General features: G+C 44.2%; 1 protein-coding gene across 1 annotated transcript; it reads right to left on the bottom strand.

Moving 5' to 3' along the window:
* Positions 1–56,868: 56,868 nt before the first annotated feature.
* On the bottom strand, positions 56,869–120,560 carry FOXO1 (forkhead box O1; the record flags this gene model as incomplete). Its single annotated transcript, XM_082498646.1, has 3 exons — positions 56,869–56,882; positions 57,269–58,625; positions 119,955–120,560. 2 exons carry the CDS (start codon positions 120,558–120,560, stop codon positions 57,282–57,284), a joined length of 1,950 nt encoding a protein of 649 aa, XP_082354772.1. The 3' UTR covers positions 56,869–56,882; positions 57,269–57,281.
* Positions 120,561–144,179: the final 23,619 nt, after the last annotated feature.

Below are 144,179 nucleotides of genomic sequence, written 5' to 3'. Positions count from 1 at the left end.
TTGGGTCACTCGGGGCCCCCTTACACTCAGGTGCTGCAATTTCCATCCAGCACTGGTTAAAAGGAGGGATCTCACAGGCAGGTGGCCATGCACAGGACCAAATGCCCTAAGCACTCCACTGCCCTCTGCTTGGGTGTCCCACAGGGATGGGGTGCGATGACCATGTCTGGCTGCCATATGCCCACCTAGCCACTCTCTCGCTCCCCTTCCTCAACAGGATTGGGGGGAGAAAATAGGCTGAAAAGTGTGTGGGTCAAGATAAAGACAGAGACTCTTACTAATTACCATCATGGGCAAAATAGACTTGTCTTGGGGAAAATTAATTTAATTTATTGCTAGTTAAAATAGCATTTGGTGGGGAGAAACAAAAACAAAAGAGGGAAAAAGAGAAAAGAAAAGGGGAAGGGAAGGGAAGGGAAGGGAAGGGAAGGGAAGGGAAGGGAAGGGAAGGGAAGGGAAGGGAAGGGAAGGGAAGGGAAGGGAAGGGAAGGGAAGGGAAGGGAAGGGAAGGGAAGGGAAGGGAAGGGAAGGGAAGGGAAGGGAAGGGAAGGGAAGGGAAGGGAAGGGAAGGGAAGGGAAAAGGGAAAAGGGGAAAGGGGAAAGGGAAAACGAGAAAGGGAAAAGGGAAAAGGGAAAAGGGAAAAGGGAAAAGGGAAAAGGGAAAAGGGAAAAGGGAAAAGGGAAAAGGGGAGAGGAAGGGGGAGAAGAAGGGGGAGGGAAAGGGGAAAAGAGAGGTAAAAGAAAATGAAAAAAAAAATTAAAAGGAAAAGAGAAACAAAGAGAAGGGGGGAGAAAAAAAAAAGAAAAAAGGAAAAGATAAGGGAAGAAAAGAAATTGGCAAGTCTGATCTAGTTGTTGTTCCCAAATACCCTGCAGCAATGCAGGGAGGGCCCCTCAGCTGGACCCCAGTCAAGTCGGGGAAGGACAAGGAGCAGAGTAGGACCTGTTGGAGAAACTGAGGTGCAATGCTTACGCTGATTTGGAGGTCTGCTCTTCAGATAAGAGAAGAAATCTAATTCACTCAAAAGATTGCCATGAATATGGTTTGTGATGATTGTCATGATATATGGCTTCATTAATTTAAATAGATTTGTAGGTTGCAAAGCAAGGCACGTTCATTGTTTATAGTATAAATGCAGTAAGCAATGAAGATCTTCACTGATTAAACAATTAACATAAATTCTGGTGGTAGGATTAGACCAGTGGTCAATGTTTATTACTAAAAACACTTTATGAATATAGCAACCTGGAAATATGTCCAACATATTCCTGAATAAGACTTTAGGCCCATTGCCAAATACCCTAGACACGCACATGGAACTCCTGCATGGTGAACCTGTACTCAAAGCTCTGCTGCCATGGGATAAAGGTAAGAATCATCCTTTGCCCTGGGACCTGGAGAGGAACATATTTTAGCACAAGAGGCCCCTGTTTTTCTGCACAAGGTGAATTTTACCTCAACTGCCACATAAACAGTCTGAGTTCCATACTTCAATATCACACTTTGGTGCCCTTAAGTTGTCAGAGCCTCTTGGGATGCAATATACTGTTTTAGTTCTTTCATATATTTTGAATGAGGGGCTCCTATATAGGAAGCTGTGAAACAAATTTCTGTCTCCATCATGCTCTGTCTTAAATCATGGGTCTAAGACTCTGGAACGTTTAGCCCTCTATAACTGAAAGGTCTGGGTAAAAGTGTAGGTATCCTTGCATAACTTAAATATACTTTACCACACAGTCTCAAAACACATTCTCTGACTGCGTATGCCTCCCATATGCCCCATAAATGAAATCTCTAGATAGTAATTAGGCTTTCCCCAATTTGTTTTTGTGGAATGAGGGTTCTCCACATTTGCACCTAACTTCCTAGGTATGTATCCTTGCAGATGCCTCTTTCTCTGATGATTCAGATTTTTTTTTTTTTTGAAATGTCACATACAAAGTGTGCTTTTTATTCTATTTGCACTTTTAACTCTTACACAAACAAAAAATTTGTTCAAATTGATTGTGAATTCTTGCTTATTGGTTCATTGTTCTGCTCTAAGCTCAGTGATCAAAATATTCAAAGGTCTTTCAGGAGGTCATCTCATAGTGCCCAAAGGCAGAATTGACTATACATCAACCATTCTTGGCAGCTGCTTGTCTAACCTGTTCTTAAAAACCTCCAGTGATGGAGATTTCATCATCTCCCTAGGCAACCCGTGCAAGACCATAACTATCCTTATCATTAGAAAGTTTTTCTTCTCAGTATGTAGGATCATCTACTGGAAGATGTGTCAGTCACTGAGAAAGGCTTTGAGATAATGTTGTGCTGTCATCCAAATCCACCAGGTGTTTACTTAGGCTTAACATTTGGTCAGGAATATGCCATCCTTGAAAGATGCAGAAATGTTTTTGAGCCACTCCCAAGACAACAACTGATAGCAACTGTTTCAGATTCAATTAGCTATTGGCTTCTTAGAGGCAATAAATATCTCAGTGGCTGCTCCTGGATAGCTTCCACACAATGAATAGGAATGAACTGGGACCAACACTTCTCCAAAATACTTAATTCTTAAAGAATAGCCATTGGGGGGGGGGGGGGGGGGGGGGGGGGGAGAAGTGCCTGGATCAAATACTGAAAGCAACCAGCCCCTGATGAGATCCAGATGGCATTATGAAACAGATCAGATTAGACTGGATTAGGCCAAATATATATTCCAAGTTCCTTTGCCAATAAGGAAAAAGAAGAAGCTTCCAAGAAGGCCTACTGGGTTTGTAATTTAAACTGGCACTCTCTGCAACACAATCAAATCACTTTAGTGACAGGCAGCCTCATGAATGCATGCTTATTTCGTGCATGGCTGTTCTAATGCAAAAAAAAAAAAAATAGAGCAGTTGTTTAACAGCACAAGAGAAAAGGCATTTCCAGTGGTGTGACCAACAAATCTTACTTGGTGTGCATATTTCACAAAGGAAAATGGAGGCCAGGAGAAACTGATCACTCAATCCATTTTGGCTAATTCAATTTTCCATGCCTGAGATTCCTGACTTGAAAAAGAAAGAGACAGAGATGCATCTTATTTCTTCATTAACTTTTGTAAGAAAAATATTGAAGCTGTTCTCCTACTCTATTGAAAAAGCTTTCCATGGAAACCAGATAATGAGAGTTTAAAAAAAAAAAAAAAAGAAAAAAGAAAAAAAAAAGAAAAAGAACAAACAGAAACTCCAAGTCTCAATCACAAGCCCTCCATTAAAATTTTATTCTATTCAGATCCGAGCACACACTTGGTCCTCATCCAAATGATGGCTGAGAGATCCCGCTGAGCCACTTACTTTTTTTGCTTCCATTATTTGGCAAGAAAATCAGCAAGCTCTGTGCCTGTGTGAAAGCTCAAGCACATGCAGGGAGGCTACGATGTACAGGAAAGTTCTAGAACCCCAAAAAAGACGTGGATGGCACATGAAGCAAGCCAGATGTGAGAGCAGCTGAATACTGCAGTGGTTTTTGGTTATCCCACACCGCACTTCCGGGGAACCTGTGCCTGGATTCACCCCCTTTGACTCAGGCACATAACTGAAGTGCCTCTTCATCCTTGGTGACCTCATTAGTCAGTGGAGGGAGACAGCTATTTCCAGCCCACCCAGGACCTGTGTTGCCTTCAGAGATCTCACTCTTCCACCAGTGCTGACAGGGCAAGTTTGGAGCACCCAGGTTCCTAAATTAGATGTTTCCTTTAAGTGTCCAAAATTAGATAGGATGCAATCAGGGCTTACTGAACAGCGGGATGCAAACAAGGCAACTTATCTAGGCACATGAACACCTTGGGCGGTGTATGATGGCAACTGGGGGACACAGGAACCTATGAAATACTGGGGAGGTCTGTAAGCCCTTCTAAGAAATAACCACTAAGGAAGTTTAGAGCTTGACTCCAGAGTACAGAAAGGTCTTTTCACCTCTTTGAACTTCTTCCACACTTGGACAACATGGCAATCCTGTCTCCTCAAGACTCAGTTGGAGAAAGGGGCTGCAAGAACCCCCTGATCAGAGTATTCCCTGTGGACACAGGAACCCCTGGGCAAGCCCTCCTCCTGCCTGAGGGCATTTCAAACCACTTCTACAAGACAGCTGTAATCACAAAGGCATGGGGCGTTCAGAGGAGCTCTATCTGGTTTTGGCCATATAGTCACTGTCTTGGCAGGCTGGGAGATCAGTTAATTTCTGTAGCTGTGATCAGAACATGTCAATAGAGTAGGTCCTAGAGCAAAACTGAACTAATACCTAGCTAAGGGTCTACTTTCTGGGTCTGCCTGTGTTTGTGCACATATGCATGTCTGCATGTGACTTTCCCTGTGGGTTCTTCAGCAAGGACATAAAAAACTGAACTCAAGGCTGTCCCCAAATAAAGCATCCCAGGTTTTAGACCAAACCTCTTATTTTCTGGCAGTAGGAACTTAGTCAGCATTTTGGTAATGTTCACACATTGCAGACACGATCATTAAAAAAGGCTTATGGTTGGTTGCAGCTGAAACTCCCTGTTAGACCCCTTCATTTTGCAGCACTGAGGCTGCATCCTGGAGAGGCTGCGGCATTGTCCCCTAATCCTTTAAACTCAACCTTTCCGGGCTACTGAGGACAAGCAATCACAGGGTCGGTATGGTTCCGCTTGTGGTTTTTCAGTTGCATGTTAGACTACCTCTTTTTCGCTGTCCTCAGCCCAAGGCTGATCTTTCAGGCTGCAGCAGCTCTGGTGTTAAACCTCGCAGAGGGCTGCAAGGAGAGCCACTGCAAGCGTGCCCAGGGCACTGTGGCCTGGGCTGGGAGGAAGCACAGCCCCGGGGTGCAGGGCTGAGCAACCTGGCCTTGAAGTGGCCCCTGCCCGGCTGGGGAACGAGCACCTGGTTGAGCCAAAGGGCTTTCCCCCGCAGGCACCGGGGCGGCCTCAGCCCCGTAGGTCTGGAGCACCTTACCCATCATCTCCATCCTTCAGCCCATCCCAGCCACTGCTTTTAAGCAGAAAAAGGAGCAGCAACTAGATGTGAATGCAGGGAAAGCAGAGGGTCCTCAACTCTCCACAGATGTTATTTTGCCCAAACCATTGAGACTGTAAGAAAGAAAAAAAAAATCAGAAAGAAGAAGAATTATTTAATCTTAGTTTGGGCATGACTACTAATTAAGAAAAGCTTTGTATTACCAATCCATACATTGTCATGAGATCCTATTTGTCGATGATAAACAGACTTAGAAACTATAGTTATACATGGATATTAAATTTTATTGATTGAAAATGTAACTAAAGATTATAAGCCTAGAGGTGTCAATTGGTCTTCCATGTATTGAACAGGAAAAATTGCCCTGGCACTAATAGCTGGGAAAAAAAGAAGAAAAAGAAACAACTGAAGTTGTCTCTCTTTTTCCTTCCCACCATGAAGTCATCCAGAGCCAGTTCCTCATCCTAATAAGGGCCAGTTAATATCTCATTTTAGAAAGAATATGCACATTTTCATCTTGCCCCATGATTACTTGCTAATGAAAAAAAAATCTTTTCAGGCAGGAACTTAGGAGGGTTTAGAGTCACAATTTCTTGAAAGAGTATGCTGAACAACTGACATCAAATTATTTTCCTAAATCTTTGGTGAAAACCAGTACATCTGCAGGTCTGACACTTTGAGGTGCGTCAGAGCTCTATGGTCCCCTATGAGTTCAGCCACATCCAATTTATAAAAGGTACATCCAAAGGGAAGCCAGTCAGTGGGAACTCAAAGATTAATTAATGGGTCTGGGAACTCTCAGCCCCCAGATTCCTCTCCCGCAGATACCAACCCTGTACAGAGCAAAAATCCACTTCAGTATTCCCATCTCCTTTGCTCCTCTATGAAGGCAGGTCAGATAAGCTAGATCCATGTGAGGCTGCTTTCCCTGTTTGATGTAAGGTGCTAATTCCAGTACCACTGAAGCAGGAATTACTATTAATCATTCACTGCCATCACTATCTTGACTCATCCAAAACTGCAGGGGTAGGTTTTCTTTACAACTGCAATTAAAAAAAGAGGTAGATTTATCCTTCTAAAAAGGAACCGTTGGCAGTGAAATATAAATGACAGAAACTGTGATGCCCCAGGTTTTTCCATCATTCTCTGCTGTGAGGTTCAAAAGGCCAGCAGGTTCCTGACAAAAATGTATTCAAACACAGATACCCACTAAGATTGGTTTTCAGCTACTATCAAAAGTTTATTTATTTCTCAGCAATCAAACTGCTGTTATGATGGACTGGAATTTGCATGTTTCCATAGTAATTGACTGGCTACAGGGGATGCTGTACTGGGCAGGGGGCTGGTATCCAGTCACAAAGGAGTATGCAATTTTAAACAAAATTATGTAGTTGTAATTTCATTTTGGCTATTCTTTGTGATGGACCAAACTACAGTAATTTCTCAACAACAACAAAAAAATCAGCTATTAACTACTGAGCCTCAAAAATACTTGGAACACCAAATGAATTTGCTGTGAAGAGTTAAAGTCAGGAGATCACTTCTGCTAAGATGTGATGCTATGAAGTGTTTCAAAATACAAGCGCTGGGACATAAGGTTGGCTTTGGAGCAATCTGCCAAGCAAGCTTTGCTTTCAAAGCTTCACTTCCCACTCGCCAAGGCAGGGAGGATCTGATTTGGTGTTGATGTCACAGTTTATGCAATATCACCCAGCAGAAAACTAAAATGCACGTGTCCCACACTGACTCAGCAGAACGGGGTTACAGGGATGTGGTCTGGTGAGGAGGGATCACGCACAAGCTCAAGTCACTCGTTCCCCCTTCGTGGCCTTCCTCCTCCCAGGCGAACACCCCACAAGTGGCAGCTCCTAGGAGTGCCACCACAGCAGGTGTGTGGACACCCAGTCACTACTGCCCGCAAAATGCACCCATGAGTCTGGGACCAACAGCCAGACCCACTGACCAGAGACCCTCTTTGTGCACTCAGAGATGCGGACACATGTGAATCATCCTCCTTCCCTCTTTCTGGGTTATTCCTCCCCCCAACAAAACCACTGTCCCTCTGCCTTCCCTTTGCACCCTGCTCCCACCAGACCTACATCACGAGTGGCGCTTCTTAATCCTTTCTCAGGGACCCATTTCCCACACCTCCCAGCCATAAGCTATCACGTGTGAGTGCAAACTTTGGCATTTCTTGCGTGACATGAATTCATGTTCCTCTCTTCCCGAACTTGAGCTCTCAGAACTCAGCTGGTGGGGACAGCTGTCGTCTTTCTTTTTTCTCTTCAGTTGCTTGCCAAGGGACCACCCTTCACGTCTGACTCACCACCTTGCAGGCAGGCCCAAAAGGGGTTAACTTCCTTGCCACCCTGCTTTGAGGTTTCCTGCTTTGATACTGCAAAGTCTCTTCATACAGAAACGCAAAGGAAAAGGCTGGGGGGAGGGGGGGGGGGGGGGGGGGAAGCCCTTCTGGTTGTAACACCTGGTCACAATCTTCTTGCGTGAATAAAAAATGACACTCCCCTTTCTGTGGAGTTGAAGACAATCAGGACTACTTCCCTGCAACCAGAATTAAGTAAGCACACAGCCAGGCTGAGTGGGGAGCGGGGAACTGCACATCAGCCACTGTCTGAGATGATACAAAGCCCCTCAGCTGCTACCAGCTTCAGCAGCTCTGTCTGTACTGCTGCGGTGGGGGGATGTACAGACCAGCCCACACTCACGATGCTTTGGGACTAGCCCCTCGATGGCAGACAGGCTGCGTCTGTACTACCCAGCACATGACCCTGGATCTCTGTCACCATGGTCCCCTGTAACAGTATTACTATTTTTCATGCTTTTCTTAACTAAAAATATCTGAAGTAGTGAGGACACGGCTCCACCCCAGGGGCACAGTGTCATGGCACCGAGAGTCTATGTTGAAGGTATGTGGGCATGCTTGAGGATACAAAGCCCTCTGAGACAGCACTGGATGACTGCATAGAGTGAAGGCACTCACACCCGGTGCCCTTTCAGTGGGTACTATGAGCTGTTCTCAAGACTCTACCGAGGCTGTGTCATGGAGACAGATCATTGAAGGAGTTCAAAAGAGAGCTGGGAAATAAGCTGAGCAGTAGAGTAAGCCATGGCTTCAGTGCTCAGGCTTCTTTCCTGGCCTTTTCTATTTAACACTGTGGACATACCCTATGAGGCTGAGGGTGTGGGGTGCCATGTGGACACAAACCCTCTTCAGGAATGTCCACAGTGACATGCCTGCAAGGCCTTTGTCACTGGGAAAGAGAACCCAAATGAGCTGATCCATGGCAGTTATGTATGAGTCTGCTTTCTGTCTGTAGTAGATGCAAAGAGGGCCCAGCTAAACCACAGTGAGAGGGGGGTTAAGCTGGGTCAGATCTCCTCCCATGTGCCATGGGGTAGGAGCACGCACTCAATTACCGTGCCCCAGCTGATGCTCAATGTATTTATTGTGCCACAATATGCTGATCATACGTCTGAGCCTCAAGAAATGATTAACATTTCTGGTTTGATTAAGTAAAGATCCCTTATGAAGCTGCAAATGATGCTGCTACAATCTATCAAGCAAATATGTATTTATGAATATTTAAAAATGCTAGTTATGCAAATGTGCACTTAGGGAATTTAAAAATACACGTAATTAATCTCTTTGGGGTTGCTGTTATCTGTTGAGTGAATACATATCCAAGGAGAATAATCAAGCCAATAAGCCAACAATGACTATTGCAGATGGATACTCAGTTGTATCTCCCTTCTCCCTAGATGATGGTAACACACAGAGGTTCTGGAGTAGACAGTTATGTCTTCAGTCATTTCTCTGCTAGGCTGCAATAGCTCAGACTGGCTGATGAAGCATTCACTGCCACAGCCACACCTAATCAGGGCATTAAGACTCATTACAAAATCATTGCTGAAAAGAAAAAAAAAGGCAAAGAGTATGCAGCATCTTTTCTAATTAAAACTTTGTGTTCACATCCTTCATCCGACCATTCACTTCAGACTGTGTCCTCAAAGGTACTCAATGCTTATTTTTGTAATGTCTGGCCTGACAGCACCCCACTCTCTGGTGGAATCCTCATCCCCAAGCGCATGTAATGCCCGAGGAGCATGGATTGTCTGAAGAAAGAGGACCTGGAAACCAGCCAAGTTGGAATTCACTTAAGTTAGCAAAGACACAAGGGCAAGAGATGGTGATTAAGGTATACAAGGGTTGTTTCCGTTATCTAATAGCTTAGCTCCCTTGCTTACTCCTGCATCTTGGTCCCCTTGCCACCCATACTGCATGTCTGTTACTTCACATACAGGATGTTTTTTTGGTAGAAGTCAACAAGATAAAACAGCAACCCAGTAATAGAAGGACAGACATAGCCTAAGAGGCTAAATGGATCAGCGGTGCATGTCTGTTGGACAGTAACCATCCACACACTCGTTAGCTGTCCAGCTGCTCTCTCATGACTTCCACCTAAGCCTATCAGCCTGTTCTTGAGGAGCGAACAAATGGATCTAGGAGCCACAGATGGTCTCCAGGCTATAGAGCATAAGACCCCATTGAAGAAATCTTTCTTCTTTCCATTTGCTGAATTTGATTGAAATTAGATAATGGATTTAAAACCTATTGGGGGCTGTGTGTGTGTGTGTGTGGCGGGGAGGGGGGGGCGGAGAGGGGGGAGCTACCAAGAACGTACAAGCAGAATATATGAATATATTATCAGAAGACTTTTGTATAATTTTCTCAGAAGACAGTATTTTAAAAGCTATCTTTGCACATAAATCTCCTTGGTTACTTACCTGGTGAACTGTAGGAGGTTTTTCTATATGAGCTGGAGCAGACTAGACATATCTCCTCTTAAGCTGTTAGGTATTCTGGGGTGGGCTCCTACCTAGATCTGTTTCACTTCTTCTTCCCTTATTCCACGTCAATTGGTGATTGGCTCTATAATCTGCTCAACAGGGCTTTCATCTGAGATACAAGAGATTCAGGATCAGATCCTCCTTATAAACCATTTCTACAGAGATCAACAGGCAAGATTAAGAAAGTCTCACCCCATAATTCTCCACAGATAACAATTCACCTTGTTACTTAGATCAAAGAGAAGGATTTGAACCTGAGGGAGAATGCTTTTGACTGCTAGGGTTCCATTCTTCCTGCTTGCTGGACAAGTAGCCTTCACCAAGACACACTCTGAGCACACACTTAAGGTTTGACTGGACACCATCTGCCCCATGACTGGAGCCAGCTCAGCACCCAGCCTATGTGCATGCTTAGGATTTCATTTTGTGGGTTCAGTAGCCATGATTTTCAAGACACCAGGAGAACTTTGTTGAAACACCTTTAGATTCAAGGCCTCATGCATAATTGCGATAATGGTGGGAAAAGCACCATGGCAAGTATTCTTCTCCTATCTCCATGCCTTTCATGCCATGCCTTGCCTGCTTGTCCAGTGATAGAGCTTTGGTCCATATAGGCCCCTTCCTTGCAATAATCTCCCATGATAACTTTGGGTTCATGTTCACATGATTTCTCACTCATTCTGGTGTTAGGAGTGTGCCCTTGCCACAAGGCTCACAGAGGATCCAGCCTGCAGCAGGCCAGCATCGCTGGGGGTCACTGCCATCTCCTGCTGGCCTGTCCATGGAGCCCATCAGCCCACACAGCCCACACGTTCCAGCAGTTAGGCTCCAGCACAGGAACCCAAGAAAATGAACAACTCTTTAGTCAGCACTGACTCACACCTGGAGAATAACACTAAGCCCCAAATACTACACACTGTCAGGTCTGTATAAGCAGTATAGCTGATTTTTTATTTATTTCACATATCAACTAAGGCAAGCAAATTCCAACTCCAGACTTGCCATAATAAAACAGAACACAGAAAAGAACCAGATAAATTTTCAGTGACAAAACTGAGAATGCAGTACAAGCATTTAAAAACAGTTGCTTTGAAAGCGTGGGAGCTGGGTTCATTCTTTGGACCCATCTCTGGGTACATCAGGATCCTCGAAAAGGCATTTGAACAGGCCATAGAGCTGGGATACAGAAAGGAAGGGCAAAATTCATCCTCATGCAGATGTCTATGGCAAGTATGGGCTGCACTGAAGCCCACAGCCTACACAGTCCTGAGTACTCTCCATCACACATGTCGTAACGCTAGCAATCTGCACTTGTGGTAGCCATCCCACGCGGGAGCAGTGCTGGTACCAGAGCAGGTTCGGGAAATGTAAGTGCAGCTGGGTACCAACGTAATGCAGCAGATGATCCTGTGGATCGTTACATTCACTTAGTGATTCCTTTCTGAAAGCAAATAAAGGCAGCACAGCCTTTCACAAAACAGTTGGTGAAATCTAGACCGAAGGACAGGCTAGAAGTGAAGTTTAGCCTTTAGGGAACAGGCACTAACTTCATAGGTACCTTTATTAGCCACATCTGAATCCACTACTACCACACTTGTGACCACAGAAGCAGCAAATGCACCTCTAAGCCTGGCCTGGAAATAGGATCAGTGTGAAAGGGACCAATGAGCTTCACCATAGTTCAGCAGAACCTACTAAAGTTTAGGAAACGGCAGCCTACTTCTAATTTCAGACATCTGTGAGAAAAGGCAAAATCAGGACCATTATGTTCAGCAGTGCACTGCCTGACATTTTCATATGCGAAGTTTCAGTCACAAAACCACTTATCTCTAGTGGCAATATTGACACAGAAATGAACAGCAAGACTAAATACTTTTAGAAAAGCATTTTATTCCTGAGTTTAAGACCTACTGTTTCAAGTGGCCACAACCCATAGTTCTCTTAAGCAAATTAAGTCCAATTATCTGATGTCTAAATTATAATCCTCACCCTCCTCAGCTCCATTTGCAGCAATTTTTAGCACAAGAGCAATAACAGTTACGCACACTTACCTAATTATAGATAATGATCTTTATAAAGAGCTGCTAGAATATGCTAAGCATCTTAGCATAAACATACCCATTCATTCCTACAGCAAGAGTATGGTAAAGCCGAGTGATCACGGCAAATAGTACCCCCGTGGAAGCAATCTACTCAGTACAAAATACCGTGTTAGACAAATGACCTACCTCCTCCCTTTTTTCCATCCAATCGGCTGCAGGTGTTTGTTCCCAGCTCAGTAAGTTCTCAGTTAACAGTTTTTAGGAAAGCATCCTTTATTGCTTCTGATTTGTGATGCTTTCTCTCATCGCAGCCATGAGGCAGGCCGGTCTGAGGAACCATTTTGTTCCAGACCCCACACTGCTCACACTGTTTCCATGGGGAGGAGACAAAAATTAATGACCAGATTCTTCTCCCAGGGCAGATTAAAGGTACCGCTTGTTACAAAAGGGGCAGATTTCCTCAGTATGATTGGGACGGGCAACGTAATAGACCTCCAGGCCTGTCCACTACTCTTCCTCCCCCTCCTTGAAGTCTTATGCTGGACACCAATGTCACATAAAAAAGTAGATGAACGCATCCCAAAGATTGTGGGTAAAACTACACGTGCACCATACCCCATATACTGAAATTCACCCTTCACATTATAGACTTTCCTCATGGAAGGACTTGTTGCTAGGGGCAGGTAAAAGAGGTTTCCTATCCACTTGTAAAACTAGGGGCCTGAGACCAAAGGTGATGCTTGTGGACCTGTGGGAGGCCATGGTCACATGAAGAAAAGCCCTACCTCCGAGCAGCCCTGTGTTCCGACAGTACTTAACACACAACCCCATATCCCTGGGATGTCCAGGACCTCTTGGCTACTGCTGCTCCACAACACACAGCAACCCCACAGGTAAAGCAGAAGTCTCCCCAGCTGCAGAAGCCTTTTCAGGTAGCTTCAAGGAGCTGGAAAGGGAGAGGATAAACGCATTGTAAATACAGATTCTGCAGCACTTGGGCAGTGGAGTGGCAGACTCTCCTGATGTTAGGATCACGCCTTTGCCTCTCCTGACATTGCACCCTAGGACTTTAGGAGCAAATGCTGCCAGTTGCCAGGGTGGTCCCTGCCACACTTTCCAGCCCTCCCTGCATGACAAAAACAGCCTCGTCTCACAAAGGGCAGCTACTGGAAAGACAAGCTCTCCTTTTACCACCATGAACTCCCATTGACATGTCTCTGAAAAACAGCTACGCTGCTAATAGAGAGCTAAAAGGAGCTGAAATACAGTTCTTGCGTGGGCAGGAGCAGCCAACAAGGGCCTGGGGAAGTCCTTTGGCCAGTTTTGGAGGACCCAGCCCCTAACGTGCTGCCTGGAGCACACACGCTTTTTCAAATCTGACGACCAGGTCTGCAAGCTCCGGGAAGGCAGGCTGAGCAGCAAGTGCATTTCCTCCCCTCGCTGCCAGCAGACCTGAGAAACCACAAACCGCGGGGCTGGGAGGGGCTGTGGGAGCAACCTCTTCACAACAGAGTGGTCCAGCATCTGCGTCTGACGCAAGAGCCTCCTTGAGAGAGATTGCACTGCCCAAAAAGTTTCTGCCAGAGTGGTCTGCTCTTGCAGCTCTGACAGCACTGGGATCACCCCCCGGAGAAATTATTCCTGCTTTATATCCCTGTAAAATAACAAAAGAGGGGAAGCCCTGTGCAGATCCCAGTTCCCAGTTCTGTGCTCCAGCCCATCAAATTGCCAGCAGCTGCCTCGGGATTTTAGGCAATGGGGGCATGACAGCAGCCTGCGGTAGCAAATTGTGCTCCCCTCGTCATCTGGTAGAAACAGAAATTCCTGCACAGGGCATTGTGAGAACCATCACACGGGGCACTTAAAAGATGTATTTCCATAAGTTGTTGAGGATCTGTATCTCTTGAGCATACAAATAAGACAGTTCTGTCAGAGGAAACACACAAGGGAAGCACCTTTTGCAGCAATAAGACAAAATTAGAAAATGTCCCCATTAAGGCCTCAGCTGTTTGATGCTGCCAAATTAAAAGGTCTAGCCAGAGAAAGGCACGATGCTGAAACAAAACAGCTTTAAGAGGCCAATCCCATGCTTGGGAAAAGCAGCAGAGATGCGGCTGTTACAAAAGCATGTCTGGTGAAGGACCTGCTTCTACGTGTGGTACGCTATCTGTGTGAATATCAGCTCCGACGCGAACTCATATGACAAGTTACTGTACAAAACCTTTCGTAACTTAAAGGTGAGGTTGCAAGACTGCTAACCTCACCGGCACAATCCTCAGCGCTGTGGACAAACCCATTTCACGGCTGCTGTTTGCAGCCTACGGGTAGACCCTCCCCCCCATCTCCGTACAAAACAACCATATAACGTGTTTTTAGGAAAGTCACACTAATAGTGTGCAGAACAGATGAGCGTGTGCTGGGTTATGAAGACTTCCTGTCTCTTACCCAGGAAGGGTATGGTCTGCAGGTGTCATCTGGGGTGAAAAATAAAGTGCAGCTCCCAGTGACTTATTCCTAGTTGCCACTTTGACTTTCAAGGTTTGAGTTAGTGAGAGAAGACCTATAACCATGTTGTATTTGTAAGGAAATGTATATGTCTAAACAACACACACAATAGTAGAAAAAAGAAGTAGCATATTATTTTGGGCAGGCAGAGTGCAACTGAAGCTACGCACACACAAAACCTCAGTTCTTGCAGTGACAGAGGAATGGATGGGCCTGTTTCCAGCGCTGCTGAAAACAACCCTTGAAGATATGTCTGCATGACCGACCTTCACATATCCCAGGTGAGCGGAAAGCAGAGATCCTGGGGTTGAGGGAAGCTTCCCACCTCAGCCAGCTGCTCTACCGTAACAGCTCTGTAAGAATCCCCCAAGAACAGCCTCAGCTGGGTAGATTTAACTGTCAAGAAAAAAGTCGTTTCCTGCTGATATGAGCAACAGCACTAACTTTCTCCTGCACAGGATTTTATTTGTCCCATTTTACAGAATGAGAAACAAAGAAACAGAAAAGGGCTGTCATCCGCCTGACCTGGAGTCAGGCCTAGCACCCATCTGAATTGGCCAAGAGCTCATGCTACCCACTCCTCTGATCCAAGACTTTCTCATTAAGGGGATACACCAGCAGAATCCATTTTAATAGTGTCAGCCGTGAGCTGTTCTCTGGTGAATGCGTACAGACATACATTTTTCAGTACCCAAAGCTAAGCAGATTTTCCATCAAATGGGCTCTGCTAAGTGATCTGAAATATTCAATCAAATAAAATCTTGGTTAAATGAAGCTTTCCATAAAATACTTCCTTTGCATAACAAGGAAATGTGAAGGGCATGCTCTCTTCTGCATACACAGGCCTCTTGCTGCATAGGTCCAATAGGCATTAATGATCCTAGTGTTGACAATTATTTGCCATAGACCTAATCTGGAACAATAATTTGTACAATGCCCTTGAATAGTTTCAGCTGATTCACCACAGAGCTCATTCTTTCCTTTCAATCACTAATCTTTTTTTCCCCAGTTAATACTATGCTTTGCAGAAAAGATGGTGTGCCTAATTTGTGTTATTACTACAAGTATTTATGAAAACGGTGTTTTAATGAGATCAAGGCACAGTGGGTCAGGTCCCCATCTCCAATGCCAGGCCTGCAGAGCACAGTAATATCTGTTTTACTAAGCAAAATCTAAGCTAGCAAGATGAGCTGGCAGCATTGTGCAGGGCCACGAGGTGTTTTCTTCCCCTCATCCTGTCTTTTTCAAAAGAAAAGCAAACCCAGCAGGCTCTTCTAACTAGCTGAAAGAATAAGGAAGTTGTTCTACAGAGGGACACATCAATGGACACTATATTTCACCCAGGGACAGCAAAGAATTCAGCTTCATTACATCATGATCAGTGGAGAGGATTAAATCTTTTTATCTACTTCTAAGCACAGTTTTCATCTGTCTTAGCCAACGGAATAAATGGAAGCAAAGGAGCAGCACCTGCAGTGATTTACAGACTGCTGATGATATCAAACGCGATTGCTCAGAGCAAGAAGGTATCCCTGGCTGTGCTGCACTTTCCTGTTATGATGCTCCCGGCAGAACCCTCCAGGCCTCGTTCCTCGGCCACCACCTACTTATCCAGTCTATGGAGACAACTCAGCCTACCAAGCAAGCACGTCCCTTGCTATGCCAAGTGGCAAGTTTGCAAGCACAGTGCTCTTATTTGTGCTCTCTGATCACACCTACCCTCACGCGGGCATCACCAACAGAGAGCTAGAGCCAACAGAGATCACGCAAAGCTGTGCGGCATCGTGCGCACTGTTGTACAAACATCTTGTAGCCCACCATCCCCATGCCTTCAGGCCTATGCAAAGTATGTTTAGCACAGGCAAGACATGATCATGGTGTAGCTACATCTTGAATACCGCGGGATATTTGGGCCCTTTCATCTCAAAAAGTATATAGCAGAATTGAAAAGGGTAGGGTGAAGGACTGATATAAAGCAAAAAAACCCGAAGCAACTTCTGTGTAAGTAATAGCCAAGGAGATAACACTTCAGTCCAAAAAAAGAGGGACTGAGGGGGAATATGACACCATGTATACTGATGTATCAAATCCTGAGTGGTATGGAGAAAGCAGGGAACTTTTCTTCATTTTTCCACTTATATGCAAAGAGCTAGGGAGCATTTTACGAAACTAGCAGGTGGCAGATTCAAAACAAACAAAAGAAATACTTCACACACACACACAGATTTCAGCTGTGCTCCTCACAACTGGCTACTGTGGATACTAAACAGTTTAAAAAGCAACAAAACAAGTTCACAAAACTTGTGAAAATTTTGAGAGCCTGGGAAAAAGAAATAATCTATTGACAGCTATTAAGTACAAGGTCTCCTCCCTCCCAGCTGAGGAAGTGCCTGGGCAAATAACTGTGGAAGGCGGGAAAACTTTCCCATGAAAGTGTGCTTGCCCTTCGTATCCTCATCCTTAGGTGCCCACTCTGAGCCTGCTGGGGAGAATTGCTTTCCTTCCTTTGGTCTTACCCCTGCAGACCCTTTTAGAATGTTTCTCATGACACATGACTCTCTGGTGTCAGACCCTTAGCGAGCTGCTCAGACCACGCCAAGGCAGCCTGTCACCTATGGGAGTCACATAGCCCTGCAAGAAACCCCATACTCTCTTCTTCATCTGGAAGAGATATACACAGGACCACAGTTTTGGGAAGGCACTTTACAGCCACCATGGTGTTGCAGAGAGATTACCCGTGTGTCACAGTGGGGTACAGAGGGAAGAGGGAACTGTGCTAGATAAAAGGAAATGCTGAAGGACACTTATTACAGGGCAAAATCCACATAGCAGACCACCACTAACAAGCAGGATCCCAGCCCCTCAGCCGCATCAGGTAATAAATAGGAGGAATTACCCTTCACAAGCAGCATGATCCCATATCCATCCAGGCCCTCTGACAGCTCAGGAGACATCACCAGAGGGGTTGCCGCAGGGACTCAGAAGGTCTTTCTTCTAACCATTCACTCCAGAAGGAAGAGGAGAGGAGAGAAGAGGCACTGGGGCAGCCTTTGGGAACACCTTAACCAGGGCAGTGCACATGTGGCCATTGTTTGTATGCTTACTCAAGCGTGTTGACAGACTGCATCTGTTCCTAAAGTTCCACGTTTATTTCCTAGCTGTCTTGATGTGTAAAACATATATTACCTTACATGTAAGATTTAGTTTTGCGCCTGCTTGCAAAGCTTGTTTCCATCAGATGTTGCTTCACCGTAGTAAAGAATAAAGGACCTCAGAATGTAAGGTGCTGAGCTCCATCCACTTTCATTCACTTAGGAGTTGAGCTGTGATTCACAATAAGCTGGAGGTGATGGCAAGTGCATAAACATCAGCAAGAGTGTGTTTTCTTTCCAGCACAAATCACTTCACTTGACTGGGTCTCTGTCGGCCTCATTTACAGAGGTGAAAATATTTACCCTCTTTGGAAATCTACAAACACAAAAGCACAAGATAAGTGCTAAGTATCAGCTGAGGGATTGTAACACTTCAAAGAGACATCTCCACCACTCTGGAACTTCCTTTAGCAATGAGGAAAAGTCATTGCCATGAGTAGAGGAGGAAAACAATTCCTTCTCATTCACTCACTGAAAGCATAATTGTAAATTACCCTTGACCAGCTGACATGAGAGGAAGAAATGCTGTTTCTGTAGTTGTTTAGAAATCAGTGTCACAAACACTAAATGCTCCAAACAGCTGTTTTTAAACTGGGGACAGTAAAATTACAGTCCTTGCCATGCACATCAGCAATGACAGATAATGTAACTAAACAGCTTCTATCATACTCCTGCAAATTAAATGCAAGTGTTCTCAAAGGGATGGGTTTGTATTCAATCAATTAACAACCACAGGGCAATTAATTACTGAACGTACACAGTAGAAAAATTGCCTTTCTCTGCAGGCAGATGGTTTAAACTATAGACCCTGCACTGCTCCTTGAAGGTGCACATCCTAAGACCTATGGTGTTCTGTCCATTTATGCCAATGGAAAGTCTATCCAATTATAATCAATGTGAATATCATTGTTCAAGTCTCTAAAACACAAACACGCATACCACAGGTTGGAGGAAATTACAAGTGAGCCATTATAATGATTAAGTAACCGAGCAACCTTTTGATGAGTTCCAAGTAATTTAGTTTTCCCTGGAGCCAGGCTGTTGAGTCCATACAGCGAGCAGCAGAGGCAAGACGGTGAGGGGCTGGCTGGGAGGGTGGCCATCCTGCAGCTCTGCTCGTGCATGCAAACGGCGTTTCTGGAACATTCACCTCCTCAACTACCCTTCCACTGAGCTCACTTTTTAAAGCTACAATTATGGTACAGGCTCCTGCCAAAAAAGCAGCTGACAAATGATGAAATTTTAAAGAATTCTATTCGCTCTCTGACTACAGCACTGGTCCTGCCCTGTGTTACTTCTCTTGGCAACTCCATAGAAAGTCAATTTTTTGTTGGCCGGTTCCTGTAAATAAGGATTTGGGGACTGAGCACCTGCCTGCAAACCCCAGGTTTGCCAAACTTTCTTCTTTTAAAGCTCTGCTTTTCAAGAAGCAGGGAACATTCCACTGAGACAAAGAGCAACGTTGACTGACTTCTTTATATTGAAACTACTTCTTGGTCCTGTTTTGCAGATTAAGAAACCAAGTCTTCAAGACAGGTTGCAATTTAGCTAGGAGCAAACCCACAGGAAAGGCACATGGAAATGAGCATCCAGAAAAACCTGGATTAGCATCTGGAAGTGCCTACACTGCCACGTTCCTCTGACACAAAGCCCTAGAATGCTGGTGCCTGAGTAGTACTACTCCGTGTGCACAGAAATAGCTACACGGGACCTACACACAGACCTATTAGACAATTTCAAATGTCTCTCACAACACAGAGATGTGCCCAAAATGCTGGAAAGAAGGAATTGGGTACCCAAGCACAAGAGGGATTCCCTTCTCAGTGAAATCAGGTCCTTGGAACCATCATCTCCGATACGCAAGAGTACCTTCAGGTGCTAGATACTTCTGCAACTCTAATCCAAAATGAACTTCAGTCCCTGGGGATGACATCTTCAAAAGTGCTGTCCTCATCTTCATCTGCAAAATAATCAGGTTCTACTCAACCTTTTTTAAGGTCCATGTGTTCTCCTTGCAAATGTCTCTTAACTTGCAGGGATATAGCAGCGTCTCTGTAATTTGCCTCACATTACATGCAACCGTAGCAACATGATAGCAAAGCCTTCTGGCTTTAACCACAGCCCACCAATTAATGTTGCATAGGCAAATGTAGTTCAGAAGCAAATGAAGTTTTAACCAAAGGTTATAAGTGCCACTGTGTCATTTTTCTAAACGGGAGAGAAGCAAACACCATAATTTGAATCTAATGTAGCTTTCCATGTTTTTCATGAAAGAAACCAAATATTTGGCTATGCAAGTAAATCTGCTCTTTCAAAAAAGACCTGAGTGGCATTTTTTTGCAGTATTAATGCTGGCCCATCATCACCAGCACTGAAGTCAAAGGCATAGGGAGACTGCAGCTGATTTCAGTAGAGCAGGGTAAACCCAGTGCTACCTGCCTTTGAAGACCCAGCCCAGAAGGTCCTCCACATGCACAGGTTGTGCAAAATCAGGGCCCAAATAGCAGAACTTCAAAGTAGGAAGGAAGTAGGTGAAGAAGAGACACCAGTGAGTTTTGACAAAAGGAGAAGTATTAGTCCGTAGAGAAGCTACTAATAGAATTACTCGGGGAGCCTTGGCCCCATCTTGTTTAAAGTTTTTGCAAGTGACCTTGATACACAAAGCGAGTGTGCTGCTGGTATTTGCTATAGCATAAAGGAGACAGGTCCCATTTTTCTAGGGGAGGCTTACAAAACCAAGAATTGGAGGAGCAAAGCAACTGGAGACACAAAACCAGGTTGAAATTCAAAGCTACTTAACACAAGATCATATAGTCACGGAGTAATAGTGAGAATTGCTACCATAAGCTGAGAGCTCATTAACTGGAGATGACTGAGGAGGAGAAGAAGCAGGGAGCATTAGTTAATTATAGGATGACTTAAGCTACCAAGTGATGCAACTAGGAGAAAAAGCAAACGTGATACTAGCATATGTCAGCCAAGGTATTTCCAGAGGGGACAGGGAATTGTTGTCGTGGCATAAAGCAGTGATGCAACACGGAACGGTCATAACATACCAGTGGTCATACTAGCTCTGACCAGGGTCCTCTTAGCCCATTACCCTTTCTTCAACAGTGGCCAGAGTAAGAACAGGAAGAATAAGAATAGGACAGGCACATATAAGACTTCCCTCTGATACTCTCACAGCCTTGAAACATTTTCAGCTCCGGGGATTTCCTTTGATAGTTGTGGTTTGACTATTAAGCAACCCACAATTGATTTTTCTTCCAAATGATTCTCAATCTACCCTTGAGCCAGTGCAAATTCCTTGAATCCTCTGTGTCCTTCAGCAAGGACTTCCTCACGTTTACTGCTTATCACACAACAAATCACCTCCTTTTTTTGTTTTGAACCTAGTTCCCAATAATTTCATCGTGTGGCCCCTAGTTCTTGTGTAAGGAACAGTGAATCCACATCAATCTTTTCCCAAATTTTGTAAACCTCTATCATACCTTCCCAAGTGGCCTCTCTTCCAGGCTGAACAGGCCCCATGTATTCAGTCTGTCCATATCCCTGCTCGTGCCTGTTGCCCCACTCTCAGTTTCACGACACCCTTTCTAAGCTAAGGAGAGCGGGACTGCACACAGCATTCAAGACACGGTCAAGTCATGGGTTTAAACAGTGACATAAAGATGTTATGTTCTCTATTCTGCTCCTAATAGTTCCTACATTTTATGTGGATGGGGATTTTTTTGCCTTCTGGTGAGTATAAAACTCATGTTCGCATGTCTAATTCCGTCACCCCTGCCCAAGAAACATTAGACGAGATACTGGAGTGCAAAATCAGGCTAAGATAATGAGAGACATGAACAGTCCATCATATGAGTTGAGTTTAAAAGAAAAGTTGATTCCTCTCTATACATATCAGCGAAAGCGCCAGGCAAGGAGCAGAGTTATTGAGGGTGAAAGGCACTGTTAGGGCAAAGATGTAAATTGGGTTTGGATGTAAATCGTGCTTGGATATATTCAGACTGGTGATTGGAAGAAAGCTGGAGACTGGGAGGCTCCGGAACAGCCTCTCAACAGAAACGGGGTAAAAACTGAAATTAGTTCCAAGACAGGGCACAGTCAGTTTGTGAAAAGACAGTTGCCAGCAGTACTGGGAGATTCGTAACACAGGAAGGCCCCACCTAGGTATGCATTTAATAACATATGAGGTGCTTCTCATCAGCTCCTTCTGCAGCTTCATTTAGACCTTCCCAAGGGCGATGCTGCTTGCCTTCCGTTTAGAATGGAGTACGTTCCTTTGCACATAGACATCCAGAGACCTAACGAAAGCATCTGCAAGGCAGTAAGGGCAGAAGCAACAAGACAGGATGTAAAGCTTGCTGCTGGTTAGGGTTACGAGCCATTATCAGATGAAGAATTAGCTTGGGCAGGGACATGGGAGTAAGAAACCTACGTTAATCCTTCTACTGCAGAGCAGAGCGGTGGGAGGAGCAGGTTACATAATCCCTAACCATTTAAATAATTCAATACTTATTAAATACTTAAATCATTTAAGCAATTATTTATGGATTGACTAATCCCCTCATTTATTGCTCCTTGTGTAGACAATCTCGGAGTAACCATTACTGCAAATACCTGAGCTTATAGTAGGTCGGATAACAGGAGTGTGGAACTAGGCACTGGATGAACAAAGAAACTGTTTTGGTTTGGGATAAGGGGCTTTTTAGTAGGGTGTTTTTTTTCACCAGCCTCAGCATTTATAAAACCTCAGGCTACCACAACATTAAAAAGAAAAAAAAAAAACACAAAACCTCCACAAGTCTTCAGGCTCACTGTTTTCCTTATCGCTCACTGTATGACTAACACTAGAGGATACTTGTTGGAGAGTTAACTAATCAAAGGTATTATTGAATACACTGGCGTAATGCAGGCACATTTTAAAGAAGTGTAAGGTGACTTTAAGGCATGTCTTTTCTCTTGAGGGGTCAGAAAACTGGGAGGAGACATTTCCGTATGCTCAAAGAGATCCTGTCTCACAGGCAGGAACAGTAAATCTCTTCCTTACTAAATCGCCAGTGGAGATGCCAGCTCTGATTCAAAAGAGTGAGACCATTCCTGTAAATCTCTCCTCACCCTGGCTGTGAAACCGTCTCTTTAATGTCACTGACAATCTCAAAAGATTCAGCCTAGTGACACTGGTTATAATGCTGTGCTTTAGTGCTAAAGTCATCCAGCCAAAATCCAGTGTCCAGAGGGGCAAAGGTTTAGAGCTGACTACAGGCAGATCTTGTTAAATAATCTTAAAACATAAAAATATGAAATATGAAAAAGTAATGTAAGTTTCCTATAAGGTACATTGAAAAAAAAATACCTGTAAAGATTGTTTAAAATTATTTATTTGATGACTTGGTGTATGTGGGCAGTGCACGAATACATTCTTTTCTCAATAAAAATACATTTTACCTGTCACATGAAGCACACGAATGTGGGTTTGACAACCACTCTCTATATTTGTTTTTCAAGAGCAGAGGAGGGATGGATCACAACAGCGGCTGCAGAGTTTCAGAGCTCCAGCTTCACACCACCCAGTATAGACACCTCACAAAGAAGGCCCAGCTTCCATGTGAACAAAGAGAGATCAGCAGAAAGCAATGCAGCCTCCCTAAAACATAGTCCCTGTAAATTAAAATGCTTGAAATCTTGTTTGGGAAAAAAAAATAGAACAAAAAACCCCTCATGATTTCTTTTCTGTTTCCACTGGGACCGTGTCATCTCATCATCAAGAATAACAATAAAATCAATTCATTATGTTCCATTGAAGGCAGCCTCAGGGGAGAGATCAAAGAATGAGAGGAAATGAAAGCTGACTGACTTTATCACCTTTGGAGTCAGTCCCAAAGATCTCAAATTAATTTAGATTGGTGGGGCAGTGCATAAAAACTGGCAAGTCCTTTACCAGTGCAGAGCCTCTATACAAACCCATGAAGTGCTGTTGTCTCCGGGGTTTTTCAATAAGCCAAACATTTTTGTGAGCGCTAAGTACTTCTTCCTTTGGCCATTTCAAGTTTATTATCGGAGGCAGGGGGAATACTTTCATGTTTTCCTCTTGAATTCTGCAGGGAGCCATCTCTCTCTCCTGAAAGACCCAGCGGTGACATTTCTGCGTGAAAACTCTTCCCACGTGAGAGGCTGCCAGCCATCAGCCCTTCCCACTGCCGGCACCAGCCCTTACCGGCCAGCCGCCCCAGGACAGCATCCTGAGCCAGCAATGGCACCCGTGGGAATTGGGGCCTGCCTTCTCTCCACTCAAGAGAGCAAAGCAATTCCCCAAAGCTGCGAGTCACAGGGAGTTTGCCAGGGCTGCTGGAGCACAGAAACTGTCCGGGAAGGGACTGCGACCCAAGAGGGATGCTCACAAGGGGAGCGGGGATCCCCCCGCCACTGGTTGCAGTGGGCAGCACAGAACCTGACTTCATCTTCCCTTCCCTCATCCACACCGGGGCCGCAACAGCTCCCGGAGCTCCCTCAACCTGCTCTTTATTTTTGTCCCTTTCCTAGGAACTGGATTTCAGATGTTTGAGAACAGCCCTCTGAGCACTAGTTTCCCCTCCGGTCTTTCCTTGCAATGCCTTATCGTGTTTCATTTTCAAACCAGATCACCATTTCCTTTCCAGTCTTTGTTTTAATACCCAGGCCCTGGGCTCCCAGACATGAGACAGGCTCTGTGCAACTGCCCTGCCTTATCCCAGGCCAAATTTCACAGCATCTGTGGTACCACATGCCAGAGAGAGAGAGAGAGAGAGAGAAGCTCGCGACAGACACCTTCCCTTCCCTCACGTCCCTGGTAAGTGGCTGCTTACTGGAAACACCCAGTTAGTCAGTGGATGCCATTAGCTCTGGTGATTCAAAGCAGTGTCATCTGCAGCTGCAGACAGGCACTGCCTTTTTTTTCTCCGCTGCATATGGAATCATGGAGTTTTCAGAGTTGGAAGGGACCTCTAGAGATCATCTAACCCAACTCCCCTGCTAAAGCAGGATTGCCCAGAGCACATTACTCAGGACTGCATCCAGGCGGGTCTTGAAAATCTCCACAGAAGGGGACTCCACAACCTCCCTGGGCAGCCTGTTCCAGTGCTCGGTCATCCTCACCGTAAAGAAGTTTTTCCGTGTATTTGAACGGAACTTCTTATGTTCTAACTTGTGCCCATCGCCCCTCGTCCTGTCACTGGTAACCACTGAAAAGAGCCTGGCTCCATCCTCCTTCAACCCACCCTTTAGATACTTGTACGCCATAATAAGGTCTCCCCTCAGCCTTCTCTTCTCCAGGCTACAGAGTCCCAGCTCTCTCAGCCTTTCCTCATAAGGGAGATGCTCCAAGCCCTTAATCATCTTAGTTGCCCTTCGCTGGACTCGCTCCAGCAGTTCCCTGTCCCTCTTGAACTGGGGAGCCCAAAACTGGACACAGTATCCCAGTTGTGGCCTCACCAGTGCAGAGTAGAGGGGGAGAATGACCTCCCTCGACCTACTGGCCACACTCCTCCCTGTGCAGCCCAGGATTCCATTGGCCTTTTTGGCAACAAGGGCACATTGCTGGGCCATGGATAATTTAGTGTCTACTAAGACCCCCAGATCCTTCTCCTCCGAGCTACTTCCCAGCAGGTCCGCCCCTAACCTATACTGGTGCATTACGTTCTTCCTCCCCAGGTGCAGGACCTTGCACTTGCTTTTGTTGAACTTCATTAAGTTCTCTGCCCAGCTCTCCAGCCTGTCCAGGTCACACTGGATGGCAGCACGGCCCTCTGGGCGTCAGCCACAACTCTCTGAATGGCGTGAAGGTATTAAGCATTTCTGGCCTCATTTCTTAGCAGCCAGCAAAGCAAAAGCCCAAAAGGCTTAGGAATCTCCACCAAAATGAGGCACATTTGATACCTTAACACCTTCTCCATGAGCCATAGGATGCTTTGAACTGTGTGTTTCAGAGAAGAAACGGGCTTTAAAGAGGCTGCCAGGTAGCCGGGTGTTCCTCGCCCTGTGATCAAGCCCCCACCACCAAACCCGGGGCCTTATGAAAGGACTCTCTTTTCAGCTACTACTGAACATCCAACAAAAAATGAATTCCCTCGTTCAGCCCCAGTTCTACATTCAGTAGGAGGCAAAACCTCATGAAAAAAATATATTTTATGGAACAGTTCCTGATCTTCCAATTTAACTTACCACCTGAGGACTCCCACAAGGAGTCCCACAGGGAATGTATAAAGTTTGCTGATACTACTGCATCAGCCAGTTTTGAAGTCTAAGCCCTGAAAGAAAGCTGCTCTGAAGAACTAAGAAAAGACACATTTATTGCTGTCAAAAATCTGTACTCTTCACAAGCAGTTTGAAAACCACCACTTTTTTGCTAGCCCCCTCACCATGTTGCCTCACTGGAGAGCAGCTAATATTTGTGGAGGGTCTCCTTGCCTGCTATTCCTAAAGCATGGTGGAAATACATCAGGGATAAACCCAGGCGTGAACTGTGTGCTCCAAAAAAAAAGAAACTCTGTCCCCCAGTCCATCTCTTGACCCACAGGCATTCAAATTTGCATGCAAATAAAAAAATTTTTTTAAAGTAGTGATTTTTTTTAACTGTCTGACAGATGTTCCTGGACTTGAATGCGAGGAGTCATTTGTCTCGGCATAGCTCTTGATGGATAGATCCACATGATCAAAACCACTTTCAAAGGTAAAGCGTAGCCAGGCTGCTGGCAAGCTCAGAGGACAGAAGGCAAGACAGACAGAAGGACTTTTCAACTTCTTTTCCTGGTGGTCAGTTCAGCTGAGTGTCAAAGTACAGTGATAGTCTAAAGAAGAGATGCTGTCACCAGCGCAGTCCAGACTCGCCTGTAAATAAATAAAAGGCATCATTTTCCTCTGCTATGAATCTGGCACTTTTCACCAATACTAAATTGATTTAAAACCTTCCAAAGGAAAAGCCTCAATGTTTAATTTCTCTGGCTAGCCTTAGGTTCTTGGCCCTACTTTTATATTCCATAACATCCAGTTTATTTCTTTTGACACTTCTTATCCTTCAAAAATGCTATTGTAATTAGATCATGACACTCTACAACTACCTCCAAACTTAAATATTCCCTTTCATTTAAGACAGTTTATGTGTAAATTTCATAAGATTTTGAACAACGTTATCTTGAAAGTACACAGTGTTCAGAGCCAGGGTGGAAGGAAAATAAACTCATAGAAAATAAAAAGCAATTCAAACTTCTGCCCAAGAACTCAAATTAAACTCTTTTGATCCTCCAGAAAAAACTTACTTGATTTTATTTATTTTCCCATTCTTCTCTGCTTCCTATGCTCAGACCAGGAGGGAACACTGAAATACTGTGTGAAAAAAATATTATTTGCTGTATTTTCAGCTCAGTAAGGACTGTAAGGTCAAAAAGATAACCCTGAAAGATGACCTGAAAGTAATCTCAGTTCATTCACTTCAGGAAAGTTGTCTGATTAAGGACTGTTATGTAATATATTATCTGAAATATGGATCTGTCCATTTCAAACTGGTGCGATGCCACAGACTCACCGAGGACCACCTGCTGGTACGGCCAAATTTGTTGATCCCCAAATTCATTTGACTTCAGCCTCAAATAGTTCACCACCAAATAGTTCTTTCACCGCTATCTTTTCCAGAGTGGCTGTGGCCTAGAACCAGAAGATTTTGCTTTCTTTTCCCAATTCAATCCATCTGCTGAGGAAACCTCTCCAAAAGCAAGCAAACTAAATAGCAGCTGGCTTTTAAAGACAAATGGTTCGTGCTCAACCTCTGTTCATCCCCATGTACATGGGACTGCCTGGGAGTGTGGTTGGCACCTCTCTCTAACTGCTTGCTGCCAGCCTTGAGGGCCCCTTTCCCTACCAGCATCCAGGAATGCATCCATAAGCTTCCCCCCGAGCTTCCGCACAGGCCAGAGACAGGTCCTGGCCTTTGCTAGGCAAAGCTGTACGACCAGTCACATAAACACACCTTCAGGGTGCTGACTATGGGAGCAAATGAATGTAGGGGGAGGAATCTCTGAGCTACTCTCAAGCAAAGTCACAAGAAGAAGTGCCAGGAAAAAAAAAAAAAAAAAAAAACATGCAAGAAAATATATTGGAATCAGCTCCAATAATGTTCCCACTGCCTTTGCATACTACAGGCACCAAATTTCTGCAAACCAGTGCCCCCTCCAAACCAAAGAACAATGTTATGGATAGGGTTGTGGAGATCCCAAGGCTACGAGACAAGCAACCAAGTCCCAGAGGTGGTTCCTTTAACTACAGACGTGTTATGGGGTCCAACCACAATCACCCACAGACTATCTGACCTACCTGATCCTGCTGCTACACAGCAGTGTAGGCTTGATTTCCCTGAAGTTACAAACTTTCTTAGACTCCCAGCTCTCCCATTCCCACATCTCGACAATCCCACACCATAACAAGGCATCTGGAAGCCAGCACCAAGGATGTTTCTTAACATGCTAAGGAGAGAAGAGACCTTTCTTTGTTATTGGTGTGCTCAACTTTTAGGATCCCAAACCAAGCTCCTAAGACTTTTAAAACTGCAGAGAGTTTAAGGCCCTTCGCTTTAGAGCAATTGCCACAGAAATCTGTTGATTTGGTGGCTTGTTTCGTGTTGACTGGTAGGTTTCAAAGCAGATAAAGATAACTCTTTTTTGGTACATTTTGTAGATGAAAAGCAGCTTTTTTGGGCCTGCCTATGAAATTGCCCTTCCCCCTTCAAAGCAGATTGCCTTTGACAGCCGGTCACTGGGGTCCTTTGCCCAAACCATGAGCTGTTCTCCTGAAATCGCTTCCTTTCCCCCCATTCTCTGTATTCCCTCAGTCCAACAGGCATGTTCTGGAGAGCAGCCCTGCAATGAAGAGGTAATGAAAGCCCAGGAGGATTCACATGAGCAGCTTGAACACACCTCATCTCCCTGCAGTCAAACATCTGCAGTGTTGCAGTGCTCCATGCAGTGGTCTCCAGTGGTTCTGACACAACAGCATGAAGAGCAACCAAGTCCGTTTCTCATCATCAGACGCACTACATGATGCTCATGTACTGCATTTCTTAAACTTATGGGAAATGTTGATTCAGCCTGTACCTAACATAAAAACTACTTAGAGGGTAAAATGAATAAACAAATATAATCCTCAAACATTTTATCCAAGCATTAAGAAAAACAAGCAGTTCTCTTTCAGGCAACTTTGGAGCCCTTCTCTGTGAGATCTTGGTTTCCCCGGAGCCAGCTAGCTTCAGAAATGAAGGATCAGTTCAGGATCTTTAGGATAAAGCCGTCACTGAAACCCACAGGCGTTTTACCTCAAGGGTCAAAAGGAGTGACCGTTACAAGGCTCTTCTGAAGGTCTCCCCTTTAAGCCCTCTTTGTCTTAGTCCAGCCTTGTCTCTGGAAGCAAACACATAGTAACAGCGTTTATCCAGTTCTCTGTTGGACAGGTTTGTTTCCTTCCTCTGCTGGTGCCCAGTACAACTCGTGACACCAATGCACCGCTAGTAGGAAAGGTTGTGAATGAACAGTAGTGCCAGAGGCTTCATCTCTTCTCACCCTTTGGGAGAATGGGGTACTCCTCAAAATGCTGGTCCCACACCTCCTAGGTTGAGTACCCATCAGAGGGAATCCTATCTCCTCTCTGAGTTTTCCTCTTCTGGAAAAGCAGTTCATACTGGGAGGAAATTCATCCAGGCTTAACTCTGCCAGTAGAAAACTTGGAAACACTTTTGGGTATTTTATGAGCAGGTCAGAGGGACTAAATGGGTGCCTTGTACAATTCAACTAAGTACAATTCAAATTTAAATTTTAAAAATATGTAAAAACAACAGAAGTGCAAAGTTCCCAGGAATTAAACTGGCCTCTTTCTTCTACCATTAGAGGACTTAGAGGGGATGATCTTTTCAATTAACGATGGTAATACACCCAGTATGTCCCAGGGTCAAAATGCTCCTTCAGTTCCCGCAAGAACAAGATGGAAAGAATTTTACGAGACATTATCAGAAAGAATTCACAGTGAGATAAACACGTACTTCTTCCATTTGTTTTCATTCAGACTTGACTTGTCACTAATAATTATGACAGAGGATGTGATAAATGTCCGTTCAACATTTGTAAGAACAATATGCTTTGCCCAAACATGAGAACACACAGGAAAAAAGGCTAATCATAAACTAATTACTTCTTTCAGTAATCACTACTGCTCTGAGTCACTGTTTCTATGAATTGCCTCACTTTTTTTCCTTCAGGAACGAAGCAAAGGAATATTTCAACCTTGTTTTGTTCCTTACCGTGCATCTTTTTCTTTTCATGTTCTTATGTATTTTATTTCTCCTTGTCAAGCGTATGTTGATGTTCCAAAACCTATGTTTGAATTTTCCAGCCTTCATAAATCTATTTAATGGCTAAGAGCAGCTAAAATACAAAAATGCTAAACCTGACTGTGTTTTCGTTCACATAAAATGTAGCTCCTGGGAAGTTACATTCTTTTTGTGGAGTTTGAATGACAATGCAGACCCATGCTTTACTCCTCTTTCACCTGCCACCTTTCCAGGGGGTGGAAAAGCTCCTCTGCCACAGAATAAGACCTGTTCTGATTTTGGGCCTCTGCTTTGCTTTCATACCTCAGCAATGGGTGAAACAACTTGAGCAGACCACCTTCTTACCATTCCTGAATGAAAAATAAGTATGATGATAGTTTCAAATTCTTGACACTCCCTCCTGCCAGGAGAATGAAAGTCACATCAACAGCCCTGGAGAGCAGGCACCACAGGTAGGAGAGAAAGGTGGTGAGGAAAATGACACAGGCTCTGTCGGAAGATTGCAGTTGTTGAAGAAATACATGCAGAAAAGTCAACATTTCACTGAGTCTAACATTTCCTTCATGAACTGTTGAGGTTCTTTCATCAATGAGACTGTGTAAAACAGCAAAACTGAACAAAGAATTTGGGCTGCTGTAATTACCAAGAGAGTTTCACAGACACAGAATACCTGCGCCTCTTCTGGGTAAGTTCCATAGAGCGATGTGGACTCTCAAACCCACCTCGATGAAGTCCAGAAATGGGACTGTGTATCTCACTGGACACCTTCAGGTTTTCGTGCTGGCAAGTAGTGTTTCTGCATGTCTTAGGATTTCATCTTAAAGGACAAATTCTAGATCCTGCAACTAACTGTGTAACTCCTATGGTACTGAGTGCTCTCCCGTTCTCTTGTCTTCCTAAAAAAGTGCAGGATTCTCAGTGCTTTACAGTAGGATCTCAGCAACCTGCTTGATTTAGCCCTTGATAGAAATATACTGTCTCTTTGGTAGGAAACTCAGGTCTGTCATTTAGTTAATATTCAAGAGATGTGAGAAGTTCTGGATATTGCACGATCTCTGGGGAAAAGAAAAACCCACCAACGACCAACAAATGAGCAGAAGCAAAATTAACAAATTGCTCTTTAGAAGCTGCACACTCTGACAGTTACATAGCAATTTGGAGTTATTGTCAACAACCCTATCTCCTTGGAGACTGGCTGACGCTGCAGAGAAATATTAGATGGGAAATTAAGGTTAACAAAGGGTTTCCTACTGTTGTTCCTAGTAATATAAGCACTTTACACATCACTTCTAATTCTGTTGAACTGAGAAAAAGGAAATGGGAGAAGAAAATTTAAACTGGGACCCTCATTCTACAGCAGAATTAGCTAGCAGAAACCGCCATTAGAATTAGAGGTACCCCATCCTCCATAGGCTCACGTTTCCACCAACAAAACACTGGTGCAGCCTTACCTTACCTTGGCTGGCTTGTTCAGAAGCAATCTTATTGCAATTGCTTTAAAGTTCCATGATTTTGCCATTAACCCAAGTTCAATAGCTGTTTTTTAGCAAGGTCTTGTTTCTGTTCTGGTAGAAACATGACATGGTAATGCCCTCAAAGACAGGACAAGTTGTTTATCCAAAAGCCGTCTCAAGCCTAATGCTGAAGAGGCAGTGAGGAAGCCCGACAAGTGGTGCCATTGATGCAATGCTTGCTCAGCACTGCTCACCCCCATGTTAATATTTCAAGTGAATATCAACTCAAGTCTCTTGATAACAGCTGTGTTGTGTTCTGCTTTCCAGTAAGGCTCTGACATGAATCAAGTGAAAGACAAAAATTCCCATTTCTCTTACACAGATGTATCAGCAGTAAAGAAAATATTTCAAGAGGTCTACGAATTCACTTCCATTCAGAGCCTGATTTTCTGCTGTTTTCCCAAAGTACTGCAATATTGCCACCTTGCACTGAGAAACCCTCAGGTGTTCAGAGATCATATTGCCAAATCCACATTAGCACGAGTGGTTATGGTTCTCCATGTTCTCACACACTTGGCAAAAAAAAAAAAAAAAGGTGGCTATTTTGAAGCAGAAGCAGCACAGCATCCCTGCTTATTGGATCTTCCATCAGGACCCTGAGAAGGAGCTAACATTTCCTGGGTCAGGCTCGTACCTGAAGAGAAAAGGCTCTTGCCCTTCTCCTCATTCACATAGGGAAGAACGCATCCAACCTTGGACACTGAACATTTCTATTGCACCTGGGACAAATGGACCTCAAACATCAAGTTTTAAGTTCTGCTCTGACTTGAAGACTCATGGCCATCCTGCAAACATTCTTTGCTTCCAGCTCTGCCTCAATGGGATAAACAGGTTTGCAGAAAGGAGGGAGAGAGAGAAAAAGAAAAGGTATTTGCTTGTCTCTTTATGGGTAGGAAATAGACTTGGCCTGTGCAACCTCTGCCAACACTATGTGTGTAGCCACTGCTGCTGTGTACTCTCCTGATCCTTTTTCTTGCATTAGCCCCTCACTTCATCTTAGTTTTGGGCTGAAAAAAAAAAAAAATTGGAGGCAGACCCATCTATCTGTACAGTACAGCATACACTGGGTAAAGAACTACACACCATGAGCTTTAAAATAACATCATTATCATTTAGAATTCAAGATTTAGGAAATTTGAAATTTTGTAGAACTTTTCTTTCTTTTGAACAGTGTAAGTCTGGTTTAAAAGAATGCTGATAGAGTGGAAACGATGCAGACTGGATAGCACAGAAATGACCTGACAGTAGCAAGAGAGCTGATAAAAATCAGAAATACTAGGCTTGAAGGGGAGTGTGAATATTTTGGACAATTTCCTCCAAGCCCCTCCAAAACGCCTCTGTCCCAGTCTATCTTCCTTACCATTTGCTCAAGTTGCTCATCTATCCAGCTCATGACTCTGCATCCTACTGGTCCTAGAACATAATTCCAGACCATCTCCCTCCCTTCTGTGTTTCCAGTTCTTGTTCAGTCAGCCCCAGTCTCCCCTTTTCTTCAGCCACATATCTTACCCCAGTTGCCTTCCCACCAACCTTCCTCTTTGCTAATTCCCTCATCCATGTAAACTGAATTTCCCCCCATTCAACCTCCCAATACTGTTTCTCTCTCATCTTGTCACCTCTACATGCTGAGGTCCATATTTTACCCCCTTATATTTAGATAAGACAGCTTTCTCCTCCATACTACTGGGGCACCAGGAAAAGACGATGAAAAGGAGAGCTGTTCTCCATCCCGTTCTCGCTTCCAGCAGCTGCTTCCAGCTCAGCCCACAGGAGTTCAAGACACAGGAGATGCTTTCCAACCCGCCATAGACTCAGATGCTCTGCAGGGGTGGAGCGTGCACGTGAGGACATTGCCAAGGCTGGAAGGTGGCCAGTGAGGAAGGTATCTTCAGGACATTTGAATTCTAAAAGACCTGTAAATTTCTACTGCAAATTTGTGCAAAATGCAGATTTCATGTGGTTTATAACTTGATCAAGCTTGGAGAGTTTTTCACAGGGATGAAAAAGAGCCATCTTTGATAGAAAAGCGACCATTTCCTACTGTATTTTAAATCGCTGCTACAAAGCAGAGGGAAGCATGGAAATGAGAACATTAAAAAAAAAAAAAAAGAAAAGAAAATAATAAAATTATAATAGCATTTCTAAATTTTTTTACTTTTTCTTGAACTCTCTTTTGGGGAACCAAAAAAAAAAGGCCATTCTGGTCTCATTTGCCTGTTATACTTACCTTATGGCAGCACACCTCATTGAAAATTTCAGCCCAGACAGTTGAGTCTTGAGAATGTGAGTAATAATTAAAAACAGAATACTGAGCTGCCAGGTATCACATGACTTTAATGATAATCAAAGCTACCAACCCCACCTATAATCACATCTTTAAAAGAATAGAAATGAACCAGCCATTTCTAATCTCTTTATGTTCATTATCGCTACACCTTCCCCCCTCTCCCCCATCTGCCAGTCTTGCCCAGCTCCTCCCATACCAGCCGGAGCACATTGTGGAAAGACCAGTCGCAGCCTGGGGGTTATGATTGTTTTCTAGGACATGTACACAGAAGATTTCACTACAGCTGGCAGTTTAACACTACGGCACATTGTACAATAACGTACTAATATTTTCAAGCAACTGTGTAATGCTCTATTCTTTCTGAATCAGCCAAGAGTTTCATTATCTAAATCCGTGTGAGAACACAGGAAGCTGTGTTTCCCCAACTCCTGAAATATCTGCCTCAGGAAGGAAGGTATATTGTCTTTTTGATGCCTCTGTTTTGCTTGTGAGGTGGTTCTGTGTGCCTGTTTTGCAACAGCACTACAAAAGCAAACCAATTCAAATCTCCTATGGAAATGCCATGTTTGCTAGACACAGTTTGCATCCTTTTAACTCAAGGGTGACTGGATCTTGAGCATATCTTTAACATTATCAAAATCTCTATGATCTGGGGAGCTCCGAAGTGTGATCTGTTTGAGCTGCAGTGGGAAATGAACAATATGAAAATGATTCCCTGCATTTCAATCACCCTGTGTTTTTGTTTTGAGAAAGGGAAATATACTTCCTGAAAGTCTTTCACTAAGTCCAGGAAAAAAAAAAGAAAATCTACTCCAATCTTTCCTTTTAGCTTGTGAAAAATAATCTGCAGCAAGGGATGATTTTTATGACCTCTGAAGGCATGAAAGCAGAGCTGAAATAATAATGATTACCCAGACTTCAATCTTCCTCATTCTTTGCCTACACAAATCCTACTCCAGGCACCAGGAATTTGATCTGACTAATAAAACCTGAAGATATAGAGATTCAGCACAGTTAGGAAAGCAATACTAAGCAAGTGCAAGTTGCTGACATGATAAATCTCAATCCACAAGTGTAGATCATCAAAATATCTCTGTGAAGTTTAACTTCTCGGATTTACAAGGAGGCCAGTTTTATAATGTTTCAAAATAGTTTCTTAAAATTATACTCTTTTTTTCTACTCTCTGCTCTTCCTTCCCCACCAACAAAAGACACAGTTCAGAGAAGCACTTACACGTGCACGTACAATGACCGCACCGTCAAGTCCCACTGGCATCAGCTGGGCAGTGAATTCGAATCCACAAGAATCTAAACTACCCCTTTGACGGCTTCTCTCCCGGAGTCCCATCCTTACTGACCTGCAGAAACCTCCCTCTGATACATCCGTGTCCCATCCCTGGGCCCTGACCCCCCATGCCCATGCTTCAGTTTAACTGCAGGAATAGACCCACTGGCTCAATGGCTTGCTACTGCGGGCAGAAGGCTTTGGCTTAGACCTGGGAGGATTGCTACTATAAATCACCACAGATGCCAGCAGAGACAAGCAAGCTATGAGAGAGCTGTCAGTAAAGGCTGGCAAGTCCCCTTCTGGGCATCGCTTTGGTTACTAGGGGAATAGCAAGAGGGACAGAGAAGTGCCCAAGCAGCAGAGGAGCGCAGGTAACCGAGTCCACCGAGAAAACATCCCCCATGACTCTTTTCCAAAGAGGGATGTGATCAGAAAAAAAGTCAACAGTCTTTACACAACGATCTTTACACAAGGAGCACTGGGGGTCCTGAGCCACGCTGCAGCCTGCCATGCAGACCAGCGTTTATTCCTGCGGTGAGCACACCACAAGGCAGCGGTAATCAACAGCTCAGCCTTGTGCTCACCAGTACTTTAGGAAATTTTATCCTCACCATATCTACTGTTCTCGTATTTATTGCTCTGGGAGAGCTGGCGTGTTCCAGCAAGGCTAGCGGGAAAAGACAATTCTTGAAAAAGGTGACAAAGGGGGGTTTCTTCTTGTGCTCATAAATGGATGGTTTTTGAGCGGCAAGATGTTCCTTAAGCTTACAGGATACCTTCTCCCCCTACTACTTATTAAGATTGGATAAATATTTCATAGCAACAAAAAAAAAAAATAGCTGTGGTGGCCTCTGGTAGTCCATACTACTTGTTATTCTCTCTCTCTCAACTTACAGAGGCAACTTGATTTTTTTTAAATTTCACAATCCCATCTTTATACACAGTCAACTTTGGCCTACCAGAATAAAATAGAAAAAAAAAAATCTGAAAGGTTTAACATAGTGCTTTTGGGCCATGTATATTATCAGCTGAGAAATCTTCCCCACAACCAACTATGGTAAGAAACAAAAAGCAAAAAAACGCGCTTAAAAGGCTGCTGAATAAGGTAGATAGAACACTCATTCAGGACTCCTTAATGTGTTTTTTGTATTCTCCCATGGATACATTTGTACTTTACAATTCAGTTTCTCCACTGTCCAATTATCTACAGACAATTTAGTCTTGGGTGGATTATAATAGGTTCTGCTTCAGTTCAGCCAAGACAGAATCATAGATGGTTGGTACAAGGCCAGAAGCAAAGGAGTGGCAGATTGCTGAAGTATTTTCAGGGTCACTTCTTATTCTGAGCTTCCTACAGTGTGTTCAAGCATATTGCAATCTTAGCTTTTTATGTTCAGCATATATCCAGGTCTGAGGTAGAAGTTTTTACTTCCCTGCTTATTTCAAACTTCTTTGAGATATGAACAATTACCAGTTCACCTCTTGTGTAGAGTCCAGAAATAGTCTACCGTCCTACTCTCCATCCTCCTAACATTGCTGTTTCTCTCATTTTTTCAGGACCAGCAGCTAAAGACAATGCTCTCTACTGACCAACTTATCTGATGTACAATCAAGCATAAGAGCTTGGTTTTGATTGTTTTATTTTAACCTTTTCACTTAGGAGGACTGAAACTTGGGGAAAAATTCTCTTTAAGAGCTTTTTAAATGACAAGTCTACACTCCACAGTTCAAACAGGGTGATACTGCATGTGCCTGGGAATATACCAAAAGGGGGATAAATTGAATGAGTTGAGAGCTCAGTTATTACAGTGCATTACTACCACAGACCTTAACTTCTCTGTAATTCTCACATGCGGCTTCCTGTAATATTATAAAGTCCCTATTGTCTTGTACAGAACAGAGTCTGGTACTTTCCTCCTTTTTAAAATATACTTGACATTTATAATACCATCAAAAGCTTTGAGGTTTTCTGACAAAAGCTCTCAAAACCTTGCTTCCTGTTCTGATCTACAGGCAGACATAAAATTCACAGCAGAGCAGCACGTGCACCAGCAAGCTCTCAGTTTCTAAAGGGTTTATTTGGTTTAGGGTTTTTTTCCATTTTGCCTCTCCCAACATGTACTTTGTTTGAAAGTCAGCATCCAGGTTGTCTTAAGCCTCTCTTTGAGTGAAGGTAGGCTTTCAAAGTATTGGCTGCCAGACACCGACACGCTCTTCAGACCATATTCTTGGAGCCCCTGAATGACCCTTTCCATTGTCTGGGTTGCTTTTCCATCATCTCTCCATCAGAACTAAAATCTGCTGGTTTAGGATGTTGGTGTGACAATCATCAACACTGTACATCGTGAGCGAGAAGTGATCCAGGTGGTGTGAGTACTTATCCCAAACCAGTAGGCTCTCCCTGCTAGCCCTCAACCTTTCTGCCAAGCTGTGGGAATAGTCCACCTGATTCACACACACAACACAGGTCCAACTTCTGTGGCTTTCCTCCAGACGTGGAGTCCCTAGCTGGCAAGAGCACCCTGCTGAGTAGGTGTAAAGGGTGACATGAGCTTTGGATCCTGCCAGCAGAGACATGCCTGGAGCCTCCCACAGAGAGCACCCGAGCTGTTCACAAACAACTATCCTGGAGAGCAAACGTCCCATTCCCTCTACAGGTTTCTCGACGTTTCTGAATTTCCTATTGTTCCCAGAGAAATAGCTCCTGGATTATAACCCTGCTTGGTGGAGTACCTCTCACTAGAGCTAGGAATATGTTGATTCAGTGAATAATGGAAGGACCTTGGCAATAGCTTCCACCGGATAATATCCATTTCCTCCTACTAAACAACTCCATTTCCATGATAAAATATCCTTAGAAGGATATTTTTCATTTAGATAGTTGTGCTGTCTCCAAGATCAACCAGTCAGACAGGTCTATAGGTTTATCCTTTGTCTCTAAAATCTGTTTAGCCTGATACACCCTTGTAACCCAAAGGCACAACTAAAAAGCCAATATTCACAACATCATTAAATCTTTTGCAAAGGATTTAAATTCAAGACAATAAACTAATGTAGTCAGTGGGCTAACATAAGCTAGATTGGCTTTCACTATCCAGCTTCTGGCAATGATTCTGCCAGCTTTATTGGGACTGTTTACATTGTAGGTAGCCTCTTGATTATGTCTCCAAAAATCTAGCAGTATATCTTGTTCCACACCGTTTTTGTTTTTTTTTTTTTTACAGCAAACAGCAATGCGTTTCAGCCCCTCTAAGTGACTATTCTGTGATAATTAGGCCTGTTTTGTGGAAGTCTCTGACCTACAAGCAGCTAAGGACACTCAACTCATTCCTCTCAAGAGCTCATCCCTAGGTCCTAGGACAACCACCGAGCAGCTCTTCCACACACCTAATTTCCAGGGTGTTTTTTTCCCATGGACCATTTCAGAGCCATGAGGAGTGTAGTAGCACAGCCCATCATATCTGGTGGCCTGAGAGGTATGTCAGAGAAGAAAGTAGCGTGCTGTGATCCTTTGCACAATGGAAGATTGTGCCACAGAGTGAAGGGTCTGTGTTCAAAGGAGCTGAAGAAGGTGGGCTACTCCCAGCATGCAAATCAGCATCATAGCATCTTCCCCATATAAGACCAGACATCACATTGCAGCTGGCAAATCTGATGTGCCAGTGAAATACAAAGGGTACTTACCATGGCCTCATTAGGATCATTAGGATCCACAAACTACAATTTAGGAACCACTAACTTGGGCTTTAATAATACAGACAGTCCATACATGGCTTAAATTTTTGTGAAAACTGTTCACGTTTACAGCTCTGCAGACAAACAACAACTTTTCTTGAAATCACTGCCCCAATGCTAAAGCCTAGTTTCCAAGCTTTCTACCAAACTATTTCATGTTACCAGAGGAAGAAAACCCTTAAAACTACCACTCTTAAGCCACAATGTTGTTTGTGGTGTAAGATAACCAAGACAGTCCAAATGCTTAGATTTCAGACTCCTTCATGTCATAACTTCTGTGTGACTCAGAATATTAGTGCTCTACTAGGCAAAGTACTAGGCAAGCTGAGGACAGAGGTGCATCAGGACTTCAAAACCCCTCAACACTCAAGGGTGGAAGAAAACTGGAAAAAGAGGAAGAGCGCAGACAAATTGTAATGTCATATTAGTACCCCAGGCAAAAGGATAAACAAATAGGTCAACCCCATTCTATCAGTCTGATACTGACCCTCGTAAAATAACAAAGTGATCGATAAAAGTATTGAGAATGATGTAGAATTATATGTAGTTAATGATAATCAACATGGATTTATGGAAAATAAATCATATCAAATTAAATAGATGTCCTAACATGCCACAGTTTTTCACAGCAGTAAAAGGAAAGTAGAACTGCCTAACGATATATAAAGTATTTTGATGGGCACTAACATTTGGATCAGTAAGACAGAAGATGAAGAAATCAATAAAATGCATGAAAGACCCCTTCCAACCCAAACCATTCTATGATAAGTTTAATCAAAACCAATATTGTCAAAATGTCAATGGCAATAATCATCAAGCAACTGTCTTAAGGGATGCTCCATAGGCAGAGAATCCCCCCAGGCATCCACGACTCTAACAGATCACAGGTCATGATTTGATAGCAAACTTGCAGTGCTGCACTTCGGCCAAAACACAAATTCAATCTTTGGATGCGTCAACAGACCTGTACTAAATCCATGGTGGGACTCATATGACTACTGCTGGTTCAGTGTACCCAGCTTTGATGTCAAGGGGAACACTAGGAATCAGAGAGGAACTGGAAGAATAACTAAAGGGTTTTAAAGATGTACCTTATGAAGATTCCAGCCAATCACTCCAGTTTGTTCCTCAAAGAAGATTAAGACAGAAAAACCACAGCACTTTACCAGGGAACAGAAATTCATCCACTTTATCAGAAAATATGAGGACAAGATTCAAAGGCAGAAGGCAGAGGTTAGGCAACTGGTGCAGCATCTTCATCAGGGCTGGTTACTTCATACTCCCTTTATAGTCAACAGACAAAAATAGGATCTTACAGGATGCAGTTCATCTACAAACATTTTAGATGTCTAACTTTAGATGATACACATCATACCCCAAAAGTCCCTATATCTCTTCACTGACCAGAGAGAGAATCTGGGGTGGAGGGAAACAAGCTTGAATCTAGATACCCCTTTTGTGGAGATCTGAAGTTGGGAGGGAGAGAACCCGCCTAGCCTAACAGGGAGCCAGATTCACTTTTGACAGCACTGGGACAACGTACCAAGAGGCAGAGTAGATTTTTCCTTCAGCAATGGTGTCTAAATCAGGGTCAGAAGGTGCATTGCTGCTGTGACAAGTCCCATGGCCTGCATTATGCAGGTGTTCAGGCAGCACTGTTGCAGTGCTGCCTTCTGGCCTTCCATCAGTCTACACTTGGCTAAATTTCTTGCAAGTTAGCTTCAGTTCTTCACATGAGCAATTCCATTTATTTACACCATCCATCTTTGTTCATTGCCTATTGTCATGTAACAATGGCTATGCTACGCAGGCTTAAATATACCTTGTATGTGTGCTAGTGTAAACATATGTAAATATATGTGTATAACACGTGTACAGTTTTTGCATTTATGCCTGGATCTTGATCAGCAATGAGCAAGCCAGAGGTACCTGTTCACTCTGGTACACTTGGATCTAGGCTGTTGGTGTCTTTCTTCACCAAGCAGCCCCTTGCTTTAGAACAGTAGCAGTTTCCACCTTGGCACTTGCAGTGGTGAAGAGTCACCAGTCTGCCGACATACGGTGTAAGAAAAAAAGGCAAGGTTTGTTGATATTGTTTATTGATCTCCTGTGAAGCAGTGACCATTTCCCCCAACCGGGAGAGGCAGGAGCAACGGCAGAAACATATCAAACAAGACCATTTAAATTGTTTTGCAAGCACTGCCCATTTAGGCTCAGTAATTAGACATAAAGTCTTGCCAGCATTTCTTCTCGGTTTGTCCATGCTCCTGGTAAAAACTGAGATTTTTAAAGGAGATGATAGCTACAAAGGCCAGCCTAACATCTCTAATAACAACATTCACACCAGTTGCTTGTTTTTCTGCTCTTCAGGTTCCACCTTGGCGCGAAGCAGAGGCCGAATGAAAAGCAGGAGTTAGCTAGGCCAGTTCATGTCTTGTGTTGCAACTTTGTGGGAGGGAATGCTTGCTCTCACTATTGTAAATTAGGGAGAATAATTCCCTCATCTCTGGCTGGGGTGGAGCCACCACAGAATTGCACACCTTTGCTTTCTGAAACTCAGCCAAGGGTTATTACAGTTCCATGTGTGACCAAGAAGCAAACGATCGGCTTAACCTGTCCATGCTAGCTTGGGTCCGGGACTCTCACTGTCCTGGCAGCATTAGGAAGAAAGATAATAAAGCAATGGGAAAAGAAGTAGAAAGCGGCATGGCTATTTTCGAACAGCCAAGTGAAATCTGTTCTTCAGTAGAGCACATAGCTCAGATTGGTTGGGTCACTCTTATACCAAATCAGAACAGCTGCCAAACAAGAATCCAATCCACTAACAAATGGTCAAGCCACCACAGGGAGAGGGGATAGTGTTACTAAGAAAAGTTGCTCAGAACAGAGGATGTCTGGTTGCTTTCTGTATTTTGCCAGGTGACAACAAATACTTTATTGCAAGCTGAGGAGTTTTACAGGCACTGTTGGTTTTTTTTTTTTCCCTGTGTTTGCTCTGAGCCCAAAACTTGAAGTTAGCTCAAACACCTGCTGCGTTTATCAACTCAGTTCCTTGGAAATATAGGAGAATGGCCAAAGGGTTCCTTCAGTTCTCCTGTGCAATGTGCTTGTACACACAGACATCCTCTCTACTACACGCACGAAGGTGAGAGGGAAGCTCTAGCTTAAGTAAGTGGCCCCTGTAGGAACAATATATAGGCATATATATATGTGCTTTCATCTGAAGAACTCAAAGCATTCAGAAACTATCATTAACTAAGCTTCTAAAGTGTCGTGTGAAATAGGTAGGTACCCCCATGGCTTTGAGGACAAGGTGTAGAAGCTCTGGAGTAATTTGTTCTTTTTTAAATTCTTTTTCTTTTACCAGCCCATTTCAGTGACAGTGAGCTGGCTGGAAGCTGAACAAATGTTGAAGCTGAGACCTTCAAACGGGAACACATTTGTGGATTTAGCAGCTTAAATTTTCCAACAAATGTGGTTTTATAGCATGAAGTCTCTGTAGCTGAACATCTCAGACCTAAAGACATTGGGCTTAACCTATGCTCAAAGGTCCCTCAGCACCTGATAGACTTCACAGCTGCTGAGTTTTATTGTTAGAACCAGACAGTTCAAACTGAGGACATCCGCCAGTTTAATAAAAGCACAGCAAAATATCCCAACAGTGACCTATTCCAAGTATCATGTGTTATGGGCATGCTCATGCCTTATCACAAAGTCATGTCTGAACAGGTCGTTAGACTGGAAACAGCAGCTTGCTACATCTGGTTGTGGAGCACATGACCATTGCAAGGAGAAGCTGAACTCTCTGAAAGTGAAATCCACTGCACACCAATCACAGGGTTCGACAAAGCAGCAACACTGCACAGTCTAAAGATGTCATAGAGAAGGAATAGGAGGAGGAAAAAGCCTCAGTCTTCTCCTCCAAACAGACTTTTTTCTCCAAAAGAATTATGAGGAGCTGGGAGTAAATTTGAGCATCGAACTATGTACAGATAGTCTTGTTTTGCACAGATCCATCCATGTCTAAAAGTAAAGGGCCTCCTACAAACCCTTCTATACTGCAAAGTATGCATCTGTTGGTTTCCACTAATTTCTTTAGGGGGTTAAACTGTGGACTAGAGCTGCCAGAGGGTGAGAGGGTGGGTGGAGCGGGCATGTCAGTTGTCATGAATTCTCTCAAACAAATGGGAATGTGGTGGCTCTAGCACCATAAACAGGGCTAGGCTTCTCCGACCAGTATTGGAAGAACAAGCACTGGGGAGTTTCCATGCCAGGAGTAAATTTAGGCCCCAAGTCAGGCAGGGCTGACAGTATTCATTGGAAAATTTAAGCTGCTAAATTCACAACTGTGTTCCAGTTTTAAGGTTTCAGCTTCAGCATCCACTTAGTTTCCATCCATCTCACTCTCAACCAAAATAGGTTGGTAAAAGGATAAAAAGAACAAATGACTCCAAAGCTTCTGCACCAGGAGCACTGTTTGTAGTTATCTTAATCAAATGCATCTGGCTTTGCAGAGGAAAAAAATGTGGTGGGCATGGACGAAGTAATATTTAAAGCACAGTCCTTCAGGGTCACTTCTCACAGAAGTGAAAGCTTCCTTGTTTGGCCAGTGCTCCCTCTCACCTGTGTTCATGACCACAGTCACCGGTGTAGGTCTCAGCACCTGCTGCCTTTTAGGCTGGATAGTAACGCCTGGGTTTCCCTGTGCCTTGCTTTGGAGGAAGCGCCGACCTGGTACAGCTCCATCTCTTAGCCACAGCTGCTCTTCTCCAGCTCCTTAATGCCCAGGACCTCTTTTCTAGCAAGTTATTTTTTGGCTGAATCAGCTCCCTGAGCCAGTTCCCTGAGCAGCTGCCCTACATGGTCAGCAAAAGGGCCAGGACAAGTAGCCGGAGTCTCTTACACTCTGCAGTCACCAACACCGTGGAGCCACAGATGGGGTTGGGTTTGGCTGGAGCTGAAAGGTGTGTCTCAGCTGTTTGTTTCTGCAGGTGAGTGCCCGTTTGCACAGACCACTAATAGCCCCATCCCAAAACTCAGCACTTGGCTACAGTTCCAGTTTCCGTGAAGACTGGCAGAAAACCAGCCCCACGTAGCCTTGACAACAGGTCTTTGAGGGGTGCCAGCACCCACCATTTTCTTGAAACTGTCTCCCTAGACACCACAAATTCATCTGCTTCACCCTGATCCTGTGAGCAAATAAGTGATAGATTAGAAGCTGATATAGCAAGCAAAGATTTAGCAAAATCTGAGAACAGATTTGATGTCTCAGAAAAAAAAAACAAGATTTATCCCCACTGGTAGCCCTAGGGATACAGGCAATATTTTGTCTTTCTAACACTGCTTTCAGTTCTGAATCATCTCCATTTCCATTGCCATCTGCCGCATTTTGATTCCACTGGTACCATGCTTGCACAGGGAAAGGCTCTGGTCGGTGTCAGACTCTTCCAGTGACTGACAATGTGTTCCCTTTCATGGTTCACACCTGATCAGCCACACAAATACCATTAATGACTCCTCCAGGAACTGGGAGTCCATGGTTCCCAGCAGCCTGGTGGCCAAACACTCTCCATATGTAGTCTAGACTATTCATTTTATACAGGACTGTTCATATACTCCATAATATTATACAGCTATTCATTCAGCTATGAATACCACCATTAAGCTCATTGTTCTGTGTACTTTATCAGTTTTGGCATAAAGAGCATACACTGCCACATGGGACATAGTGGCTGAGAAGCAGCTTTGCCTGGATGCCTGACTGCGATCATGCTCCCCCAGCAATTTTTGCTGGTCCTCTGCACCACAGTAGCTCTCAGACCAGGGACGTCTTGCCCAGCCACTGGTTCGAATGCCTGGTAACTTTCCCAGCTCTCTCTGTTCTGCACTGACCGGCAACTGAGTCCACTCTTTCCCATTTCTTTCTCCACTTGGCCCTTACCTCTCCCCTCCAATCCCATCTCATTTACCTCCGTTCCTTTCTGCAACTCATATCCTTTTGGTTTTCTTTCCCCTTAGCTTCCCTCTTGCTAAACACATCAAAATCAAACATGAAAGATTTAGACCGCAACAGTGGTTAGCAGCATGCTATTCAATCCATTTCTTTGTTTTCCCTTTTCCCACCCTGCCTCCCTTTTCACAGCAAAGACCATAAAGGCTGCAAATCAGAGATGATTTCCTGGAGCAGGTTTTTCCATCACCCAGCCCAGTGGGGCCCCATTCTGCCATACACAATGCTGATAAGTAGCAGTATAAATCTCTTCAAAAAGGGGAGGACCATAGGAACATGGAAAAAAACAGGTACCCAGGAGCCTAGCACCCCTTGATTTCCATCATCTGTCAAGGACTATGTTCATATCTGATTTCTTTCAGACTGTTGTACTAAAAGCAATTCGACCATTTCTCCGCACAAACCTAACAACTAAGATATGCCTTGTTCAAATATATAGCTAAAATATGTTTCAGAATTGTCTATAATCCAAAAGAACATGCAGGAATATAGACTTTTTTTTTGTCATTTAAATTCACTGATCAGATACATGGTTTTGTCTTGTCTTGAGAAAAATAAGCCAAAAATCCCCCCCTTCTCTTTCAACCTGTTCCCATCAATATATTAGAATCCATTCTGATCCGAGCAATAAGCAAATAATTTTCAAACCTGTTACACGCATCTTGACCTTAAAAAATCACACTTGCAAAGTTTTCGAACAGCACTCTCCTAAAAAATGAGAGTCGCCTGGAGAAGTGGGTCATTTTTTCAACAGATAGAGAGCACCCTGAGTAAACAGGCAGAGAGTACCCTGCGTAAGATCATGCTCTCGCAGCTGCTCTGCATGATTTATTGTATCTGCACCATCCGAGTCCCTGAGAACTCGAACACGCAGAATCAGAGACCATCCTACCTACGGCCTTTGATGACTGCTGTCCAACCAACTAAACTAAATCCTTAAAAAGAAAACAGAAAATCAGCGTCATTGTGTGCCCTGCAAAGGACAGCTCCCTCTGCGCAGCCATCAGCAGGGAGGGCTCAGGGCTCTTGGTGGGCAGCTCCCAAGCGTTGGAGGAGCCACTCACCTAAGCGGAGCAGCCTTCAGAGCTGGGGGTGGCCAAGGCTTTGGCAGTGGGCTAGGCAAGCCTTCGTTTGCCAGGGTTCGTGCTCTCCCCTCGCGCCGTGGGTAGGAGTCGCATTCCAGCAATTAGCGGGGCAGCATCAGAAACGCAGAGCAAGCAGGGCTGCTGGACTGAGACCCCGCGGCGGCAGGTCTGCCAGCTGGATTTCATCCCCCCAGCTGCCAAAAACAGCTTTGTATCATCACTCAGTTAACTAACGCGCGAAAGGTTAACTGTAACGTTGGTAGGCAATTGCCTCTTGAATTAGGGAATTATGAGGCCTTCCTCAGGATGCACAGAAATAAGGGAGCTGTCACAGTCACCTGGGTTGTGGGTTCCCTTTATGTGGCCAAAGGTGCAAGAAGTCCTAACTTCTGCTTCAACAGAAGTTACCACTTCTCCACAGAGCCACAGTAACTGACTGCGTAAAAACCATCAGATCGTTGCTCATGAGGAAAAAAAAAAAAAAAAGTTGATACAAATCACCTCCAAATTAAGTGTATTCAGAGGGAATAGGCTCACATGTTTCACTTTGCAGTTACAATAGCCTCAGAGTATCTGCACAGCTTCTGGAGTGGGTGACAGAGAGCTTCCTGAAGCTCCCATAATAACCTCAACCCATCTTAACGTTGCTAATGGCTAATGCAGCCAAAACAGGGTTCAGGACAAACTAGGAAACTTTGAGGAGAGACATAGCTGCCTTCAAAACCAGTCAGACAAAATCATTGCTTACTGCAAATTGTCAGTTGCAAGCTTTTTTCAGAACAGGAATATTTTCATCGTGCTTGGAAAGCGCTTCACACCTTGCGGACACTACTAATAAAAGCGAGCAAAAGAGAAGCTGCTAAATAATAACTGATGCCAACATAAACAGGAAGGAGCTCTGGATGCCCAGTCTCTGACATTGCACCCACGATTTGGGTGTCACTAAGCCATTGCCAAACCTATCACCAAGGAGAAGGTGGGTGAGAAAAGGCAGGGAAGAGGGAACGGATCTGCTCGATAATAAAGCCTAACCAGTGCTTTATAAAACTCACAGTTCTCTATTATTCAATTCAAAATACATTAAAAAGTCCAGGTTTCAGTCAGTTGAGGTGCCAAACGTTAAGTTAATTTAAACAATTTACAGGTTGCATTTATGGAGGTTTAGATGTCTCCATTTTCTTTTAATGGTGGAAATTTAGAGAAAATAACCGCTCGCTCTTGAAGGGGAACATGCAGAGGTGACAGCTTTCTTAAAAATTCTTTTTGAATGTTTTGAGAAGAGTCAGCATTGATCAGACTTCACATTTCAAAGCTTTGCAGAGGAAGCAGCTTTGGACACAGATCTAAGGAAAGCAAGCTACGTTTGCAATGCATATGGTAGTCCATTAGCATTATATTTTCAACACTTGAGTGAAGTCTGTGATTTCCTGCATGTTGACTGGTGAGCTACAGCATAAATTCACTCTCACCCAGTATTTATAGCTGCCGGCATTCAAGACTCAGTTGCCGTGTCTCCTCAATGTCTCTTCACATGAAGGCCTATAATGGGCTGTCTCAGCTACAGGCAGGATAAGAAGCCTTACCTTTCCTTGCATCTTTAGGTCAGCATTTCTTAATCAGTTACAGTGAGTTAACAAGCCTGGTGTCATTCTGTCAACATACAAAGGAAAGAGCGCAAACTATGGATCTGGCAAAAAAAGGCTGTTCTGTCCTCCACTAGAACTCCACTCTACATCATTAAAATATTTAGAAAGAGATAAAATTGCATATTTCACGCAAATTTCTCTTCTGGCTGACCTCAGCTGTCAGCACTGGAGAAGCTGCTACCACTGACACACCATCACTTCTAGACTGATTATGCTAGGCTCGCTGTCCAGTATCCCTGTTGACTATCTTCGAAAGGCTTTCACATGCCCACATGAATGACTTTAACTCCTTACCTGCCAATAAAAGCCAAAAAAAAGCTGTGCTTTAGTCACCGCTGCGGAAGGGAGGCTGGGATTTGTAACATACTATCTTATCCCTGCCCTGAGCACAGCCTCCATAGAGCTGCTAGGGAAGAGATGCTTGGGAAGAACAGAGATTTTTTCTCCCTGCTCTGTCTTCCTTGTGCACGTTTTTCTGCCCTAAAAGCCTACAAATCTAACCAGGTATTTTGCACTTGTTGCATCACATCTTACTGCAGCGAGAACATAATCTCAGTTGATGTCTCCCAGTGAAAGGTATCAAGGAAGACTCCCAACACAGAGACAGCCAGTCCATGACCGCTTCCAGAGACCTGGAAAGGGACACATGGATTTTTGAAACCTTCTCACAGGAAGGTGTTGGGCAGCTGTTTCTGGTTGTACGTTTTCCCAGTGCAACTAGGAATCTGAAGACACCCTTGTAAGGTCAGATTAAAGGTCTACTTATGCCAATGTCTGGTCCCTGATAGTGACCAGCAGCGGATGCGTAGGAGAAAAAAGCGTAAGGAATGAGCCACGGACTGAGTAATCCCTTCCCTGGTACATGCTCCAAGCTCCTATCAACTGGCTGTTTAGAGTCTTCCTGAGCTAGAGGCTGCATCCGGACCATTGTATTTAATAGCCACTGATGGACCTATCTTCTATTAATTTTTATAATCCACTTTTGAATCCATTTATACTTTTGGCCTCCACAACATCCCGTGGCAATGAGTTCCAAATTTTAATCATGTACTGTGTGAAAAAGCACTTCCTCTTGTTTGTTTTAAACCTGCTGCCTGATCATTTCATTGGGTGCCCCCAGTTGTGTCACGAGAAATGAAATACTGATTAAACATTTCCTATTCACCTTCTCCACAGCATCCACAATTTTACAAACCTCTATCACCTCAGTCATCTATACCCACCCTCACCCTTCTATTTAGTCTCTGCTCCTGACTCTTAGGAGCCCTGCAATACCCTCTTTGAAAACCAAACAGCATGCAATATTTAAGATACGGGTGCATTTTGCATGTAAGCAGTAGCACAACAGAGGTTTTCCATTCTCTTCTCCTACTCTTATCTCTATTGTGTCTTTTTGTCAGCTAACTGTGAGCTGAGACTTGCAAGAATTCCTTCCAATGACTGCAAGATCTTTCTCATGGTGGTAGCACCTCATCCAGGGTTCATTATGTATCCATACGTGCTAGACTCACTTTTCCTTTCTCCCCTGTGCATTATTTTACATTTATCAACACTTAATCATATCTGCTGGTTTATCAGCTAGTCACAAAATAGCCTGAAACTGTTCTGAAGCTCTTGGCACAGCCTGACATTTCACTATCCTGTATAATGATGCACTCAGCAATTTAGGTCATCAACTGCTCCTGCTGATGGTTGTTCAAACTCATTGAACAGCACAGGTCCTTGAGGGAAGGCGGTGGCATCTTCCCTAGTTTGAAAAAGCCAAGTACTACTCGCACTCAGATGGCCAACCCTTTAAAGCACTGTATGCACTGAGAGGACCTTCCTTACATCCACGTTGTCTCAGGAACTTCAGTAAGGAAAATTTCTGAAGCCACTGAAAATCCGAACAGGTTGCATTGATCACTTGTGTCCCCACGCTTGCTGGCTTAGCCACACTGGTGAAGCACAGTCCCTCCGGCAGGGACACGGTCACTGTTTCCCCCATCACTCCACGCTGTTACTCAGTCTGTGTTACACGTTCTATGAAGTTACCCCATGTGGAAGTTAAATGCAGATCCTCTGATCATGCTAGGACCTCTTGCAAAGACCAGCATCACTATTTTTCTAATTAAATTAACTGTCACAAAGCCTTATTTAAGCAACAGGTCCCCTAGCAGTTATGTTGGGAGTCCAGCATATTCAATATTATTATATTGAATATTATTGTTCAATGTTATTTTTTGAGCCAGTACTAGCACCACCTGCCTGGCATGCTGCTGTCACCAGCAGGCACTTGGCTGTCTATACCTACCACACCAGGACCACTGAGATGAAGACAGTCAGTTACTCAAAGAGTCTGTAGGCAGGAGGGCTGCACTTCTTATTTTATGATGAAAATAAACCTGCAGACACGCGGGCTTACACCAGCAGAGTTTGCCTGCAACAGAATGAGACATCTGGGCTGGGGAAACCCTGCTCAGAAAGCCATCCTGTGAAAGCCTTGCCTTGCAGACCAACAAGGCTCACTGCAAGGTCCCAAGGCTGGGTGGGAGGGGGCCGGTAATGGAGCAGCTGCATGGCCCCAAAACAAGTCCCCAGAACTTCCTCTGCCACCCTCAGGCTATTTTCAACTTAGAAGCCCCCCCAGCAGGAAAGCCGCAGGCCAATGAGACTTCCTACCTCAAAAGGGCTCCTGGAGTTATCCATTGAGTGAATCAGCTTTGGCTTTGGGGCTCATGTGGGTGTTAATTTGAGAGGTCTGTTTTATGGACTGAAAGAGGAGGAGGAGGCAAAGAACAGCCATATCACAGCCATCACCGTTGGGGCTGAAAGAAGGACACAAGGCCTTGCCTAGCCCAACTCCTCTGAGCAGGGGGGGGAAGATAAAAATAAAACCCAACCCAACAGTAACAGTCCTCTCAAGTGCTGTAAATTGATGGGGTGAAGGGGGAAGAAAGGGAGGAGCAGGAAGTGGTAACTTATTTGGACTCCTGAAATGAGACTCCAGCTCTCACAGGGTTTCACAGCTCGTCACTTGTTTTCACCTGGTAAAAAGTTCCACACAGCAAATCAGCCCAGCACGTTGTGCCATCTGTGGCCGCTACTGGACACAACTCCAAAATCCAACAGAAACGAAGCTCTTTTCTTGCTGCATTGAGCCCTTACCCCAGAGAAATCCAGCCTCCTTTGCCCTCTGAAGCAACCACTTACCCTGCTTCATCATCCCAGACACAGCTCATTATACCCGCAGAATTTCTCATCCCCCCTCCCTTTCCAATGCATATGCATGCAGTTCTATAATGGGCTTTTCCATGAACTCCTCTGACTCCTCTGCAAGATTGAAGTTGATTGAATATTTCAGAAACAATTTAGACATTCCTGCCAAACTCCACAGTTCCCTGGAAACCCAGCAAAGTGCTTGTGCAAGCTCTGGGCAGTTGCCTGCTCAGGTAGTGTCACTCCAGGGCACCAAGAAGGAAATACAAGCACTTGGAAAGGCCTCTTCATTTAAGGATGGCAGGAGCAACTATAGATGAGCACACAGCAAGGATGTAAAATGTTGAGATTCCCAGTTATGAACAAGCTCCTTGTCAGATTCTTCACTCCACAGCCCCATTATATCCATCAGAAGCTTCCTGCAGTGCTCCTCCAGTTGTACTGCACAAAGCCCTCATCCCTTTTCCCATCATCTCACTGATAAACACCCACGCAAGAAGTTTACTCGCAAAAAAATACATGCAAAATTTCTGAATGCCCCAGGGTCCAACAGCAAGTAGAAAAACATAGAATAAAATAAGATGGGGCGCTGTCCCTGCCTCCTCATTTTAGCTATCATTTTGGCGCATGCCAGAACATTACCCCAGGCAAAACATCACCAGGTAATGAACAGGGATTTGCATGCAATTCCAGCAGTGGGCATGACCACAGGCACTGATCAGTGCAAGTTCTTCCTTCTCATGGTCTTCACAAAACCCATCTTTGCACACCAGCTGCACGATAAATGGCCACAACATCTAACGCTATTTGTATTTTCAATTGGATTATCAATTGACGTGACATAATAGCTGATGTTTCCGCACAAAAACATGTTTATTACATTGATGCAGAACTGACTCAGAGCACAAGGATGCTTTGAGGTTTCTGTGCTTGATCAGCACATTCAAATCCCTTGTTGCCACATTGGCATAAATTGCTAGCCCGTCCCTTCCCAAGAGACAAGCTTTGACTATCTCTCCCAACAGCAGTAACTAGTCATGTACCAATTAGATGTGCATCCTTTCCAACAACGGCTTCGCGAACACCCAAGGAGAGTACCTTTGAATCTTACAACCCTCCCATTCCAGAAGTCAGGCTTTTCAAAACGTCAGTGAAGTATCCTCAGCTTCCCCTAACGTGCAAAAACCCTTCCAAAACGTAGACTGAAGAAAAAAGGGCAAAGCTAAAATAAAGATGGAACTGCAAAGTACAGGGGAAAACTATTTTTCTAATGTCTTTAAATATCCCTGGGTTGATGTGCAACGATCCTCTTGTGTTCTTTCCTGCTCTTTAGGTCTACCTCTGCTCACTTTAAGATCAAACTGGCATTTTTGCCAGCAATTCATTAAAAGCCTGCTCTCTGCCACCCCTCTCCCTCCCCACCTGCAGGCAAGCAGGGATCTGGGCCTCACAAGACTACTGTGGCGTGGGTGTTATTGGCTGTCTGTTTTGGCAGCCTCTCCTCCTTTCTTCCAGCTCTGTTTTGAAACACTTTCTAAATTAAAAAAAATAAATAAATAAAAAATAAAATAAATTAGACATTCCCGCTCTCCCTACGCACATCAGCGCTGCTGCCGCCGCAGCGTAAAGCACGGCTGTGAAAGGAGCAGCACCGCGCAGGTTGGCCTATATAGCCCAAATGTTCGGCAAAGAAAAAACTCTGACTCGAGAAAAGGTACGTATGTGAGGAAGGCAGGAGGGGCAGAGGAAGGCAAGAGGCGCAAATGAGGGAAAAGAGGGCCGAGAAGACTTTGTGAACCGTCTGGCTTTAACAGGGGGAGTGGAGGGAAGAGAAAAATGTCTCTCCAGAGCCGGCCCTCTCCCACATTTAATAGCATTAGGATCTAATGTGTAATTTGGACTAAAAGACTAATTCTTTCCTGCAGTTTGATGGATGTTAGCGTCCCATTTTTTTTTTCTTCTTTAACAATGTATTACATAACATTCTGATACACTAATTACCATCTCATGTCATAGCAATTTTATTAAGAGCTTATACTTACAAATACCCATTCTGAAAGGATTTCAGGACTTTTTTTTGTAATTTTCTCTGAACTAGGCTTGTTGAAGCACTGGCAACACGGTCTGATGCTGCCTAATGCAGGTTCCAGTAACAAAGCGTCTCTACACAAAGATCTCTCGCGAGCCCTAAGAGTCAGGCATGGATTCTTCTTGCGTTTAGTCTCAAAGACTTGTAAACAAGTTACTTTTAGCACACTATGTTGTGATAAAACACTGGTAACGCAGCCCTATTAGGTTCCTGTACCTGCTACAGTTCCAATTCCAGAAGCAATGCCAAGAGAGAGAAATTCCTTTATACCAAGTAATGGAAAATTTGTTAACTGTTCCGCAGTTAGTGTTTGCTCGTTAATATGGTATCACCTTGCCGGGCAAGACTTGGTACCATGAGGTATTTTTCTGTATAAAATTGCTAATGCCATCAGGATTGTCCAAATGGGATCATCATCATTAAAAAGATTACGCGGTAAGGAAAGTGATTACGACAACGTCCGAGTAGAAGGATTACTAATCACAAGTAGAATCCTGGTACAAATCTCATCCTCCGTATACAAGAAAGGACACAAAAACTTTAAACATAATTTATATACATTTATGGCTTTATACAACAAACTGTCAGGGATTGTTCTCGTGTGTCTGTAGAAGTACATCAGGCACTTTTTCTGAAAATATCCACGTATGAATTTTAATTCTGCAATGTGAGTAAGTCAGAGCAGTGAAGCGTTGAAGAGCTGTCACACCACTCGCAAGTAGAACTAGCAGTATGTACATGCCAATCTCTCACGATATTGCTGGTTTGTGGAACACCCTCAAAAAGGAGGCCAGTTTTAATGCAGAGTAATTTGCTTTTTGCTTGCATAAACCATGCTGCATCTTACATTATGATTACCAAAATAATAATAATAATGAGAATACCTTATTTAAAATCAGTCATAAATTAAGGATCCTAGCAATTTCATAATGAAAATAGGAATTTCAAATCAGTAAAAAAATAAAAAAGTACTAACATACATCCAGTGGTTTAACAAGTGCAAATTTTATACTGGTTTATAATTGGTCCAATTTTAACTTCTCTTTTTAGGGATGCTCTGTTGACTTAAGCCAATAATAAGCAATATGACTTTTGCTTATACGTGTAGGCAAATTGTCAGTTTATCAAAGCAGAGCTTTCCAATTAATGCATCTACTACCTAAACATATATCATATAGCTATATTATGGAAACAATACATCTTTATATTTAAAATATCTGAACAGCTCTATAATACAATAAACTTTTAATAACAGTACAAACCAGAGAAAAGTCAAAAACAAGGCTGCATAGGTAAGATCATCTGCACAATTCACAAACCAATCATTTACAACAATTCTGACAAACTAAGCTACTCCAGAAACTTGGTACTTTTACTGAAAGGGGATTTATTACTAGAGGTCACATAATGTTTATTTTCAAGGCAGACAACATGCCCCTTCACCAGACTTCACAGTATTCCAGAATTACAATTGCAAAATAATAGAATGGCACCACAAAAAAAAAAAAAAAAAAAACAAAAAAAAAACCAGAAATTTGACCACACAGCCCAAACCTCTGATTATCTATAACTGCTTTCTCATGACAAGTAAAAGGGGCTTCCTACAGACTGTCATAATTAAGGAACGGCTACATTTGTGTTATTCATATTTATATAAAAGGAAATAAAGAAAATATCTGTATACAGGAAGTTATACAGTAGCAGTAAATAATAAAAAGGAGGTATATAGTTAAATGTAGCATGTTCAGCTGCAACCCCATGGAGTATAGCATTAAGTACTGCTTTCTTTGCATGCAGAGGTGACCTTTATGACTATTTTGGCCTGTGCATATCAGTGCCCATCTGGGAGCAAACATTTTTGCACACACAGCAGCAAGAAGGATCTTCAGAAACCCATAGGCGAGCCCTCCGCTTGCTCCACTGCCAGGATCTACCATCATGTTTCAGAGACTACGAATGCGATGTTGAAGATGCTACTAGAGATATCTGCCTGTAAAAGCAGGCGGCTCCATTGAGGCTTCGGCACTAAACGCTTCATTTTGCTCAACAGAATTTCAAAGACCCATTTCACACTGGGGGAGGCCCTGTATCACAGGACAGCATAACATCTGCCTCTGGAACTGCTGACAACTGTAATAGGATATCTAAGAAAGTAGGACCAGCTGTAATTAGTAGCGATTTAAGCCCAACAGGGAGCTAAATGCTAGCACATCAATAAATACATTGCAGAGCCTTAGGAATGTTGTAACAGGATCATTAAATATATGGCTTGTTACTAAACTTCATTTTCTTGGCACATCCCATCTCTTTCTCCACCACACGCCATCACTACAGGGAAGATACGTTTCAATTAGAACATCTTCCAGTTGCTGGCTATGTAGACAAAACAAAAATCAGGGTAAAAAAATATTTATTTCTCCCCTTCTTCAGAACAGTCAGCCCTAGCACAAAAACTCCTCGTCCTGTCAGTGCATAAAAAAGCTCCAAGGATTTCTATAACACAAATGATGCGTAGCAACCAGTGAAAAGACAGGTGAGGCCTGTTATCCATACATCCACGAAAACTGCATCATGCGATTACAAAAAATCAGAAATTATTTATCCATGACCCAATCCTGAACATGCTCAGGTAGTTGTCGGTGTGCCTACTCCAACAAGAGCAGGTTTTTTCACAGGAAGGCCTCTATCGTTAAAGCTCTGCCCTACCCTAAAGCTTGTGTATTTGTATAGCTTTGCCACTTGCTTTATGTCTCTTATTAAAAAAAAAAAAAAAAAAAGTAACGTTTTGCCCTGTAATAGGGGGTCACAAAAGTTTTAGCCTCCCACGGAAAAGTAGCACTTTTGCCTCTTGAAACATACTGCATTAGAACAGAAACACTGACAGACCCTAAAACTAGCGCTAATTAAGACAAATGACAATTTTGTCATTAATTTTTCTAAAATCATGGATTTTCTCCAAAAGGTCCTGCTCTTGACTGCACAAACATTATGAGACCTCCGTGAAATAAATATAAATGTGAAGCATTGTACAAGCGTCTAACAATGAATACTTAACACTTTGTGGTAGTCAGAGTTAAAATGATAGGAGAAGCAGATGACATTTCTAAAAATGCATATATAAAACTGATTAAATATTTCCTAAACATAAAGTTGTCTATATTTATACATCACACAACAAAAAAAGGGACAGAAATGTTTTGTATTCAAGGTACTTATTAAGCTTTTCCTTTATTAGCACTCCCAAGTGCTAGGGAAATTTATAAAAACATGTACTTAATCCAGTTAAAATACTGTACAAAATGAAGAGGTTATGAATGCTGCCAGATCTCAGATATTTTTTTTTTTTAAAGTTGCCTATGTAACAAAAGTAGACTTTAATTATAAGAAAAATAGCTTGGAAAGTATTCCAAAAATTATCTTAAGTCCAACAATAAAGTCATTAGTCTGACAATGAAATCCAGATATATTCTTGCATAAATTTACATGAATACAGGTAACTTATCAAATGGCATTTAACCTACTGTTTGCTCTGAATAGTCAGTGAGTTTAGTAGGATCGTATTTAACAGGCTATTCTGTTCCCATATGAAATGTGTGGCAATTTTGAGTAAAATAACGCAGTTTGTACTGCTGCAAGGCAAGTCCACAGTTATCTCAATTCATCAGAACACAGGTAACATCAACGAAGGTTAAACTTACTTAGGGCATGAGATCATCACAGTATTCTTACAAAAGTTTATAAACTTTTCTTGGACCAAAACAGATAGTCTTAAAAAACAATTCTTCTTCTACAGATCATACTGTACAAAACCGAAAGCACAACATGATGTAAGTGAGAGTCTTTGCTGTGATTATATGGTGTAGTGAATTTGGCACTTCAGAGTAATGAAATTTCCAATGGCACAGTTCTTATCTACAGCAGCACATAACCTGCAAACCTTGGGCAAACATCCTGTACAGGAAAATACTCTGTCTGCTGCCAACTCTGACGAAAGGAAGAAAAAAGAAAAAAAAAAAAAGACCCAAAAAAAAGACAGTGCATGCGCACAGCTTTATCAAGAAAATTAAAAAGGAAGGTGAAGGACATCTTTGTACTGCTTTTCTCAGTTCCTGCTGTCAGACAAGTCTGGAGAATTTAACTGTAGCCTAGGAAGAAAACAAAAACACAACAAAAAGAACAAATTAACATTCACATCAAAAGATTAAATCTATCAAAATATGCTCAAACTAGCTTTAAGATAACTTAAATAGGAAAAAAGAAAATATTCATTAATTTCTAGTTACTAGCAAGTTTTTTGTTTAATATATTAATGGCAAAAACATTAGCGCTCCACATGAAGTAACAGAAGTTGGTACATGGCAATCCTCATGCACCAGTGCAAAATTGCAAACAAATAAAGGACTAGAATGTGACTGAGTGTAATAGAGGCACTTCACATGCCAAGACAGAAGACCACCCAGATTTTAAGCATTCTGAGATCTTTTTTCCCTTTAGTTTTTTTTTCAGATTTACTATAAAAAGCACAGCTTACCTCCTACTACATCCTAGCCTGACACCCAACTGTGTGTGGTTGTCTTTACGCTGTGCTGAAAACTTTGGTTAGGCAATACACTGTCAAAGTTAAAATCTAACGTTTCTCCATCCATAAGGTCATTACGGATAATCGACTCCATGTCACAGTCCAACCGTTCAATTAACATGTCATCTAAGTCACTGGGAAGCTTCTCCTGGTGGAGGGAAACAATTCCCACCCTTCCGTAGCCATTGCAACTGTTAACAGGGGCGTACGGGTTCATAGCATTCATCTGCATCGGGTGACTCATAGGCACTTGTAACGAAGTCTTCACTGTCGACAAGCGATTTAGACCTGAAGTATGTGACATGGTGTTCACTGTGTGTGACAAGGCACGACCATTAACTGCAGGTGTTGGCTGGTTATGTCCTTGGTGAGGGCGGGCATTAGGGTTCATCATTTTGTTGTGGGGCGGTTGACTGCCAAAAGTTGGCATCACCGAGTTAGCGACCATCAGCACACTTTGGCCCAGTGCCCTGCCACCAGCCTGGGAAACACCAGTGTCTACTGATGCCAAGATATCATTGTGCGGCGGAGAATCGGAAGTCAGTAACTCCTTCAGAAGTCCTGCAGGACAATTATATTGGTTCATCGATCCATAGCTTGATTTACTGTCTTGAAGAGTCTGCATAGGAATCTGGGGCAAAGAGTTCATGCTAGCTTGAGCATATGTAAATTTCCTGTAGTCTGGATTTGGTGAACCTATACTTGTGGTCGAGGATGCGAACGAGTAACCTGGCGTTTGCTGCATCAGGGTAGCAGATGAAGACTGGGTTGACACAGTCATTGACGTATTAGGTGACAAAAGATTAAGGTTATCCAGAAGATTTTCCATGTTCTCAGAATTACTCATCTCTGAAAGGCTGGGTAGAGTAGAAGTCATTTTGGTGGCTGATGATGGGTATACCATGGAGTGCACATCCCCATCTCCAAGATCATCTTGCTCTGGCAAAATAGGAGAAAGTCTTCCACTAATTGTACTAGCGTTAGAGCTAGTTCTAGGTCGAAATGTACTCCAGTTATCAAAGTCATCATTGCTGTGAGAGCTGGGGCTTGCAGGCCACTTCGAGAACTGTGATCCGGGGCTGTCACCATTTCCCTCTTGACCAGACTGGAGGGATGCTTTTTTCTTGGCAGCTCTGCCTCTGCTTTTGGCAAACTTGCTGTTGTTATCCATGGACGCTGCTCGCCTCCTAGGAGATTTGCCACTCTTTCCTCCTTCGGGATTGAGCATCCACCAGGAACTCTTCCCTGTTCCCTCATTCTGCACTCTGATGAACTTGCTGTGCAGAGACAGGTTATGACGGATTGAATTCTGAAAAACAAAATAAGGTGTAAGAAATGAAGAAAGGATGCTTGTTTTATGGTGTACTAATATCTGTCTTTGCAAACATACTCATATTTTTTTTTTACAAAACATGGGGTAATCATGACACACAAAAACATGCCAATCTGGAAACATATTTTATCAGCTCACCACTCAGAACTGGCTGAAATGAGCTTGGAGAGAGTTGCCATGTCAATTTGTCATGTGGCCCGATCACATCTGACATTATAAAAAGTTAAATTAAACACCTAAGGAGCTGTTCTGAAACACAAATTCCTCATAAAGGAGATAAAATATACCAGACGACCAAGAAGGCGACTGAAGATCTCATTACCAGCTTCATTCTAATGAGTTGAACCTGACTGCATTTAGGAATTTTTTTTATTATTATTTTATGCAAAGTTCAGGAATGCTAGATCCCGTTCTGTGGTCCTTATAATGGCATCTCATCATGCACATCCCTAAACTCTGCAAACGTGCCAGCCTGTGTGTATTGCCACTGAACGTTAGTGAGGTTTATATTACTTGTGTTATGTGAGAAAACACATATAGAAAACCATTTGAAGATTAGGTTCTAGTCTTTAGAAATAAACATCACAAATTGTCTAAGAAATCATAGGAGTGAAAGGAATGCAAACAGCATAGATAAAATTGCATTTAAAACCTCAGTCTTAAAACCATCTTTCTCTTTCAAAATCAACATTTCAATATGCAAAATTGACTCTTCTAACACCCAAAGGCACAAGATTATTTTGTGCCACGAGTGACCAGAGGTACTGAGGCTTTTCATTATTCCTCAGTCACAAATAATGTTTCATGTTTTGTTCTTAAATCCAAAAAAAAGAAGAAAAAACATCCAGAAATCCAAAATCCAAGCCCCCAGGTTGACCTGTTAACAAGAGACTACCCTTTGCATTACAAACCTGTAGATATTTTTTCCTCATGTAATTTTCTGCTAAGCATATGTAAAGAACATTGTGTCAACAGAAAAGCTGTCCTACATTTTGACGTCATGGCTAACAAAAGGCCACAAGTTCAGAGAGTGTTGAAATTGGCAGCCATAAATGTTGGTAGGAGGGTGGGACACTAGCACAGCCTACATGGGGACCCATGGTCTGCATGAGGACTGCAATTCATACAGAAGAAGTAGGAGGGAACTAGAAAACACCACATGAAATGGGTAAACCAGAAATCAGACCTCAATGGCAGAGAAATCAACAATGCAGTAGCTGCCTTCCATTCGTAACCATTTTTTGCAGGTTGTCTAAAGAAAAATTTGGGGGAGCAAAAATGGAAAGACTGTTTTTAGAAAGCAGTAGTAAGGCTGATCTTGACCAAGAGGCCAGTAGGCCGATTATCTCAAAACACTAAATGGCTGCCAAACCTACTAAAACCCTGTTCTGTCCTTCCTGTTTTCCTACCTTTTCCCTCCCATCTACCTTAATTTTTTAACCTCACCCCCAAGACCCACTACAGCACCAAACCAAGAGGACAATACAGCTCAAAGGGCCTTGCACAGCTCGTGAAGGATGAGGGGGACAGCCACTGCTCTGGTCTCTGGCTGCTTTTGCTGTATTTCCCAACCCAGAATGCTGCCTGTGACAGCAGCATCTCCAGAAATGTCTTCCTCCACCTTCTTACTCTACCTGTCCCGTTCACGCACCTTCTCAAAGATGCTGCCATCTTGCTTCATTGCCTATACATCCAGCTGACAGAAGGAAAGGAGCAAAGACCATAAGGAGGGCACGCCAGGTGAAAACAGTCATCTCATGGGGCCTGGCTCAAATCAGAGACAACAGGCTCAAATTCCCTGAAAGGGTCATGACACGTTGTGGACCACGGAAAGCCAACTGGCCAAAGCAGTCCTGGCCACCCACACAGCTCTAAAGGAATGGTTACTCTGGGGTCAAAAAGGAGATCTTCAGCAGATGAGGGCAGCAAGGAGGTGTTCCAGTCCTGTAACACCTTACAGGCAGCAGTGGCCTGAGACTAACCCCCTAGGAGTGCAGCTTCACCCCAAACAGGGACACAAGGTGCTCTCTGACAGCAGAAGATGGCAGAATGTGGCGTCTTGGCATCTCACTGTTCAACCAGCGCAGCAAGGAGTCAAACTGCATGCCTCACCTCAGAAGCCTTTCCAACCTCTCCTTACCCTCCAAAAAAACATCTTTAACAAATTATTCCACTGAAAGAAGCACCAGCAACAATTTGAGCGTTTCCTTATTCAATTTTGAATGGAAGCCAATCTTTCTCATATTAACTAATTAACATAGGACCGTATCTCTTCACTACAGGTAACCCTGCAATCATAACCTCATCCTCCATCTAGCAACAGGGTGTTAGGGGAGGCCTTGAAATTTTATTTTCACTGGGTGCAGCTACCATGTCAGGAGGGTAAACCCCAAAATCCTTCTTTGGATTTGCCCGCAGCCCCAAGGCTCAACTGAGAAGCCTCGTGAGGCCGACCGGCGCAGCCCCTTGTTTTCACTCAAAGGCCAAAGCTGAATCCTCAGCTGACACAAGTCCAGCTCTAGAAATGTCGCAAGAAAGTTGCTCTGCACAGTCTGTTGATTAAAAAACCTCCTGCGCCAGTTCATTTTTTTTTATTGTATTTTGTAAACATACCCAGTCGGCTCAAGGCTTACTGTTTACTATCAAAATAGGCATATCAAACACACAAAACACCAGGCAGAGAAAATACCGTGCTAAGGCTCAGTTCCCTGTTCTCTGCACCAGAAGTGTTAAATATTTAAGAAATCACTGCTATTCCTTAGTCATCAAAAATGTTATAATCTGGTATTATTGTACTGAGGACATCTGAGGTCGCTCTTTGAGTAACAGAGCTGTCTCCTAACTCTGCCAGCAATGAAAAAAAAAATTTTCCTAACAGGAAAAGGTTTGCGGCCCAGAGCTTGTTACATAAATTCCTGTTTTTCACGCAGCCAGCAGGACATTAAAGAAGCTATGATTTACTAACTTGGAAAAAGTGTTGAAGAGGTAAATCTTGTGAAAATATGCACTGCTGTTAATGATGTTGTGTCTACAAATCTTTGCCAGACACAAACATGACCTGATAAAAAAGTATAGTTTCAGCAGTGGATCTTGGCAGGCGGAGGAGCGGTGCGGCTGTCAGCGGCCCGGGCGCTCGGCGGCACCGCTAGCCCCGGCATGCTGCGAGACACCTCCAGCCCCGGCTTTCGGCGGGACTTTGAAGCAAAGCCTCCCAAAAGCTGGCCTGAATGACGTGAAAAGCAAGCAGCCGTGGTTTGAGGCGGGTTTCCGCACAGCGGCGACACGTGCCAGATCGCTCGGAGAGCATCCGCGCTGGAATTTTATCAAAACCTCGTCAGGACGGTAGCAGGGCTGCTGGCACCTGTGAGGGGTTTCCTGGGATTGAGTTTCCACCTTTGAAATAAAGCGCAGAGAGCATCCGTGCCTGTTTGGTCTGAGAACCGACTTCATGCCATACTTCAGCATCCGGACCGGGAAGACGCTTATCGCTACTCGCTGATTTAAATGCCAAAGTAGGCAAAACTGGTATCTGCTAAATGCAATGTGATGAGCACATACCAGCTAATAAAACTCGTGAAACCAAGAGAACTACTCCTTTGAATCTACACATTTATATCATTCAGCTGCATTTCCAACATCTCCAACAGCAGAACCATACTGCTGTGAGAACACCCTGCTTGCTGCTCTTCTAAACAACAAAAAAACTTCAAACTGCTTTACGTTTTAGAACAATTACAGAAATAAATGCTTCAGCCATTTAATCCCTGGGTGCAAGCAGCTCTGCTGATATCTAATACTGCATTTAAACCCAAGAGATATTTGCACTAAAGCATGCAACTTAAGTTTAACCTGACTAATTGCTGAAAAAAATCATATCCCTATTAAAGTTGAGGTGTTTACTTATTTTTTCAGTAAATTATTTTGATGTTTTACTAAAGAGAAATACCCGTAAACACAGCTGCTTTGTTAAACCTGACAACATTGTAGGCCTGTACTTAGTGAAGAGGGACCATGCAGTCACGCTGGCCATCTTTCCTCCACCCTGGTCCTTGAAGCATGCAAGGGAGAGGGAAGCAGAGCAAAGCTCCTGTTAATCCCACTGGAAACCTCTCCAAGCAGGATCTAACTGTGGATCTGCGAGTACCTGGGGAGCTGCGAAATCCAAACCTTGTAAAAGCCCCTACGAGTGCCCATGGTCCCTCCCACCCTCATACCCTCACACACAGACGGGCACAGGCAGCACCCGTTCGGCCACAGTCCTGCGATAGCCACCAAAAGTGAGGGCAGGGAATGGATGCAACAGTCGATACATTTTACAAAAACGAGTGGATTTGTTATCAAGGTGCATATGCTGATGGTATTGCGATAAAGCACACCAGGGCATCTCAGAAAAGAGACTCACCAGTAAAGGCAGAAGGAGTTGGCCTCTGGAGGCAAATGCAGCCAGAACAAAGTGAGAGGCATAAGAGGCCCTAAGAGGAAGACTGCTTCCGTAATACACAGGTCAAGCATTTCTATTAAAATTAACAGTCTAATGACTGCCCACCAAATTTTCATTCAGAAGACAATTCAGCAGTCCACTGCTTCTTACACCTCATCCAAGGGGAGGGTCTACACATGTTGCCAGTCAGCTTGCACCACCATCAGCTGAAATGGCTGCAAATACAGATTGGGGCACAATACCTGACTGTTGTTCTCAGATCTCTCCAAACAATATCTAAAATGGATTTGGAAGCTGGAGAGAAACTCTCAGGGAACACAACACTCAAGACTGCTTCTGCCATGGCCCTCTAAGACAATCACAATTAAAAAAAAAAAAAAAGAAAGAAAAAAAAAGGAGAAGGGGGAGATTCCTTATTTATTTATTTTAACTGATAGTTGGAGAACATTGCAATAGGAACATGTTGGCAAAAAAGTCAGGGTTGGGGACTGGTAGGAGAAAAGTTCAGAGACCCATCAGCTAACATCATCCCCGTTGACTGGAGTCTGATGTGATCTGTGGTGGCTGGCACATGAGCCAGCTGTGTTAGCATATCCTGTTGCTGACGGCTTACGGCAGGATTCAGAACAAGCAGAGTCCCTTTGCGGAGACACCACCAAAGCAAAAGCTTTGTAGCAGAAAAGGGAAGACCCTAGGTTTTCCATATGCTCTTACAGAGGACATCAGACCTGTCTCTCAAGGTCTGTGTATGGGGACTCTACAACAGGTCCAGATGTTCAAATCACTTGGAGCCTCAGTGGCAAGCACCACTCTAAAAAGAAGTCATAAAGAAACCTCCTAGGAAATCATGCAAAGCACAGGAAGTTCACCACCACACTTGCTCAGGGTTCCTTCATCATTAGCAGCCAGACAGCAGCAGCAGGGGCTACCCATGGCAAGTGGCACCACACAGCACCTATCCAAAGCTAAGCTAGACCATGCCTGGTGAAACAAGCAGGTCTGCTTGGAATAGTTACAGTGCCTGCACCTGCTCTGCTGTGGTTTCCAAGCATCCTGCCAAGTTTGCAGGGGCAGGGTGAAGAGGCTAAGGAGGAAAGAGAACATGGGTAACCCCAGATGTACCAGAATTTCCTGGTACAACACTCTGGTGTAAGGCAATCCTGCTTGTCTTATCTAATGACTATGAGATACAAGAAGTTCATGTGCAGATGCTCCACATGGAGCTTGGGTTTGCCTCAGAGCTAGTGTTGGACATCCAAAATCATTCAGTCAACAGATAGCACGCTTGTTCATAAAACAGCCTTAGTCACATTTCTCTCTCAAAAGCATTCCAGATAGTTCACCAACCCAACCGCACATCTGGCTGCAGTGTCAGTGGCTTCCAATGCTAATGAAATAGCTATCTTTGCCACCCAATTGCAGCATTCTTTGATTACCGCTCAGAAACCTTCCCTGTTGTCAGATAAGAGCATGGACAGAAAGCATGTCACTTAGCCTCAGGTCAAAGAGTCATATTTAGAAGATGCTGGCAATTTGCCACCTGCAGCTGCATGAAGGTGGAAGGGCAGGATTTCCTCCTAAACAGGTCATGCTTTTTTGGGTCCTTTGTTCTCACGGGGGGTGCCTTTGTTTGACTTCATTTTTGTCCTACACGTTAAGAAGTGTCAGCTGGAAAAAGTGCAGAAACACTTCAATCCAAGTAGAGGGACCTTGCGGTATTTCTCTGTGCTTTTCATTACAGATGGTGGCATAGCAAGAGTCTTTTCCAGACCCCCACCCATGAAACACCATCTCCAAACATGGAGATACTTTCATAGCCTGTTTCACTTGATAAGATTTCAGCAATTCATCCCTTGTTCCCTGCATGAATGGGAAAGACTCTACGTCATTACTATATCGTCGCTATACGTGTCTCTCCTGTGACCATACGTCAGTGGCATTAATCTAAGCGCTGTACATTCTGGAGTTAAGTCCACATATTTATACTCTCCTACGCTCCTTCTTATAGCTGTAGAAGATAAAAAAAAAAAAAAAACCAAACTTTGGACACCAAGGGGCTTGGCCACCCTCTAGGCTGTATCCTGCTGCCACACATGGCACCAGGGACTGGACGGGATTTCACAACCACTGGAGCTTTCTCCTCTGGAACACTGCATGTGGTAACAGAAAATCCATGCACAGCTCCAGACATTGATGTTTAAGGGATTTGGCTATGCATACTTACATGTCAGAACTGGCAACTCTACTGACATGTATTTGAGTAATTCCCAGTTGCAATCCCCAGATACCCTCCTCTCCATTCTAGGCAGACTCCTTTGAAGCACTTTTCCATAATGGTAGTTTGGACATTTCTAATGAGATGATAACACCTGCCTACTTCCTCTACATGGGCCTTTAGGAAGAATGAGCATAAAACACACTAAAAAGGTAAAGAATAAAATGAGAAGTATACACACAAAGGGTAAGCACACTCCTGGATACTGTTTGGATGTGATGACCCCAAATCAAAGCTTCTTATGACCACCCTTATCTTTTCTGTACCTCCAAGAGAGAAACCCACAACTAGGTTAACGATCATCTATACCAGTGCCAATACTCTGTTTTATGACTACATTTATTTCTATAACCACAATACAGGCACGAAATAACATCAACAGAGCATACACCAAATATATAAACATTTGCTAGCATTTCAAAGCCAAGGAAACTAAGTGACACTGATTAGGAAAAACAACAGACGAAGATGCATATGAAAATTGTGAGATTTTTAAAAGGGATTTGTCAAATGGAACTTCCTCTCTCTCTGGTAAAATCATCTGGGAAGCCAAGACAGGTTTATCTAAAATCTATTGGTTTTCAGGAGTGAACGAAAGGCAGCAAGAAGGCAGCACAGTTATTAAAAAAAAAAAAAAAAAAACAGCAAATAGCCACTGCAGTAAAACAAAATTTGTGAAGTCTAGAAAATAAGGAAAGAAATAAATACCAGATGAAAAAAATTCAAAGCTAGCATGGATAACTATGTATTTGGTGATCTAGACAAATCCTAATACTGGTTTTACAAACTGATGCCGTAAGCTTTCTATTCCAACAGACAGAAAACAAGCGTTTGACAAAGGTAAGGCTTCCATATTTGTAAATAAACATTCCTATTTTCCACAAATACAGAACATACATATATACATGCATATGTACATATACAGCTTATGATGAAGCAGCACTTCCCAAATTCACTACTGACACGGGAGGCCAACACTCCTCCTGAAGAGGAACATTTCAAAGTCAGGATGCCCTGATAACTGGGGCCTCTTCTCCTCCCTCTTTAAGCGCTCTCAGACCTCAGGCCCTCGCAAGCAGCCTGTGCTGCAATTACATCAGTGACACAAAAACAGCAAAGCAGGAGGACATATGCATAACCTGGGCGCCCTGACATCAGTGCCAGGTGATATCATAGAAAAGCTGATAAAGGATTCAATTAATAAACCATCAGAGGTCAGGGATATAATTAACGACTTTCAAAACAGTCCCACAGAATGAATATAGGCCATCACACGTACGAGAAAAATATCTTTTGTTCAAGAAAGGTAAGATAGAGAACACTTGCAGATACGCCAATGCCGCGCCGAACAACACCGCAGCCAAGATTAGCATCGCACACCACCACTAATGTGCGCTCACCAAAGGGATTAAAACCATTAAAATTATCTGTAGTGCAATAAGCCGTCGGGAAGGCTGCTGCGATGCGTGACGGGCAGGTAGCCCTCACGCAGTTATTCACTGCAGGCTCTAACGCAGCGACTGTAGAGGGGACGCAGGCACCGCAGCAGTGGCAACCGCAGAGCTGTCCTTGAATGCAGAGCACAGGCAGGTTATTGCAAGGAAAACAAGAATCACGATTATAAGCAAAGTTTATTAAAATAAATAAATAAAAAATTGGAGTAGTAAAGTAGCAGTTCATCCATACAATGCCAGAATGACTAATAGCTTAAAATTTTATTCTGCGACTATAGTAAAGAGAGACTAAGGGGTGTTTATTTTTTTTCAGCCAGTGGGAATAATTATGATCAGTAGGACAAAAAATGTTAATCACTCGTTTCCTGTTTAACAGACAGCCTGTTTCACCTCTGCCACTCTCCACGGTTACACCCAATTCATCACAAAGACTACAGCACTGTTTATAGAAAGCTTCCCCCTTTTTTGTCTTTCTAAAACCAAGCTGCCTTTTATTGACATTCGTTAGCGCTAATGAAGAGGTGCAAATTTGTATATATGCTAAATATATCCATACTAATTAGACCAGCAGATAATCTCAGAAGGACCACTAGAAACACATTCTCCCCAGTAAGAAGCAATAGGTGAGAAATAGGCCAAAATCTCAGTGCAAACCACAGAGGTGAGAAACATCATAGTCTGAAATTAGGGCTCATTTTTTTGCATTGGCCTTTGTGGACATGCAGAGCTTCCAAGAATTAAAAAAAAAAAAAAAAAAGAAAAAAGACGACGGAAAAAAACCCAACAGATATAATTACTCCAAAAGCTTTAATAGGATAAGTGAAACAATTGGAAAGACCCCTGACTGAGAAGTCACATAAGCTTTACATGCTAAAAGCCCTGCATAATGACCACAGCAGTCATTTGCCACTTGCCTATGTAAAGGCACAAGCAGACCTGACCCTAAATGTTTGGTTTCAGTCGGATGCTTTACTAGAGACCCACACATCTTCTCGTCATCTTCACAGATCAAGACTATTTGCTTTCGCAAAATCACTGATAATCTAAAGGGTTGGAATGATTGTCGCGACCTGATGGATTTACAAGCAATGGGCTAGCAACAACAGTGGAAAATAAATTAAAAATGAGGGTGGTAAATCAAAGCAGGATGCACTGGAGACATGGGTTAAGTCCACAACACTTGCCCCATTTGCTGTGACTGTCCTCGGGCCAGCCATGGCTGGAGATGCTCCAGGACTTATTTCACCTGTAACAACACCCACTGCCTACACTTCTCATTAGGGACTCAGAGAAGGAGCAGATGCCAGTTCACAGCCACAAATCCATGGACGGAGCCATGTGCACCTGCAGCACTGCGCCCACAACTCCTACAACGCACAAACTCATCTGAGAAGGGCAGCAGAGAGACATTTGCTTGTTTGCAGGAAAGCCACCAAATCTGTCTGTCAGTATTTCTTACCTTGAGGAGCAACACACCAAGGGGATGTACAGATGCAATCATGTAAAAAGTTGGGTTGACTGAGTCTTTGTGCGTATTAAAAACTAAAATACATCTACTTATTACACTTGTACCAGCATAGCAGAGGGAGCCTTTTCCTTTAGCAAGCAAAGAACTCAAATTCTCCGGACATGGGTGTCACTGAATACTAGTGTTTCAGAAACAAAGAGTCAATGAAAGCAGCAAGCTTCCTCTGCAGCAGGGTTAGCGGTGCCCCACAGGAAATCCCTGGCTGAAGGAAACTGCAAGTCTTGTAAAAAGAAGGGCAAAGCCTTCCATTTACAGGCTGAACAATATCTTACGCTACATCTCATTATGCATTTGGTCTTTATTTTGAATACAGCAAGTGCAAGGATAGGCTAGCAAAATTGAAGTATAGTCCCCAAAACTACAAAAAGGAAAATAACCCAGAGTTGAGTGGGGGTTTTTTGTTGTTGTTTTCGTGTATCTTCAGAGATTCCTTACTGCATCTAGTGGTAAAGATGATAAAGGTTTCAAATTTGTAAGGGGACAGTGCCAGCTTAAAAATAACAACCCTCTGGATTTCACCTAATCTTGTAAACATCTGATGTTGCTGTAGTAATCAAGAGAAACTAAGGAAAAGACAGGAGCATTTCCTTTAGTTTCTTTTGTACGTGAGTACAGTCTAGCATATAAAACCACTGTTTGTTCTCCCTTTATCTGCCTCACATATAAAAAGAAAATAAAATATAATTTTCTTGTTAACAAAATATTAGCAGAAAAAAAATTGATTTCTTAAATTTTTACTAAAATAGCTTAAACAGGATCAGATTTAAGTTCTCTTTAAACTACTGCATCATCTGCAAATACGTAGATAAAGGATTTATCTATTTATCCATTTTTCTTTGTGTTCTGTTTTTCATACTTGTTCTTTTTTCCAAAGTTACAAGAAGCAAGTACCAATTTCCAATTACCCTTTTTCGTACATCCTAAAGAGGCAGCACATATACTAGGTATTGTGTTTCTACTCAACTTCTTTAAACACAGTTTGCCTTGGTACTTTTCTCCCCTGCCACAGAAGCATGCCAGACCACCAGCACGCTCTCTTTGGGAGAGCTCTTTCCAATTCAAGCTTGCTCCCATAGCCCAGTAGATTTTATATAACATGATTTACCACTACAATGCCCACAAAAAGCCCTCATCCAAGTTTCATTATAGCCTTGAGCTATATTCCAGTCTGCATTGCCCCTCTCCACTGTCTGGCCAGTTGCAGCCACCCCTCTTTCACAGAAGGTGTGGTTTATAATTAGAGAGGTTTTAGTTTATTTTCTCGCAAGAGGGTCTCGGCACTTGGAGGACCGCTGGCGGGTGGCTGCACTGTTCGCGCCAGCGTCTTCCTCTCGAACACTGCTTTCCGTGACGTTCTCCAGGCTGCAGTTTGAAGAAACGCTGGTGCTCATCACTGGGTTTTATGACATCTGTTCAGGATTATAAAGCCACAGTGGCCCAATCTTGCAAAACGTGTAGCGCCAACTCTGAACCAAGTTACCCCTAGACACGTTCATGACTTTCAGTAGGCTACGGGAGGCAAAGTACTATTTCTCAAAGCAAGCTGGGCACACAGGAGGGAAATCTAAAGAGTAATGTCTTCCCTCACACCAGTTTTGGAAGCATTCCTATTCCCTCACTACTGTAGGCTGTGCTCTGTACTTAACCGACCCTTATTAAATCAAAGGACTATTTACAATCTACATACTGGCAAGTCCACATTCCCATAGAATGTCATCTGGCAACACTGACTTAAACCATCAGCTCTGTATTTACTTGCTTTCCTCCTTCCCAAACAAGAAGAGTAAAAAGGAGAAGAGAAAAAGCATGTTTTTAATGACAAGAATGGAATTAATAGAGTAAGCCCATGAGCTCTGGAGCATCAGCATTCATCGTAATACCCAAACATCCAATTATTTTATTTAACAGTAAAATATTAAAATGAGGACAATAAAAAGGAAGATAAGCCACAGCCTTGTGTCTTAGGACTTTCTCCATCTGCAATCAGTGGTAAAGAGGTGCAGAAACATGCTGGACACAACCTAAGACAGCTCCCAGAGCGGGATGCTGTTATGCAAAAACAAGCATTGTTAGGCATTTTGGGTGCTATTTTCCTCCTGCTAACTAGGTCTAATTAATGTCCCCTCATTACTATTTCTCTCCTTTTGATATACGCAAGAAGACTGGCCTCACCACAGGCGCTTCGAGCAAATCTCACCCATCCTCCCATTTCCTGGGACAGAGCCTGACACAAGGAGCCTCTGGGTGCACTGGGGACTGCCAGGTGCAACAGGAGGTGTCCCAGGAATGACAATGCTATCACCCTCATCAGTTCAGAGAAGAAAACACTGTTTTAAAAGCCTCCCATCCCCTTTCACTAATCCCACAAACTCAAAAAGCTCTTACCAGCTTTCGGATTAGTCGCCCTTCTCCCAGAGGTCACAGTCTTGGTGCAGAACTCACCATCATTGCTCCCATCCTCCCTCAATGAAAATCTCATGGGTAACTGGGCAGCCTGAGCCTGCCTGGCTAGTTATTCAGATTTAAGGACTGCAACATCTATCTTCTCAATCACAAAGGCTGCCACAGGCCTCCCATGCCTTCCATGCCATTGCCCAAAGATGGGGAAGGGAGAGGAGCTTTCCCCAGACGTGCACTAAAGCGTTAGGGTAAAAGCACAGCCGAGGCACTGAGCTAAAATGCCTCAATCAATTCAAAGGGCTGCAACAAGAAAGTCTTAAGTCACTCTACAGGGACTTACTCAGTATTTGTCTCCTGACAGCTTTTGCTCCTTTTGAATACCGCAGTTTAGCTTTCCCTCTCACGGATGTTCTGAGAGAGAGAGGCAACACAGCCCCCTGCGCACATCCAAAGATGCGCAAGCTCTTTTCTTGAGAGAATTGCCTTCCTAGGTCAGAATGGGGCACTCCTTTCACAAAGTAAATAAAAAAAAAAAAAAAAAGATTCACTGGATACAAACTTATATCAGATTAAAAATAGCAGGAATGTCAGCAAGTAGGAGCTGTCATTTGCAATAGCTATTAAGACACCGGAAGTTATTTATTCTGTGGATCACATAAAGGCCTCTGTAAAACCAAGGATGAAACAGAAAAAAGTAAGCATGTTTACTGAGGCTTGTTTTCCAATATTATTTATCTAGCCAAGTTTGTTTATGAAGTTTTATAATAATTTTTTGTGGATACATCTATGAGTTTATGTCCACAGATTTGTTAAACTGCTGGCAAACTCCAGGAGACACTGCAGGCCTTGCTGCTCTTGTTCAATTTTGTGATTATTTTCAGTTTTGAAGACATTACAGGGAATGTTTCCACATTTTCATTTTGTTTTAGAAAGAAATTAAAGTTTTCCCCCGGAAAGTCAGGTGTTTTCAAGTATTTTGTTTGTTGATTATTCACGTAGTCATAAATTACACACAGTTATTTGGCAAGCCGTGCTTTTCTCTGTTAAAACGTTTGTTTTTACTTTTTCAGTTATTGTTTAGATACTGGTCATAACATGCTTCAGGTTGTTTTGAGCAGCAAAGAGGAAACAAGCAATATTTTAACTTATATCACACTGTAACAACATTAAATGCCTACACAGCAGTATGCTGCCTATTCAGTATTTTCAACTTTCTTCCTGTCCGCTGCTGACTTACAACAGCAAGAAGATAATTCATAATTTTACACAGCTTTGCAACCTGTAAACACAGCTATGATTTTGCTCACAAACATGGTCAGGGGAAAAAAAAAAAAAAAAAAAAAAAACAAAACGCAAACAAAAAGGAGCAAGGAACAGGACATAAAGAAGCAGAATATAAAGAAACTGTATTTGCTGAAGGTTGGTTTTGAAATCGTATTAAAACCAGCAAAGCTGTTCTGGAGTCAGCTCACACACACCCAGGGATCGCAGGTAACGCAGTTGGAAGAGGCAGAGGCCCAGCAGGGCACCGTTTGCCTATGTTCACCCTGATACTAAGGCAGAAAGTTAGAAAAGGGACTTTGAACTACATGCCATCCCCGCCGCTCGTCAGGATCACAGTCTGCTGTGGACGCGATTACTAACCTGTTGTGACTCCTAGGAATATGCCCTCTGGATTAGCAAAAAGAGAGACATCATTCCAAAAGTCACACGATTCATACAAAACAGTCTTTGTGCTGAAGTAGAAATGACAGAACTACATTTCAGGAATTTCTTAAGGATTTTTTTTCCATAGGGTTAAGTTGGACATTATCTTTCAAGCATTCAGTTCTCATGCAGCAGGATTTCTACCTCTCCTCCATTAGAGAAGCCTAAGGAATCCCAATAAATAAGAGAAGAGAAACATGACTGTTTCACTACGTGTTTTCCTTTGGCCATCTTTGTGGAAAAAAAGACGTCTTCAAAATTTAAGAGTTTGAGTTTTGACATAACATCACATTCATGGCTCAAGTCCTCCAAGCACACAGGCTCAAAGACCCAACTCTTTCTCTTCTCAAAAGGCAGAGTAAATGACCCCACCTAAAACCACCTTATATTGGATACACCTGACATGAACTTTGAAAGATGTCATTTTCTAGGAAAATAGACTTCTGACTCAAAAATAAAGGTGCTTGGCAAGATAACTCCCTCTCCCCACAGACATCTACAGTCTACCCAAGCAAGCCTACACGCTACAGCCATCCAAAAAGACACCTCCTTCCGAGATGGATCATATCTACCAAATTACCTGCAGAACATTTCTGGCAATCCAGCAACAACAGAAGAACTCCTTTCACTATCCCCAGATTTCAAGTATGTAACTAAATAAAAGCACAAGGAGACATGCAAGAAAAGGCAGATCAGCATGTCTGTAAATCAGAAGAGCTCGGACCTTTTCTAGTTGTAAACTTCCAAAGTTGTTATGTCAGCCCCTGAAACATAGCAACTGGGGATTAGGCTGAGCCAAATTATTGCCATCTGCGTAATACTAGTTGGGGCAAAAATAGTTTTCCTAAAAATAAGACCTTGTTCATCAATCAATTAATTTTTCTTCCCTTTCTCTCCCACCACCAGTTGTATATATGCCAGGCTCGACACCAGGCATCACCATTCTCTATTTTCAGTTTTACCTAAATTTTATTTTCAATTAAATTTAGGTATGCCAGCTTGAAAAAATTAGAATCATAGAATCATAGAATCAGTGAGGTTGGAAGGGACCTTTAAGATCATCAAGTCCAACCATTAACCTACCCTGATAAAAACACCACCACTCCTAAACCATGTCCCTAAGCACCTCATCTACCCTTTTCTTGAACACCTCCAGGGATGGTGAATCCACCACCTCTCTGGGCAGCTTATTCCAATGTTTAATAACCCTTTCAGTGAAAAAATGCTTCCTAATATCCAATCTAAACCTGCCCTGACATAACTTGAACCCGTTTCCTCTTGTCCTATCACTTGTCGCCAGGGAGAAATCAAAGGAGCCTCTCCAATAGCGTAATATTGTACTGGAGCCTCTGTCTGACAAAGTTGGTATCTGAAGCTTCAAAAAAACAGTGGTAGAAGTTGAGAGCAAACCTAAATAACTGCAGCTTGTCTGCCTTAACACTTGAGCAATACTGAATGTACCCACTTCATAGTGCTTGGCCTTAAACAATAGTAGTAAAGCTTACCTACCCTACCCTTTCTCCGGTCTTTCCTCTTTCATAACTCCCTACTCCCCCCCGGAATAAAAGTAATAAAATCAGAGACAACAGAATAATTCTGTGCTTACAGGGCAGTGTCTGGACTTCAACATTCGCAAGCTAGTTGTTGTTTGCTGCAATATTTTGTACCTCTTAAAAAGACTACAATTAACAACTGCTCTGATTTAACTACATGTTCCTCAATTACCTAGGAAGGAGAAGGAGCTGAAGGAAAGAAGAACATTTCTTCCAAGACTGGCTCTGTAAAAAAAGTACTTCCAAAACTCAGCTTTTGAGAAGTGAGTAAAGGATCTGGACCCAGTACCTTGAAGATATCTAAGCACCAATTACTATTTTACCAGAGTCTAGTATCCCCTTACACACTCCTTTTAAGTAAATTCTCAAGGCATCAGCTGAGTTCAGGACCTACCACTTAAAAATACATTGCACACGTCAGGCTCAAATAATGGAAACTGGCAAAACGGACGTGGGTTCAATCCTCCTTATTCCCCCTCCGTCAATTACTCAAGGACCCCTCATTCACTCCTCCACTGCTGCCTACTTCCTTCAACGCCAGGCAGCTCTGGGACATCTGATAAGGAAGCTCAGTTATCTTGCTCAAAGTTTGCCTAACAAAAACGGCCACCCCCCCAAAATACACACATATAAGTACACACATTCAACGCATGTGACTGATTTTCCAAGAAGAGTAGTAGCTGAGTAATTTTGACAACAAAAATACAAGTTTCCTTGGCTCTACAGATCTTTTAAAAAAAAATAAGTGATATTTTAAACAGAAAGGACGATTTATTTTTTTTTTTTTTAGCAATTGTCACCTATTTCCCCTCTATTTTTGTGTTAAGTATTCAAAGGAGAAAACAGTCGAGATTGAGCGTGATCAACCAAAGCATTAAGATACACATTCACCCCTAAGGGGAACTGTAGAGAAGCCTGCAACTCATACAAACCTCCCAGCTGCGGTGATTTCTACATAATATGGCTGGCCAATCAAAGCCACAGAATCACGTTTAAAGCAGGCTTAAGGGCCTTTTACCTTAAGAAAGAACTGGCCAGAGAGCAGCAGTGACAAGGCGCTTGCTTCCTGGCACAGCTAAGGGGACACACGCACATCTTCGCATCAGCTTGTGTGACTCCTCTGCATTGCCACAGAGGCTGCCCACCTTTGTCACCTTGCAAATAGCCTTAACCATCCACATTTTTAATTTTTTAATCAATTCTATTGGAAAACTCATATCCTTTCTACTGTAGCTGATTTCAGCTTGAAGCCCACAGACTCTTAGAGCCTCTGAAATATTTTTAAAATCCTTCAGAAGGCAGCTAGGGGAGGTGGCGGCAGCCAAATGTCCTCTCTCTAATTGCACTGGTGTTCCTGTAATCCTGGCTTAAATACACCTGCGCCACAGGAAGAAAATAGACAATTTTAAGTTGCTGACTCTAGAAAAAGAGCAAGAACTGGCTAAGATTAAACCCAGCCCCCAGACTTTGTCAAAAAGCCAATTTAAAGGATAAGGCCAAAGGAGATTAACACAAGTAGGATGTCAAAGTACACTCAAACAGCAAGTTTCTTGACAAACACTGAGGGGTCATAAAAACCAGAACATTTAAGAAACCAATACTGCAGCGGAGAACTCTTAACCCTGCAGCCTGTGCATGAACAAAAGCTCTCCGGGACCAGGTTCTGGCACCTGGTAAACTCCAGCAAATAGTTTTGGTTGTAGTGATGCAGCACAACTCACTGATCCCGTTACCAGTAACGCAGCCAACCCAGATGACTTCAGAATAAGAAAATCCTCTGAGAGATATATGGTCCAACGGAGAAGGCGACATTGCCATTCTTCCATGCACTTTGGGACCTGGTGGTTTTCCTTTCAGCTGCCAAGAGCAGAGGAGAGATGTAGTAGTGGAGAAGTGCATAGTTTAGAAAGGAACATCCACAATCCCTTCAGCAATCAATGTTAGCACAGGACAGGGAAAGAGGCAGACTCGTCAGCTGCTTCCTCTCATTCCTGCCATGAGGAGCAAGAGGCTTTTGGGATCATTCCTACAGAGAGACCTGTTGGTCCCTCACATGCAGGAGGTCCCTCACAACGAGCAGGTCCCAGGTTAGGAAGTTCTGCCACTTTGTGGTCGTCTTCCCATAGGAGTGAAAAGACATGGGGGGAATAACCCCCACTAACAGCATTAACAGAGAAGGACTTAAAGACTATGACTCGTCTTGCACAGCATTTTCATCATAGCTGCTCAGTGAGCCACAGTAGATACCAGTCGCTCGGTGACACCGAGGGAAGAGGTGTCAGCCATAGAACAAGGCAACACTTCCCTGAACACTTCGGGTAGTCCAGCTCCTCCAAAGGCAGTTGTGGGCTTACGGGGTGGTAGGAGCAGAGGCTGCCCCTCAAGTTAAGCTCTTTTTAAGCAGTTTCTGCTTCAAATGAATCAGGAACCTGCAGCCTCAGCAGCAGCTTCAAAATAGAAAGGCTGCTTCTTCAAATAGACATCCAGAGAACATCCTTACAAGAGCTTCAGCCAAACAATCTTGATTCCCAAGCACTGCTCACTAAGAAATGTGGCCAATGCATCACGACTTTCCCTGTGCAGAAGATACTCCTCCACACCTCAGTTGCCATCCCCTGAATCCGCATGTTACTGGACTCAAGCCCGTCACTGATGAAAGTTTTCCTCCTCCTCTTTTTCCTCCTGCCCACACCAAGTTTACTTTATTTCTACCAGAATGACGACATCTCCAACATCGGGACTGAACACTGGCGCCTTCCCCAGTAAAGAAACCAATTCCCTCCACACCAATTCCCAGTGGCAAAAGCTGCTAGTAAACAATTACATTACAACAATTCAATATATTCATTATGGACAAAACTTATGCTACTCAAGTCAACAGAAACTTTACCATTTATTTCTCTATAGCCAACACTCATTTTCTATTAAGTGCATTAAAACACTACAATTAACATCACTAGTTCTACTGTATGAAGATCTGCTCTGCTTTGGTGCTATTTTACCTGTGTCAACATTCTGCTACAACATGCTTGAATCTTTTTGTTGGTTTTTTTTTTGGTTTTTTTTTTTTTTTTGGAAGATAAGCTTATTACCCATCCTACGAGCCCCAAAATAAGAGAAAAGGCAGTAAAGGCAGTATAAAGAGTACTTGTGAAGATTAAAGACCATAATGATGATTGCAGGTCACACGTAGGAGGCTGACACCCTCACTGGTACTTTGGTTGTTGACTCTCTAACCACTTTGGAAAAGTCTAACGGAGCAATAACAGAGAGCTGTGAAAAAATAACTTTCTCTCCCAGATGAGCCGAGACACACAGACCTGCAACACACAGTAAGCTGCCCTCCCTTATCTACAGCATCGCTGCTAACAGGCGCTACCCACCAGCCCGGTGCCTACTCCCGCATGGAAAGGCGGAGGGAGAAGAAAAGGAGGGAGGTGAAAAGGTGCCTGGCGCCTTTGTCAGATGTTCGGAAAACACCATTTTCTCTCGCGCAGGGAAGGAAGCAAACAGCGAGCACTGCAAGCGCCGTCCCTCAGCCATGGCAGCACGCACGCACATGCACACGCATTTCCTCCGGCTTCACGAAAACAATGAAGAGTGGGGAGGCCGGCTCTTATATAAAGTACCTACCAGCTATGTATAAAATTAGGAAAGCAGCTGCTTCAAAAGCTCAGTCACCCTTTTATCATCAACAGGGCTTTAATTAGTACCCATCTGCTTCCTGTTTTATACTACAGAACTTTCACCTGTTTCAGCAAAACACCCCTTCCCCCAAATGCAAGTGTGTGCATACACATGAACGCACACAAAAAGTTAGCAAACACCGTTACGCTTAAGTAATTAACATCAGAAATCCTTGTTCTGAGTATCCGAGCTATTTATTTGCTTTTTTTAAAAAAAGCTAGGCTTTGACAGTGTCAAATTTCACAACCTACACCTTTAAATCATGCACATTAAATGTTTCGCCATTAATATTAATTGACTGGCACACGGGGACCCCAAAGAAGGGCCGGAGCCGTGTTGTACTGGCACTGTACTACAGAGAGCCCGCCCAGAGGACTCACAATGGAAGTGTGGGCTTTTCCTGAGGTCCGTCACACACATGAAAGGATTTATGAATAAACAATGGCAAGGTTGATAGTTAAGAATGGATTCAAAACTCACCCCATTGTTTGAACAGAAGAAACAACACGCAGAAGAAAAATATTACTGAGGGAGGAAATAGCTTCACCTTTGAATTTCCTGACATTTTTCCTCCCACGCTTTTCCCCTTCACACGTCAATTATTTATTTTGCAGGGAGAAGACAAGTGAAAGTTAAGAACACCAGCAAAGCTACGTGCTGTCAGACCTGCCCACCTCTCCTGCACGGAGGAGCTACCAGCGCTTGAAGGCTTGCCAGGCGTGTGGTATCCAGAGAGCCAAACAAGAGCAAGCCAAGCAGCAGGAGAAAGGATCGCTTGGCAATGGCTGAGCAAGGAGTACAGCTTGCCTGCTCCTAGTCTCAGCTACAGGAACGGGAAGAGAGGCGAGCGCTGAAAGGAACAGTCTTCATAAGGACTCTACATGAATTTTGTGAGCATGAGAAGCTTTCTCAAACTTAAAGCCGCTCATTGCGGAAAGGAGCTTTTCTTAACACACCTTTAGCATCAGCCACCACCTCCAATGCTGCTTTCTGCCAGAAGAAAACCGGCAACCACTCAACTCACGCTCCAGTTTTGGGAGTAGGAGATCATTCTGTCTTTACAGTTAGAAAACTCATCTGCAACAGCTTCCCCAGATGCACAAAGCTGACCTAACTCTTAGAATCATAGAATAGTTTGGGTTGGAAGGGACCTTTAAGGGTCGTCTACTCCAACCTCCCCTGCAATGGCAAGTTTTCTCCCGTAGCATCTTGGAGCTGCTTCCCAAGGTTTTGGACCTGCCTGACTGCAGGTTCCATGAGATTCACCTCCAGAAGGCTATTTTGGAAGACTGAAAATTTTTTCCATTCATTTGAAATCTTAAACCTTCTGCTAAATTGGGGATTTATCTTCTCAGCGACTGTCAATTAAATAGGAGAGCCATGAGAACAGGTAAACATATATGCTCCACTATCAACCATGGAAAGTGCATTTATTCCCCTTTCTTTCCCACTCAGTGACAAAAAACCCAGTTCTCCTGACATCCTCCTTATTAGGAGACTTTTCCATTTCATTCTTTTGGGTTGGAAGAAAAAGAGAAGGGTAACATCTGAGGACTGAAAAGGAAATAAAGAAAATAAAAATAATCCCAGTAAACAGAATTTAAGCAGTTACCCCTGATGTCGCTACTCATGGTGTTACCATGACCAACCAGCCTACAACATCTTCCTATGCCCCCTGCATGATCACCCAAGGGGAGATCATATTGTTGGCAACACCAGAAGGGTCAACACTAACAATCCAACAGTTTTGGTTGCAAGACTGAGTATTCAGACTAGGTTCCTCAAGAAATTTATTTGTAGCATGCTGCCATTTTTTATTCAAACAGCACACCAAAGTACCATCTATCTCTGTACACATATATACGGGGTAAATGGAGAGATTTGTCCAGCATCACACAAATCTGATGAAGAAAAAGAATTACCATTCAAAAGCAAAGACTGAGCCTTGGTTTTAAACCTCCAACTTTTAAAAGTTCTCACCAACTCTTCTGCTATATGATTGTCTAGCAAAGGCAAGATTTTGTACATACACTAAGGGAGGTACCAGTGAAGGGAATGAGTTCTGTCTCTAGAGGAAAAAAATGAAATGAAAACAAATGGGCTTCCAGACACAATGCTCTGAGCAAATGAAATTGATGAGAAAGGATGGAGCAAAATGAGCACCAAATATGAGAATTCCAAATATTCCTTGGAAAATAAAAGGTGTCCCACTTCTAAGTCAACTGCTGCAATCAGATACGGAAAGAATAAATGCACTAGAGACTTTTGTTGTTGTTTTGTTGTGGGTTTTTTTTTAAATACGATTTTATAGATTTTGTTCATTGATAAAACCAAACAATCAATTTTCTAGTGAAAAAAATTATAACCTTGTGTTTTCACCTAGAAGATTACACCACCACTTAGATATTTTTCCATGATATCTCAAGCAACATATTACAAAACTTCATCCAGGACTGAAACAACAGATTGTCTCAAGAGCAAATGACAAAATATTTGTACCAGAAATCCTGGCAACGTTGCATGCAGATGGGTTTCTGAAAAATGGGGTTCCAAGAATAAGTCACCCGTGGTTCCAAAAATAAGAGTTAAATTCAAACAAAAACTGGATGTTCACTTAGCAGGGCACTGCAGTGCCTCCCCTGGGTCCCACCCTCACCACAGACACGAGACACTCACTAACCACAAGCCTCTGAAGTCTGAGTTTCAGCTAAATACATGAGACTGGGGGAATGCAACCAAGTCCAATGTCCTGGCCCCGTAACCCAGAAAATGGCACGCTATGGTGTGACCAGCCGTGGGCAGCCCCAAAATTGCATTGCCACGATCTACAGGGGCTCTGGAGCTGCAACACGAGAAGGACCATCCTATCAACCAGGGCCAGGAACATCCTTGCCTGCTGTCAGGGATGTGGAGATGTTGGTCAGGTTTCAAAACCTGCCGAGGCACAGCTGGGACCACCTCCAAAACACTCGCCCTCCCCAAAGCACCAGTGCAGCCGTTGTGTGAACTGAGGCCCAGAGACATGTCACGCTTCAGTGGGGGAAGCACCAGAGCATGACTGCACCAGGGCAGAAACAGACGTCTGAGACTATTCTTATGAACAGGGATGGAGGAATTTAAAGCCTGCAGGTTATTTCTCCTCCTTCTCTTTTTTAAGGGGAATCAGAAGCAAAGTTCATTGGATGGAAACAATTCCTGAGTTTTGGGACATACTGCTTTCAAGGCTCTGTTTGGTTTTGAGAACCTTATTCAGCCAACCATGTTTACTGTATTTTTTGGGGTTTTTTTTTTACTGTCAATAGCTATTGACCTGATAGGGAATTCCAGGATATTTTGAAACAAGAGTAAGAAAATGGATCCTTGTTTTAGAAGACATGTTTAGTCAATACATTCCCAATCCCTAGAATCTAGAGCCTTCAACAAACTTTTCACCATTAGCTTGTCTTCCTTGGCAATGGCCAACTTCATATATATATAAATACTGTTCATGAAGGCTATGCAAAGCTAGTGATGTTTGATAGGAGACAGGCACGCATTAACAGTTCTAGCCTCAGATGAAAAAGCTAATACAAATTTTTTGAAATTTGGCACTCAACCAAGACCAAACTTTTCCGTTAACATGATTAAAGAACTGGCTTGACGTATTTTGCATAAAAGACAAAAATGTAATATGGATATGGGGGAAGGGGAAGTGAAACAAGAATGGGATAATGACATTTTATGGTAACAGAGAGCGCTACAGTCTGGTGCACATAAGCAAACAGTGCCCTCCCTTTTCTTTCTTCCCCTCCACATTTCCCTCTACACATGAAGTTAATGAAACTTTTTTTTTTAAGCTTATGAGATGACATTAAATTCAGAGCTTAAACTAAAAGCTTGATCGTACTCAATAGAACCCAAAGGAATGTGGTAAGAGGAACAGAAAACAAACTCAGCACCTCATAACATCAGCAGATACAGTACACACCTATAGTTTTGGTTATAATAATTGCAAAGGCTCGCACTGAAGTTTATTCATTCTCTGACATAGTGTAAGCTTCCAACTTACGAGCCTGAGTTTTCAAGAAAAACCCAACCTGTTGGTGTTACCACAGCAGCTGTCTAGAGTATACACTATTTTCAGCATATAATTAGTTCAAACAACAATTAGACCAACACTTAATTTCTGCCCCCCCCCCAAAGTCAACAATAATGCATCAAGCAGGTGACTTTAGAAACTCAACCACTTCCCAGCATTTTACTTGCTTTCCATCATATTCATCGTACTTTGACCAAATAAATACATTTATTTGCATCGGATAGTCATGTGCAATTTTTGTTGTTTCAACATATTTAAGTCTTATTTAAGCTGCACTGCAAATTTCTCTTTTAAGAGACACACACACAGATAAAAAGGCTTGAATTAATACTCATCCAATGTAACTTTGTTTTGAGCAGGTCAAATCACTGGACAGAATCTGCAGATGACTGTACACATTACTGCTGCCAAGGGATATGCCTGAATTCACAGGCAAGGCTCTGACACAAATACTTACTGTATCTAAATAAGCATTCATTGGATCTATTAAACAACCTGCTTACTCAGGACAAGAAATATTACATGCCAATTCAAAGTTTTGTCAAACAAAAGTAGCTTCTATCACAGTTTAAAAAAACCCATTTTTTTCTTTAGAAATCTTTTATTTCTTGAAAAATTAGGATAAATGAGAAAAACAAAGCATATGACTTCACACAGCTCAAATGAGGAATAAAAGAACTACGTACATAAGCACAAGAAGACCTGTAGGGGCTCAAAGGCCAGTGATAAACAAACAGCCCAAGTCCACCTGATATTTTTTTCTTTAGAAGAGAAGCATGAGAAGAGCCATTCAGTGCCAAACCAAAATCAAATGACAAGTCTGCGGTCCTACTGGACCCCATGGAAACTCAAACTCTGCTTCAGAAGCTCTGTATTTCAAGGGAAGTGGGCAGAAGGTTCTCTACTGAAGAGGACAGATGGCAATGTGACCAAGTAAGACCTTATTGCATCCTGCTCCCTTCCTGTCTCACCTGGGGCTGAAGTTCAGGAAAACTGTATGAGCTTATAAACTGCTAAACTGAAGATGACCTCCTTTAGTACAGGGAAAGGCAGCAGACAGACCCCTGAAGCATGAACCTACATGCAAATACCAGCTGTAGGAGGACACCAGCAGCTCCACACTCATCCTGAAACCTCCCGTCTGTAGAGCAGCTGAAGACAAGCAAGTGCCCTCCTATACGCTTAACTTCTAACAGCAAAAGAATCACCTTGTACCACCTTTTTTAATTTTGCATCTGGGCATTGTAATAAGAACAAAAACCAGTAAGAACAAATATATTTCTTAGAAATTCCAATCTTTTAAAAATACTAGGTACATTAAAACTAGCATTTTTGAGCCATCAGCGTAACAGTAACCTCAATGATAAAGCACTACTAACCCTCAATTAAGTAAGAAGTTACTTTGTAATGGAGAGCAACCCTTTAAAAAGAGCTCAGATATTCAAAGCCAACATTTAATTGTCACTGTGTCTGTGTGACTACTAACATATCCCAAAGTTTGATTTACCACTAGTAAAACTCTTAAGCACAGCTGTGATGAGACGTCTTTCTACATCCAACTAGAAAGGTGACTTTACCTTTAAATTGATTCATTTAATTTCAGCATCTTTTACTCCTATAGTATCTCAATGACAGCAAGAACACACTTCTTTAGGGCACAAATTGATGATACATTGTAAGAAGGAAGAAAGAAAAATTAATTTTCTATATTAACACAATAAGACCACTCACTTTCCCTATATAGTGATGTTCCCTACATTACACCTCTCAAAAGGGTGAAAACCATCTTCTAGAAACTTTATTACAGCAGTCACTGTACTCACAGCCACCTAATCTTGCCAGCTGGTGGGTGCTTTGTATTACAAACACAAGCACAGACAAGACAAGGTAATGCCAAAGGTTCCCAAATTCAGCTGGTTGTGACACCAAGGTCAACAGGACCGCATCAACCCGTCAGCAACTTCATGACTTTTCCCTGCCTCCAGCCCAGCCACAGGCAGCTTCTTGCCACCACAAGCACAAGGGTGATGTGGGCAGAGTGTTGCCCAAAAGCCGGGAATGCAGCACCCTGGAGTACAGACACATAGAGTTACGCCAAAACGCCCAGAAAACAGCCTTGTTCTATTTCATTTTCCGTGGGTTTCATCTGGCTGATCTTCCTTGATAATCTTACCCAAATGGACTCAGAGCAGCTTTGCAGAGGTCAAGTCACTCCGCAACTGTTCCCCCTCCCACCCAAACCAAGGCCAGGCTGCAGCATTTATAGGAGTTCACACCTCTTCGTCTGACAGAGGTCTCCCTACAAGGCTACTTAAGATTTTTCTGTTGCCCCATTTCACAAATTTTCACTTTAATCCTTAAACCTGGCTGTATCCTTTGAACCACAGGGCTGTCAACACAAGGGAGCCGTTCATCCAGGTTCACTTAGATAAAAAAAAAAAAAAATATAGGTCTTCATGTCATAGATCTACCATTATTTTCTTGTGTCATGGATTATCCCATCAACACAGGGTTTGCATCCCATTCTACTAGGCCTTCTGCAGCGGGAGAAAACCGGTGGCCTCTCAGGCAGGGGTTTACAACCTGAGATAGGAGAATATAGCAACAGAAAACTAGCACAACCAGGAATCACTAAGGGAATGTGCATCTGCAAGGGAGTAGCAGGAGCATACCAGCAACCCAGCCTCTCACCAAGGTCTTTAAAACACTACAAAGACTTAATATGGGCTTTAGAATGAGGATAACAAAGCAGTTTTGTGGCAGGTTTCTCTCCAACAAGAGAGACCACCAAAAATAGGTTTTGTACACATGCATCAAGTAAGCAATGGAGACAGGTACCACAGGCAAACTAGAGGCTCATGTGAACAACACAGGAGTGAGTAAAAGTGGAAGGGAAAATAACAGTAGGTTAAATGAGGCCCTGAAAGTGAAGATGAGATACTTAGATCTGATGCGATAGACAGAGGGGAGGAGGTGGTTAGGCAGGATGCGGCATGGCCCAGCAAGGGATATGGGGTGCCGTCTTTGCAACCACACTGTGAATGGACACGAGCATGGCAAAAGGTGCTTTTCTCATGGTTAGAGACACAGTGCAAAAACAGGGCAGCTTCTGGCTTGTCAACAGTGATCTCCAATTTGTTTGAAATTTGCTTCAGTTCCAAAATTCAAAGTGGTCATTTGCTTTCATAACACCACTTCATTAGGTGCCTAGCACTATCTCCCCTTTTCCCTAAGGAATCACCATTTCCCTGTTTTAAGAAAAAAACACCTTTACTGTGGCAGTGGTCAAACGGTGGCAAAAGTTGCCTAGAGAGGCTGTGGAGTCTCCACCCTTGGAGATACTCAAAACCCAACTGGACCTAGTCCTGAGCACAGCTCTAGCAGATCCAGCGGTGAGCAAGGGGCTGGACTAGATGATCTCCCAGAGGTGCCTTCCTGCCTCAACTCCCCTGGGATTCTGTGATCCCTCCCTTACCCTGTCTCCACTGAAGGTCGTCTTATATATCCCAGCAACTCTAGCGCTGCCACAGGAGGGATGGCCACATACCCTGTCTCAAACAGCACATTGATCCACACTACCTATGAGCAATTTTGACAACCTGACCCATGGCAATTCCAAAGGAATTGCACTCTCTGTATTTTATGAAAAGCATAAAAGACTTTCAAATACATAAATGGAAAATTACAAGGGGCACCCTCTTCCCAAACAGTCTTGGACACTGATGAGTCAGTGTCCAAGTCTTCCAAAACCATGTCAGTGCGGCTCCAATGTACTCTGTCCACCTCTTGGAACAGAGCTGGCCCAGAACAACTTTGGTTTATTCTGCTCTGGAGCAGGTTTCAGTGAGATGATGGACTTTCCCTGAAGAATGTAGTAGTCAAACACTGACTTCTCCATAGAGCACAGGATGGATTGAAGAGCAGATAGGTTGAGGAGATGTTACCATCTCTTTACGTAGGAAACCAGTGTTCAGACACGGTCACTGCAAACTGTATTCAGCTACTGTACGGATAAAGTTTAAATCACCCTTAAAAGGCCCAGACAGCTATGAACATGCATCTGAGAAGCTCTGCTCAAAACAGCAGCGAGCCTCTCCTCACTCCCTGTACACCCCCAGGGACGTCCATCAGCCACGAGGCCCCTCTGAGAGGATCCAGGATGTGCTGTCAGTGGGGGTGTCCAGCTCTTCCAGCTTCAACCTGCAAGGAAGGCATTAGAAGGCAACTGAGTTCTGGGTGATATTGTTCCTGGTACTTTCGAGCTGCAGAACAGCTTTACGGTCACAGGCTCTCATTTCAGGAAAAGAAAGACTGCAGAGAAAGTAATACATGGGTCAGAAAAATAAAGACATTGGCAAAGCAACTGGTGCTTTGGGTAAGTGAAGTTCACCTAAAACAGCATCAAAGATTGCAAGTATTAATGTTCTTGATGTTTATACTTACAAACTTTTTTTGGCATGTGAACGGCTCTCTCTCCCAAAGAAATCACCCAGGCAGAAAACGCAGAATTATAACAAAGTGATATCCATCAATAAAGACAGATCAGCAACTTCCTTCAAATTCATTTGCATTTAGCATTCTAAAAGCAATTCTTTCTCTGAAGAAAATGTTCAATATAAATTCTAATTCATTTTCAGCTCATTACCTCCCAATGCATTCAAATTCCATCAACAAATGAAAACAAGAAAGAAGAAATACCTCCCTCTTCTCTCATTTGTCATTAAGGAAGTTTGGTAAGGAGGTCTGTTCTTAAAAAAAAAAATAAAAAAATAAAAAAAAATTAAAAAATCAAATCCCACAAGCTGTAGCAGGCCCCCAGAAGAGAATACAATTCTTAATGAAAGGAATGCAAATAGCTGTCATAGTAGATAGCTTTCATGATGGACTAACATATTAATTTATTTTTAAAGCAAGACCATAGGAGAGAAAAAAATCTTCAACACCGAAATGAATCAAAATACCATTTTGATTAACCACAGCTAAGACTGTGCAGTATTACTACAGATTTCTGAAAGAAAATTCCAAGCATGTTCACAAAAATCAGACTATTTTGATTTTTTGCCAGACAGGCTACCTTCCAAGAATAAAAGTGTGGGAAAAAATGCTAGTACAGTGACAGAACAACATCCCCACTTCTCACTCCTAAAAAAAAGAGACAAAATGAAGATAAAATGAAAGAGTTGACAATTACTTGGTGGATCTTAAAGCTCATGTATTCCAAGAACCAAGGTGCGATAATAAGTGATGTCATCTGGAGAAAGCAGATGAAAAGACAGGACAGAATGTCTAAAAAAGCACCAGGATTCTCCTGAGCATTTATCAATGGCAAATACTGGAAGTTAGGAAATTTATGGATGAAGGCATTTTTCTATTAATTACTCCGAAAGAAAAAATACTATTAAACTTTAAACCATACTTTCGTTGCCAAGAGCGGGTGGGTTTTTTTGTGGGAAGGGTCTGATAAATTTACTTCTCCCATTTCTTTTTCATGGGCAATGCAGAGACATCTTTAACACACAAACTACGTAGGTTCCGCCAACCTACACTTAACGTTTTAAGTGTCATCAAATTAGCATTGTCTCAAGCGTATCAAGCCCATAAATTTTTAAGCTGCTATAAAGCAAGAGTCCCTTAATGCAACTTTTTGTTTGTAAGGAACCGGGCAGTACTCGATGGTGTAAACACAGCCACCTGTCTCTCTCCGAGTCTTCACGTATTGCGCGAGAGCCAGCGTGAACATTTGTTCGCCTAAAATGCTCAGCATATGGTTGAACTGACAATTTAATAATATCTCGATAAGGATGTTGCCAGATTTTTGGCGGGAGATAAGCATGTTTTATCATTAAATATTTGTACTGCAGTAGCACCCAGAGACCTTGAGCAGAAAGGGACCTCGTTGTGCCAGGCACAGCGACTTAGGGAGTCAGTGACCCAGAAAGCTGACGGCCCAGGATAACCAGGCTACAAAAAGAGACTGAGGAGAGTAGGTACTACATTGGAAACAAGTCTTCCTCCCAAATACACCTACACCTACCCATTAAGGCTTCTCCTACAAGTCATAATTGATCTGGAGACAGAAATTGGATCTATTCTGCACCAACCTCCCACCGTGCTGAGAAACCATAGTGACTTTCATGGAGGAGAGGACCAGTTTATCTTCAAGACATTTTCTTCTTCATGCATCAGAAAACCACACTTCAAAGGCAAAATCAAAGTGGGAATTTTTTTCTGGACATAACAGCTAGTGGCTACATTAACAGCACAACGCACTGAAGCTTTGTTTCCTACAAAGTTTCCTTTAAACACTGCATGTGAGCATTGCTCCTGCATTGCAGATCATTCTACCTACAAAATTTATAGCATACTCTTATTTATAGCCCACGATCCAGTGAAAATCCCTCTTCCTCCCTCTAATTCCATGAGCATGATTGTTTGTTCCCAGGATATCTTCTATCCTTAACGACCAAGTGAAAAGTGAATAGAGGAAAAGGATTAAGCATGAAATTGGGTCTTGGGACACCTTCATTCCATTCACACTGCTAAAGCCAAATTATTTATGTAGACATTACTAAAAATAGTTCTCCTAGGCTGTGTATTAAATACAGTGGCAACCCCATAAGAACAGAAAACAACCTAACCTCCCTTATAGCAAAGCTGTCTAAGTCTTAGTCTTCAAAAAATATTTCCTACTGTGTGATTTCCTATGAAAATGGGCTTTATTAAACCATGTGCCAGGAGACTGAAAATAACTATGACCCGTGGTACAGAGAAAAGATAAGAGCAACAAAAGTTTCTATTCAAAAAGAAACTGTATGCGTGGAAAATTAGCAGCAGGACTACAAAAATGGAAGACCTCGTCACCAGTAGAAATGTCTCAAGTCTGATTCACCTCAATCTTTAGACAATGACACAATGCATTTGCTCCACTTTTACATCCAAGGCATGAGAAGAACTGCTGCAGAAACAGGGTTTTAGCACATAGATGTTACATGTCTCCTAAAGGCTGCATGCAATTAAAGCATCTGCCTTTGCAGCAGCACCGTTATTTGTGTATTGGCCATTCTACATGGGTTTGTTTTTCTTAAAATATAAACACATCATACACAAATTAGCAACAAAACATTAATATTTTTATATATATACACACACATAAATACACATATACCCTTAGAGGTGTGTGTATATATCCTTAGATGTTTAGATGAGGCACCCTGCAGACTTACATTGCACAACAGCTGGTAACACCTCCTTTTCCCCTTCTCCCACCCCCAAAGGAATAAGCAGGGGTAGGCTCAGATAACTTACTTTCATCTAAGGTTCATACCAACGCACAAATTCTAGAATATTTTTGCCTGGTGTGGTTTTTTTGTGCATCACATTTGCTCCGACTTCATATTTAACCAAAGGTTTATATTAAGTAACCCATAGTATTTTAATTTGCCTTCACAAGCCCCGTTCACAGCTGACAAGTGAACTCTGTCCTTATTGCTGTTTGCAGACATGTCTGCACATGCAAGTCAGCTTTATTCTGCCTTCTTGCTTCTCAGACTTGAGGTAGTATACACAAAACATCATTTCTAAGAAAGTTATAATTGTCTTAGTGAAAGTTATTCTAAAAGACCAGAGATGCTCACTACATTTCTTCAAGATAGCCAACAGGATTCATTTATTTAATATTTTTGTGATTTCTTCATCTTAACAAGAAATATGACTGAAAGCTTCAACAGCAGCAAGTACCTTCTTGATGAAGGTTCTCAGCTTGTAAAATTTAACAAGCATTTTGTGCACACCAATGACAGTAATACTACCTCGTGTTTTAGAAGCCCAATGTGACACCACTAGTATTATTTGCTAGTCATTTATTCTAACATGAGAAATTAAGAAAATGAACATATAATATTTGTGAAGATCCACGCATAACTTGAAAAATCAGTGCGTTCCAGCTATCCATCTACTTTAAGTTATAATTACATGCTTTCCACAAAATAAATTCAAAGCTCTTGCTTGAACGTGAAGGTGTTCCACTGCATAGATGCATGCCTTGATCTTGAACTCTAAATACAACAGATCCCAGGCTGAGAAAAGACTGGAGTAGAAGAACCTTAGGCCTAATTCACTAAAGGCCATTTTTATAGCCTGAAATTCCCTTTTAGAACATCACTTGGCTGCGGTCAGGTGGCAAACAGAGTCTGCAAGGCAGACAGTCATAAGCGCACTCAGATGAATTGTTTTTAATCCTGACATTAGGCCTGAGGGTTCAAACATCTCCTGTTCCCACCAGCTCCGTCTCACGGACACCCCCCCCCCGCCATGGGATACTGCCTGTTCCCCCCCTGCACATCAGTCCTTCCCCCAGTGGGTGAGAAAACCAGGCACAGCTTCCCCTGGACAGACAGCAATACCGGGGGGGGGGGAGAAATCCTTTTACGACTGGAGCTCCTCCCCACTCCTTCCTCCCTGCCTTCGCTATCATTGCGCTGTAAAACAAACTGGAGGGGAGATGTCGGGATAACAATCGCAGGAAGAGAGCTTGTGACAGCCTGGCCACAGAATTATGGTGCCCCGAGATGGGAGGGCAGAGGTCCACGCAGGAAACGATGCCGAGACCAGGACCCTGCCCTGGCTGGCTACAGGCCTCTTGGGGCAACAAGTTTCGGCGGGGTGGAGGGAAGAGGAGGAGGAAATGTATTTTCCTCTTTACCGTTTTAAATGAATCAAAGTACACAGTGGCGTAGAGCCGCTATAGAGCACAGGCTGCGGAGCATCTGCGTTTACAAAAGATCTCGAGGATTTGCAGTGAGACAAGTCCACTCTGCTGGGCTCTGTGCTGCTGCAAAGCTCGCAGCGGGCTCCGCTCCACGGCATTTTAGCACCACGTGAGGAATTCGGGCGTCTCTCTCGCTCGAGTCGGGAAAAATTTCAGCACCACCTCCCTCGGAGGAAGGACGTCTCTTCCTCCCAAGATGACTTCCAACAGCGGCAACAAGATAGTCCTTTAAAGAAAAGCATCTGCCAAACGAAATCGCAGGTTTGCGGCTTCCGAGGGACTTGGGTGCATTTGTCTGCTGCAGTCTCCAACACCATTAAACACTGACTACGACAGAAACCGTGCAATAAGGAATGAACTAAAAAGGATCTCTGAAAAAGAAATACATTTATTTTAGATGATCCAGAGTACTGTGTGCTCTAAATTAAAAAAATCCTTGTGAAAGGATTTCAGATTACGCTAAAACAAGTTATGCTCGCTCCTTTCTGGTGACCGTGCTCACTCTCCCCTCACCTTCTGCTGGAGGAGAAACAACAACATCACATGCTGCGCTGCAGGTCTGGGATGGGATAGATGTTCATAAACACTCGGTCATGTGTCTGTCCTGTTTTCCACGTTTTCAACTTCATGCCATTTATTTATACATTTTGAAATTCCAATATAAACATGAGTTTAAAATCCTCTAAAAGCCACCCATTCTGGCAATAGCAGAGTTTCTCATTTGTTTACCTATATATACTGGAATAGAAATACAACTTTCACTTGTTTCTCTCTCCCCCATCTCAGTCAAAACTCCCGTTTGCCAAGGCCATCCACAGCAGAAACACTGGGCTTTGGCTGTGGATATTCTCATACTTCTGGTAACAGCTTCCCTTATATTTTACAGCCTCTCTAGCATGTTACTGCAGCCAGTGACTCCAAGGGTGGTTTTGAACTCAGCCTCCCCGCATAAACGCGTCTTTGAGCAGCTCTAGCCTGGCACCACTTTCATACTGATGCATGTGATAGAGGCCAAAGTCTCAAAGCTATAAAACCCGGCAAGTTCAATCACCCGCAGGAGCAGGAGGCACAGCATTCTGCCCACATGTTGCTGCAGAAAAAAAAGCACACCCAGACTTCCTGATCCGATTAGCAATTCTGGCATCAAACCCTCGCCCAGACAAAGTATGTGTGACTGATACTTGCCTCAGACCAGCTCAATGCTTCTCAACATCGTAGGCAAAATTGAATCTGGTGGCATTACCAGGTTGGTAAGTGGGAAGCTGAGAACAGCCCCAAAAAGGTGTTTTCCATTCCCTGCAGCATGACATCCTCCATCCATCTACCTCACACACATTACCACTGCAGCATGTCCACCCTCTATCTTCTCAAACCCAGACTCAACTGACCACATCTGTCCAAGCCTCATTCCTTCTGCAAAAGCTATTCATCCTCCACCTTGCCCTACTGCAATCCTTAATCATGGTCAGGCAACTATCAGGCTACTGCAGCAGGGAAGGCAGCACCAGACTGGGGTTTTCTTTGCCTTGGGGAAAGGAGGTGGTGGGATGGGGCAAAAGCACCAGGACTGAGAGTCGGGCTTTCTTCTTTTACTGCATTATCACAAAGCTGGAGTGATGACTGATGCTGCTGAAGAGTGCCTTCCTCCCACAAAAAAGCAGTCTGTTCCTCCCAATGTGGCAGAGGGCTGTGTGGAGAAGTAATATAAGCCATCCGGGCACCAGGTCGGTCATCGGAGCCTCTGGTTCAAACAACACCGGCAGCTGTCACCCTGTAGCTTCACCCATGCCATAGCCCCGACATCCCCACATGGCTTGCACAAGGGCTGGTGTTCAGGGACGCAGGGAGGCATTTGTGCCCCAGCTCTGTAGAAACCATCATTAGAAAGTCCATTTCCTGACAGGTGTAAAGAAAAAGCCTCTAGCTGTAATGCAGAAATCTTTCTGGGAGCAGCTTTTTCAGGGTGCATGTGTTTTAACAGAGGGAAGGTAACAGAAATGCTGTAGCAAGGAAGAACAAGCCATTTTTAAATTTAAAAAAAAAAAAAAAAAAGGATGGGGCACAGTTGCACAAAGCAATGGAGTTCTCCATCCCAAGAAAAACATTGTGTGCAGACAATATGCTTAAAAAAAAAAAAAAGATTGTTTCCAGGTCCCAGAAAGAAAGAATACTCAAAACCACACCTAAATACTTCTTACAATGCCTCAGATTTCTTTGATGCCTTCTCTGGTCTTCCATGGATATCACCTTGGGGGCAGAGGCTTCTTAGCTGGATATTTAGTGGTGGGTTCACAGAGCAAGCAATGGCTCAAAGAAATTAGGTGAGTGGAGACCCAGGGACAATAAGGATCACACCATGGTTTCTGACACATTATGGTTTTATGGTTTGGGTTTTCTCTGCACTGTGAGCTCAGTGCTCTCACTGTAGTCTTTTTAATGAAACAATATGCTTCCTAGAAAGACCTTTCCTATTATGTATTTGGGATAACTACCACAAATAGGCTCTAGCAAAATACTGCTCACAGAATTTTTTCAGCCTCTATGTAGGACAAACCCAAAAGTGGTCCAATTATAAATACTTGTCCTAATAGGAAAAATTCAAATTTTTATTAATGAATGCTCCCGACTTTTCCCCAGAAATATATGATAAAATATACATATGTATTCAGCTTCAGTTTCTCAACAAAAATTCTTATCGTAAAGCAAATGGCTTGAGAGAGGCCCACATACTTGGGCTTAACACAAATCCTGCTTGATAAATTGATGTGAATATGGAGTTGGTAGGATTTAATTCAGTCTTAGCCTTAAGCCAGTCTTTCATAGTAAGTGTGAAGCTAATAGTATCAAATAACTGTAGTAGAGTTAATCATCAGTACATTCCTGCTTTATGACTATAAAGCTGCTCATTATCCAGCACTATTCATCCAAGGGAAGATGTAACCCCTATATGTTTCTTTACTAACCTGGATGTAAGTACCTAGAATTTAGTCCCCCAACTCTCGTTTTTATCGCAACACTTTTTCCTCCCAAAACATGCACAATAACATCTTTGCTATTTCATAAATAATTATTCGCATCAGTCTTTTGAAGTTTTAAGGGAAGTATCAAGCAGAAAACTCCGTTAGCGGCATGCATGGCTTGCCTAGAAAGGTACTTGTGGCAACAAACATGCAATGGAGTGCTACAGCCAGACTAAGTAACAACAGCAGAGAAAATACAAAGTATTTTGACAACACAACGATCTTGCCTAAAAAAACACCTTGTAACTCCCAAGGAACACCTACTTATACATTCTTTGTTGATCCACATACAAGGGTAATTTCTTAGTCTAAATTTAAATCAGACAGCTCCTCCTACTTACACATCTACGTGACCCCAAAGAAAGCACCTACTGACCACAACTCGATCTCCAAACCTGCTACCTGTCTCTCACACAGGAGCTCCAATGCCATTCACATGTTAATCCTGTTCTGGGAGAAGCTCCCTGGTTCTGCAAACAGCACAGCAAAACTCCATTCAAAACCTGTGCCTTCCAGTTTTCCCTTCAGCATGAGTCCAGGCCAAGTAAAAAAAAAAATAAAAAAAAAAATCATCCATTAAAATAACTCACTATTTCCAACACGCTTCATGTGAAAAATAAAGGGTTCATAATATAAATTCTCCCTTTGGGCCCACATTGTCTTTCAACTTGCCTATTTTGTATAACCTCTTCCCATACTGAGATTTTTCAGAGTTGATATGCTAGTATTTTAGCCTAGAATGTAGTATTTCCTCTTCATCTTGGAAGATCTGTGCAGACTCATGGCACTGGGAGCTGACAAGCCTACAGAAAACCAGGTAAGATTCTGGATCCTTGGCCAATTTAAGAACAACTACACTGGTTGCACTCTAGTTTCTTCTGCGTGCAAATATGCAGAGATTATGCATTTATGAAGAAGCAGCTGAAAAGACAGACTGCATACACAGAGCTGCCCGGCCTCAAAAAAAAAAAAAAAAGAAAGAAGAAAGAAAAGAAGAAAAGCAAGGAGACCATTCTATCATACAGTAAATTATGAAGCCTGTCATTAACATTTACTTATTAAGAAAACTGCACGTTCACCAGCAGATTTTCTCTCAGAAAGCCCATTCCTTCAGCTGTCGTACATTCTTACACACAGTGGAGCTTCAACACAGCTAGTGAAAGTTCCTGGGCTACTATGATGAACTACTTGTACCTCAATTTTGCCATTTCCAAGGAGCCTGAAGCTATCAGACTCTCTCTGCTAAGTTTTAATCCATATGCTTTCTTGCATCCCAATTTTGACAACATTAAGTACCACATACTCCTTAAAGATGATTTAAAAACAAACTGCCAAGCAGAATTTGCTATGGAAACCTACCAAGCAGTCTTTTTGATGCCTTACTGAAATTAGCCTGCACAGCTAAGTGGGCAACCTACATTGGTTAAACATCCAATTATTTATCAAACGTCCGATATTGCATATATCCAATATTGCAAGACAGAAATGCTGCAGCACTGGTGTACTTTCTGAGCACCCAGGGAGGGAAGAGTCAAAATAGTAAAATACATGTTGAATAGAGGATTTGATGGTTAACAACAGAATGCTGTTAAGTAGCAGGCTTCAAGACGACATGAGTAGTCTCCTCATGAAGAAGAGAGAGGATGAAGCAAATAAAGGGCAGTTTAAGAGTCGATCATGCAAAGCCTAACTTCTTCAGGAGAATAAATGGCAAAAAGGTAGCTCTTATATGTGTAGTAAGTCTCATTGAATCTTGACTTTGTATTTGTACTCAAACATGTACTCAATACCTGGCAAGCGAAAGTTTATCGTTTGTCAGATGAGCTCAACAGCAAATGTCAGTGTCAGCTTAACTCTGAAGTTAACTTTGACATCTTCCTCGTAAGAAACCAATTTGAGCTCTTGTGCACATGAGCTTCAACACAAAATCAAGGGGCCAAGATCATCAGCCATGTCAACCAGATCTTCTACCTGCAGTTTGTTTCTTGCAAGTAACTTTCACTTGTGTTAAATGGGTAAGGGCACATCTGAATCACACTCCCGTTTGTCACCCACTGACATAAATCAAGTCAGCATGAGAATCTTTCAGCTAAACAGCTCAGGGAACACATTAGCCAGATAGCAGGTTAAACCAACTCACCAGCAAAACCCAATCTATTGGATCACCAGCCACCTTCTCCCCAAGAAGCACTTGGCCTCAACTCAATGCTGTTACAGGAAAGAGCAATAAAATATTGACAAACCCCCCACGCATGGAAGAGGGTGCAGCACCTGCCTCAGCAAGCCAGCCTGCCTCCCAGCATGGGAGGGTAACTGAGAGTAGATTTTGATTATATTAGGAAGAAATTCTTTACTCTGAGGGTGGTGAGACACTGGAACATGTTGCCCAGAGAAGCTGTGGATGCCCCATGCCTGAAGGTGTTCAAGGCCAGGCTGGATGGGGCTTTGATCAACCTGGTCTAGTGGGAGGTGTCCCTGCCCATGGCTGGGGGGTTGGAACCAGATGACCCTTCCAACCCAAACCATTCCATGATTCTATGGTTGGATGAGGTTCTCTGAACATGAAGGCCCAGAGCAGAGCACTGGCTGGGCTTTCATTTTTGAAGACACTCTCAAAGTAGACTTTCTGACCTACCTTTCTACTTCTCTGATTCACTGTATACATGGAGCTGGGGGTTTGAGTAGACTAGAGACATCCAGTCACAGGTTGCCCACTATGATGCTTATCAAAGAGCAAGAGACCACATACGATGCTTAAATAGCTATGTGGGAAGAGTCCTCTTAGCTCATCCTCTAATGAGGACCTCAGTATCCCTTTCCCAGTCATCTTTCAACATTTATCAATCAAAAGGCCATGAATTACACAGATGCCCTCATTTATAAGTAAATGCAATAGTATTCACAGGCTGTTACTGAAAAAGTAGAATACAAGATGATCTGTCACACATTTCATAGTAAAAGGAGCATTTTAGGAGTTGGCTTGGACAGTCAAACACTCAAACTCTGGTTATTTTTATTCCCAGGCCATATATTTTGAACTTATTTATACAAGCACCAAACATGATGGGACAGATGATTTCACGAATGCAAAGAATGAAACCCAGGACTTTTCATCCAAAAAATGCAGCAGAGCACTTCTCGGGCTATACACAAGTGCAAGGATAAAGTCACTCACCCGACACCGAAATACAGTTACCTCCAAGGTGTGATGAGGCAGCCGCTCCGCTTGAACACTAAGGGATTGTTTATAAAAAGGGAAACGAAGCTCAACTTCTCCAGCTGAAGCTGCAGAAGAATTCAAGGCAGGCAGAAAGTAATTATTTAGCTGGAGTGTGGCCAGGATGCTGGAGTTAGCACTGTTGTTCTTCCAGACTGTGTCGGGGGACTATGCAATGACCACCAGCGCTGTCTACTGAGTCATCAGCGCCACTTCCCGCAGAACCCGGGTTCTCCTTGGAATTCTCCCATTTCTGGATTGAGCAAGCCCAGCCCCGGTCGGTTTGGGAACAACGCAGGACAAGGAGGAAGGGCGAGAAGTATAACTATTAGTGCCACTTTCAAGAGCAGTAAAATTTACATGGATTAAAGGGATGAAATCTTTATATATAGTAAAAAGGATAATTATAATGAAGGCATCTGTCTAGCTGGCACCACCTACAGCAAGACCTGCAAGCAGTAATTGTACAATAACAACGTGGTGTTTAGTGTGAGGTTTAGGACATTCTGCCAGAAAACCTAAAGCACCCAGGTTGTAAAACACTGTAATAAGTAGGTAATCCCCAGCCTGGCGTCCAAGTTACTGCCCTAACCTGTTCCTTATGATTATAAAATGTCTCGGTGTCAGCAGGTTCACTGTGAGTCAGAGCTGAAATAATAAATGGCTTATTTTCCATCCTGATGGAGGAAATACATCACGGCTCATTGTGGCCCACTGAGGCTTTTTTTTTTTTTTTTAAACAGGAAAATGTAAAAATAACCAAGTCATTCTGCCTTACTGCACTTATTTTTCATTAACAAAGCCCTTATTACAATCAAATTAGAAAAGAAAAAGAAGCATGTTTTCAATATGGTCTGCAAAAACAATACCTTAGTAAAAAATACAGAAGAAAAAATACTGCACAAACAGCCAAGGAATATGAAATTTGTGACAAATAGCCTCTTTGCCAAAGTGATTCCACTACTTCACTCCTGTAAACGAGTTGCCTGAGCGGAGGTAAAGGTCTAGGCTCTAACCTCGCCTGTACTTTTGCTCCCAAGAAGCTGTCTTTAATCAGGTTCCAGTGCTCACAACGTACTCACAACTGCTCCGTCGTGCTTTTGCACGCTTAGGACCTCTGGCTGTAAACTCCAGAGGAAAGCTGCTATTCTCCCGCTTCGTGCATCGGTAGCAAGCAAATAGTGCCCTACTGCTGGGCAGGTCTGCCCAAACACTACATACAAACCACACAGATTGTCCCACTGAAAAGTATGAAGAGACAGAGGAAACACCAACATCCCCCAAACACTCATCCTTTACCTAGCACAGAAATACATCACAGCAGGAGCATTGCAGGCAAGGTGCAATCAGTCCTCGCACCATTTGCAAACTAAAAGAACTGTAACAAGTAGAAGAAAATAAGCCCATTATTTTATGGACTTGGACAAAAAGCACAGACGTGTTAAGATGGCTATTTCAAGCTCAAATTTGAAGCACATACATTTTTATACACACACACGCAGAGTGGCCTATATACATAGAACACTTAAAACAATGGCATAATATAGGAAAAAATAGGATAGAACAACACAGAAAAATCTATAAGCAAATTATATGTAAAAGTCTTAAGTAGAATCCATTTTTAAAAAAGAATGAAAAACACCTAAAATAGTAGAAAACACAAACAGACCAGTGTTTGCACAAAATGTGAAAGGAAAAAATCCGGGGTGAGTATCACCAAGACAGCCCTGACTGTTTCCAGGGGAAATATCTGTCTGAAAGAACTGCAAGCTCTATGACTCTGCATATTTGAAATATACAGCAACTGACATTAGACACAAAAGAATGCAAAACTCTTTGAATTAGAATAACATGTATTGAGAATATAAAATTTCTCCAATATTTCATTGTAGGAAAAAAAGATTACATTTTCTGCATTATATGTAGAATAACAAATTGTAAAGTAATGCTTTATACTGGAGCATGAAAAACAAATGTTAGTTCCCAGAGTACTACTGCTAACAAACAGGTAATCAATAACTACTAAGTTATCTACGACCAAAAGTCTAATACTGTACTTTTACCGGCATTTTCGTACAAAGTTGCTGTTCAAGTGATGTCTCTCGACTGAAAGGTTTAAGTGTACAGTTTAAGTGTACAAATGAACAATTTCCATTTCTTGCATATCCTTTCTGCAGCTTCTTATGCATGCTTCGGTAACTCAACTTTATCGTGACTTTTAAAACCTCAAGATCCTTTGGGTAACAGTGGTCAGAACTCAGAGCTACAATTGCAGAGAACTCAGAGCTACAATTGCAGCAGGCCAGACTTTTTCTTCCCATGCACGTTTTACTGTGCCAAAGTTTGCCTGTGAGACACACTGCAGTGTTGGTTTTCACCCCATGCTGCTTTCTAGCTGAAAACGCCGAATAATTCAAGTTCTGTTCTGGTGCTATCCATCAGCCCTAATTCTTGGCAGCCCTTAAGGCAGCTACTTAAAAGGACTAATGGTCTTGCAATGGAGTCATGGGACTTTGACTCACGGTCTCAGATTCAGCTCCAGGTTCCACCACCAGCCCCCGCACAGCTCCAGCCCTCTCCTTTACCCCGTGTTCCTCCTCAGCTGCCCCACCACCACCAGCGAGGATGGCGAAACCCCTCTCCTCTTAGGCCTCCCTAGGCTTTAGACTATTTGGTGGAACTTTCTGATACATTTCAAGGTTGCTTTTGCTTGCAATTGCTCCTCTCAGCTGTCTTCAATACAAATACATGTCAAAATAAGTGAAAATATTGGCGTGTGAAAGGTTGATACACTAAAGCTATGCAAGCACAAGCCATGCCATGGTTTCCTGCAGATCCACCTCCCCCACAGCTTCCCATGGGCATAACCTCAACTCCATCATCTGCACCCCCTTTACAACTTAGCTACTTTCACTCCTTTATCTTTTGCAGCCCCCAAATACTGCAAGCCCCCAGTACAGCACCCTTTGGCCCCTCCTAAACAACGTCCCTTGGGGGGTCCACCAGGTCCACGGGAGAGCTTGGACTGGCCAGCAAGTTGCTACCCACCAGGAGCAAAACAGGAGATCCCAAGCAAGGCTACTTAACTCTTCAATTGAACCTTCTTCTCTTTTTTTCTTTTGGTGATGTTTTATGACAAATAATAGTAATGAATATTACAGTGATTAGCACAGAAGCTGGATTCATGACTGCCTTGTGACTCATTAAAGTTTTTTTCTGAACTGAGTAAAGTTTCCATAATTTTGGGGCCACATTTCACATCAGAGCTACACTTCAAAAAGCATTACAAATCAAAACAAGTTCAATGACAACACGACAGGGAAGCACAAGCACCCAGCATTTGGAACGGCAAGAAATTAGGATTTGTAAGTATCCCACAGATACATTTATAATTTTTTAATCCCTTTAACACTTTGGATTTCAACCCTTAAAAATGCAGGAAGAACGGTTCATTTTAAGCTTCTGGAATTTTTTTTTTAATTTATTTCAATTTTGGCTTGTGAACAGATCCATTCAATGACATTACACAGCACTGCTTCTGAAAGCAAAAGTCTACTCTTTTCTATCCTACAGCAGTAAGAGCAAAAATATTTCCTTCTGACGCAAAGATCATGGAAAAGAATACATGTGTCTAAAGACAAGACTTGCAGACAGACGTCATACCTTGTACTGGACAAAGTTGGAAAAAGCACACAAGCTTTGAATTGCACAAGCTCTTCCTTTAACTCGTTTTATTATTTGAATTTTCTGCATGGGAATAGCCATTTTCTTAATCACAGTTCGTAGCAAGTTACCTTCCTTATTAATTGCAGCTTCTTTATAACATTCATTTAATGCCATATCTTTCTCTTTTATTCTCATCTGCATTTACGATGTTATTGAAGAGTTCATGCTTCCAGGTAAAGATTGTTTATTTGAACTAGTAGGAAATCCTGTAAGGTCTTACTGCTGCAGTTTTTCTCTATAACAAACCCTTCCGTTACGTATCAGATCACACACCTTTAAGGTACTCTTTTTCTTTGTGACACCCATTGTCTTCTCTTTAGAAAGTAAAACTTTCCTTACTAAGCCTCAGCCAGAGAAAGCGGGATTTTACAAAGCAAAAAACGAGAAAAACATAACAACTCGTGGCACTCATGATTTAACTCACATTTCAAAGTCTTCTCGTTTCCTCTCTCACCTTTTCTTATAAACACCACAACCAAAACACACTTGTTTGCTTTGATTTTCAAAACTCTACTGCTCCCAAATATGAGGAAATTTCCTTGCAACCCGCTGAGGTTACCGGCACGTTATATATAGCCTTTGGCCCCATATCGAAACCATCCAGCCTTCGCAGACTTTCTAGGAAGCACAAAACAACATGCAGTGCAGATATTTCTTACATCTGTCCTGGGAGTGGGCAAGCCTGAGACTGACAGACGTCACGGCCACCTCTGGCTCAAAAAGCATGTTTCATCATACGCAACCGGGATGCACAGCGTACTGCTCTGTATCCCCAGTCTTGCTTTCAAAACAGAAAATGGGGAGAACCCTCTCGGACTGCAAATGCAGGGAAGTTATGCTATTTATCTGAAAAACCCACACCAACGCTATGTGTGAGCCGTGTGGTGCTGCTCAGTCTTTAGGAAATCAGAGTTAAGACTTCCCAGCGCTCGCAAGGAGGGAGTCAGGCGCTGGTTAAACCCCATGTAAGACTGTCACCTTTCCACCTTCTTGGAGCAGCAGACTGTTGCTACTGCATGTGACACTCGTGATTTCTCTACAGACTAGGAGATTCTTGTTTTTTTAATCCTTCTAAGAGAAACTTCTTCCCAGTCCTTTAGTGGCCACTGTGGTACGGACAAGAAGACGCCCAGAGCTTGGTTTCCAAATCAGTTTGCCAAAATATAGCATGTACAGAAAGAAACCCAGAGGTTCTTAAACTCTCAACATCTGCACAACAGGGCAAACTGGGCCAAACCCTCAAGGAGCCAAAATACAAGTCCTCACATGAGCTGGAAACAACATGGTCTGAGATACCATCTTAGTCCCATGCACTCAGGACTACAGACTTGAATTTGATTAAGTGATTTTGTCAACACTTGAAACTGTCCTGTGGCCTTTTCCCTTAATGGATGGTGTCTCATCATTTGAGCCTAAAAGGACGTCTAGGGATGTTCACAAGGGCTGCCTCCTTTCTAGGGAGTTATTCACCATGCTTGATGAAGTTTCTCCTTGTGAACAGTTAGAGCAGGAACCTATTCTCCTTCATTGACTACCGATCCCAGAGTGACCAACCTCCTAACCTAAAAGCAGACTACATAACCCTCTTCATACCTAGCTGTCTTCTTTCCCTTCTCCTGGTACCCAAGGGCTTTCCTTTTAACACCAAGAGGTACTTTGAATCACAAAAGTCAACACACGGAAAGGAAACACTAACCTTAACTAAAGGCAGCTATTAGGCTTTCTAACTTCAGGCAACCTCACACGGAGTTCAGAAAGGACTGTGGTCTACACACCAGCTAACCAGGCAAAGGGACGAAGAAGAAACCTCTGTTTCTTACTTTGAAGCTTCAACACTGCAGAGGAACCTCAGAACCTCACCGGGCTCTCGCACAACCGGTTCCCATCAGCAGTTACACGCATGATCTTTAGGTTGCCAGTACAAGATGAAAAGTCAAACCTTAAACGGTAAGCGAGTTCTAGTTTTCTTATCGGCGCTACCGATGTGAACATTCATGCAGGACTTACATGGCAAGGAAAAAAAAGTGTTAATGGAGAGAGGGAATATTCAGGTCAGTACAGATACGTTTTGCTACTCTGTTTCTATTTGTCATATAATAAAACTCAATATAAGAGGTACTTTAGCAAATCAGCAGCACAAGTAATAAACCCGGTCAGATGTCTCTGACAACAAAAGCATATTCTGCTCTCTGACTTTTTTTCCCCTTAATTTTGGAAAGAAGTTTCACTTTTCAGTGTAATCCAGACCATGTTAAAGACATTTCGAGGAAAAGGCACGTTTCCTACAGCAAAGTTCATTTAACAGTCACTTAACAGCAACAAACTTAAAGCCTTGGTTAGCAATTTCAATTTCTCCTCTGCATGATTCATTTATCCCTGGGATAGGCCTGAGCAAAGCATTCTCCCAGCAAAAGACAGACTAATCAAATTATTTCAAGTCAGTCAGGTATTTGCTTTATGCCATCCAGCCCCAATGGCAAATCTCTTGTAATAGCAGATCTCCCAACGTTAAAAAAAAAAAAAAAAAAAAAAATATTCACAGGCTAAACACTGGTTTAATCAGAGCCAAGAGGCAAAGCTCCTACAGTCAGAAAGACATAAATGTTATCACTGTCTCATTCTTAATCTTTCACACTGTGTTGGAAAGCAGCTTATAGGGTGCACATATGTGTGTGTATATATATACTCACATATATGCACCCCATTTCAGACACACACTTGACAGGGCATAAAATTACCCACACGTGCAAGGCGGCATCGCTACATTGCGTCCCGGTGTCTAGCGCGGAGAGGACAGATTTTCACAAGATGCCCAAAGATCCCAGCACAATGGCCAGCACTAAGCAACAAACCTGAAAAGGCTTGAGGTTCTTCACCCCTCTTTCTGAGCAGATGGACCACCCACATGTATCCAAACATACATGGTCCAGAAGAGCAAAATTCTCCTTTCCAGTTTCCTTGACCTCCAGCGAGGAAGGGAGACAGGGCTCAAGTCAGTCACCCCAAAAGTTTATAGAGGGCAGCACAGCAAAGTCCCCCCATCATGCCCACGTCCCCAGCCTCACGTGCTGCCATCGGGAAGGGACACCAGCCGCTGGACTACCGCAGGGTTGCCCCCCCGAAGGCTGGCTCATGAAAATGAAATGCCATCCCGGGCCACAGCTGCAAATTCAGCTGGTGTGTTACTAAACCCTGCTATTCAGCAGAACAACTGGAGCAGTTCGGAAACTTCTACCTCAGAAGAAATCTCCGCAGTCGTGGCACTGCCCTGGGTCACAGATGGGCTAATGTAAGAGCCCTGAAGACCTTGGCGTGAGTTGTATTCTATGCACGCATTGTTTGCTGCTACTTTTACACAACATGCCTAGCTAAAGACACCTAACCCGGTGAGTGATTTTTGGTGTAAATATTTCTTACCTCTGTCTCAACTCAGATTATAACTTGAAATTAAGATGTTTGGTGCGCTTTTGCTTTGGCCTGGTTTCCAAAGGACAGGCTGCAGCATCAGTTCATCTGCTGGGTATCTGAGCTGCATGGCGTGGCAGCTAGCTGGTGGTGAAAAAACACAGCAAATACCAGCTCTTGCCCCAGGAGTAGATAGGAAACATGGGGAAAAGATCAAGCAATGATGTCGGTAGCTACAGTGGGTTATTCACTTCCTCCCCTCCCACCGATGTCTCCAAGCTCCAACAGCTTCCCTCTCTTTCTCTCTCCCATGGGAGAGCCACTCAGCCCTCCACCTCCCCTGGTGCCCCTTCTCTACACCTGCCAACGATGCTCTTGCTCTGATCACCTTTGAAAATGGAAATATTTTTTCTCAGCTATATAGTTTTGACTTTGACAGCTTTTATTTCACACATGAAGAACCTCCTGCACACCTGAAAGCTTGCCAGCCTTTCCCCCACGGTACACTTAGCTCTAAGAAAAGGCACTGCCTCCTTTAAGAACATCATGACGCCACCACCGCCACCGCTACTTCCTACGTTCTCAAATCCAATGCAGAGGGCAGTCACATGCTCCTGTTTATACATCCCATAATACAAGGCCCCTATTTATCAATAAATGCCTCGAGGTGCAGAGCAAAACCCGAGCTAATAAAAATCTGCTAGGATTATCTACTGGTGGTTCACATCAGCAACAACAGTGCCCAGGGAAAAGCGAAGGGAAATGAGGAAGCAGCAGAGAGAGTCCAAAGAGTAAAGAGCAAAAAGAAGGGGCTGCTACAGGTATTTGAAGAGTTGGGACATGAAGAGGGAGGAGAAGGTAACAGAAGTAGAGACCAAACTTTTTTTTTTCTTTTTTTTTTTTTGAGCTCTAATCCAAGGCATTAAAGAATGACTTAAAAAAATACACAGTCAAACAGACAAACGCTATGTTTTGCTCAGTAAATAACTAACCATTGGAACCCATGGCTGCAGGATAACTACTGGAAAATAACTTGCAGTGATTAAAAAGGGATTAAATGGGTTTTACAAACAACAGTATCTGTTGTTAAACATGCTAAAATAAAATTACAAGAGTTAATAACCCATTTGCTTCAGGGCATAAACTAATCCTCATCTAAGGGTAGCAGAGATCTGCCTGCCTGTCAGCTCGATATCTGGTGCAACAACTCCTCTCCATAGGCAAGCAATCTTTGCTTTTAATTCCTGGCATTTAAAAATTGTCTTTCTTGCCTGAAAAAGAGAGCATGCTATTGTTCAGGCCTTCAACTGACCTCATATGATTAATTCTGGAGTTTACCAGATATATCAGTCCCTTGAGGGACAGGGGTGAAATACATGAAAAGGGAGGTAAACAGTTTAATTGCTCTGCACTTCAATATTCTGCTCTCAATTTCTTCAAATATGGTTTGTCAGGGCACTAAAACCAAGCACGAGATAAAATTCTTGTAAAAAGCTTAAAGACATGAACAAAGCACAAAATCTATTAATACTTTCGGTGTAACAGTACACTAGCCAAATCAGTTTATGAGAAAATTAGGTCTTTAGGACAGGCAGCAAGGTAAGATTTTTAATATATTAGAACACAAGAATTTACTCTGCCTGGTAATAATTAAAGCATTATCTAATATCATAGCCTGTTCTCAAAGATGGGATAGGGCTGAAGTACAAACTCCTCAAAATTATGATTCCAGCCCTCTCCAAACCCAAATCGAAACCCATGAACCTTACTAACAGATTGGCTAGTCTCCCAAATAATTGCTTCTGGACAAAACACAAGATGGGACACAACACGTTCAATGCTCCACTGTGGTTACGAATTTTTGGTTTCAAATACCAGCTTGCTCTTTCCCACAGGTAAGACAGCTGCGTGCTGGGGACGCTCCTCCCCCGGCTCAGGAGAGCTCCTGGAAGAAAAAGTCTTGAACATCAGCTCTACAGAACTCATTCCACAAGTGACTTTCCTCTCCAGTTTCCTTTGTCTACAACTTCTTTATTACTATTTTTTATTTTAGTGGGGTGCAAATTACAGCTGGCTCAGTTTGGCAATCCCAAGGGTCAACATTTGAACTGTGTTTTTAAAAAAAGGACTTTCCAGTGCTCCACTTCAACTCACCAGCAGGCCAGATCAGGTGTGCTCCCGCGCTTTGTGAGTCTCAGTTTGTCAGTGGCAAACTGACCACTGAGCAGTATCAGTGCCGGAGCCACATGTTAAACTGATAACGAAAGCAAGAAATAAAAAATGCCTGCTAGGAAGAGGAAAAAAAAAAAGTTCTGAAACTTAAATTAGTTTTACAGTGAATGCAAACATAGTTTCAGACCACTGTATGTATATATCCCCTCTCCTCCCCTACTGCTGAAACAGCAAAGCATGCATGGCAGATGGCATGATTCATCTGAAAATTACTCTAGCAGCACTCTATTAGCCTCTAAGGAGTAAACTAAGATAAAAATATTCTGAATGTTAACTTAAACGAGGCAGTTGTCATGAGGAGTCATCAGGTCAGTCTACTTGCTTAGTTTGCAGAATTTTTCTTTCAATCAGCAATAAGCGTTACGTATGAAGATATCACCATTTATTTGTTCTACCTACCAGGAATTAATACAGAAGCCAGAAGGGAAGCAACTGAGGGACAAAAAGGTTTCTTTCCCTACACATCAGTAAAAAAGTACCAGCCAAAGTCAGGCCAAGAGCCACAGCACATCATGTGATATGTACTGGAGTACTGTGTCCAGCTCTGGAGCCCCCAACATAGGAAAGACACGGATCCGTTGGAGCAGGTCCAGAGGAGAGCCACAAAGATGATCTGAGGACTGGAGCACCTCTCCTATGAGGACAGGCTGAGAGAGTTGGGGCTGTTCAGCCTGGAGAAGAGAAGGCTTCAGGGAGACCTTATTGCAGCCTTCCAGTACCTAAAGGGGGCCTACAGGAGAGCTAGGGAAGAACTTTTTACAAGGGCATGTAGTGATAGGACAAGGGGGAATGGCTTTAAACTGGAAGAGGGTAGACTTAGATATTAAGAAGAAATTTTTCACTTTGAGGGTGGTGAGGCACTGTAACAGCTTGCCCAGAGAAGCTGCAGAAGCTCCATCCCTGGAAGTGTTCAAGACCAGGTTGGATGGGGCTTTGATCAAGCTGGTCTAGTGGGAGGTGTCCCTGCCTATGGCAGGGGGGTTGGAACTAGATGATCTTCAAGGTCCCTTTCAACCTAAACCATTCTATGATTCTATGATATGTTAACAATGGCACCAGGCATTTCTGGTGAGAAGGGATAGAGTCAGTTTCCAGAGACTGCACATCTAAGCTGGGAGAGCAACTTCCTACAGGCCCAGTAGCTGAATGTGAATCTGCTCAGTTGCAGACATGGAAGGGACCCCAGGAAGCCCATCTCCTGACCATAATCAGCAATTATGTTCAAGACATTTGCAAGAAGCTGCTTGGCAATAACATCCACCGAGGGAGCCACCCCCAGCCCCAGTCGCGGCCCACCAGCTCACTCACAGGTCCACGGAGGACACAAGTAGCCAGCAGACACCCCTGAGGCACTGAGGAAAGGCAGTGAGGGACCTCTGCTCAGCTGCCATCCCGTTCTGGGCTCCCAGGGCAGCACTGGCCACCAGCCCACGTGACACGCAGGGTAACTCACCAGGGAAGTGACAAAACAAATGCCTGCATCACGTTAAGTGTCAAAGCAGCCTTACCAATCAGCCTGCCCCAAAAATGCAGTGCCACCAGTCCCCCTCCTTCACACAGAAGTCGGGGGTCAGCGGTGCTGTGCATCTTCTTCCAGAGAAATTAAAAACCATAGGAAGTAAGGAATTGGGTTCCCAGCTGCAAGGAACGCTGAGCACTCGCTCACGGACCTGTTGGACTAGCACAGGATGCCTCCAACTGAAACTCCATCAATCATTTGAAAAAAAGAAACAAAACACACACTTAGATGGTTCAGAGTATGCTGACAGTACAAAAACTCCCTACAGTGCAGAACACTGCCCCAGGGCTGACTACCGCAATGTTAATTGCCTGGACTCTGGGCCCCAAGCTAAAAAGCTCCTTCCCAAATAAACAGTCCACAAGAACCAATTTATTTTTTTGCTCCATCAACAATAATGCTCAGGCAATAGAAGCTAAATATTTGGTGTGCTTCAAGATGCGGGTTAATCAACCAGGGGGTGAAGCCAGTAATGCAGTTGCCCTCAACTTTGGGGAGAAGGTGGTGAAACTGTGCTTAATGTCATCTCTTCAAAATGGCATTTTCTACATTATGTATACGCTACCACATCAGCCTCGTTGCATAACCGTGTTGTGCAATCATTGCAAATTCATTTACATCTTCATTTTTGTTCCAGAGCTCCAGAAGGGGGAAGGAGGGATCTCTGTCAAAGGACGGGGTGGACTTTGCAGAACTGGTCTCCTCAGCCATGGGAGGATGGTCTAAAGAGAGGTCGGAGGGGGTGGGAGGGCACCAGGACTCCCTCACTAATGCCACCACCGCTCACCCAGAGCAGATGTTTGGAGCAAAGTCTTAGTTAGAAACCTCAAAGCAAAGGATGACTTCATAGCATCAGGGAATGACTAGCGTTGGCTTGGACTGCAAGCAGAGAAGATTATGGTTTCTCGTTTTAATACTTATTACTATGTCATTGCCACAGAACTGTAAAGAAGAAATAGGCAAGAGTGCAGTATCAGGTTTTCATAGACTGAACAAACTGGATTATTCAGGAGCGACTCAAGTTTCCTAACAAGCACGGAAAAGTCTGCATTAAGATAGCATCTCGTTACTTTCCCAAAATCAATTGCAACAGGCTGTGTTTTTAAATACTGCTTTAAACACCCATCCTCATTTTTATTTCAAGAAGGCATTTACCGGGTTTACTACATTTGTGGATCAGGGCAACAGCAGCAGGGACCAGACCCTAGACCAGCATTAATACTCCACTGGCTAGAATATACGCTCACACAATGTTAGGAGAGATGCTCAGCTCTTGCAGCAAAGGCAAACCCTCAACCATAAGGATCTGACACCACAGTTTTACTCGGAGACTGTGTACATTCGTCAAGGAAAAAGGGGAAATAAGGCAAAAAAAATTTAATCCCCCCGAGACAAAAAGCTCCTGGTTCAGCCCCTCTCCGTCCCTCTCTGAGGTTTCCCAGCACTGTGCCACCTGCTTTTAAAACACAGAAGTGCCCTCCAGCTCTGCCTTAATGCCATCCCGAGGATGGCAGGGCCAAGGTACTGTAACAACTATGAAAAAGTGAAGGTTTTAAGCATGCAGTCACACTCTGGGTTTTCACATCTTAAAAAAAAAAAAAAAAATTACACCTTTTTTTTTTGGTAGTGCTTCCTTCACTATAGATTTCTAGATATTAATCAAGGTCTAAATATATCTAGCTAGATAAAAATATGTAGTGTTATTTATGTTTGAATTATATAACCTGATGCGATCAGATCACACGTGAGGCTGTATCCTCACCCTGAATTTCAAATAGCTTCTGGTTTGAGCTGCAGATCCGTCAGCCGAGCAGAGCTCAGCTCAGAGCGGCAGAGCTGAAGTAGGACAAGCGTGGCAGCGGCGAGAGGCAAACAGCAACCGCAAATACCTGAGCCACATCTGGCTCTGGCAACTCAACCTTCCTTAACAGCACCACAAACCTCATAAAAAAAAAAAAGAAATAAAAAATTAGTAGTAATACTAATAAATCTAATCAATAAAAGTTTATCTTGGAACAATGCTTCTATCATGAATTTTTCACTTTAGCATTGCTTTCCTCACCTCAACCTCCAGCAACGCTGAAGGACCTTACTGAGGAATAAAGGCAGCAGCACAGCATCCTCCAGAGAGACAAAGGGATGTACCTAAATTGCTTTAAGTAGTGAGGAACCCATGGGGTGAATCACTACAAACTTCTCCCTGTAACTGCTAAGAGGAAATGGTATTCTTTTCCCCGACCTCCCCCTCACACCTGAGCAGCCAAGGGAGAAGTACCCACAAATGGGCTCGGCTGACGGCAGCATTTTGGCAGGACCCTGGCATGGAGCGGCCACCGGGTCATGGCTCCAACACCCTGAGACACCGGCGCAGCAGCAGCAGCCTGCCAGGGCAGGAGCCCAGCTCCAGGCTTCCCCGAAAAGCCTTCTGCTCACACCTCCCCACCCACCTTTGCTCTCTACAACTACCTGAAAGGAGGTTGCAGAGAGGTGGGACTCGACTTGTTCTGTCAAGTAACAGGTGATAGAACAAGAGGAAATGGCTTCAAGTTGTGCCAAGGGAAGTTTAGATTGGGTATTAGGAAGAATTTCTTTACTGAAACGGTCATCAGGCATTGGAACGTGTTACCCAGGGCAGTGGTGGAGTCCCCATCCCTGGAGGTATTTAAGGGTCATGTAGACATAGTGCTCAGGGACATGGTTTAGTGGTGGGCTTGTCAGAATTAGGTTAATTATTGGACTAGATGATCTTACAGGTCTTTTCCAATCTAGGAGATTCTGTGATTTCCAACCCTTGCCTCCAAGAGGAACGCTGCTAAGGGAAGCAGCCTTCGGAGCCGGCCCCGCAGCGCTCTGATGCTGGACCCCACATGGCAGTGCTGCAGGGGAAGGGGGCAAAGTGGGGAAGGAAAAAAGAGGGGGACTAACCAAACAGTTACAAATTACACCTGCCAATTACACATCTCCAGAGGGAAGACAACAGCAGGAATAATCCCTCTTCCCTCAGCGCGCCACCAGGATGCCTTTAGAGCCAGGTTTTCTGGGAGAAGGGGTTGTGGGGGTTGCAAACAATTACATTTAATTTGAAGGTTCACATTTGAAGAGAATATTTTTGGAAAAAGAAATCAACACGTTAACAGCGAGCGGGAGCACAGAGCACATAATCCTTTCACATCCTGACAGGGGAGAACTGCGGAGGCCTGCTATGAAGCATCTCTGAATAACAGCATCTTCATTTTTTGAATATCTAATTAGGAGTTTCTATATATTGCAAAGCATTGCTATAAGATATAATTTAGTTGGCAAACACTAAAGATTTCTCAGTCTGTAAGTATGCTTTTGGCAATCAAAATTTAAATCTGGATATATATCCAAGATACGTACGGCACAGGTACTTTTTTTTTATTCTAACAATTACATTCAAATTAGCAGATTAACTCGAATCAGTTTTAAGCAAATGCAAGCTACAAGCAAATCAGCCTTCACCACCACCACAACAGTATATTTTTGGATTGCTAGTATCCTTACTCCCATTAGCAGCTTCAAATACATTTAACAAACATTAAAGGGCAGCAGACGAAGTGAAACAAGTTTTGTCTAAATCTAAGAAGGCTACAGATGCCAGAACTTAACACTGACTCGGACCTGAAACTCACACATGCCAAAAAAACGTTTGTAATTGTGCTAATTCCCACTGTGGGAACTGAAAGGCAGCTTCGTATAACACAACGGGCAACAAATCCATTCCTTTAATTTCAGTCGCCAAATTTTAATTAATTTCCATCCAGGCAAACATTAAGCATTTCTGCTGATCTTGCAGGATGTCAGCTCATTTGCACAATAAATGCGGTCTAACAAGTCACCACATTTATAGCAAGTTGCTTCAGTCTTATCTAACTGCGTAGTTTGAAAAGTCAGTGATGGGTAAGTGAAACTCCACCCACGTCACAGTTTCTGGAGTTAAGCGTAAGAAAACTGAAGAAGTTGCTCTGTTCTCATTGCAAGCGAGACTGACAACAGTATGCGGACAATTAGAGTCCCTATTCTGAACTATGCATATAGCCCTTGCTTAGGAAGGGGAGAAAAAGCATGCAATTTTCACTTCCATTTTCTTCCACAAAATGAATGTCCGCATCCAAACGCTCCACAGCTCCCCTTCCCAAAAAAAAAAAAAAAAAAGCAAAGTCAAAGACCCTCTGCTGCCCGCTCGCGGTAACTGCCAAAAAAAAAGAAAAAAAAAAAAGGAAAACAAATAAACAACAAATAAACAAATCAAACTAATTAAATTGTATAAATTCAAATAGGTCGGCATATAAACGAAACAGTCACAAGTTCTGCCTATGCCAGGAGGCACCACGTATCACTGCAGCATGAAAGCGGAGACCATCGGCGAGAACAGGGGTTTCCCCAGAAGGTGGATCTGCCAGCAGAAAGGGCAGCAGGGCGGCCAGCTCCAGCCCAGAGATTTAAGACCAGCTCCAGGTGAACAACGGCGGTGTAGGGCCCTCCCAGATATAGCACTTTTGCTCACTTGCTGTCCTCCTCCTCTGCAACATCAACGGCAGAGCAAGAGAGCAGTGCCCCGGCTGCCCAGTTACCGAGCTGGGGAGCTGTGGCTCAGCCTCACCTCTGCATCTCCTGTCTTTAATAGAGTCTTCAACTTAATAAAAGTCTTCGACTTTCCCCAAAACTACAGTTTCCATGGAGAGCACAAAGGCTGCTTCCATGTGTAACTCCTTCAGGTATGCACACCGCTCACTCACTTCATTTAAAAAAGTGTTTAATTTCCTGATTTCTGTGCACAATGAAAATTTCATTCTGGTACTAACTAAATTAAAGGGGGGGGGGGGGTTGGTGGGATGGGGGGGTGTCTCTAACATTTTTAGAGGGAGATGCCAACAGCCAAGAAGCAGAGAGCAGCCCACTTCATCATTTTGCGTCGTGGCGCAGGAGAAGCACGGAGGCCTGGCACGAAGTAGCCTCTGAACGACAGAAATTTAAATAAATAAATAAATAAGATGCTAATTAAATAAGAGCTCTTATTTATTACAAAGCCTAGCTAGGAGATATAATTCAGTTGGCAAATAGTAGGGGTTAAGGACACCTCTGCTTGCAAGCGCATTTTTGGCGATCACTCCAAATTTAAATCTGAATATGTACTATCTTAGAGACCATGTCCCACACATACACAGTACGCTCTCTCAAGTACGCAGATGCCAGGCCCCAGAACTTACACACCCCTTAGACCTGTGCAACAAAAACAGCCTTGACGAAACGGGAAAGGAGCCCCACACGCTCACACCGACGTGAGCCTGGGCTGCAGTTAACACACCGGCAAAGCAGCCGGGGAAACAGGGGCTGCTGTGAAAGGCGATCACAGCCATCCCTGGCACGCTGGCTCCAAGCGGCGACGGGACTGAATGCACTTCCAGCTGCATGGATTCCCAGCATTCCCAAAAATTAGGTTCCTAAGGTTAGGACAAGAGAAGGCTTGTAGCTTTAAGCTTAATTAACTCTAGAACAAGGCGCATTTTCAAACAGAACTATAACGTCATTGATACTGTGCAGCGAGGCAAGATGCCTTTAACATCAGTGAGTTGTCTGAGCAAATCAAGTGCTGCCCTCCGCTCCTCCAGCAAATTTCTAATCTCTGTCTGATACAGCAGCTGTCAGAGTCCCGGGAGGTTTTCAGTGACTGCATTTTTAAGCCTAGCCACTCCTGGTCCCATTTACCACAAAGGAAAGCATTGCTAAACTTTCACCATTTACTGCAGAAGTGCTTCAAAACTAAATACACTTCCCTCCTTAGGTATTATTTTAAGTGGTCTGGTAAAGATTAGTACCCACTATCAAAATCTAGCACAATCATGAGGCCTAATGAAGTTCTCAGCAGATAATCATCAATCCAGTAAAAGCAGCTGACTTCGCTCTTTTTATTCCTCCACCTCCTCCGTTAGGAATTGAGACCTACCAAGAAACTTCACGATACAGCTGCTGCACTGCTAACTTAACACATCTGCATAACACAAACTACAGTACAGGTATGAAGCACCTTTGTTTGATGAACACACGTGAATAATATTTACTATTTAGAAATAATACTTATATGTGAATAGCACTTGTCCTCAGAGATCAATTTAACTTACGCTGAAGCTCTCTGTGAAGCAGCAGAGATGCTGTTCTTCAAAATTCGACTCTTCCCAGAGCACTTCAATTCTGAATTGCAGCCTATCATCACGAAGAGCAGTGTTTCCCCAATATTTAAAACCCATTTTGGCAACCAGGCTTACAAACAAAATGCTACACAACTCATTAAAATATTAGTATGCACTACCATATGTTTAACTATGACTAGCTGCAGCCAGCATCAGTGAATTTGAAGTTCCTTCTTCATAGGAGTTGACAATAAAGTAAATATATCCATCTTTTACATATTTCTGAAAGAGGAAAACAATAAACTGTTTACCAGGTATCTTCGCTATGTCTAACTTCACTATTCATCACTCAAGGTTATAAAATCATTTCCATTAGAAATCTTTGTTTCGTGTGCAAACTTCCTCCCAAAACAGAAAGGGCTGAAGGCTGAATCTCTGTAGCCACATCCCTTACATATTTCACAAATCTGTGGCTGCAAAACGTATCAGCATTTTTGTTCCAAAAGCCAAGCACTCATTTTACAAAACACTGATCAGTTGTGTAAACAGAGGAGCATATATTTAGGTAGTATCATGCTTTGGAAACTGAAAAAACTCTGAACAGACATCTCAAGAGTACATCATTTCTGGAGTCTTATAAAAAAACTAACATAACAAAAATATTGCCTGTTTTGTTATTGATCATTGTATTTAAAAAAAAAAAAAAAAAACCAAACAAAACCTTCACATACCTTGCCTAAACATCTTTATCCCCTTGTACTACACTGCTTCCCTTTTCCATCCCAGCAGCAAAAGCCCCAGTTCTCTGAACCACCAACTTCACTGACAACTCGTGAAACAGTGCAAGTAATACAAAAATAATGATACTAAGGAAGCAGCTGCTCATGTCATAAGGAATACGGTGGTAAAGAGAGCAGTTACCTCATTTCTGTATCAAAGTTCGCTAAAAGTCAGGCACTTGAAGAAAATTTAGTTCATTATGTCAGTATACAAAGCCACTCAGGCATTTTGTTTTGGGGTTTAATCTTACCTATAATTACACAAGTAACTGAACAGACATCACAGCAAATAGAAAATGGGCAAAGAAAATGAAGAGTATTTCCAACACATAATTCAAGGCCCTGATGGGAAGCTCCAAACCGCCCATGAACGCTGGGACACATCACACAAGACGACACAAGCCACTGGCAGCGGGTGCATCTTGAGCATCCCGGCTGCTGAGAGGTAGTGTGTTCCTTCTCGGCCGCAACCTGCCTGCGGGATGGGGCCAAGGAAGCCCACACACTGCCCCAAAACCAGGGCGGCAACGTACAGGTTTGAGATGAGAATGGACTTTTTCCTTCAAGCAAGGGCTGCGGTCAAAAGGGAAAACATAAAAACAGAAACAAAATTAAGTTTAAAAGGAACAAACAGTTAAGGGTCAGTATTGCAATGCAGCTTCGCCGTAAGTTATTCAGGCGCAGGAGAGGAGAGCACCTTGCACCTGCAAAGATTAAGTTGAACTTTCCTACCCGAAAGCTTCTCTCTTACTAAGCGAAACGCAAGCTGGTGACTCACAGACAGACAAGGAAGGCTGCTGCGAAGGACTTTTCCGTGGCAGTGAACAGATATGCAAGCCACTAAAGGGTAAAACTCACAACAGGGTGGAACTGGTCTGGCCATTTCTCCGATCATGCCCCAGCTGAGATCAGGCATCACGGCAGAGCAGATGCACCTACAGCTTCCAGTTGTTGAGGCTTTTACTAGTGGCACACGCAATAAGGTATGACTGTAATCACATTTAACTTGGCAGAATCCAGAAATAGAAAACCAAACATAAATACTTATATATGCATACGCACGTGGGTGTGCTCTATGTACGTATAATACAATGCGGGATGCTAGGGCATCCACAGATCACCTAAGGAAGCATCTAAAGGGACAGAGGTAAATCCCTACACGTATATAACCAGCATTGAGAGAATACATGGCAATTCTTCAAGGTAGTCTTCAGTTGTGACATTTCCACACAGAAAAAGAAACCTGTGATAAAAACCTCACAAAGATGTACCCATTTCACTTTAAATAAATAGTATAAATTTCCACAATTTAAATTGTTCACTGATCTAGAATCAAAAGCTTTGAACAACTGTGAGGACTATTCTCAATTTCACAGTGTCTTTTAAACACTTCATACTACGTGTGGCTTTCGAATCAAATACACCACAACCCAGAATTTATTTTGCATGGAGACCGATTCACTACCAAATAGCGTCATGACCACAGAATATTCCTACAGTAGGGCCACCCAAAGCACCCATCCCACGCCTGTTTTGTCCTCAGGCTTTCAAGCTTACATCCATTCATCCTTCTGCAGCTAGATATCATCTATTCTCATTCCTTCGGCAATGGAAACAAATAAATTTAGGTGATCAAGTTTCCTTGGGACTAGAAGTCAAGGAGGTGTAAATACCCATACGACCTTAACACCTGCCACTGTGAAAAATAAATAATCCATCCACCTCCAGATAAGCGCCACCAAAACTCTGTGTTTTCTGCTTAAGAAAAACTACAGGTTTTGATTTGAACCCATTTCCAAAAGCAGGCTAAAAAGTTGAGACCATTCAAGGAAGCTTAACTGAGAGAGATCCTTTACGATAAACCTCAACAATCTTGCCATAAAGCAAAGACATCATGAAATATGCATATCACAGTGATGTTTTATACGTGATGATTAGCCATCTTGGAGGACTATAGACTGTCTCAAGCCCTGTGTTTCCCACTAGCACAGGTAAAAGCAAACACTGCTTTCGCTTGACTACTACTGGGAGAAAAGTTTCGTTCGTCCATGCAACTTTCACAACAATTTCTTTGCTATCTCTGAAGCAGATCTTGCTCTTGCTTCAGCGTTCTCTGAGCAACGCAGGTCGCTACTGGCATTCTCGTTCACATTCAGCAACACGGCAGGTCTGGCAGAGCCCATCCCAAGTGCTTCATTGAAGGCAGCCACCGAGTGGGGGGGTCATGCGGACTTTGCTCCCCTAGAGTTCAAGGGGGTGTTTTGTTCATAAAGCAGAGCTTGTGCTAAGAAAGTCTGGGATAAACTACTTTGTATGTACAACTGCGAACAATCTTACCTACTTTAATAAGCTACTATTAATAATTTTATGTTACTACCTTTAGCTGCTATTCTTATTTTAAAAGCCATTTTTATTTGAATGTTTTTATTCAGGAGAACTTGGATGCTATTTTGAGCTTGTAACAGATAATGTTGACACCGCTGAACTTTTTTATTCAGCGAAAAACTAAAAAGCAGCTCAGCACCAGATATTAAATCAGGGCAGTACACATTCACAAGCATCAGAGCAGTCAGCCCTTGTCTTCTGGGTGAGAAACACAGCCTTGCCGCTATGCAGAAAGTGCAAATTCTTTTTCATTTCTTGTGTATTTCATAGATTTTGTGTATAATTTGAAAGGTGCCTTGTTGCACTTACAAATAGGCAAACTCCAACAAGATGAAGTGTCTCAAAGCTTTAAGGAGGGGGAGGATAAAAAAAAAAAAACAAAACAAAAAAAAAAAAACACCAAACACCCTCTCTCAGAGCACGAAACGCCCACACACAATGTACTCCCAGCCCTAAGCCAGTGCCAGGCTCTAAGGCGAACCCGCGCTCCCTCTGTCAGCAGAAAAGTCCACCGCTGATCTGTGCTCATCACTGGAGCGATGCTCCTCCTCAGCTGGGGCCCTCGGCTGACTCAGGCTTCGCGCCCAGCCCTGCACCCGCACCTACAGCGGTTCCCCGGCCCCCAGAGCACCAGCAAACTGGAAAAATAAAAATGATCCTTGCTCAAGCTGAGCCATGGATAAATGTTGATAAATGAGGCAAATGGGCCGCACGCCTCAAACAAATCAGTTATAGCATTGACAGCCAGTGGCTGCCAGTAATTACACTTGAAAATGCATTTAAGATGGGTTGCCTTCATCTGGCTAAAGTGGCAAAACCTGCAAGTGTGTGATGCAGCCAAAGGAAGGGATTAGGGCAACATGCGACTAATGCAGAACACTATAACTATTTAATTATGGTAGGAGAGTACATGTGTATTTACCTGCCAGCAGTTGCAGGGTACCTCCTGCACCCTACCAGAGGGTACCACAGCCAAAAAAACAGACCAGTAGCGGGGGCATAGGAAGAGCTCAAGCTGTCAGAGGGAGGTGTGCAAGACTCATTTGCTGAAGCTCCACAGGAAGAGCAGCAATAAAATAGGAAGCACCTAATAAGTTACACAGCTAGCAGAGTTTCTTATTTGCTCGCTTGAATTTGGGAGTCCTTTGCTTTGATTTTATTTTGGTTTGTTTGGTTTTTAGTTCTCCTCTACTCATTCTGAAAAGGCACCTGATGTATCTTGCTTTTTTCACGGAGACTGAAATACCACTGAGAGGGGGGGAAAAAAAAAAAAAAAAAAACATACAGCATTTTCAAGTGACAGGTTACCTTATTTAAGAGCTGTCAGCTATCAATCATTTCACTCCTATTAAGGGTTTTCATGAAAGATGTCTTCAGACAATTATCCTTTAAATTTTTTAGTCAAACACATCGATAGAAACTAACAAATTAGTTTTAAAAGCCTTAAAAACCCTCAGTTAAAAATTAGTTTAAGATTAATCTGCATTTCCTTAGAAGGACAGTGCTTACCTCTAAAAAAAAAATAAATTTATAAAAAACTGATGTAACAAACATTCCTAGCTATGCAATTAAAAATGCATAAATACAGGATTAAAGCTGACACTTCCTTTTTTTTAAAGGAAAGGCAGATATTACAGATACTAGAAAGCGAAGCAAAAGTAGAAAATGGACAGTTCTGCTACAGCACTGCTGAGTTTGGCTGGCCCTAACTGGACCAAAGTCACAAGCACACCAGGACGCGCTGATACCACGCTAGGTGTGTGCGCCTCGCACATTTATTGCCATCATTTAATCCTTCGCAGGGCGGAGGAGGCTCTGCCTTCACGCAGCCGGCTAAAGCTTCTTCTGACAACGCTGTCACGCAACAGTGCCAGAAAACTATGCACTCTGCCTCCGCCACGAGCCAGGGCACAGGCAGGTGACACAAGCAGGGGCACAGATGGGTGCCACTTTCTTGCCAGAGGCCTCAGAGGAAGAGGATTTGTTCGCAGCAGCGTTACACGTTCACCACCCAGAGGGATGCAGAGCTGGTGGGCGAGAGCCAGCGTAGCCACGCAGCCCCACGCAAAGTGACACCGGGCTCAGGGCCACCTGCCCGGGAAGGTGGCCGGCGGCGACGCAGCCCCCTGTGGGACCTGGTGAGTGAGTCCCCCCTGGGACCTGGGGCCGAAGCAGCGCTCCGGCAGCTGGCCTTACGGCCTGGCTGGACCACCATGGGCCACTGGGGTCCAGCCTGCGCAGGGCTACCGAGCTACCGCCAACAGGTTACCGCTGCCAGGCTGCTGCGGCTACCGAGCCTGCGCTGCAGGAGGAAACCCGGTCCCACTATTTAACAGCAGCAAGACGCTCCCGCAACCCAAGTTTAACAAAGCCATCAAGACAAATACAGCGGCTTACTCATTAAACACACGGTATTTTTGCAACCCTTGTCCTGCCTCCGCTCTTTCCCCATCCCTGTTTGCTTCTGCCCCCTCTCCGCCGACCGACGGCAAACCCCGCCGCGCCGAGGCGGCTGCCGACACGGACAACCCCCCCCCCCTCCAGCGCCCGACGGTCACCCCCACCACACGGGTCTTGGAACGCCGGTCCCGACCGGCCGCCCCAGGGGGGCAGGAGGCGGTGGCGCTCCCGCCGGGTTTGCCCGGGGACGGCGCCGTGACACGCCGTGAACTTTTGCTTTCGGCGGGGCAGGGCGCGGGAGGGGGGGGGGGGGGGGGGAGGAGTGAAGTCGGAGAGCGACGAGCTGGCGGGAGGAGAGGGGGAATGGGGGGCAAAACTACTTTTGTTTCCCTTAGGAAGAGTGAAAAAAGTAAAATTTTAAGGGTGGGGGGAAAAAAAAAACACCCAAAACACCCATGGATCCGGAGCGCTGCAAACCGCGGCGGGCGGCGAGCAGCCCAGGGGAGGGCAGCGCGTCCCCAGCGGCAGCCCCGCGGCGGAGCCTCCCGGGACCCTACCACCACCACCCTCCGTCCCTCACCTTCCAGCCGGCCGAGCTGTTGCTGTCGCCCTTATCCTTGAAGTAGGGAACGCTCTTGACCATCCACTCGTAGATCTGGGAGAGGGTGAGCCGCTTCTCGGGCGAGCTCTCGATGGCCTTGGTGATGAGGTCCGCGTAGGACAGGTTGCCCCAGGCGTTGCGGCGCGAAGAGCTGCTCTTGCGGGGCTGCCCGGCCACAGGGCCCGGCGACAGACCGGCCACGGGCTGCGGTACCGGCGGCACCGGCGGCGGTCCCGGCGGGTGGAGGCGGCAGCCGGCCTCGGGCGCCGGGAAGTCCCCACAGCGGCAGCCGGCCGCCTCCGGGGGGGCGGCGGCGGGGGGCAGCGGCGCGAAGTCCTCGCTCTCCTCGAGCAGGCTGAGGTTGCTGATGAAGTCGGCGCTGAGCCCTCCCGAGGCGGCGGCACCGGCACCGGCCGCGGCCCCGGCCGCCCCCTCGGGCTGCCCGCCGCACGACGGCGCCGGGCTGGAGGTGGCCGAGCTGGGGGGGTTGAACTCCGGCCGCGGCAGGGGCCAGGTGCAGGAGCGGGGCCGCGGCAGCGGCTCGAAGTCGGGGTCGATGTCCACCAGCTGCGGTGCCTCGGCCATGGCGGGGCCGGGGCGGGAGCGCGGCGGCAGCGGCGGCGGCGGCGGCAGCGGGGCGGCTGTGCTCAACGCCACCGCCCCATGCAGGCTCCCGGGCGCGGACCGGCGCGGCCCCGACGGCGCGGCCGCCAACTCCCCTCGCAGCTCCGGCCCCGCCGCCCTACCCCTGCCCGGCTCCCGGCTCCCTGTCCTCCGCGGCGACGGCAGCAACGGCAGCAGCGACCCGGCCGCCCGGCGCGCACCGACTGGAGCGACCGCCCCGTGCGGGCCCGCCTCCAGCCTTCCTCCTCCTCCTCCTCCTCCCGGCGGGGAGGGACGGCCCGCGCCGCGCCAATGGCAGCGCCGCGCCGCCCGCCCGCCTCCCGCCGCGGGGCCGTTTTGGCAGGAGGGTGCCGGTGCCCCCGTGCTGTTTCTGGGTGGTTTTTGTTTTCCGGCGGCGGAGGAGGCGGGGGGGGTTGGTGAGAAGCGGTGGTGCCCCCCGCAGCCCCGGGCTCGGCGCCGCTGAGGGTCTGGACGGGCGGCGGCGGAGCTCCCTTGCCCCGCCGGGGAGTGAGCGCCTTTCAGCCGTGGGCTACGAGGGAAGTTAACTCTGCCTGCACGGCGAGCTGCTGGGGGGGGGGGGGGGGGGGGGCGGAATGGCCACGGAAAATACCGCCGCGAGTGTTTCTGCCGTGGTCGCTGCCGGCGGGGTCCTGCCGCCCGCACCGACGGCACCGGTGCCTGCCGACCCCGAGGACCGGCGGGGACCTAGGGGCATCCCCCGCCTGCGGCGGGACGGCTGGGGGGGTGCATAGGGCAAGGGGGGCTCCGGGCGGCTCCCCGCTCCCACCAGCGGCCCGGCGGGGCTGGCCCCGTGCGGGGCGCCGCTGCCGCCCGCCTGCCCCCCCCCACCCCCCTCGTGTCGGGGGACGGGAGCGGGGGCTGCGACAGCTGCCCTCCCTCAATCCCTCCCTCCCTCTCTCCCTCCCTCCCTCCCTCCTAGGCCGGCTCCTCGCCAGAAAGTGTCTGCGCCTCCCCAAGTAATAAACCTCCCCTTCGGCTGAGCGTGTTTTCATGCCGTGAGTTGGTGTTTTATTCCGTGGGCAGGCACGGGAGCTCGGGATAATTTCATTTTAAATCAACTATTAAACACACCTTATATTTTTCTCAGCAAACCCCAAGGCCACATAGTTTAGTAAGGCTTGTATTCCCCCCTTCCGAAGAGGCAGCAGTTACAGGACATGCCACCTCTGCCTCCCGAGCCCATAAACATACAAAGAGATATATGTTTGAGGCAACACAGAAGCATTATTCTGTTTAAAATTAAAAAGGAAGACATTTGCTGGAGCTAGGGAAATGATCCCAGCGATGGGGCACAAATCAACACCTTGTTCAAACAGGCAAACCCTACTTTTTAGAAAATCTGTTTTGTTTCTATAGGAGGAGTGCTTTAAAAAAAAAAAACATACTTCAGACGTGGCGTAGTAAATCACAAAATTCACAACCAGCTATGGCATTTGAGGTTGCCTGTCAAAGAACCACTGGAGCAGGGTAACTGTCACCGTTGAGACGGCGAACCTGTTACTCTTCCCTCCTCTCTGCATCAAGGCAGAGAACATTAATGTTATATAAATGCGGTTCATTCATTGTTCCTATAAAAATATTTTCTGAAAATGAGTAACAATAATGAAGGAGAGAGAGTATAAGACTGGATTTAGGCCCACAGCATATAATTTAGTGACAGATCATACATCTACATTAACATGCTCTCTATTATGAAAACACTTTTTTAAACATGCAATGACACCTAACTATATAGTTGGTGCAACATATGCATAAGTGCATAGTAACTGATCAAATTTTAAAGCACCGTTTTTGTCATGTTTATTTTCCCAAATGCCAAAGGTGATTATACCTTATTATAGGTTGGCTGCTTGACAATTTGCTTTGCCTTTAAGTCATTTCCACGTTTTCCAAATCCTGCAAAGGATTCAAATTTATATTGTTTAGCCCACGGATTTTAGAAACACACACCCCTTTTTTTGTTTGTTTTTCAGTTTAAAAAAAAAAAAAAACAAACCAAAAAAGCAAAATAGTCCCAGTTCAACCTAATAACTTGCATGCCACGTTTCAGCTTGGAACAGCTTTATCCGGCAGCGTTACACAACTCGGCTGCAGTAGTTGCCCTGCAGTAAGGGAGAGCACCCTGCCTTGGAGAAGCAGAGATTATATAATGGTGAGAAGCAGCCAGGGACGCGCGGCGAATGGACACGTTTAAATGGGAGCCGAAACAAAAGAAGTGCCCGAGAACACTGAAACATTTTCTTTTTCTTTCCTTGGCGTCTAAAAAAAAAAAAAAAAAGAAAATCTAAGGGGCAGCCTGGCACCCATCCTGCTAAAGTAAATGGATTTATTACCCAGGCTGTCTTCCAAGGATTTTTAAGAAAAACCTGCACTCCTTGCTTTTTTATTTTGTCAGAAGTAAAGATGTTATTCCCTGACCTCTATTGGTATATGCAGATGATGAAAAAATAGCTTTCCTTTGTCAGATGCCAACTGTGAAAACTGGGAAGAAAGCTACCGCTGGGGGATTTTAGGAAGCCCTGGTATGTTCGCAGTTCAGCCCAGCTCAGTTTGCAGGATAAGACTTGTATTGCCCTTTCTTGGCCCTACACGGTGTTGCCATCGCTCATCTCCCCTTTGCCATGTATCTGCCCCATGTCACTGCTTCCAGCTTAAACCTTCACAGCGAGTGCAGTCGGAGAGCAGTTTGCAGCAGAGGATGAGGGACACAGAGGCAGAGAGAGATAAAACCAGAGCTTCAAAATACTGCATTTGCTGGGTGAGCGGGGCCCTGTGACTCACAATGCAACACGCAGAGCTTAGCTCTGCTGTGGGGATTTTGACTACTGCATGCTATCGGCTGGGCCCAGGTCTGCCGAGGGTTGAAGAGAGGATGAAGGTCGATGAGACGATGCTGTGCGCTTTCCTGGGATGAGTAATCCTGGCAGTCTGCTTTGACTTCGGTGGAACCGCCTGGGTGAGTGAGTCCTTCTGCAAGACCCTGGTCCACATGTACGTGATCCTCTGCTTTCCTCATAGGATATCTTCTCTCCATCAAAGCTTCAGTAAGTATTTGGTGGTTGAATCCTTTCATGTCAATTAGTTTTAGAGTCAAATCAATGAAGTGACACACGTACCATGCACAGTATGAAGGTCACGCGAGCTGCATGCTGTTACCCCACCTGCACCGCTCTCCCAGTGCACCCCAACACCATTGACCACCCTTAGGACACGCTGCCATGAACGAAACCTCCCATTCAGCTGCTGAAGGGGGGCTTCCTCCTCCTAAAACAGCTCAGCACAGCCATGGCTCAGTACAAGAAATTTTACCACATCTACAAATGACAGCGTTAAGTTTATCTCATCTCCCACAATGCCGAAATGCTGATGGATGCACCACAATTCATTTTCTACTCCCACGGTCCTCCTCCTACACTCCACCTTTTCGTTTCTCTACTCCTACTCCTGCTCCCGTTTTCCACTCCTCTACAATACAATATCTCCTATCATCCTCACCATCGACTTGTATTTTTTTTCAAATTAAAGACCTGAAGATTGCCTTTTATCATCACTGGAATAAAGCAAAGCCTCTTATTCATATTCTGGGTTCGAGGCAGCCAAAATAAAGGATCTGTACTGTCTTTTTACTACTGTCTGTATAATTCACTTTCTGAGGTTTTGATCAAATTCAGCAGGAGATTACATGAAGTTGAAAGCACTCATACTCTAGGTACAGCTCTTTTTTCTACATGTATATGCGCGGTGAGAGAGTACAAACATTTTAACGGAACAAAAGGCAACGATGAAATACCAGTTTGCATCTGGTATCATAAGAGCTGGGAGAAAGCCTATTTTCTGAGGAAGGATGGGGGAGTTCAGCACCTCCAGTTTCCTCCCACGTCTCTCAGAAGGGATTGACTTTGGTTTGCAATTCACATTTCCGAGGAGCCTGGGTATCAGAAGGGTGGCGTGGCACCTCAGTCACATTCCCTCCCATCACAGGGTGACTGAGGGCTTCCCCACACAGCAGGGTTTGGACATGTCTCACGTGGACGGGGCATTCACACTGCCCAGCTGAGGGAGTTCAAAGTGCCTGAAGCTCTCGCAACCAGTCAGAGGCTTCTTGCACAGCTGTAGGAGAAAGGCAGTCCCTCCACAGTGCATTTTGGAGTTACCTCCTGGGAGCACACATCTCTCCCCACCAAGCACACAAACCACAGAGGGAATTTAAGGATCTGCTAATCCGTCACCATGATTTGGTGGTGCTAATGCCCCCACCCCCTTTCCATCCTGCCTTTGGCCTACTGGGAGCATCAGCACCCACACACAGGTCCAGCTGGCCCAGGGTGTCACATTTAGGGTCCCTCCGTGGCTGAGGAAGGGAAACACATCCCCCCCACAGGTGATTCGCCACCCCGGATGGCAGAGTTGACCAGCCATGGGAGTGCCAGGCTCTCGCTCCAAGTAGTTCACACTCGTTTTTAGCCGGCTGCCTTCAGGCCAGCGAATCCCACCCATCACATTTTATAGCACATGGAAAACGTGTAATCACCGCTTCCCTTGCCATCATGTCCCTGTCATTTTCAGGGCTCCAGAAGTGTCCAGGGGCTCGGTGCAAGCCAGAAGTGATGGGCAGGATGACGCTGATATCAAGGGATGACTTGCTCAAGCAAAACAAGTGGCACTCAGCCTTGTCTGGCACAAACTTTTACATTTATTATTATTCAATCTAGATTAGCATCCAAACAGCCCAGAAGGGCCGCAGCCCTCCTAAGTTTGACAGTAAGAAGGAGGCCGTGCCACACAGCATTGGGCTAACAGGCTAACTGGGTACTGTGGGGAGGTGGCCAAAGAAAGGCAAAATGATTAGTCCTACTTTGCAGGGAGGGGAAATTGGGCCACCATGAACTCACATAATGTGCAGAGGACTGCACAGAGGATGCATGGGCAGAGACAGACTTTGAAGCCAGGCCTACCACAATCCCAGTCCTTAGCCTCCTGGGGTGGGAGAGACTCCACCGTCCTGCATTATAAATGCATTAAGCAAGGGTGGATAGGGAGGGAGCCAGGTGGGAGCTTGATGCTAAAACACGCAACAGTGTGCCCAGGTGGCCAAGAAGGCCAAGAGCACCCTGGCCTGTATCAGGAAGAGTGTGGCCAGCAGGACAAGGGAAGTGACTGTCCCACTGTACTCCGCATGGGTGAGGCCCCACCTCGAATACTGTGTTCAGTTTTGGGCCTCTCACTGCAAGGAAAAGCCTTGCAGTTATGGAGCATGTCCAAAGAGCAACAAAGCTGGTGAGGGGTCTAGAGCACAAGTCTTATGAGGACCAGCTGAGGGAACTTGGGTTGTTTAGCCTGGAGAAAAGGAGGCTAAGAGGAGACCTTATTGGTCTCTACAACTACCTGAAAGGAGGCTGTAGAGAGGTGGGTGTTGGTCTCTTCTCCCAAGTAACAAGCGATAGGACAAGAGGAAATGGCTTCAAGTTACACCAGGGGAGGTTTAGGATGTATATTAGGAAAAATGTCTTCAGTGAAAGGGTTAGCAAACATTGGAACATGCTGCCCAGGGAAGTGGTGGAATCACCACCCCTGGAGATATTTAACAGACGGGTAGATGTGGTGCTCAGGGACATGGTTTCATGGTGGTTTCAGCAGTGTTAGGCTACACACAGGTGAAAATCCTGAATACTCCCAGTAGAGGCAGCAAGGCTCTTCTGGATTTGCATCTGTATGGCTGAAATTAGGGCCAGGAGAGCTTCCTAAACTACCTGCTCACCTCACTGGATGTATTTTGGCATATTTTGACATCGAGAACTGCCAGATCCTCACGCAGCATGATGCAGCTTCAGCCCCCAGAAAGTCTCCAGGCAGCCCACCCCTTCTTCTCAGAGGAGGTAGGGAACCACAAATGGAGATGTAAGAGCTGCCCAAACAGCCAAATGCCACCTCCTTCACCTCCTCACCACCTGCCAGGAGGGGCTGTGCTGCTGCCATGAAGGCTTTTGCAGCAGCTGCTGCATCATCATCCTCCTCCTCTTTCTCCTCCTTCTCTTGCTTCTTCACCTCTTCCTCCTCCTCCACCTTCTCTTCTTCACCACCAACAATAAAGGCCCTTCTGGATTTGCATCTGTATGGCTGAAATATGGCTGAATCAACAGCAAGCCTCCAAACTGGACAGCAACAACCCACGGCCAACCCCTTCTTCCTTCCCCAATTTTTCTGTAGCAACTTTGGTGTCAGGGAGCAGCTGGAGAGCTCAATGGGTGCTGCTGCCAGTAGGAAAGGTGAAAGGGAGCCGTCCAGAGGGGTAAAGGCAGGGCTGTGCTCCCCGGACTGGGAGATGGAGCTGCTGAGGGTTGGGCTACCAAAATCTTAGTGCAGACCTAGTGACTGCTGAGATTGGATCGCCCTGGCTTAAAAGAAATGCAGCAATAAATATTTATTTAAATAATTAAAGAAAAGGATTTAGTAAAAAAAAAAAAAAGTAATTTTGTTATTAAAAATAGCTAGCAAAAATATTTACCATGTATTTTTGGACAATTTCCAAAATGCTCCAAAAATGTTGTTCATACCTCATTTGTCCTTAGCATCTGCAAAAATGTAAACAATTAAGATTTGAGGACAAGGTTTCACAGAAACCGTTTCTAAGTTGCACTATTTGAAGGAATCGGAATTTAATTTTAAATTTCCTTGTGCAATAGTTCATGGCAGAAGCACTCGTTTTTCCAGACGAAGAAAAGAAATAACAATACAGCTTTACTGGCTGGTGCGATTAATACAGCTCAAATTCCTACTGAGTGTGGTTCTTACTTAGCATTTGGACAAAACCCTGTTCACCGAATGAGCTCAAATGAGGCCTACGTTGCCGGGAACCATAGTCTGCTGCCACATTTCTTAACCAGAATAAGAAGGTAAACTAAAGAAAATATTTTACACAAACTCATCTCTCAACTTTCTCACAACCTAGGCTCAAGACCTCCCATTTAAACATATATCCTCTCACACCCACGTGTACACATCCATAAGTGAAAGACGGAAGTACAATACGCCCAAGAAATGATCCTTCCCAGGATCAAATATGATAAATACCAAAGGTAGTGTCTGCGTAGCGATATCTGTTTTTAATGTGTCATGTGCAATCACTGGCTGTGATGTAAAAACAGAAGGCAAGAGTTTATCAGGTTTCAGATTCAGCTGAATCACCCGGCCCACCCCTATGCAAAGGCCAGTGTGCCTGGAAGTAAACACAGTTCAAGTGGTGTGTATGTTTTCCAGGGTGTTGGGTTTCTGTTTTGTCGTAAATATGATCTATTACAATATTCTCCCCCATCCTACGGTCAATGTTTCAACATTTTCAGGTGCGTTTCTCATTTCTTGTTTTCCTTGATATATTGCTGGAGGAAAAACTGACTGGCTTCGCATGATAGCTTTTGTATATTAAATAATTTTATTGTGTTTGAGCAACAAACTAAAAACAGGACTCTTGACAGTTACGGTATAATTCAGTGGTTTCTCTTCAGCCTGTGGGAAGGAAAATTCATGGCATGGTACAATGCAATGCTTGACAACTATTTCATCTTCTTTTCCTTTGTTTCACTGGAAAACTGATAGGTACCTGTCATCCACAGGAAAAATAATGTATAGCCAGAATTAGCATGGAGGCTGTGGCATAATAAAGGCTTATTTTTAAAAACAAATATATTTTTCCATTGTTGAATTCATGCTTGAAAAGCATATTTGTATATGTATACAACTGTATTTGCATACAAATGAGTGCATTATGTATACTCTACACAAATGCATATGCATGGTATCTTTATATACATTTTACGCTAGATTTATATAGATGCAAACATGGTTAGACTATAATAGTTAAGACAGTATTTTGACATATATGCATATATTCCTATGCTGTTGGTGACTAACACATTACAGAAGGCAGTGCTTGGGCAGAATGTTCAATAGAATCATAGAATCATAGAATGGTTTAGGTTGGAAGGGATCTTGAAGATCATCTAGTTCAACCCCCCCTGCCTTGGGCTGGGACACCTTCCACTAGACCAGGTTGCTCAAAGCCCCATCCGGCCTGGCCTTGAACACTTCCAGGGATGAGGCATCCACAACTTCTCTGGGCAACCTGTTCCAGTGCCTCACCACCCTCAGAGTGAAAAATTTCTTCCTAATATCTAAACTAAATCTACCCTCTTCCAGTTTGAAGCCATTCCCCCTCATCCTATCACTACACGCCCTTGTAAAAAGTGCCTCCCCAGCTCTCCTGTAGGCTCCCTTTAGGTACTGGAAGGCCGCAATAGGTACGGTTTATAGCATACAAATATTGTCGATGGTGTAAATGTCCACAGCAGAAGGATGACAACCCCAGGCAGCTATGTTCTCTTTCTTCTTGTGAAACCTGGTTACTCTTTACTTTTTTTTTCTTGCTCTGTAAAATGGGTATAAAAAATGTCTGCCCATTGCAACCTGTTAGTTAACAGTTCAAGTGCTTTGAGATCTGGTGCTACAAATGCAAACCTTGCTTACGCCTGGCCTGAGAGAACATACGGATGAAACTGAAACTAACAAAGTCCCAGCAGCAGGTTCTGCCTAAAGGCAGAGGCACATCACGTACCGGCCTGAGAACAGATAAGAAGAGCAACCAGTAGTTTCAATTTTACATTTGCATCTGCGAAGCCGTGAACTGTGAACCTCGACCAGGATCAGACGGGCTCGTGCCATGTGATCAGTGATAGGAAGGCACATGGCGGGCGGCAACTTGGTGACTTTTCTTTTTATCCAAGAAGGAGATGGGGATCTCTGATGAGACTTAGGAGGGAGATCGAGGCAGAGAAAAGCATCGGGTGTGTAGAGGTACATGGTGGAGCTGTTCAGTCCGTCCACCTACACATTACAGAAACGCTGCTGCAGCTGCAAAGAAATCAGCAGTGGCTCCCTGAAAACCACCCACTTTCACTCTTTGCTCCAGTTGTGGCTACCAACCTTGTTGGCTGATGAAGGAGCTTGCAACTAAAAGACCCAAACCCCCCAAAAACCCAAAGCAAACAAAACCAAAGTAGAGTTTCAGACAGCAGCTGGACTTTCTGGTACCCTCTCTTTGCTGGGGTGGGGATCAGTTCATTGAGCCACAGACTCACAAGGACGCCTTGTCCTCTCTGACGGGTGCGAGAGCTGCCAGAGAATGAGAAACACAATGAAGGGGCAGAAGGGAAAGGGTGAGCCAAGAGAAAAAAAGAGAAGAAGGAAGGGGTGGGGGGAGATAAGGAAATCACAAAAAGAAGGAACATCAAGGGGAAAACCATCAAGAAAGGAAAGGAAAAAAATAGAAAAGAGGAAAAGGAGCATGAAACAAGGAGAGAAATTAGGCTTGGCCAGTGTACGAAGAGGACATGTATCGAAGCACTCCAAATCGAAGCTTTTGCAAAACAAAGAACCCACAAGAATATTTAAAGGCACTGAAAGACTGATATCCCCCAGCTGGGCCTCCAAGGGACAATGGGCGACCTCCACATGTGTCCAGGGCAGGTCTGCATGTGTGTCTCCCAAAGGGCTCACCCTGGCTGCATTCATGTCTCTACAGTGTGCCCTGCGGAGATTTAATGGCTGAACAAATCCAGAGCTCCTGCCCCTGGCACAATCAGAAGTAATTTTGCATTTCCAAAGTTTACACCGCAGTGAAGTTCACCTGGTCGAGCATGTGCTGCGAAACTCTTCCTGCGCCTTGCTTTCTGCCATGAGTCAGCCAGGCAGCATTCCCTTTCCCTTTAATCCGGGGGCACGGCTGATGTTGCCCCACAGGACCCCCAAGTCTGCAGTGAGCATCCCTGGGATGCACTTCCCTGTGGCGTTCCCAACAAAGCCAAACAATGCTGCAAAAAGACACAAGTTGGAGTTGGCAAAGGAGCCCTCACCCGGTAGCGCCCCGTCCCAAACAGCCGGGCACACCACATTGACTGATGGGCTCAGGGATGCCAGGGACTGACAGCTTTTGATGAAGCAGTATATCAGGCAGCCAGCTGCTTCCTCCTTGACCCACCTGAATAAATGCCAAGGCACTTTCAGTGTTTCTCCCTAGCATTCTGCCTGGGAGGACCCAGCAGTGATGGCCACTGAGCGTTTGGATACACACTCAAAGAAAGACTCGGGAGTCAAAATAAAATGTACAAAGGGCAAAACCAAATTTAAAAAAAATTCCTTAATATATGTTGGTTTGTTAAAAACTTGAGCCTTGTATAGTTTTGCTGCAAAACTGCATTTTTACGTTACAGGAAATTCAGTGCAGAAAAGTAGGACTGCTTGTTATTTTTCCAGATCTGCCAGATACGTCTTCCTTTCAATTGTTAACTTCTTATATTTTTTTTTTAGTGAAACCTTTTCTTGCAGCTTTTTTTTTTTTCACTTCTACGTATACACCTAATCTTACTCTTTGTAAAATTGCTGTAATATAGTTGAAAAGTCACTTTGCAAACAAGCAAGGAGCACACTTTTCTCACAAGACTCAAACAGCATTACCTTCTCTGTGCATGAAACTTCCTGCAAAATAAGACTTCTATCACAAAAGACAAGAAATGCAATTCTAGGTGCTGAAAGTGTCATATTAAGGCTTTAACAGAGCCAGGCAGAGCCGCCGCCTCCCTTGTTCCTGAACAAGCCTTTCCAGACACTCGTGATGTCAGGAGGCACCATTCAGACAAATAACGGCAACCCACATCTCTGGATTCTCCTCAGCCTCCATAAATAGGCACTTTCTTTGCTGCTCCATCATGTGAGTCTAATGAGGGGGTTTTAAATATTGGAATGAAATCAGGAGTGCAAATACAGGCACCGGTCGGACCCTGTCTAGACTCTTCCTCCTCAACCTCCAGTTAGCAGAGGGACACTTAGGGTGTGGAGCAGATGTACAGCCTCCTCCAGAGCAACACTCGAAATCCAGCACAGTAGCGTGTCACCCGCTCAACGTCGGTTCTCCAAATCAGACAGGCTCTGTGCCTCAGCCTGCCAAAAAGCACAGAGGTGAGGGAAGGACTTGCCCTCCCCAGAGCCCCAAGGCTGTGGAGATGACTTGGTTTGTCACCAACTGTCTCCAGCTTTGTCACCCTGGAGACTGACCAATGGACAATAGCAGCATTTTACACTTCTTATGTTGGCATCTACATCATTCAGACCCCTCCACGGCACCAACTTTAACCAGTGCTGAACATCTGGCAGCCTGAAGAGAGGGAGAAAGAGTGAAGAAGGTAATGTTCAGTTATCTTATGGAGGTCCCTGTGAAGGTTGGGAAGGTAGCTCAAGAATGGGCCTAACTGCTGAGATAAGAAAAGGAGAAGACAACAAAGAGAGAGGACAAGGGCAAAGAAGCCCAAAAAGACATCGTCACGTTCCTAAAAAGCTATCGGTATCTGGTAGCTGAGAGAAGAGTTGATTGTAAAACTCCCCATTGACTATGTCAAATTTCTCAGTAGCTGACTGGTTATCAAAGGATGTAGTTTGCAGAGAGTGATGGACAAATATTTCTGACTCACCAGAACAGCTCTCATTTTTGTTTGCTTTTCTGACAGAACTTCAGGAATATGTCTTTGTCCTACTGTGGTTTTGCAGCATCACAGGTTTGCATTATAATCTTTCCCCTCGATTCTTGTTTCTCCAGGGTGAAGACAGTACTCTGTGGCCTTACACAGCCCAGAGGAAAGTCCCTGCAGAAGCAGTCACCCAGATAACCTTCATCCACTCCTTGCTTTTCAGCTTGAACCAGCCGCAGGTGAGAAAGGAGGCTCAGTGGTTGCTGGTGCTGTGAAATTAGCAGCCAGAGTAGCTCAGCAGCCAGATGGGTGGTTTGCAAAACATTAGGTGTGGAGCACTGGTACATCGATTACACAACTCTTCATCCCAAGCACCATTGTTACAGCATGGGCAGCGACTCCTCCTCCATCATCAAACCCAAGATTTTCTTACGGTGATGAGAAAAAACATCTATTTGAGCAACGTCTGTGAAGTCATGCAAACGGGTCGTCAAAAACACCTACGTCAATGGATTCTTTCTTTGATATTTTAATCGAATTCATGTGCCAGTGTCAGCTGAAATCAGCACATCTCTTCCTCAGTGGGGTTACTGTCTAGCTGACAGATTGCTGTGCGTGCAGCGATGCCTGAGCCAGCCAACAAGGTCTGCAGCTGAGCAAGGAAGTGGGTACGTACCATGGAGGTAAACGCAAGGTCAAGAAAATGGCTATAGCACGTGCAAAGGTAAATGCTAAGCAGAGCAGTGACAGGCATCCAGAAGGGATTTTTCACAAGCGTGCTGGCATGCTGCGTTGCACAGCTTGCTCTACTCCCGCAGATTTCGAGCAAAAGCAGCCTGTGACAAATATTTTGAGAGTGCTTCACAGGAATCGAAGCTGCGAGATGTTGAATCTGCACTGGCAGAGCCAAGCACAAAAAGCAGCGAGTGAACTTTTTCCTATACCAACAACACCGCAGAATAAGTTTCCCGATTTGCAGAGGCTTTTTTACGCTTCTCGTCACAGGCAACCCTGCTATGAAAAAGTATCTAGAAACCTCTTTTGCAAAACCGTGGTGGCATCATATCTTGTTTGAATCAACTGGGGGGGGGGGGGGGGTGGAAAAAAGGCCAAAAGTTTTGAAAGTCATACGAACGACCCACGAAAGCTGTTGAATGCTCTTGTTGGGCACCATCTTGCAGCAGACGAGGAGAGCAGCCTGGCAGCTGCTGCGCTCAGCACGGCGGCAGCGCCGTGTTGTTCCCCCGTGGATGATTCACAAGGGCTTGGGGAGGGAAGCGGGCAATTCACGACGGGGATTTCTTCTAATGCAGCGAGTTTAGTTAGAAACCAAAAAGAGCAACCCAGGCCGTTGGAAGCAATTCAGAAGTATGATTTTTCTTTTGAGAGGACAACAGCTTTTGTTAGCCGTATCACTGCAGGCACAGCGAGAACGTGGGAGAAAAGCCTGGTTTCTCAATTTAGCGCATGTGGCTTGCACAAAACCTTTGCTCAGTTTAGTTGGGGGCAAAATTGAGTTAATTAACTTGCTATGGCGGTAAAACGGGCCTCTGCTGCCTTCTAACAATATCTCCAGGCCAAGGGGAAAGTACCTGCAATCTTCCCAGTCTTAAGGTGGAAGAGCGGCTTTCAAGTTGCTTTTGTGCTGGCCAAGTCTTCTGGGGAGATGGGCATTTAAGAGCCTGCGTGCGGCTTCGTTTAGTAGTTCAACGTGTGGGTAAGATTCACCTGCCATGACTTAGACATCTCAAACTTAATGTTTAGGTCCTTGCCAACCACCTTCAGCTCCATTTATAATTGGGGAAGAAAAACAGCCAGAGAAAATTCACTTATCCAATGCCAGGCCCAAAAACCAGGAGAGCTGAGCAGTCCTCTGTTTTGACTCGATTCACAGCCCATCCTTCCTGCAGGCCGCTAGAGATACGGGAAGCTGCTTCAATAGCCCGTGCTTGTTCTCCAAGGGTAATCCCAACCTTCACAATATCACACATCACACCACATCAATTAGCGAAAGAGTTGGTAAGCTTTGGCTCTGGCTCAAACTTTACAGTTACACCACTGACAGGACATTGACCTGGAAAGCCCTCCCTCAAAATAGTATTAAAAAAAAAAAGTAATCTGCCTTCACAGTTGTCAATCAACTGCCTATTTTTTTTAAGGCCTGTCAAAAGTTTGATCCAAGCTATGTCAAATATCAACTGATACTTTTGAGGCAATTTCTATGTTTGAAGACAATGTGTTGGCTAGCGCCGTCGCTTCAATTCTGTATGGAAAACTTTCACATGTTTCTAAGTTATGAGATGACTTACAGGTGCCCAACAGCAGTGAAGACTGAGAGAGTGCACATTTTCTTCACATAAAGGTGAATCACATCATTCCAGGCAAGAAATCAAAGCCAGCAGCCATGCTATATACAATACCATTTCTTAACCTGGAAGATCTTCAGCTGGAACTGCAAACCATCTTATTTTCTGTAAAATAGATTCACGGGTAAACATACAATTGTATGTTTGACAGTACCGTGTAATAACAGTATTGACGGTACAAACAAAATATTATTATTTAAAAGCATCTGTGTACTTTGCTCTGATAAAAGCTACATAAATTAGTAGTCTGTGAGCATTGTTCCAACTCTGCTACTGAATTTACTTCCAAATGCCATGCCAGTGCTGTAGACTTAACAGCAACTTAAAAAATGTTGACCTGAAAATGGGCTGGTGTCAGTGGAAAGGGAGAGAAGATTGACAAGGACTTTAAAGTCTGATCCCCCTACGTGGATTATAGTAAAAATTACCAATGACCTTTAGGAAACCAGAATATTCTTGTTCAGAAGAGCTGCAGATGGAGTCAACTGGTTATTACCATCTCTACAGAGTAAGGTATGTTTCCCCCTCTCAGTTTGCTCCCTTCAACTGTTAACCTGTTATTACAACAAAAACTCATCTTTGTTAGCCGCTCTGCCGCCAGGCTCACCTTATCTACCAACAGAGAAGGCTGATTTCATATCAGAAGTGGAGGCAGAGCGAGGAGCGATGGGGAGGCAGAGCGACCAGCAGAGCAGGACCTCGCGGCAGCAACCAGGGATTCCAGGGCGCCAAAGCATCCCGGGAATGCACTGACCACAGCGAGAGGATTTTTTGTCTTTTCGTGAAGGTAGCAAGAACTACTTTAGAGCAATGTGCGCAGAAAGGTGATACAAACTGAGGGTCCAGGGAGACACCTGGAAGAAGCACCAAGAAAGAACTTAATGGAAACAGTGTGAAAGACTGTCTAAAGCATGGAAAGAAACACACACACTAGCTTGGGCTCTCCAAAGAGCTGTTTCACTTAAAAGAAGCAAAACCTTTTTGCAAAACTCTTCAGACAAGGGCTTCTAATACATTCTGAGGAGCAGAGCATGCACAATCCGTATGGTTAAAAAGGGAAAGATTAAACAGGAGCAGGAAAGACTTTTGAGAAGACAGCTATATGCAGTGCCAGAAACATCATCTTGACTACAAATGGAACTCTTCACCATTAGAAGTGAGACACTGATTCACAAAGCGATGCTACAGAAAAGGTTTTGAGGAATGAACCTGCTTTTTGCCGAACACAGCATCTCGTGGTCAGCTCAGTGTTAGAGGATCGTTTCAGCAGTGAGTATTTGTGAACTAGACAGAGAGAAAGGCAGAACACACCCTTGAACGTGCAAATCATAACACTGTTCACAGGAATGGAGGAGCAACACTAGGGTCAGACGCTAAGTTTATCTGAGAAGCTATACCATGGGACAGGGCAGGAGCAAACATGTATATGAAGGCTCTCAGATGGCCATCCAGGCCACCTGGGATGAATGCCAGGGATGAAAATCCTCTGCAAGTACATTCCTCTAACTGCATAAGTAACATCTGAGGGTAAAAATAGGGAATTCTTACGAATACTATGAAAAAATGAAGCAGGAATTACTCTGTGATACCCCATGACCTGAAACTCTTGCACACAGAACCATTTGTAGGTACGAACCATAGGCTCACAGAAACATTGGGTGCTTGTGGAGGCGCTCCTGATTCCTTTCAGGTGGGTATTAAATCTGGGCGGACCTACTGGGGAGACAGCCCTTCGACTTTTACAAAAGGAGGAAGGTGATCAGCCTCCAAGACGAGCTGGCCCTTTTGCCACATTAAAACACTCTGGCTTGAAACAGCCCCAGCTCACATCAGCCTGTTAGCCAAGCACTGGTATCCTGATACCGTGAGAAATACAGGTTCTTCTTCTCCCCTCACCAGTTTCTTCCTCCTCAATTGTTTGCTTATCTATTGTTCCACAGAAGACACAATTATCAGTCCAGCTCATCGCCTCCTTCACCAACACCAGCACCGCCAGGAAGGAGAGTTTTCAGGTGACTTTTGGCCAGAGCCAGAGGGGTAATCCTGCAGTGCCTGAGGCCAGCGGCCGTGCGGAGGAGCGGGGTGAACCCACCCACAGTGCTGACCCACAGCAGAGTGATCCTCCCACCTGAGGACTCACGGTGAAGCTAAAGCCGCTCTTCATTAAAACACACCTACCTCATTCCTGTCACTAAGAAGTAATTGCGTCAAGAGGCGCCGCTGTGCGGCAACACCCTTTGGAGAGATATGATGCACCGGATCTGGGTCACCTCTCCCAGCCTTTGAGGGACATCTGTGCTGTGCTGGAATATGGGAGCATCCTAAAGCAGGTGTTGACATCTCTTCCCAGCACTGCATCTCTTCCAGGGGCTGCGACACCCCGCTGAGCTGATGGTGCTCTCAGTGCTGCAGAAGCAGCGTGGACATGGTTTATTGCTGCACAGAGGCTGGAGGAGATGGCTTCAAAAAGGCCACTCAGCAGCAGAGCAGCCCGGAGGACAGGTCCTGTGGTGCACAGGTTTCCTTACATTGGGCATCCTCACCATTACCCCGCCACACGGAGGAGAGCTGCACAAAGCTATCTCGCTACAGGGGTGTTTATGGGCTGAGATAATCTCCCCTCTAAACAGGAAAGAAGCATATAAAGTGGGTGAATGTGGGGAAGGATCCCAGAACACGATAAACGGGTATTCACCACTCAGCAATTACTCCACGGCTCTCCCAGGTGCGTGCACCGATGTCTGTAGGCACATCTTCTGCCTCCTGGCTGGAGCGGGCTGTTCATGTCTGTCTCCCAGGGAGCACAGGCTGGCGGGCTCTGGGTAATCTGAGGGGGGTTTTTTATTATTATTTTGGGTGGTTTGGGTGAGGATAAAACACAGGGACGTTATAAAAGGTTTCTGCCATGCAGGCTGTGTTCACACCAGCACAGTAGGCATGGAAGAACTGTCGTCCTCTTTTGTCTTCAGAGGGCTCAAATTCATGCACACCCCACCAACTACGTCCGACTTTCTGAGCTCCTGAGGACATGGAATAAGGATTACACTTTATGGGGCCATCCTCAGATGCTGTAAGCCATGAACATACCCCAGGGCATCCATCACCCTCTGCTCCTGTCCAGCACTGGTGACAGTGGGCTTCTGGCACAGTCACATCTTGTTGCCCCACTCTGCAGCCCCAGGAGAGCAGGCTCTGTCCTCCATCCGGGAAGCATCCTTGGGGGTGTGATTCCTCATTTTCTCTCAGCAAAGACAGCAAGCAGCCTCTGGAAATGATGCATTTCAGTGCTGTGGTTTTATGGCCCTTATAATCAGCATGAAGCAAACATTGAGTTGGAGGAATAAGTAAATCATCGCAGACCAGAAAGAAGAATAATCCTTTGCGAGCATTTTCACAGGAGGTTATTGAAAACACTGAACAAACATAACCCGAGAGACTGCTTCAGCTTCAAAATATTTCTGTGAAGTATGCAAAAAGAGATGAATATATGCTATATGCTGGAGCTCTCTGTTGACATCTGGGGTGGGAAAGCGTAGCTTCTTGGTCATGTATAGCAACCATAGCACCAGCAGTTAGGCACAGGAAGTTAAGAAGAATACCACAGACATTTTACATGTGAAAAGATAAGTTAGCTAGCATGAAAATATTTTACCTGAATAAGGGTGTGATGAGCCTATAGGGGTTAACATCTTTTCAGGGCGTAACAAGCTGCAGCATTTGTTTTTTCTCTGGGATAAATGTCCCCAGTCCTCCCCTGGAAACTTCACTTGGGATGGAAAAGCCACTTATCGGGACATCAGCTCAAGGGAAAACCTTCCAGCGCATTGGGTGAGAGGAGGGACGAGAGGCACAACATCTGGCTGGGACTGAGAACCGCAGTACCATTTGCATGCAATTTCTCATTCATGAATGCAACGTCAGGAGAGATTTCAGAGCTTTAATCGTTCCCATTGATTGTGATTAGTAATGATTTGTTGCAGCGGTTTGCAGCTTATTTCCCTATAAGCCAGTTTAAGTATAAATCTGCCTTGGTGGTTTCTGTATAATTCAGATAGCCTGTAAGAATTGTTCCTGTGGGAGCAAAAACCTGGATCTTTTAACACCAATTTCCATCATAAAATGCTTTTTAAATAAATCAAAACTATTGTTTTCACTCAGGTCTTCACACAGAAGCGGGAACTATTTCTTGCCCAGCTGCTGCAAAACTCTGACCCCATTTTTTAGAAAGCCTATTGTGACAATAAAATTGCTACCTAAGCTTTAAAGGAATGAGTGTCGACCAGCTTGTCATACCACAACATTCATAACACCTTCAGGGAGCAGAACAAACGGTTAAAAGGAAAGTTAGCTGACTCATTTCGTGAGTAGCTGGTGTTAGTCGTAGCAGCTTGGAAGTTAACAGATAAAAATGTTATCACAGCCAGCAGCAATAAAGCCCTAACGACAACAGGCAGACTTATGTATAAAACAAGCCCAATTAACTGTCTTAAACATGGGTACAGTTTGGGTTTGGTATTAATATTCCAGCAATATACTGGAGACCGATTGACTGCTGTGGTATGCTTTAGAGGAAAAGTCTTGCATTTCCGCATCTTCCGCTGGAGAATAATTTTATTTAAAGACATACAGAGACTTCAAAGTGCTTCTCCTTTCGGGTAACTAGGCCAAATTTGGTATTCAGTCACACTGGTATAACTTGAGTTTTCAGTAACTCCATTGACTTCATCAGCATAATTAACCGCTGGAACAACTTACCTGGCGATGCTGTGGATACTCCATTGCTGGAAATTATTAAGTCCTAAATGTTTGCTTGGTTTTTCTGGAGAAAAGATGCTCTAGTTGAAATTAATAAGCCACCCGGCTCATGCTGCACATGATATCGGGTTAGGGCGTTGTGTTGCCTCACTCTGACTTCATGACCCATAAACGATGGGTCTTGTTCACATGGGGGATCCAGGAGCTCTAAGGTGGCGTGGGATGGCGTGGACAGCCTTACCCCCCAGCAAGCACACCCTGGCACAGTGTAGCTACCTCCGTGTAGGACTGTTTCAATGGGGAGCGAAGTGTGCTCGCCCCAGAGACAAACCCTGGTCAGGGACATTTGAACTGACTTAGACCTCGACGTGCTGGACTCAAATCTTTATCTCCATTCCTGCAAAAAGCCAAAGCACGCAACCTGATGCTCACAGTTCATTTATCACCATTGAAAAGAAAAAAAAACACAGCAGCCGAGTGTCTTCCTGTAAGTTTCTAGGCAATTATTCACCTACGTCACCTGGATTATCAGATACCGCGAGTTATTTGTTGATTTGTTATGTTTGGCTTCTGTGCAGTAAAATCATGTGTCACCATTTGTGGGGGTGAGCAGGTCTAGCAAATGGTTCAGAAAAGGGTAATGTCTTTCCATAGCCCAATTAAAATCAGGGACTGCTGCTGCAAAGGCTGTTTGAGGGGAGCCACAGAAACTATTCAAATTAGTAGCTGTTTTATCTGGCCTAATTATGAGAATTGGAGTGAGGAGAGGTGTCTTAACAGCAACATTTAATTTTTATTGTAGTTACTTGACAGCCACTGCAGTCATTTACTCCTGGGCAGGGTCACACTGCCGGGGCAGAGGAGGCACTGCTCATCCCACAGGACACTGTTACACCAGACCACAGAAAAGTAGGGAGTTTGTGCTCAAAATAGGGCAGGTTTGGAGCCGACTGCCCGAGGTAAATGCTTGTGGAAGGTCCTAAGCCCCTCAGCTCCTCTTTTCTTAAGTACAGGGAGAGAAAAAAAAAAAAAAAAAAAAAGGGAAACTTCCCATGTTTCACATTTTATGCCTAATTCTGCCTCCTTTTGCAGCAGTAACAACTCCTCCCAGCTCAGGTACAAGATGCCGGCAACCCCAGCCCACACACACGTCGGATGCGTGGGGTGCTCTTTCAGCGCCCGTGACCGCTCCTGCACACCGCAGAGGCAAGACACGGCCACAACCCCTAGACCTGCTTCCAGACCTGCTGCCACAAGTGACCTTCTCCGGGACCAGCATGGGCTACCTGGTGCCCAGACCCATCCCATCTGGGTGGAAGGGCTGTTTTCCCTTCTCCAAGAGGCTCTCACCCTGCTCCAGGCATTACAGACAAATAGACAGGGGCCGCGCTCCCTCTGCCAGCTTTCCCCTCGCCTGGCTGCCTGCCTGCTCCCGCAGCCCCAGCGCCCACCAGCCTGGCACATACCCATGGTGCTTGTCACCAAGAAATTGTTTTAATTTTTTTTTTTTATTATTGTGTTTTATTTGGCAAGCGTTAGCCCAGACTCACTTCCATATCTCTGTACCGCTCCGCCCTCCCTCGTCTTTTTAACCGCCATGCTCAGCTCTCATTCAGGCCAGGTGTGTCAGAAATCTCAGTGCCCACCAAAGTGAGAATGGCAAAATTATGAAAAGAAAAAAGCAAAAATCAAACCAAAACAAAACAGGAGTTTCGCTCTTTTTTACCAGCTTCACACCATTTTCTTTCCTGAGCAATGGCTTGAGTGACCTTCTCTGGCTGGGAAGAAGTGGGACAAGTAAAAATAATAATAATTAAACGTTATAAATAACATCCAGCAACACTCCTGACACAACCACAGAAGGGACAGATTTTTCTCTGGGTTGCCTTCCCAGTTTGCCCTGTACTGTTACTGTACAACTCAGTAAAGTGGGGGTGCCACACCGCAGACTGCTCACCTTGTGCGCCCATTTCAGGTTTCAGCGGACCCCAGTGTGGTCATCAGTTGGGATCCCCATGCCCTGAACCTCTCCTTTCTCCTTTTCCACATCCTCATTTCTCCTCCTTCCAGCTATGAGGCATTGGAAAGTAAATACAGCTGCTCTTTCCCTTTCCGGACAGGAGGGGAGAGGAACAGATTTTTCCTTCCCCATTTCCATGTGGTAAAAGCGGGGAGAAGATCTGATTAACAGACCTCAGCGCTCTTCCCAGGGCTGGGTGAGAGGGAAAACTGCAGCGCTCACCCCTCGGCTCTGGCTGATGGCCAGAGGTGATGCTACTGGGTCTCAAGGTGCTGGAGATCCCAGAGAGGAGCTGGGACATTCCCCATAGCCCCCCTGACCAGGCACTAGCTCCATCTTTGGCCTCCTTGGCCATGCCCAAGCCTGCTCCTATTACCAACACTGCACTTTGGCAACCAAAGGAGACCTGGGGATGGCTCAGGGAGGGATGCAGAATTCCCCCTAGGCCGAACTACATCTGAAACACTTCAGCGGTGGTGATAAGACAGGTGAAAGCTGTGAAAGTTACTGCCAGCAGCCATGAAGAACCGGGAATGAACCTCCAAATAATGCCACTGCTGAGACAGAAACCCAAGTTTCTTTTACAATTTTGTGAAATACGGGGCTTGAGGAGCCATGGGAGCTGGTGTGGATGCAGCCGGGTACGCTGTGCCTTGGGGATCGGGGGAATGCGGGATGGGCATCAGCCCACCCAAGCCCACCTCGCTTGCTGCCCGGTGCCAAACTAAAATGTGCCCCTTCAAGGCTCACTCCCCTCCCCTCTTTACCATTGCTTTTCCGTGCAGAAAATGGACTGCCGCGCAATGCAGCGTAGGGTGAGGTTTAGAAAAGGAGGCAATCCCCATTCCAGCCCCTCGGTTCTCAGCAGCAAAACATCGGGCTTGGGTTGTTTAGCTACAGTTTTGGTCAGTCCTATTATCATCACACTGCAGAAAAACTGCCTTGGGTGGCAGTTATGCTCAAACCAAACCTACATATTATATAGCGCACACGTACCTGGGGAGTGGATGCAGCCTGGAAGGAGGCACATTCCATCCAACATCTCTCCTTGGCAGACGCACAGCCACAAAGTCTTCTCCAGCAGGAACCCGAGAGTGGGGGGCCCTCCAGCCTGATATCCTGAACAAGGGTATCGGGCTTGTCTCACACGGGCATTGATGCTGAGAGCAACAACATTCATGGCAAAGCTCCTGGGGAAGTCAACACAGAGGGTCAGGCTTCCAGAGCTTCTGCGAGTGAGTGACAACCACGGCACTGGGCTCCGGGCACGCAGGAGAGGCACAGCAGGAACCTGGAGAGACCGCCAAGCTTGCTTCACTAAATCTTTAAAAATTATTAGGTAGGGAAAGGAGCCTTGGCTTCATTTTTCACACTTGCAAATGCCCCTCAGATTAGGGTCTTTCCTCTGTGGAGGGGGAGAAGAGAAGCTGAGCATCCCCCCCCCCGGCAGGGAAGCTTGCCAGTGGCTTTTAAAACATCTGCAGAAGGCGCTTCACAAAGGAGCAGGAGATGTTTTGGGTCTGGGAGAGGGGGAAGTGGGAAATTAACAGCGGGTGGGATGTTTGGCCTCTGCAGAGCCCTGGGAAGCCCCTCTCCTCCCCGCTGCACCCCGGCAGGACCCACGGCAGCCCCACCAGCCGTGAGGGTGCCTTGAGTGGCTTTAGGCAGCCTTCATCCCTCTGCGCTGCTCTGGTTAGTAAATCACATGGCTGGAAATTACAGAGGAACCAATTTGACAGCAGCCCTGAATTCAGGCAGCCAACCGTTCCCGCGTCTGGCAGCTGCTTCGGATTTTGGAGCGATCAGAAACTTGAATTTACACCCTCACGATACCGGCACAATCCAGGTCTGGATATTGCCACTCAGCATCACTGCCAATCTGATATAGCACTGCCACACTCAGGCTTGTATATCTCGCGACTGTCCTCAAACAACCCTTTTCAAAAAATTGCAATATTAAGTTGTTTTCAAGAGAGAGGTGAGAAAAAAAAAAAAAGTGACTTCCAATAATTTCATTAGAGCAATGTTTCCCGGGGTTTTTAACTCAATGATCACAGGGCCTTTTTGAGAAAAACACAGCCACTCATCACATTGAGAGCAACACTGCTGAAACATTCGTTTTAAGCTTAAAATTGGGCTAAACTTGAAGTATTCCTTATATTTGATATTATTTTCCCCTTTCTCATCTTATTTTCCCCCTTTTTGTCTTATAGCTTGTGGGTTTATAAAATCCAGTTTTACAGAACAATTTTGCATTTGCTGCTATGTTATGGCTATTGCATTTAATATATATTATAATGCAATAAACCCTGGTCTAAAGGACTGGGAGGTTTTTAGGAGCAGCTGTTGGTATGTGCCTCCAGTTCCATTTTTCCCCTCAGAAAGCACTGAGCAAACATCCCCTCACCAGGGAGGCTTAGGGTGAGTTCACCGTAAAGTCATCTTATATCCAAAAAGGCAATCTGCTTGAGCAATCCCATTGATTTCAGGGGGTAATCGCTAACCTGAGGAACAAGCTCACAGCTTTGCCCTTAAATCCAGGTGGCTGTTTTGTTTGCGCCTTTTCCCTTATCCAACGTGGCCGCATCGCGCTGAGCATCAGGATTCATTCTATTTAAAAATCAGCACTCAAGATAAGATTATCCCTTATCTTTGAAAACTGCCCGGCTTTGCAGAGCATCTCCTGTGCCGGCAGCAACATCCCTTGCCAGCGGCAAGCATCCAGGCAGACTCCAGCCCTTGAACAGGCAAAACCCCTTTGCCAGCAGAAAAATAAGAATAAGTCTCCAGTGTGGCTGCCGGTCAAGTGGAGCCCAGCGGCTGCGGTGGCGTGGAGGGCAGGAAAACACGAGTGCCTCTTTGGGAACCCCTTGACCCCAGAAAGTCACCTCGGCTGTCCCCAGGG

Source organism: Vanellus vanellus (genome assembly GCF_965231255.1).
Source record: "Vanellus vanellus genome assembly, chromosome: 1".
NCBI lineage: Eukaryota > Metazoa > Chordata > Aves > Charadriiformes > Charadriidae > Vanellus > Vanellus vanellus.
This window is presented reverse-complemented; position numbering and strand designations above follow the sequence as displayed.